This window comes from Sorex araneus, chromosome 1 (assembly GCF_027595985.1).
Source record: "Sorex araneus isolate mSorAra2 chromosome 1, mSorAra2.pri, whole genome shotgun sequence".
Lineage (NCBI taxonomy): Eukaryota > Metazoa > Chordata > Mammalia > Eulipotyphla > Soricidae > Sorex > Sorex araneus.
In genome coordinates, this window is record NC_073302.1 from 221,417,371 (window position 1) to 221,532,252 (window position 114,882).

General features: G+C 45.4%; 2 protein-coding genes across 3 annotated transcripts; one reads left to right on the top strand and one right to left on the bottom strand.

Annotated features, from left to right (window-relative positions):
- The first annotated feature begins 22,773 nt into the window (after positions 1-22,773).
- On the top strand, positions 22,774-43,794 carry SLC25A15 (solute carrier family 25 member 15). 2 transcript variants are annotated; one of them, XM_055135762.1, is made up of 8 exons: positions 22,774-22,905; positions 23,919-24,007; positions 26,342-26,466; positions 30,211-30,469; positions 37,339-37,476; positions 38,642-38,811; positions 39,666-39,824; positions 42,429-43,794. In XM_055135762.1, the coding sequence occupies exons 3-8, from the start codon at positions 26,412-26,414 to the stop codon at positions 42,551-42,553; spliced, it is 906 nt and encodes a 301-aa protein (XP_054991737.1). In that variant the 5' UTR covers positions 22,774-22,905; positions 23,919-24,007; positions 26,342-26,411; the 3' UTR covers positions 42,554-43,794. The 2 variants fall into 2 exon arrangements, with proteins under 2 accessions (XP_054991737.1, XP_054991746.1); XM_055135771.1 differs by lacking the exon at positions 22,774-22,905 and adding an exon at positions 23,005-23,140.
- Positions 43,795-47,943: 4,149 nt separating this feature from the next.
- On the bottom strand, positions 47,944-97,182 carry LOC101556213 (phosphatidylinositol 3,4,5-trisphosphate 3-phosphatase TPTE2-like). The gene is made up of 18 exons (XM_055127154.1): positions 97,098-97,182; positions 96,587-96,701; positions 95,283-95,444; positions 93,447-93,566; positions 91,913-92,006; positions 91,714-91,777; positions 89,549-89,613; positions 76,962-77,022; positions 76,083-76,164; positions 75,750-75,838; positions 70,762-70,823; positions 68,228-68,308; positions 66,246-66,351; positions 56,837-56,928; positions 51,559-51,643; positions 51,498-51,505; positions 49,464-49,534; positions 47,944-48,089 (listed from the first exon to the last, which is right to left on the bottom strand). The coding sequence occupies exons 1-18, from the start codon at positions 97,180-97,182 to the stop codon at positions 47,975-47,977; spliced, it is 1,557 nt and encodes a 518-aa protein (XP_054983129.1). The 3' UTR covers positions 47,944-47,974.
- Between the last annotated feature and the right edge of the window lie 17,700 nt (positions 97,183-114,882).

A 114,882-nucleotide genomic window follows, 5' to 3' on the forward strand; every position in this document is an offset into this window, starting at 1 on the left:
GTAATCTTTTCATCAGAGAAACCTATCTCTGTGTAAGGGCAGACATCTAGTTAGAGCATCAGCTTTGGTCACTCTGAGTCAGCGTGTTTCTTGAAGCCTCAGAATAAAACACTTGTTTGGGCTCATCTATTCTGGAACTTACAGTCACATCGATTTTCCAATGCATGTATTGAAAATGGTCCTTTATCTCCAACTAATCATTCTGATGTTTATCTGGCTACTTGACCTTTTATGTTTATCAAGAAGCCAGAGGGAAAGGTCCCATCTGCCTGGCCATAAAGAGATGAAAGATTTCAGGATGAGGATGGTAAAGCCATCCCATCTCTTATCATCACTTCCTCTAAGGGCAGAGTCATGTCCATCTCATTTAAACAAATGTTCAGTCATTTTGTTACAAGGAGCCTAGATTTTATCTTGAAGTACCTTTCATGTCAAAGCCCTGTTTCTTTCTTTTTTAAAAAGGAAAAATAGGCCCACACCCATGGTGCTGGGGTTGGGGAGGCGATGAAGCCATACCACAGGCTCCATGTTCAGAACCACAGAGCTGGTGAAGTCATGTAATACCAAGGATGTACCTCAAAGCCTCACACATGCTGCTATGTGCTTGACCACTGAGCAGTCTCTCTACTACGACTTGATCCACTTTCTATAGAGAATCAGTACAGAAAACTGTATCTGGCATACTTACGCACTTACGTCCTTGTCTGTCTGGCCCTGAGAGAATGTGTGCTCCATGAAACAAGGGCCTTTGCCTGGGGCTAGAGAGATACTACAGAGGTAAAGGCGCTTGCCTTGAATGTAGCCGGTCCCAGCTCAATCCCCCACCCTGCATGGTTCTCCGAGCACCTCCAGGAGTGATTCCTAATCACAAAGCCAGAAGTAAGCCCTGAGCACCACCAAGAGTGGCAAAATATTCAAAATGCAAAAACCAAAGAATGGATTTTGTCTATTCATTGTTCTGAGTACCTTGCCTAGTTTTGAGAACCCTTGAGAGCCACATAGAAAGTAGTAGATGACTAGAAATATTTGGCTAACAGAATTTCCCAACACAAAGGAAAAAATAAGTGCCAATACAAACGTGCCTAACTTTGTGCAGATAGAATGTGGTAGTGGTAGATGAAAAATCAACATATATAATTTATATATTTTATAATGTAGGAGTACTGCTATTTATTCAGCCACAAATTAAGTTCATTGAAGTAGGCATGAACTTCACATTACTTTAAAATTTTAAAAAATTTTTTAGTTTTTCATAAAGTTGTTTACAATCATTGTTTACATTCAATACTTCAACACCAATCCCACCACCATTGCACCTTCCAACCACCACTACTTTGAATATTTCCACCACCACCCCAAACTTCCCCTTAGGCATATGCTAAATAATTTATTTTGTGTTGCTTGCCATGAATAGTATGAGATGTCACATGGCCACAAAAGTGGCCGTATGCCCCTGGAATTCTAAAATTTTTAAATATTTGGGGTCCGGAAGCATCTCTCTGTTGTGCTGGACTCCTACGAGATTCATTTGTGAGTCTCTGAATCACGGCCATTCATGTGCTTAGATGGCACCCAGAGGCAGTTCTTGGGTGTGACTGCCAGGAAACTGGAAGGACGGGGAGATGGGGGGAGGTCACCCATCCCTGACTGTGGAATCTGGAGTTTTCAGTCACTGGTCCCTGGGCTTTTCAGTGGAATCACTCTCATGTGGGGGTGCTCAGGACCAGCCTGTGAAGGTCAGCCGTGAGTGTAGCGGTGATTGGGTTCAGGAGGTTTGCTCCTGTTGGGGTTCATTTGGGGCAGGCGGAGGGACACACCTGCCCCCTCTGAGGTGCCTCAGTGAGATCAGTCTGGCGTGAGAGGGGGAGACATCTCTGTGGTGTGCTGTTCTCCTCCGCGATTCACTCTGTCTGAGTCAGGGCCATAATGAGCTTAAATGACCTGCTTTTGATCTCTTTCGAGATTGATTTGTAGGTCTCTGAAGCAAGGCTGACAATTGTGCCTGTGGAGCTGAGCGGAGGTGGTTTGTGGGCATACTTACCTAACTTTTGCCCATTTAATTTCTTGGGAAACTTGGTCCCAAGTTGTTGGGGTCCAGCGAGAGGTGCAGCGGCAATTTTAGAACACCACCAGGCTGCTGATGCCCTCACTCTGCAGATACAGGTTGACCTGCAGGGTGGCACCATACCCCCTAATTTATATTCTTGTTCATTCTGAAATAACTGAGCATTTTCTGTTTTGTTTGGGGGCCACACGTGCTCAGAGCTTCCTGACTCTGTACTCAGGCATTACTCGTGGCAGCCTGGAGGACCACGTGTGGTGCCAGGATCCCTGAGTCAGCTGCACAAAAGCACCCCCCCTCGTGCTCAGCGAGGGGCCCTCACTTTTCTTCTGAAGAAGGAGCTGTTGTCATTTTTTTGTACTTACTATCAGATGCCAGCAAACTTTTAAATTCCTTGAATTTGCGGGGTTGTTTTTGTTTTGTTTTGTTTTGAAGGGCCACAGTCAGCACTGTTCAGGGGTGATAACTGGCTCTGCACTCAGGGATCACTCCTGGTGGGCCTTGGGGGACCCTCTGTAGTGGTGGGGATTGATCTCAGGCTGGCTGCGTGCAAGGCAAGTACCCTACACTCTGTAGTGTTGCTCTGCCCCCCCCCATGTTTATTCACTCTATCAATCTACTTTGATAATTCTTTATTCCTACCTCCCCAACCCCAACCCCTAACAATCTTGATGGGTTTTTTTGGTTGTTGCAGCCCCTCGATTTTGTTTTGGGGTCACACTGGGCAGTGCTCAGATCTTGCTCCTGGCTCTGTACTCAGGGATCAGGAGATCATACGTAGTCCTAGGGATCAAATCTTGGTCAGCTGAGGGCAAGGCAAGCACCTTACCCTCTGTACTAACCCCCTTTGGTGGTCTTTTAATAATTTTTTTTAATTTAGATAAAATTTGGCAATGAACTGTCATAGCCATTATTGAATTTTGTCATGATGATAACAGTTGAGGTAGGCAGAGCAAAGGATTTCATTTATTGGTTTGTTTGGGGGCCACAGCGAGCAGTGCTCAGAGCTTATTTCTGACCATGCTCAGAAATCACTCCTTCCTGGTAGTCTTAAGGGGATCATATGTGGTGTCAGGGATGGCACAGGGGTAGCTGTGTGCAAGGCAAAAAGCCTTAACCCCTGTACGAGCTCTCAGATCCACGAGCCAGGAAATGTATCTCCTGTTTACTGAAGAAAAAGAACCCCAGAGAGTTAAGTCGTCTCCTGCAGCCACATGAGCAGCGAGTGCCAGTCTTCAGGCTTCCCCACTCCAGCCCAACCTCCCTCTCCAGTTCTCACGCCCTCATAATGGCGGGTTTGTGTCCTGCTGGCACCCTTCCAGCCTGAGATGGCAGGGTGCAATTCAGCTGGCAACACTCGAGTGCTGATGTCAGCAAATACAAGTTTCTTCCATCAGTGTGGCAAGAAAGATTAAGACTGAGCAAAGGAAACTCGAGGAACCTATCAATTAGAGAGGTTTTAATTAGAATGCTTTCCAAATTAAGATTATAGGTGCTGATTTTACTATTTACAAGTAAGGAACTCTAAGGTACTGGTAGCTCCTTTGCCACCAGTGCAACGCTCCATAACAGTAAGATAGGAAGTTTGCAGAAATCATTCACATGCTTAGTAAATTGTTTATTTTTCATTTGTGGGAGATGCAAAGCAAATGCCTTGACCCATGTATTGTCTCTCTGGCCCCACACCAAGTAACTTTTAAATCAGATGGTTGTGTCACCTGTCCTCCCATCTGTTATTTTTTTAGGATGATAAAAGTGTGAAAAATGGATTAGTCTGGATTTCACTACCTCTCCTTGTCCTTGTTTTTCCTCTCTTTATTAAAATGAATTCATAATAGATGCTGAAATTGCTTAAAGTTGAGCTGGGAGAGTTGTCAAGGATATAGTGGAAAGGAGGTGATTTCTACTTTGGTAATAGTGTCCAGGAAAGGCAAATCCAGTTTTAGGAAAATAACTTTTGAGCCATTGTGTTGTATCATCCAGCTGAACCATGATTAGTTAGATTCTTTGATGAAATGCAGGGCTGTGGTAAGGAACAAAATATATGTTTCAAAGGTCACTTAAATCCCTTCATCTGTTAAACATAATTTTCATATTGTGAAATAGGATATAACCCTTTTGGGAAAAGTACTGATAAATGTGGCCATACCCTAATGTTAGAGCTGATCTAAAATGTTGCAGAAATGCACCGTGAAGGCTCAGAGGATCTTGAGGAAAATATTCTATGTTTACGGGTTTCAAAAATTTATGGGTGACATTATTTAGTGCTGCTGCTTCACAATACAAAATAAATAAGTATTGAAACCCATCCCAAGAGAAAGATCCTGTTATGTGTCAGCAAGTTAATTTCATGGTTTCCTGAGTTCCTTAATACACGGAGACGGGCCAACACAGGACCTAACACTAAGGGCAGACGAAGCTGTTTGAAAGTTATGTCTGGTAGAGAAGGCCCACAAAGTTCTTGTAATTGAAGAGCAATAAACTTTGACACATGTTTGTTTGTTTTGAGGCTACACCCAGTAGTACTCAGGCTCTGCTTATTCCTGGTTCTGTGCTCGGGGATGACTCCTGGTGGGGCTGGGGGACCATACGCAACGCTGGGGTTCAAACTTGGGTTGACTGTGTGCAAAGCAAGTGTCCCACCTACTGTGCTACCTCCAGTCCCTGACATGCTTGAAATTCTTTTCCAAGAAACCAAATGCATGAAAGATAAAGAATAACACAGTCCCTCAACATCCATTAACTTGAGGGTTGGGAGGAGCAGACAGAGATGACCCACGCAGACGGTCAGGGCCAGGCACCTCCTCTTTGTGTGTGATGGCGGGTGAATCCTGAGCTTCTCTGCGGAAAGGCGCTGACTCAGCAACCTACTGGGCAGGGCAGTCACCCAGACGGGCAAGTCCCCCAGGTGTCTGTGACTGTGACAGGGCCCAGAGAAAATGAGCTTCAGGTGTTTGCTGCCATTAAAGTAAAGCTGAAAGGGAGTCTGGTCACCACCGTCGATGGTTAAAACATGGGCAAAAAGAAATCTCTGTGGCCAGAGAGACAGTACAGCAGGGTAGGTGCTTGCTTGGCACGAGACCGACCTGGGTTCAATCCCTGGCGCTGCATACGGCCCTTAGAGTCCTGCCAGGAGTGATTCCTGAGCACAGGGCCAGGAATAAGCCCTGAGCACAGCCAGGCGAGAACCAAAAAAATAAAAAAGTAAAAGAAATTTTGTTGCCAAAATGTTTATTTTGACATAAACCCAGGCATACAGAAAAGTTACAAAAGCATAACATACATTTATCTCATATCCTTCCTCTTTTCTGTTTTGTTTTAGGGCCACATCCTGTGATCCTCAGAGTTTGCTCCTGACTTTGCACTCAGGAATTACTCCTGGGGGTGCTGGGGGCGGGTACCATATAGGGTGCTGTGGATTCAACCTGGCTAGGCTACATGCAAGGCGAGCACCTTTCTGTACTACCTCTCTGGCTCCAAAATCACACAAATCTTAAGCTCCTTTTTTGGCCATTCTCATTCTGTGCCCTATTAGTTTTTCACAAAACAATACCTTTCCCCCTAAATAATGTTGGTTGTATTACCTAAAAACGAGGGCATTTGAAATTAGGGAAACTAATATTGAGACATATTCAGTCCAATCTACAGGCCATTTCAAATTTCACCAAACAGTGGTGTCCTTTTAGTGGAAGAGAAACTCTGTGTCCAGGAACCAGAGATCACACATTGCTATGAATTTCTTGCCACTTTCTCCTACTTGAATCCACTTCAGTTCCCTTGTTGGTCTCTGTCCTTCCTTACCCTGACATTTTGGAAGCTTCAGCCTAGTTGTTTTACTGTATATCCTTCTTCTCTGTTTCCCAGTGTTAAACTGAAATTATTTTGGACAGAACTGATACTATGCTTCAAGTCATCAGAAGTTGTTGTTTGACCCGTTACTGATGACACTAGAATTGAACAGCCAGGGCCAGAGCAGTCATATAGCAGATAGGGTGTTTGCCTTGCACGTGTCTGACCCTGGTTCTATCTCCAATATCTCACATAGTTCCTGGAGCACCACCAGACTAATGCCTGAGTGCAGAGCCAGGACTAAACCCTGAGCATCACAGGGTGTGACTGCCACCCTCCCAAATATAAATAATTTATAAAAAAAAAAGAACACCCACAGTGCCAGGGAAAAACTGTACAGCAGAAAAGTTCAACCTAAGTTCAGCTCTGGCACCCTCTATAGTCCCCTTACCCTAGCCACGAGTGATCCTTAGTGCAGAGTCTGGAGCAAGCCCTGAGCACTGCAGGATGTTGCCCCCAAACAGAAACAAAACAGAAGAACTGAATGAAGACATATGTAAGGAGGAGTGGGAGGGCCTTAAGCACAAAACTTGTGTGTGTGGGGGTGGGTGGGTGTTCTCCCAGCCAATGGATTGTTGTTGCTTTTTTGAGAGGAGGGGCACCCCAGCAGAGCTCAGGAGCACAAGGGGATTCTCCCAGTGATTCTTTTTTTGCTTTTTTTGGGGGGGGCGGGGGAACACCTGGAAATCCTCAGGGGTTACTCCTGGCTCTGCACTCAGGAATTACTCCTGGTGGTGCTTGGAGGGACCATACAGGATGTCAGGGATTGAACCCAGCTTGGCTGAGTGCAAGGCAAACACTCTACCTGCTATGCTATCACTCAGGTCCCTCTCGCCCAGTGATTCTGGACCAACTAGGCCCCCTGGAGTTTCTTGTGGGGACCCAAGGCTCTAGGGCCACACTGGAGATGCTCCAGGGACCATGTGGCGCAGGGAATTTATCCAGAGTCATCAGTTTGCAAGATGTGTGTCTTAGCACCTGGACTAGCTCTCAGTTCCAGATTGTTGTCACTTTTAAGGATTCAAATATTTAAAAAATAAATTAAGGATTCAGATATAGTTCTGTGTGCAGATGCTGAGGAAAATAAAACATAACATTTTAAGAAACAAGGAGTCTGGGGGGTCAGAGAGAGGACAGCAGGTAAGGTACTTGCCTTGCATACCGCTGACTGGGCTCCATCCCTGGCACCCCCTGTGGTCCTCCTGAGCACAGCCAGAGGTGATTCATGAGTACAGAGCCAGGGGTAACCCCTGAGTATTACTGGACGTCGCCCCAAAACAAAAAAAGAAATAAGGAGTATATTCTTTTGATCAATTCACGGTAGATATATTATTCAAAGGCAGAAACTTGCATGAAAACAGCCATTGTCATTGCATTCAATTGTAGTATAGTGAAGTGGATACTTTGTGTTGGATGTTGAGAAAAGTTCCCAAATCTAATGATTGATACAGTAATCTCATCCCTGGGTGAGACCAGTCCAGATGCCTAGGAGGAATCATGTCCTGAGACATGAGGAGCATACGGTTCTCTGTAGCAGACAAGGAGCGGTCCTCTCTTGGGTATGACCAGAGGGTATAACAAGCGCTATTGGGAAGGGCAGGAATATAGTCAATAGTAGAGTGCATGCCTCTCTTTGGAGACCCTAGGTTTGATTCTGGGCAGCATATGCACACACATACACATATGCACATGCATTTCCACACGTATGCACATATACCTATATACATATTCAATAAATAAATGTACATACACACATACACATAAGAAATTCAATACATTCATGTATACACATAAGAAATTCAATAAATGCATATATGTACATACAAATACATGGGAAAAGCTGGTCTAGCTGACAAAATAAAAAACTGTCTATGTTGACAGGTATCTTGAGTTCATATAATAGTTATATTTGTCACTATATAATACCACACACCCCTAAACTCTATTTTCTATCCATTTAACTGATTCCAATGTCCTCTATGAGTACACACACCTGAAATTTGTTAGCTGGCAAGTTAGAAAAGGGTTCAATAAATAGTTCGCTAGGCTGATGACGTGTGTTATCCACAGTATTAACTGTATAGAGGTACTAAGATAGGATTAATTATTCAAACCACAAAAAATAGCATCAAAGATATTAAAATAATGGGTGAATGTTATAAGTAGTTAATGTTATAATCAGTTTCACTTCATGTACTACTTTTCCATAATATTAAATCTACTTTACATTAATATCTCGTGATTTTATTCCTATGCTAATTCTAAGTAATATACCTTAGAAAGACTTAGCACTGTAGCACTGTTGTCCCTTTGTTCATCGATTTGCTTGAGTGGGCACCAGTAATGTCTCCATTGTGAGACTTGTTACCATTTTTAGCATATCAAATACCCACGGGTAGCTTGCCAGGCTCTGCCGTGCAGGTGAGATACTCTTGGTAGCTTGCCGGGCTCCCTGAGATGGATGGAGGAGTAGAACCCGGGTCAGCCACATGCAAGGCAAACGCTCTACCCGCTGTGCTATCGCTCCAGTCCTAGGAAGACTTAAATGAATAAATACACATCGATTCAGGAAAAGTTAGAAATATTCTGCCATTCTGCCATTTGCTGCCAAACTGCCTCTGCGGGGCGACACAACAGGACAAATAGAGAAGCCACTTCGTCTGCCTCAAGTGAAACATGGAATACAAAAGTCAGGGCAGGGTGAGTTTCACAGGTACACTGGCTACTGGCCTATGCCTCCTGCAAAATGTATGTCTGCTGTTTTACTCCACTTCCCGTCATAATTGCTGTACCATATGCCACCACACTTGCAATCACATTGAATTAATGTTGATTTTCTGTTACCATTACTTACAGATGTAGCTTCATTTCCCATTGAATGTTGCTTTGTTGCCTGCTGTATATAAGGATCCTTTGATACAAACAAACATTTTTGTTGTTGTTGTTGTTTTTAATTTTTTATTAGCGAAACACTGTGATGTACAGTTACAAACTTATGAACTTTTGTGTTTGCATTTTTACTCATACAGTGATCACTTACCCATCCCTCCACAAGTGCCCATTCACCTCCACCAGTGATCCCAGTATCCCTCTCACCACCCCCACCCCATCCCCCACCATCCCACTCTGCCTCTGTGGCAGGACATTCCCCTTTGTTCTCTCTCCTTTTGGGTGTTGTAGTTTGCAATAGAGGCATTGAGTGGCCATCATGTTTGGTTTATAGTCTATTTTCAGCTCACATCTTCCAACCCAAATGGGTCCTCCTGACATCCTCTACTTGGTGTTCCCTTCTCTATCTGAGCTCCCTTTTCCCCTAGCATGTGAGGCCAGTTTCCAAGCTGTGGGGCAGACCTCCTAATCCTTATCTCTACAGCTCTTGGGCGTTAGTCTCCCACTATGTTATTTTATATTCCACAGATGAGTGCAATCTTTCTATGTCTGTCCCTCTCTTTCTGACATTTCACTTAACATGATACTTTTTTTTTCTTTTTAAAAAATTTATTTATTTTTAATTAGTGAATCACCGTGAGGGTACAGTTACAGATTTATACACTTTTGTGCTCATGCTTCCCTCATACAAAGTTCGGGAACCCATCCCTTCCCCAGTGCCCATTCTCCACCACCAGTAAACCCAGCATCCCTCCCACCCTCCCCAATCCCATTTTCCCCCACCCCACCCTGCCACTGTGGCAGGGCATTCCCTTCTGTTCTCTCTCTCTAATTAGCTTAACATGATACTTTTCATGTAGATCCATTTATATACAAATTTCATGACTTCATCTTTTCTAACAGCTGCATAGTATTCCATTGTGTAGATGCACCTAAGTTTCTTTAACCAGTCATCTGTTTTTGAGCACTCTGTTTTTTTCCAGATTTTGGCTATTGTGAGCTCCCCTTTGACCCAGCAATACAACTCCTGAGAATATATCCTGGAGAAGCAAAAAGATATAGTAGAAATGACATCTGCATTTTTATGTTCATTGCACCACTGTTTACAAACATATTTTTCATGGAAACCATTGTATTTACTTTGAGCTACAATTTTATATAATTTTATATTCTCTCTCTAGGATTGCTTTGGTAAACATTAATGAGTATCCAGAATTTATGAATTTTTATCCATTTCATAAAATCACACAACACTCTTGTCCTCTGAAATCAACTCTAAATTAAAACTTTCAATGCTCCCATGTACATAGCACATAAAAAATTCCACCAATTAAAAGGAAAGATTCCATATATTCCCCAGTAATTTGTGCTAACAACCATCCTAACTACCATCATTGAGGACTGGACAGCATATATCTTCTATTTCATTTAATTCACATTTGACATTATGATCCATTTTAGGGTGATTTTTGTCACAGCAGATGGGTAGTATCACGTAACAAAGAGTCCAGGAACAGTCAATATTTGTGAATCTAGCTAGCCAGGCCAGAACAGTCATTGGTACACTAAGATTTGTCCTTTGAGAAATAAGTCTAAAATAAGCCTATTTAACCAGTAGTCTCAGTCAATCACCCTCATTTACTTGTGACCTCATTAGCAAAGGTCTTAAATAATTGTGAATTTCTTTCCAAAGGCAAGGCACTGTAAAGGGTCTATCAAACAGGAAGTGGGAGAGGTTGGGTCTGCCCTGGGGCACAGCTTGTCACAAGGGTTCCTGTTTTGGGTGGGGAATGGATGTGTTCATGGTAGCCTGCCAGATCGAATTCTGACATCTTTGAAAAAAGATAAGGCTAGCTGATTGGGCAGGAACAGTGGGTAGGGTGTTTGCCTTGCATATAGCTGACACAAATCTGATCCCATATGATCCCCAGAGCTGACCAGAAGTGATCCCTGAGCACCACTGGGTGTGGCCCAACATGGCCTTGGTTCAGACCCTTCCAATTAGACTGGCCAGATGCTTGCCCCCCACCTATGCAAAAGGTCACATTCTCCCATATGGACAGTAAAATTGTTTTGTATTTTGTTTCTAAAGACCAAGATCATGGCTCCTGAAAGGCTCTTGTATAGAATAAGAGGCTGAGTTATGCCCAGACAGCCCTTTAGTGAGCTATTTGAGATGGTAGATGGGCTAGTGGGCAGAACTGCCCTCAGTCAGATGCTTAAGCAATGATAGTTGGAGGGATCTCTCAGGATGCTGAAAGTAGATAAAGGACCAAACACGATGGCCTCTCAGTACCTGTAGTGCCAACCATAATAGACATAAGAAGAGAGGGAAATTGCCTGCCATATAGGTAGGGGAAGGGGTAGGACGGGGTGGGGGAGGATATTGGAGACTTTGGTGGTAGAAAATGTGCATTGGTGGAGGGATGGGTGTTCAGTCATTGTATGGCTGAAACTCAAACATGAAAGTTTTGTAACTGTAGCTCACAGTGATTCAATAATAATAATCACTTGTATCACTTGTCATCCCATTGCTCATCGATTTGCTTGAATGGGCGCCAGTAACATCTCCATGCGTCCCTGTCACGTGCTAGTGCAGCCCAATGTTGTCTGCTCGCTCCAGGAACACGAAGAGCCTCAAACCGTTCATTCAGGGTCTTGATGAAGAAATCTGACCATCTCGTAGGTGGGTGGCCAGGCGTTCTTTTGTCGTCTTGTGGAATTCAGTTGGTAACAGCTCTAGTCAGCGGTTGGTCATCTCTAAATCACATTATGTGTCTGGCCCTTTTGATTTTCAACACCTTGGCAAACGAGACAGCATCCCTGATTCTCGATCGTCGATGGAGGTCGGAACTTCGGATTCCTTCTCTCACTTGTAATACAATAATAATAATAATAATAATAATAATAATAATAATAATAATAAATGCTGAAGCATCTGAGCATTCCCTGGTGCCTCCACCTACCTCATCCTCCACCCCCACACACGTTCTCTCTCCATCCCCCTGGTCATCTCTGTGCTGTTCACACTTCTCAGGGCTGTGTCAGACTTCCAGACACTCCCCTCAGTTGTCCTCCATTCCCCAGCCCTGCCTGTTAAACTCCTCTCATCTCCTCACCAGGAGGCTGCTAACATTATGAAGCTAACTTACATGAAATGCCAAATTACAATTTGAATGAAGCTAACTTACAATAAATGCCAAATTTATTGTACAATAAATTGTACAAGTCATTTTGAGCCAACCTGTTTTCCTTCCTCCCTTCCCTTCCTCCCTTCCCTTCCTCCCTTCCCTTCCTTCTTTCCCTCTCTTCCTTTCCTTCCTTCCTTCCTTCCTTCCTTCCTTCCTTCCTTCCTTCCTTCCTTCCTTCCTTCCTTCCTTCCTTCCTTCCTTTCCTTCTCTTCCTCTCTGTTCTTCTTTTCCATCCCTCCCTTCCTTTCCTTCCCTTCCTTCCTCCCTCTTTTAAATTCTAAGTCAAGACAGTGACTTCATCTGAAATTGTTTTAATTTCTTGGTCTTAACTGATGCCCTTGGGAAACTGCTGTTTCAGACCTCTGTCATTTGTAATGTCCAAGTGCCCTCTGCAGGCAAGAATATTCATGTGTTATACAAAGCACTTAGGAGTGTGTGTGTGTGTGTATGTGTGTGTGTGTGTGTGTGTGTGTGTGTGTTTCCAATAAGCATGCTTTGCCTTGTAACTGGACCTGAGCTGAGCTGCTGGGGTTGTGTCCATTCCCCTGACTTCTGCTTTGTCCCCCCCGTCCAAGCCCTCCTTGATTAGTGCCTTGACTGGTCAATAACTTCCCCTTCTGCCCACTTTCACTTTCCTACAATTTTTTCTCTTCCTAGACACAAAACTAGCACTAACCAGCACATAGACTCTCAGACGAAGACTCTAGTGACATCACTGTGGGGTAGAACAATGGTCACAAACTGACTCTTATTGATGTAAGATGTGATAATTCTCCTTGCCTTTGTGTTGTAACAAACAATATGAAGTAAATTTAATTGTGACTGCAAGGGGACAGGTTGCAGTGTGGGTGGGAGATTGGGGACATTGGTGGAGGGAAGGTCACACCGTGGTGGGATTGGGTGTGGGAATATTGGTGTTTCATTGACTGAAACAGCAGTATTATGAACAACTTGATAAAACATAAGGCTGTAATAAAATATATAAACACAAAAACACACAATCATCTCCTGTAGCTTAATTCAGATCATCTTTTCGATTTAAAGCCCTGCTTGCAGTCCCCAACGGGCTCTGCAGTGCCCTTGGAATCACTGCAACCCTGTACCTGTGGCCGACTGCTCCGGGCACTCCCTGGCTCTGCCTCGCCTCGCTCATTGCATGCAGCTCCTTGTCTTCTTCAGGCTCTTCGCACGGATTTGCTGGCGCATGTTTACTGTCAGCTGGGACTGTGCTGACTTCTGTTTGTTTGTGGAGGCTACATTTGATGGTGTGCATGGTCTCACTCCCAGTGGTTCCCAGAGGGTCACGTGGTGTAGGGACACACAGTGAGGCTTTCAGACAATGTGCTCCAGCCTCGAGAGGTAAGTCCCCGGCACTGCATGGAATAGGCTTTTGCTTGGATTTCTCTTCTCAAAGACTGGCCCCTGGCGGCTCTGACATGTCGCTGGAGATGGCTGTCTTCTCCGCTGTGTGATGCACGAGCCGTGGTCCCTTCTGTCCTCTCCAGTTGCCCTGTTCCATTGCCACTCTCTGAAATAATCTCCTTTCACGCCACCAACACACTCACTGCGCGCCAGCAGCAGGCACTGTCTCACGTCAAATGAACTTGGGTAAATCCAGACAAGTTTCCTCCACCTGGAACTTAGACATCTTGACATTCATTTTAGTCTGTGTGTGAGGGGGCTACGGGGGAGGGAGGGTGGGCCAAACCCTGCAGTGCTCAGGGCTTACTCCTGGTTCTGTGCTTAAGGATTGCTCCTGGTGGTGCTTGGGGGACCACATGCGTAAGTGGCGTCAGGGAATTGGAGTGAGCTGCGCATAAGGCAAACACCTTAACCTCTGTACTATTGCCCAGCCTATACTGTTCTTTACCCTGTCATCTGTTTTCTTTTAGGGGGAGGTGAAGGTAGAGGGGGGAGTGAGGCACATCTAGCTCTGTGCCCAGGGATCAGTCCTGATGGGGCTTGAGGGACCATGTGCCATGGATTGAACCCAGGTGGGGCGTGTGAAAGACAAGTATCTTACCCACTAGATAAGTGGGTAAGATACTTTCCTTCCCTTTCTCCCTTCTTGTCCTTCTTTCCCTCCCTCCCTTCCTCCCCTTCCTTCCTCCCTCTTTTAAATTCTAAGTCAAGACTGTAACTTCATCTGAAATTGTTTTACTTGTTTTAAAACAATTTCTATCTCTCCAGCTCCATTAGCTGGGACATTTTTGAGGACGTTACTGAACCCTGTTCTCAACCCGTTATGGTAACTCCATTCTCTTCCCAGTGTTTATGTTTGGATGGGAGCAAAAGATCTAGTTCAGTGCCAGGGAAAGAGTGGAAGTGAGAGAGGTTTGGGGAAGGATTTTCTCTGCTCTGATAGAAAGGAGAGTGCTCTGCTCCTGCCTTTGGGTGTCTCAGGCAAGGCCATGACAGGCTGGTCTGACATCACAAGCAAAAAGCCAAGAGAAACACAGAGACACTGATTCAGGTAACTGATGTTGTGCTGTGTGACAATCCCTTCCACTTCTTCTTTTTAGATTCAAAATTAATATCCAAAGAGCTGGGTTTTCTCTTGTTTGTAGTTAAATATCATAAAGCAGATAATTTAAGAAACCAGTCTAAAATTTTTAATTACAGTATAGTATTTCCTATTGCATCTTATACATTTAGACACTTCCCCTAATTCTTTGTTAATATAAATTATGACTGCTATTAAGAATATACTTTACAGGGGCTGGAGCAATAGCACAGTGGGTAGGGCATTTGCCTTGCATTTGGCCAACCCGAGTTCGATTCCCAGCATCCCATATGGTCTCTCGAGCACTGCCAGGAGTGATTCTTGAGTGCATGAGCCAGGAGTAATCCCTGTGCATCACTGGGTGTGACCCAGAAACCAAAAAGAAAAATATACTTTACGGATACAACCTAAGACTCATGAAACAGGCACCTAAGTTAATTTCTTACAATCTTTACTGTTGTTAGACCATTAAAATGGCTGGAATTGGGGCCGGGGCAATAGTACTGTGGATAGGGCATTTACATTGCAAGCAGCTGACCAAGGTTGGATCCCGGCATCCCAAAGGGTCCCCTGCCACGAGTAACTCCTGAGCATTCCTCCGTATGACCCCAAAAACAAACAAACAACAACAACAACAACAAAAGCTTGGAATTGGAACATTGTACTCCTGAAACTCTATTATTAATACCCTTGTAAACCGTGGTACTTACTCAGCGCTTACTCCTGGCTCTGCACTCAGAAATCATTTGTGGTGGTGCTCGGGGGATCATATTGGATGCTGGGGATCAAACCCAGGTCAGTTATATGCAAGGCTGTGACAATCGCTCAGGTCCCAAGATAAAAAAAAAAAAAGCCACCAAAGAAAAAAAAAGTTTGTCTCCCCTCCTTTAACATATTTTATAACAACCTTCTCAAACAACACCAATTACTCCCTTACTCCACATATTGGACTGGAGCGATAGCACAGTGGGTGGGGCATTTGCCTTGCATGTGGCTGACCTGGGTTTGATTCCTCCGTCCCTCTCGGAGAGCCTGGCAAGCTACAGAGAGTATCCCGCCCGCCCGCACGGCAGAGCCTGGCAAGCTACCCATATTTGTTATGCCAAAAACAGTAACAAGTCTCACAATGGAGACATTACTGGTGCCCGCTCGAGCAAATCAATGAACAACGGGATGACAGTGCTACTCCACATATATCTAGGCAGAAATCCAAATCCACACTTGTTTATTTAAAATACTTGATTCCAAAAGAGATTTATGGGAATTTCCAGTAAAACTTATGTCAGTAGCCAAGGATTTGAAACTGTATAATTAAAGCATTATTTTGTTTTTTCACTCATTAATTAGATGCACCCTTGAATAAGGAATGATTGATGTTTTTGAATTATTTGCAATTCTAATTAACACGTTGTTAAAATGCACCCAGATGGTGGCAGGACCAAAAGTCTTCAAGTGGTGTAACTGTTTTGGTATCATTAACCAAAGCATTGTGAAATTCTGTTGAAACAGCAAAGGACAAATGAGGTAGCCACCCAGTCTGTCCCCTTCCCTCTGACCTGCGTCACACCTGTCCCCTCATCCCAGATGTCCTTGACTTGTGCACGTCCAAGCGCAGCAAACAGCTCCTCACAACAGGACTTGTGTTTGGTCTACTTGCTGCTTTGATCCCATGCTCAGAATACTACTAGATGCGCCTGTCCATCTTGGGGGCAGTAACGCAGAGGACTCAAGCTGGCTTCTCAGGAGGCCACAGGGATACTGGGGAATTAGTCTTGGAACAAGGTTTACAGGATTTAATATAACCAGGTGGTTTTCAATCTGTTATCAAGGCTCTGTGAGGGGTCAAGCTCTTAGGGGAGGAGAGAGAGTTCAGGCGTCAGGCATTTGTGTTCCATGAAGCTGACCCCAGTTCGATCCCTATCCCATCCCTTTGCCCCCATCCAAGAATGTTAAGCATTTTGGGGGGTGGAGGGTAGAGAGTGACACTGGTGTGCTCAGGGCTCATACCTGGTTCTGTGTTCAGGAATCATTCCTGGCAATGCTTGGGGGAGCATGTATGATGCTGAGGATTGATGCTTGCAAAGTAAGTGCCCTCCCCATTGTACTATGTCTCTCTGGCCCAGATGCTAAGCTTTTAAACATCTGTATATTTGTTTCTCCCTAAAACAAAGATAAAACCAGTCATGAGTGAGGCTATTATGGGGCTAAGGTAATTCCATGACATTATTATGAAAGGGGCTGTTCTAGAAGGACCTCTGGCCTTTAATCGCTTTTGAGAAGCCATACCTGGGTGTTAGTGTAGTAACAAGGACAGTAGGAACAAGGGCCAGGAGGGTTGGTCCACAGTTGGAGGTTTGATTCAAGTGCTTGGGGGAAAGGTAGTTGGGGCAGGGAAGGCATCATTATGACAAAGATAGAACTGATCACTCTGGATAAGAACTACGTCTGACAGTAAGTAAAGGAACAAACATGATAGCCTCTCAGTATCTGTGTGGCCACAATGCCCAAAGGGGGTGGGGGAAGAAGGAGAGAAAGAGAGAGAGAAAGAGAGAGAAAAGTGCCTGTCATAGAAACAGGGTGACGGTGGGAGTGGGGTGGGAGGAAAACTGGGGTCACTGGTGGGGGGAAATGGACACTGGTGGAGGGACGAGTTTTGGAACATTGTACGGTTGAAAGCCGATCATGAGCAGCTTTGTAACTGTTCATCTCACGGTGACTCAATTAAAAAAAATAAATAAAATGAGAACTTTAGGGACCATAGGGCTAGTACAGGAGGCGAGTCACTTGCTTCACGTGTGGCTGTGTCTGCTGGGAGTGGGGTTAGAATCCGATACCCCTCAGGGTCCCCTGAGCACCACCAGAGGTCGCTCTTGGCACAGAGCCAGGAAGAGGCCCTTAAAACCACCGGTGTGGGCCCCCAACCCAACCCAAGCCTAAACAAGAGAATGTAAATTTAGGAATCTTGCAATTGAGCTCTCCTTTAGTCCAGGTATAACATGGGAAGTGTGTGTGGGGGTGGGGGGGGGGCTGTGGCTCAGCAGCCAAGTGCAGGGCTGACGTGAGTGCTGGCCTCGATCCCTGGTGCTGCAGGAACTTCCAAAGCAAAGAAAGAAAAGGAAAAGCTGTTTCTGTCCTCCTTGGTAAAGTTGCCGGTGACGGCCTCTCTAAGCCTTTTGTTCTTCACCCAGCGCCGCTGGTGCCACTCAAGATGCTGCAGCAAAGCAAGGCAAGAGAGGGAGCTAAAGCAGATGAGACATATTGCCAGAGAAGAAGAAGGCATATTTGTTGATTAGGAACTAGGGATGTAGCAAGATAGCAGAGCACTTACCTCGATGCTGAGGCCCAGAGTTCCAGAGTTCGATCCCTGGCATCCCCAAAACAAACAAAACGAACCATTGTAGATCTGGGGTTAAAGTTTCGCCTGTTAAGCTCCCTTATGGCTCTTTAGTTTACAGGATAAATGGAAACTGGAGAGTAAGAGCAGCAAGGCGGAGAAGTATGCATGGAGAGGGGAGAGCAACAGTCTGGAACTGTCCTTGGGAAGGTCAGAGAGGAAGTGGTTAAAGGATGGCTTGGCTTCAAAAGCCCTTTGGGATTAGGGGCTGACTCTGGAGTCAGGTAGATAAGGAGGGGGTGGATTGTTCTGGCCAACTCAGGGAGCAGGGTTCAAAGGAGGCCAGGGGGCAGTCACCTGACGGCTGGGGTTTAAAAAGCTGAAACCACCCTTTAGAAGTCAGGCAGAGATTTCTACATCATTTTAGTGCTCTTTCAAATCAGTTCACGAGGCCAGCAGGTATGACCTGTGTGATGTTTTCTTTGAGTCTTTTTTTTTTTTTTTAAGTCATAAACCCCCCTGGAGCAGACCCTATTCAAAGTCTCCTGTTCTGGGGGTAGGGGTGAAGGTGCATTTAACTGCAGCTTCTGCTTCCGGATATCTTTCTCATGGTCAAGTTACATGTACATTTGGGGATCAGTCACTTAAAGTCCTTTCTGACCTCTGCTGTTAAATTGTGTGGCAGAGGGCCTGGAGAGGTAATAGAGGGGTCGGGGGCTTTGCATGCAGCTGATCCCAGTTCGACCCCAGCACTCCATTGGGGTCCTGGGGTCCCTCCGGGAGTGATCTCTGAATGCAGTGCCAGGAGTGAGTCCTGGGCACCACTGGGTGTAGCCACAAAGCAAAACAACAATTAAAGATGTTACAAGGATTAAGTACTAAAGCGGGCGCCCTCTCCCCCTCTGCCGGCGCTGCTCCCGTGCTGGTTGAGTGAGCCTGGACCATCTCTCTTATTCCGTGTGAGCTGGGACCCTCTCTCTAGAGGCAGCTGCCAGGGATGAGGACATGGGTCACATGAACGTGAGGACGGTCCTGTGGCGCCCGCTAAGGAGGAGAGGCGCCCTCGGGATGCCATGAAACCCAATGGAGTCTCTTGGGAAGGGCGGCGTGTGCCAAGATTCTCCTGGGGGAGGGGAGCTGTGGCAAACCCAAAAACAGCCAGGCCTGCCAGGAGGACGAGGGGACAGCCCAGACAGAGGAGCAACAGCAGGGCCGGCTGCCCACACAGAGACCTACCCTACCCCTTCGCTCCAGAAGCTGGTTCCTCCAGACCGAGGAGGCATTTGCAAGGAGAAAACCGCCTCCTGGCCGCTAGGGACCATTTTCTCTGCTCTTTTGTTTGCCCCTGCTTCGTTCCATTAGGGCACATAAAGTAGCTGATGTGTGTGTACAAGCATATTGTGCTAACACACACACACACAAAACTAAATGGCTAATGGTATATTTTCACTGACATCAAATGGAACTGAGATAAGACTAGTTCAGTGCAAAAGCCCCCTTCTCCTTAGTGGCATGCTCATTCAGCTTAAACAGTCTGAGTCCAGTAAATTATTCTGCTTTTTAAAGTTTAACAATGACAAAAAATCAACAAACATATTCTTGCACACATACCTTGTTTGGAAATTCAAATGGTTTTTATCATTATAAAAACCAAAGACAATTTTATGTTATTTCTTTGTGCATGTATAGGGCTCTCGGTCTTTAAGAATGGATATATTATGCTGAAAGAATCTTAGGGCTGAGGAGATAGGGGTTGAAGGCACCTGCCTTGCGTGCAGCTGACCTGGGTCCAGCCCAGGTTGGACACCACACCTGGTTTCCCTGACAGTGCCTGCAGTGAGCTCTGAGCTCTCACCAAGAATACGTCAGCTGTGACCCAGAAACAAAAGAAACATGAATCTTGGTTTTCCTTTGGGTAAATTTGGGTAAATTGGGTAAATTTGGGTCTCATTTGGGTAAATTCCTTGTTAAAAGCTACTAATAAAGCACTCAGGGTTGGAGAGATTGTAAGAGGGCACTGCTTGCCTTGCACCTGGCCTACTCACTTCAATGCCCGTCTCCCATATGGCCCTCGGGCACTGCTAGGAGTGATTCCTAAATGCAGAACCAGGAGTAACCCCTGAGCATCATCGGCTGTGGGAGGGGGGATAGCTAATAATAAATACTGATACTGTGAACAGCCTTGTTCCACCTCCACACTTCATTAATTAGGAGCCAAGTGGTACCTACTGTGGTGGCCAGAAGTTCTGTTCACGGTCACTCAGTGTGAGTCCCTGCATGGGACACTTACCATATCGGTCCCTGGTCTGCACCCCAGGTTACTTAACTGATATGGGCAGGTAGATTCCATGTTTGGAATCCCGGGGTATATAATCTCTTTCTTTTAGTTCACAGGGGCTTCTTCAATTTTCTCTCTCCTACTTCCAAAATTAAGTGCTTAACTTTCACTGCACAAAAATTACATGGTTCAGAGGTATGTCCCCATGGTGAGGTACAACAATTTTCACAAATTTTCTACAGAATTTTTTTTAATCATCTCATTAGCCACTTAGTAGTAACAAGTAATATAAAATAAATTATTGTGGGCCTCCTATGGGGAGATTCTGCAGAATCTTGCATGGTAGAGCCTGGCAAGCTACCATGGCTTATTTGATATGCCAAAAACAGTAACAATAATGGGTCTCATTCCCCTGACCCTGAACGCGACAGGGACGAATGGAGACATTACTGGCACCCGCTCGAGCAAATAGATTTGCAACCAGACGACGGTGATACAGTGGTACTGCTTGTGGGGTGGTTGGGAAAAGGGAGACAGTAGTGAAAGGAAGGTGACAGTGATGGTAGTGATGGTAGGATTGGTGTTGTAATACTGAGTGCCTGTAACAAATAATCACAAACAGCTTTGTAAACCTTATTTGCTTAAATAAAGTGTGCGTGGGGCGGGGGGCAGGCGGAGAAAATCAAATAGGTGAAAGTACAGCCAAAGAGACCAGAAAGTGGCCAAATGAGACTGTTTTAAGAATATTTGTTTCGGGATGTGAAAAAATAAATAAGGGTGGGTAGGCAGATGAAGCTGGCAAGGCGCCAACTGTAACTCAGAAAGAGCATCTCCATTGGCAGCATCCGGCCCAGAAGTGGCACCCCCGTCTCTTAGGGTGCTGGAGAAAAGTCCTTGACTACCATTTTCTCGAAGGAGTCCCCCTGCAACTATGAATAAATAAATAAAATGTCCAGGACACGTTAGAAACAGTCTCTCCTTCCATAGGCACTAAAAGGTCAGAACAAGATCCTTGGTTTCCGGTGCGTGCACTCTTCCCGAACGTCATCTCAGAGGATGGATTTCCTGGGAGGAGGTGCACTGAGGATTGTGTTGAGGGCACCACATGGGTTATTTTCCCCTTTCGACCAGCCTGCACTTTGGTACTCACTATTTATATATTCTATGTATATTTTAATTTATATATAAAATACATATTTAGATATACTTTAAAGTATATGTACTTTATATGTTTTACACTTACATATATAAATATTTTTTGCTTTTTGGGTCACACCCGGCAATGCACAGGGGTTACTCCTGGTGGTGCTCAGGGGACCATATGGGATGCTGGGAATCAAACCATGGTCGGCCGAGTGCAAGGCAAATGCCTTACCCGCTGTGCTATCGCTCCAGCCCACACTTACATACTTCGTATTATATATTTAGCACTGTAGCACTGTCGTCCTGTTGTTCATCGATGTGCTCGAGTGGGCACCAGTAATGTCTTCATTATGAGACTTGTTATTACTGTTTCTGGCATATTGAATACGCCATGAGTAGCTTGCCAGGCTCTACCATGCAGGCGGGATACCCTCCGTAGCTTGCTGGGTTCTCTGAGAGGGACGGAGGAATCGAACCCTGGTTGGCCGCGTGCAAGGCAAAAGCCCTACCTGCTGGGCTACCGCTCTGCCCCTACATTATATATTTACCATATATTAACATATCATATATTTACACTATATATATTTTACACTTATATATTGCACTTGCTTTAATTTTTATGAAAGAGCTATCTGGGCCGAGTCAGTGCCGTCAGACATAGAGCCGAGGCGGCAGTGCGTGCAGTGGCTCATCCACTGTGCGGTGCTGTCATCCAACCAAGGGGTGACCTGGGACTCAGCGCAGGTGTTCGACCTGTCACAGACCCTCCTTGATAGGGGCCTGCTCTGCCAGCTGCTCAACAGCCTCCAGGAGCACTCCATCAACCTCAAGGAGATCAATCTGAAGCCGCAGGTGTTCCCAGGTGCTGCCCAGAGACGCAGGCAGGTGCGTGTGTGTCAGTGTGCAGATCCTGACAACATGCCAGTCGATCAAAAGCTTACATTCGGTAGACTGGGAACACCTGTAAAGTGATTAGAGCCCGCCCCAAAAGCCTCCGTCCCTCTCGGAGAGCCCTGCAAGCTACCGAGAGTATCCCGCCCGCACAGCAGAGCCTTGCAAGCTACCCCTGGTGTACTCAATGTGCCAAAACCAGTAACAACGACGGTTCTTATTCCCCTCTCCCTGAAAGAGCCTCCAATACGCCATCAGGCTACACTAGCATGCGACAGGGTCGAGCGTTACTGGAGCCCTATCAGCAAATCAATGAACAGCAGGATGACAGTGATACAGTGATTAAAGAGCCACGATTTACAAAGTTACTCCGAGTTGAGCTTTTATGCAATACTTAGTTATGTTTTACAAGATTTAGTTTTACCCCCTCACCCAACACCCACGTCTACACCAGGGCTCCAGATTCCCTGTCCCCACGCGGCCTGCTTAGGATTTCAGATGAAGGCCGGGCTCAGGTCGCAGCCAGGAGGAGTCTGGGGGCGACCACCCGGCCCTGGACCCCCGGTCCCCCTGCAGCGCCCAGCGCGCTCCCGCCTGGCGCCCGCGTCTGCGCCAGGCGCGGCCCCGCTCCCCGCCGACTTCCGCTCGCGGGCGGGGCGGGGCGGACGCGCACCGGGAGCGCTTGGAGCGGCCGCCGCGTCCCCGCGTCCCCGAGCTGGAGCGGGCGCCGGGCTGGCAGGACGGGCTGGCAGGACGGGCCGCGGGGTGAGCGCGGGCGGCGGGCGCGCAGGGCGGGCTGGCCAGGCGTCCGGGCGCCGCGACCTTCCGGGGCGGGGACGCGGGCGCCGCTGCCCACGTGCCCGGCCCCGCGGTGCCCCCCGCGCGCGCTGCCCGGTTCCGCGGACGGGCTCGGCGGCCTCTCGGCCCGCACAGTCCGCGCCGGGGCCCCTCGCGCTGTCCTGCGACCTCCGGGTCGCGCTCGGGCGCGGGGGAGCGCGAGGTGCGTTCGCCCGGGTGACTCGCAGGTGGCGGGGTCGGGGTCGAGGCGATCGGACCCGGCCACGGAAAGTTGCAAGTGGGCTCCTAACTGCGCCCGGGTCCGACGAGCATCTTGAGCCCCCGGAGGAGGTGCTCCTTGCGGGCTGCTGGTGGCAGGACTGCTCTGCATCCCAGAGTCGGGGCCGGGCGACCCCGCGCAGAGGGAACCCCCCTGGGAGAGAAATGAACTTCCCCGGGGGACCGGCGGGGATGACGCCGGCTGGCGCTGTCGTCTCGCTGCACGAGCGTCTGCCTGCCCTGCTTTGAAAGAGGGCAGAGGGGTCGCTCACAGGATCTGGCTCTTTGCACAGGAAGGCTCTCAGATCACGGCCAGCCTTTCTGCAAAACTCCGCTTTGCCCAGTCCTGACTTGAATCTGTTGCCACCGCTGTTTTCTATCCCAGTGATGCTACAAGTAACTCATAAGATTTGTGTTAGTTCGTCTCCTTTAGGGGCGGAGATCATGTTGGCAACTTGGTTGCCACCTGCACCATCTCTTTCCTTGCAAGAAGAGGAGATACCCTTCTAGGCACTGTGGCATAGAGAATGGGGGGAAAAAATAAAGGAAAAAGGGACTGCCATAGAGGCAAGCTGGGGGTGAGAGGGAAACTGGGGACATTGGCGAAGGGGAGTGGACACTAGTGAAGGGATTGGGTGTTGGAACATTGTATGACTGAAACCCAATAATGAATAACTAACTTTGCAATTCACAGTGATTAAATTTTAAACATTTTTTAAAAGGACCACAAGGAACCACGTCGAGAGACCACACTGGCCGTGCCTGTCTCTGAGGCTCCTACCTGCCCCTGATTTTCTTCTAAAATGAGTAGGTGGGTGTCTTGGTTTTGTTTTTCAGATAGATTGGAATTCTCTGTAGTGAAGTGTTGGTTGGTCGGCACAGTTTCAAAAGCCAGCCTGAGTCCAGCCCTCTCCCTCCTGCCGGCTTGCTGACCTTGGACAAGTCCTTGTCTCCTGGCCTCAGTTTCCAGCTGGACAAGAAGGAGATTGGATTAGAGCCCGGAGACCATTCTCTAGGGGGCACATGGCCCCCCTTTTCCTGCAGCCCGGAGCTGCAGAGCCAGTGTCTCAAAGCTGGGACTGCTGAGTTTCGTTTTCTTTGTCTCCTTTCCTTTTCTCCCTTTTCTTTTTTCTCTCCTTTCCTTTCTTTTCAACTCCCCTTCTTTTCTTTTCCTACTCAGGGATTATTCGTGGCTCTGTTTCAGGGATACTCCTGGTGGTCCTCTGGTGACCGTGAGGTACCAGGAACTGAACCACTAGTCTGTGTGAAGGCCTTACCCCTGCATTATCTCTCTGGACCCTGATTTCTTTCTCTAAGACTTGTGCTTCTGTTGTTGTTGGTTTTTTTTTTTTTTTTTGGCTTTTTTTGGGTCACACCCAGCGATGCTCAGGGATTACTCCTGGCTTTGCACTCAGGAATTACTCCTGGCGGTGCTTGGGGGACCATATGGGATGCCGGGGATCGAACCCGGGTCGGCCGCGTGCAAGGCAAACGCTCTACCGCTGTGCTATCGCTCCGGCCCCCAGTTGTTGTTGGTTTTAAAGATTTTTTTTGGGGGGGGGTAGAGAAATAAGGAATCTTGGTATCTGGTCACTGGTGAAATGCTTTGAGTGCTTATAAAACTTCTTGGTGCCCCAAATAATTTGGTGCTCCAGATTACTTTCAGCTGATGTCTAGGCTGCCAATTGACATTTTTTGTGTATTTAGTTGGGTTCCCCCCTATCCTGAGAGTGGGGGAGACAGGGATGACTTTAGTGTGACAAGGGATGTTCCTTGTTGTACCTTATGACACATAGAAATTTACTCCCCTAGCTTGAAAGCCATGAAGAGATAGTTGCCAAATTATTCTAATCTCCCATGTTAAAGTCACTTTTTCTTTTTCTGTCACTCTTTACATGTTCATGCCTTTTCCATTATTGCCTTTTGTGTAATGGTAGAGAAGTAGACTTTTTGCTTTCTCACAGTTACTCAGGCTCCTGCCCAAATGCACTCAATTAAGATTTCCAGGAATGATACCTGGTCATTTGAACATGTGGCAAGTGCCTTGAGTCTTGTCAAGCAAAGTTGGGGTGCGTAAACTCAGCTTCTTCTTCAAGAGTGGTTGGTCACTAGGCATCAGCTCATCTGGGTGCTGACTAAGTAGCAGCAGCATATGGTTAGTCCCACCTGAGCCAGCTATGGAGTCTGCACTAAAAAAAGTGTTTGGGCGCCACATCTGGAGTTACTCCTGGCTTTGTGCTCAGGGTTGGCTCTCAGCAGTGCTCAGAGGATCACGTGGCACCAGGAATCAAGTTGGGGTTGGCTACAAGCAAGTCAAGTGCCTTAATCCCTGTCTCTCTGGTCCAGGGATTTCATTTTAGCAAGGTTTAAAGGCAGGGCTTCCCTTGCTCAAGGCTTGGGGGACCTTGTGGTGTTGGGGATCAAATCTGGGGCTTCGGCATGCAAAGCATGTGCTCGAGTCCCTTGGGCAGTCTTGCCCTAATCCTGTGCTGTGCTCGCTCTGTATCCTAAGAGCACGTCCATAGTCACACATGTGGTTATTTATATTTGCCTTTGTAGTATTAACACTTTTTTTGGAGAATGCATCAAATGTTTACTGTACAAATATGATTTTTAAAAAATTAGATGCTGTGATTTGCGGTACTATTAATGATAGGGTTTCATGTATACAGTGTTCCAGAAGCAGCCCCACTTTTAGGGCTTCTGGGCGTCTTCTGGGGCATCAGAGCAGCACTGACGCTCACTGGGGCTTCTGGCCTGTGAGCATCCGGTAACCCTCTTGGGGCCTCCACCCTGGCTGTGTCTGCATTGAGAGCAGACTGCTCACTGGTAGTTCAGTACCGGTCTCTGAAAAAACGAGTTTGATGACACGGGGGATGTGTGCTGTGGGCACGCTCTTTGGAATCCATTTCAAAGGTTTCCAGAAAGGCTGACGTGCCCCCACTGATTTGGGGAGAAGGGTTTTGAGGTTGGGGAGGGGTGGGTGGGGCGAGGAACCCTGATACTGCTAAGCTGTGCAGATTCCACAAAGAGGCCCCGTTGTGGAGCCGATTTCTGGCTTCCCGGAAGGTCAGGGCCGCTACCCCGGCAGCTGGCCTCCAGGCAAGAAGGTGTGGAGACCAACTGAGCGCCTGCTTCCTCCCAGGGACCGGCGGTGCCTGTCGTAAGCTGCAGAGAGTCACTTTCGCCAGAGCCCGGCTGCCAAGCGTGAGAAGATGAAGAGCAATCCAGCCATCCAAGCGGCCATCGACCTTACTGCGGGCGCCGCAGGTAACTCCAGTGCACGTGCGGTGCTCTATAGAGTAATCCCGGAGCCATAAGTTTGCCTTCCCCTGGGAATAAATTCCCTTTAACAAAAGGGCCCGGGGTGTCTTGTCTGCACTTGGCATGGCAGAAGGTTGCATAGAAAGCCTCCCCCTTTCTTTTCTTTTTGCTTTTTGGGTACACCTGTTGATGCTCAGGAGTTACTCCAGGCTGATGGGTTTATTCCTGGCATCCCTCTGGTTCCCCGAGCACCACCAGCACTAGCAGCACAGGGCTAGCATTGCTGGTCTCTGGATTCCGGAATTCCACCAGTGCTGGGCGGGAGCTGGAACGTGCTGTTTGCTTTGCCTCCTGCACAGATTCAGTTTTGTTTCTGGTGAGAGAGGCACAGCTGTGCTCTGGGCTTGCTCTTGGCTCTGTCCTTCAGAGATCACTCCTGGAGGGCTCGGGGCCTAAGTGGGGAGTCGGCATGAAACTCAGATTGGGGCATGCGAGGCAGGAGCCTGCCTGCTGTATTATCTCTGGCCCTGCTGTGCTGGTTTTCAGTGTCATGTTGCAACAGCTGTGTGTTCGGTTTGGGGCCCCGCTAACCCAGCTTGGAGCATCTCTCCCGGTGGTGCTCAGGGGACCCTGCGACTTTGGGGATCAGACCTGGCCTTCTGCACGCAAAGCAGGTGCCCTGGCCTCTGAGCTGTCTCTTCAGCCCCTCACTGATTCTTAGACTGGGTTGCAACTCTCCAGAGCAAGGAGGCCAGAGGTTGGGTTGTTCACTGTCCTCTTGGTCAGTGGGACATCCTGGTCAGCAGATCAAGTGTGGTCACAGGGCCACCTCCTATTTTTCTGCCATTCTCTTGGGTCAGAGAAGAACAAAGTGTGTTCCCCTGAGCCAAAGGTCGAGGCAGGTTCCACAGACGGCTCGAGCCAGCACATTACAGGTGCTGATAAGAGCAGGGCCAGGGCGCTGGCTGCTGGCTTAGGCCACGGAGAGTGCCCTGCCCTGAGCAGGGTCTCCGAGGGCTCCCCGGTTCTGTCCCAGCATCTCCTGCCTAGAGGGCTGGATTCCACGCTGCTGGAGTCAGGCTGCAGCACTGACCGGGGAACCCATGAGCCAGTCGCCTGCCTCTGGCTGTGCCGGCGTCGCTCTGGGCTCAGATCTGCCATTGAGGGTCTCAGCTCAGCAGGCTGGGCTTTAAGCAAGCGCAGAAATATTGGACCCTGATACATTCTCCCCGGGGCAGGTACTTGGGAATCTGCTGGTATCAGGCCCACTGGCTGGTGCTGACATCAGCATGGTCATACCCACCGGGGGGTGGGGGGGGGCTCGAGGAGGGACTGCATGCGGTAGGCGAGAGGGTGGGACCTCTGTGTGGAGGAGGACACAGGCAGTGGGCTGGTTTCCAGGAAAGGGGTGAAAACTTACTAACCACCTACCTTGGAAATGCCTTTCCCGCCCATGATACGCCACCAGTATTTCAGCCTCCGATGGCTTACCTGTTCAGGGTCAGGGATAAACTATGACAGACTTCCAGTGAACTGCTGTTATTATAATTATCATCATCATTTGGCTTTAGGGTGATCCCCTGGCTCTGTGCTCAGGGATTACTCCTGGCAGTGCACTGGGTGCCAGGTTTTGAACCCAGGTTGGCTGCATGCAAGGCAGTGCCTTAACTATTGTATTATATCCCTGACCCCCAGCTAAATTAGTAGTGCTCTTAAGTAAATACCTTATTCAGCTTCTCTGCACCAGGCTTATCCAGATTATGGCCATTAAAAAACACCTGACGTTCATCTCCTTTGATAAGATGAAGATCTTACTTTATTCCAGCCCAGCAGTAGCTGAGGTTAGAATACCGCTCTAATTCTAGTGCCCACTTACTAAGTTACAGCACAGTCAGAATGGGGTTAGCTATAGGACAGATCAGAAGTTGGTTCTCTCTCGAGGGCAAAACTGGTGTGTCTGGAATCCAGAGTGCACACGCCTGTGATTGCAGAGAGACCGGTTTTTAGGCCCTTTGGAAATGTCTGTCTGCCTGCCAGGGATTACTTTAAAGTCATCCTTCCTGAGGTGGTGCTCAGGAGGCTTTTGGGGCCACACAGGTGTTTCTTAGCCAACTGAGGCCAGTGTTTTAACACAAGGACCCGAAGCTGTGATGCTGCTAAGCCTTTTGGTATCGAGGGTTTCCATGTCACCCCAAAGGTGGGGGCCCAAGGCCACACCTAGCGTGGTGCTTGTAAGTCTCTGGTGCTGCACCCAGTCATGCTCAGGGCACTGTGTGGTGCCACGGTACGTGCATGCCAGGTGTGTGTCCCGACTGCTGTACTGCTTCCCACCTCAGGAACTGATGTGGGAGGTCATTCTTGGCTGTGCTCTCCTGACAGTGCTTAGGGAACCATGTGGTGTCTGGGGACCAAACCCAGGCCTCCTGCATGCAAAGCCCGTGCTCTGCCCATTGACTTTTCTCTCAAGCCCTCATTTTTACGAGACTTGAATAACCCCTCTCGGAGGTTCTGTTTCCTGATACAAGAAACAGGATGTGTCAGGCCCAGTGCAGGGGTGACAAACCAACAGCAGTCCCCAAAATGCTGGCCTGGGGCTGGGATGGGACAGGACATGCTTCAGTCTTTCCCTCACCTCAGACACCCTGTTGACTCACCTAGTGAGATTTAGATAGGGCAGCCTTTAATAGTCTGTAGTCTGAAAGGATATCCATGGAGGGCTTGGACCAAGTACAGTCAAGTTTCAGTCCGTGCCCTGTCTGTGCCCTGTCTGGGCGCACACCTCTGATTGGTAGGGTTCAGATGAGATGTTCTTCCACTGGGTCAAACATTGAAGTCCTGAGGGATTAATTAGCTCTGCCTGTTGCCTCCCCGTCGGTTATTCATTCTGGTGCTGGCTGATCCCAGGGCTTGGGGAAGGGAGGGGTGGGCAGCCCTTCCCGGCTCTCTCCTCTCCCCGCTTTGCTGTGGTTCTGAGCACGCACAGAGCACTGCGTCAAGTCACCGCTTGCATTCGGCCTTTCCCTTGCCCTCTGTGCCCAGTCCCCATGCTGCCCCATGCACTGGGCGCAGAGCAGAGTCGAGGCCCAGGTGCTCCAGGTAGAGTGGGCCCAGGGCGGAAGATCCTCGGTGCACATCCATCTTGCCTTTTGTGTTTGTGACTTATGTTGTTGGGCACAGTTTCTGTCTCCCCGGGTGTATATGTGTGTGTGTGTGAGAGAGAGAACATCAGTATCTGACTCTCCCACTGTGTATATTTGTGTGTGTGTGTGTGTGTGTGTGTGTGTGTGTGAGAGAGAGAGAGAGAGAGAGAGAGAGAGAGAAAGAGAGAGAGAGAGAGCGAACATCAATATTCAACTCTTACTGTGTGTGTGTCTGTGTGTTGTGTGTCCTTGGTGTGTGTGTGCATGTGTGTGTGTACCAGGTACACTAGAGACCCCTGGATCCCACGGAAAGGCTGGAGGTATAGGGGGAGAAGAGGTCCAGCCGAGGGGCTGGAGTGATAGCACAGCGGGTAGGGCATTTGCCTTGCATGCGGCCAACCCGGGTTTGATTCCCAGCATCCCATGTGGTCCCCTGAGCGCTGAAAGGAGTAATTCCTGACTGCAGAGCCAGGCAGGAGTAACCCCTGAGCATCTCGGGGTGTGACCCAAAAAAGAAAAAAGAGAAAGAGGTCCAGCCGAGCAGAAGCAGAGCAGACCTGGGTTGCCTTGCGGGCGGCTGAGGCTGAGCGCGTGGCCCCTCTGGTTGCAGGGGGCGCGGCCTGCGTCCTGACCGGGCAGCCCTTCGATACGATGAAGGTGAAGATGCAGACGTTCCCCGACCTGTACCGCGGCCTCACCGACTGCTGCCTGAAGACCTACTCCCAGACGGGCGTCCGCGGCTTCTACAAGGGGACCAGCCCGGCGCTCATCGCCAACATCGCCGAGAACTCCGTCCTCTTCATGTGCTACGGCTTCTGCCAGCAGGTGGTGCGCAAAGTCATCGGGCTGGACCCGCAGGCCAAGCTGAGGTGGGTGGGGCCGCCGTGCCGGTGGGCTCCCAAGGACAGGCTCAGAGGGCAGGAGCGCAGGCTTCACCTCCGTCCCCCACCGCAGCGTGTAGCACCACACCCCCAGCACTGCCAGGCGGGGGCCCCCCAAAACAAACACTTTTGTGCGGTCTGGATTCTCTGGGTGCTCTAGAGCTGGTATTTTGGTCAGACTTTCTATTCACTTTATTAAAATTTTTGTTTAATTTTGTCTTTTGGGTGCGAACAGCACCGTTCATGACCTATCTTGCCTCTGCTCTCAGACTCCTGGGGGGCGCAGGGGGGCCCTGGGCGGGGCTGGAGGTCGGACACAGGTCAGCTGCGTGCAACCCTACCTGCTACTCTGTCTCTCCGGCCCCATTTTCTGATACTTTTTACCAATTTTTTTTTTTTAAAGAAGAACAGCTCTTTCTTTTCTGGTTAAGAGGCCAGCCGGGGAATGTGCAGTGCAGTGCCCACCCCGGGGAGGGAGGCTCTCTCCAGCACCCTCAGCAGGGGCAGACCTGCAGGGGCCCCTGGGTGCGGGACTCACACCACAGCGGAGGGCTGGGGCCTCGCTTTGGGCCTGTTTCATCAGCCAGGTGTAGAATACTGAGAGAGGTTGCCTGGGCAAATAGGGCTGAAAAGAAACGTGAAATCTGGGGATCTGAGAAGCAGCAGGAGAAGCTAACGGGGTTTTCTTGTTTGTTTTGGCTGAGTGTCCGTGAACTTCTGACCCTGGTTTGAGCTTGGTCATTCCCGGGCCTCTGTCAGAGCTGAAGAGAGTTCAGGGGTCTGTGGGACATTTAGCCAACCCTTCTTTGAATGTTGATTTGATTTTGTATTTTGAGTTTTGGGGGCACGCCCAGCTGTGCTCAGGGATCACAGAGCCGGGCAGGGCTGGGGGTCATTAGGGGTACTGGGGCTGAAGTCCAGGTCTGCCACGCTCAAGGCTAGTGCCCTGCCCACTGTGCTATCTCTCCTGCCCCAATTATTGATATTTTTAAAAATAATTTGATTTTTGTTTTTGTTTTTGGGCCACACCTGGCATGTTCTGGCACTATTTCAGCTTTGCATTGGTGATATAGGGGCCGGGGGAGGGGTGGGTAGGGGTACTTGGAAGATGATTTGGTGCAAGGGATCGAACCTGAGACTTCATGGGCTAAGCATATACTCCAATCCTTTGACCATCTCCCCCACCCCAAGAGATTATTTGAAATTAACGTACATCTTCATGATATCTGAGGTCAGTGCTTTTTTTTTTTTTTGGGTCATTCACGGCTCACACCGAAAGTGAGTTTTATTTGCTCTTTCCTGGACTTCAGGGAGGAGGTGAGGGCACAGGGGGGCAGTGACCTTCTGGCCAGGCCCACAGCCGGGGCTGAGAGGTGAGCACTAAGCGGGAGGGGGGCAAAGCCCCTTCAGTCTGGCCCCGAGGCCGGCTAAGGGGGTCCCCAGAGGGGAGACAGCACGTGTCTGTGGGGGCAGCTGCGGGCAGAGATGATGCGACCAGGGGGACGGCGTCTGAGCCTCAGCCACGTCGGGGGTTGGGGGGCCATGGACAGAGCCTCGGGGTCCAGGCTGGGCGCAGGCCAGGTCTCCCCAAGAGTGAGGAGCAGGCTCAGGGGCGGCGCGAGGTGGGTGCCGCTGGGGGGCAGGGCTGGCATCCGAGGTGGCGACGCAGCTGTGTGGCTCCACCTGGACCCCACACCACTTCGTCCAACCTCTCTATCCGCCTCTCCTCCTGAGTCCACCTGGTGGCCGCCGTGTCCTCCTGCGCCTCCTGCGGGTCCTGCTCAGGAGGCGCCTGGGACTTGCTGAGGAACAGGCTCAGCTTGGACGTCACGGCCCCCCGGAGCTTCAGGTTGTCCCTCGGTCTGGAGACACGGTCTGCTCGGCTCCCGCTCGGCAGCTCCTTCTCAAAGAGGTGGCGCTTGTTGGCCACGTTGGCGGCACTCGTGGGAGTGACAGGGGTCTCGGTGCGAGAGGCGCCAGGGGATCTCATGGAGTTTGATCGCTGGACGGCCAAGTGGTACTTCTTCATCTTCTCCTGCACCTTCTCGTCACTGCCTGTGCTGCCACAGATCTTCACGCTGGCACTGCGGAACAATCTTGTTTCTGCGTTCTCTTTCCGGGGGCTCTCCCAGACGATGAAGTGGGTGGAGCCGGAGGAGCATCTGAGCGGGGTGTCGGGGGTGCCCTGGGTGGGGGAGGGCATGTCCGCCTTGTCCTCTCTGCTAGGGATTTCACCTGGAAGGAAACGGGCGGGAAGTGGGTGGCCGGGGCCTGCTGGCTGGCTGCGTCCTGCTCTCCGGGCGTGGCTGAGCAGGGGGGTCTCTTGTCGGGAAGGGTCCTGGCCCTCTGCCCTCCGGGGGGTGATGGGTTTCCCCCAGGGGCTGGCTGCTCCCGGGCCTGGAGTCGCTCAAAGCCTGTCCTCCTGGGAGCCAGACCGGGCTCCTGGGACACCTTCTCAGAGCCCTGCGGCTTCTCGAACATCTGTGCCTTCTCAGACACCAGCCTCCTGTCCGTGCCTGCTGGCCTCCCTGCGGCCAGAGGCTGCTCGAAGGGGCCAGATTTCTCTAGAACTGAGGACTTCTCCCCAGGGACTAGTGGTTTCTCGAAGACACTGGATCTTTCTAGGATGGAGGACTTCTCCCTTGAGGCCGAAGGCTTCTCAAAGGCACTGGATCTTTCTAGAACCGAGGACTTCTCCCTTGAGGCCAAAGGCTTCTCAAAGGTCAGGGTAGAGTTGTACAAGGACTCAGCATCGCGGCTGACCCCATTTGGACCAGGGAAATCCCTGGGTACCCCTGGGTGCAGCCCTGGAGACTCCCAAGCTCTGTCATTGTGGCCCTGGCCCCAGGCAGCAGCATGCTCAGGCCTCGCGTGAGCCAGTAGGTTCGGAATCACCCGGAGGAGCTCCCGGCCCCCTGAGTCCTACCCGGGTGCCCTTCCACAAAGGACCATGCTTCATCATTACGTTCTCATGCATGGAGGTAGGTTTTTGAGATCATCTTGGTTTATATAAGACAATGCATGTTTCAGGGGTAGGATTGTGGTTCCCAAAAGTAGGTTCCCTCACCAGGTCCTTAACCAAGTCCCTCCATCCCTTCCCCACAGTCTATCAGACCCTCACCCTGGGGAGACCGCATTCTGTAGTGAGAACCTGAGTGTCTTGTGGCCAGAGAAAGAGGACAGGGGTTAAGGCATTAGTCTCATACACGGCCAGCCCTGGTTCGATCCTGGCATCCTATATGGCCTCCCGAGCCTTGCCAGGACTGATCCCTGAGCACTGTCACAGGATGGCCGGGCCTGGCCCCTAGGAAAAGAAACAGGGTCAAAGACAGTTTATGAAAATGCTGGAGGAAAGAGAACCAGGCCGGAGGCGCCACTGGGGGGCACTGCGGGAAGTTTCTGAGATGATTTGTGTGCTCTGGGTTTGGATACTGCCCCTCGGGGTTCCCCGATGACTTTGCACGAACAGACAGACAGAGGGATGTGGTCTCCCTCAGCAGCACTGTTTGGGACGCTGTGCTGGGTGTTGAAGCAGCGACAGAGGAGCCTTGCAGAACCCGACCTCCCTGCACCAGTCCAGTCCCCAGTGTCCACCCAGCAGGCGTGGCTGGGCCAGGCCACCTGGCTCAGCGTGGGTTGGTGACAGGGTCCCCTGCACAATGATGGGCCTCATCCTTGCACTGCCACTGCGTGCTGCTGGGGCCTCACCCCTGCCCGCGGATGCCACAGTTGTGGCCTCAGTGCCACCATTGCTCTGTAGCCTGGCGAGGTCAGTTCTCAGCCCTGACGACCATTAGCAGGTGGACAGGCCAGAGGGAGGCCCCGCCGGGGTCTGCAGGCTGGCTCAGCGGCAGAACGAGCAGAAACCCTTTCAGCTTTGGTCTTGACCAGCGAACTAAGTGAGGGGGCAGTGAGTGGACAGTGGCCATGCGCTGTGGACCCCCCTCTGGCTGCCGGGTGCTGGACGCAAGGACAGCTGCTTGTGTCCCCGGACTGCAGGGACGCGCTGGCATGTGGTTCTCTGAAATGAAACAGGTCTTTCATCAGCAGCATCTCCCTCCGGGGTGGGGGGTTTGGAGGGGCCAGTTTGGGGCTCTAAGCTACTGGGAAGGACCCCCTCTCCTGGGGACAGGAGCATGTTTTTGTTTTTGTTTTTTTTTTTTAGTTGAAAAATGTTTTTTCTTTCTGGGTCACACCCAGCGATGCTCAGGGGTTACTCCTGGCTCTGCACTCAGAAGTTACTCCTGGTGGTGTGTGGGGGACCATGTGGGATGCCGGGGACTGAACCCGGGTCAGTCTTGTGCAAGGCAAATGCCCACCCACTGTGCTGTCACTCTGGCCCCAGGACCCCAGGAGCGGTTTCATACTTCGGTTTGACACCAGTTCAGGGAAGTCCTGGGGGATGTGCTGAGGACTTCGGGGAGCCCATGAGAGGTCCTGGCAGTTATCATTAGGAGTCGGTTGCCCAGCTGTGAGCACGGTCCTCCCTGCCCCGCTGCAGACAGCCTGGCACCCCGTGGCACAGAGCTGCCTGGGAAGTGCTGGCCCAGGTTGTGCTCCAGATCTCTCTGGAGCTTCAAGTCAAGCACAGGAGTGTGGCGGGGCCGTGCACAGGCCCGCGCGGAGCTGTCTACTTGCCGGTGTGGGCTGTAGCCTGCTCGTGGCTGTGTGACTGGGCACATTATCACCTCCAGGTTCTGCTCTCCCTCATGGAAGTCGGGGTGCTGCTGCCCATTTTATTCACTGTCACTGTCACTGTCATCCTGTTGCTCATCGATTTTCTCAAGCGGGCACCAGTAACGTCTCTCATTGTGAGACTTATTGTTACTGTTTTTGGCATATCCAATACGCTGCGGGTAGCTTGCCAGGCTCTGCCGTGCGGGCGCGATACTCTTGGTAGCTTGCTGGGCTCTCCGAGAGGGGTGGAGGAATCGAACACGGATCAGCCACGTGAACGACGAACGCCCTACCACTGTGCTATCGCTCCAGCCCCCCATTTTATTATTATTATTTATTTGTTTTTAAAGATAGGAATACTGCTATTTATTCAGTCATTGATTAAGCTGTTTGAATTGGGCATGAACTCCACATTACCTTTTTGTTGTTGTTGAATCACCATGAGATGCAGTTATAAAGCTTTCATGTTTGAGATTCAGCCGTACAATGATCGGACACCCATTCCTCCACCAGTGCACACTTTCCACCACCAGTGTCCCCAGTATATCCCCCTCCCCATCTCAGTCCTCACCCTGCCTCCATGTCAGGTAATTTCCCCAATACTCTCTCTCTACTTTGGGGAATTATGTTTTGCTTGAATTTTCCCACCACCATTCAAGCCTGCCTACCAGGGGCAGATGCTAGATCATTTATTGTCCATTGGTCATTTTGAATATCTTGGGTGCCATGGCTGTGCACTTCTGGAATCCTAGTTGTAAGTGGTTGGGTTCCAGAGACATTTCTGTAGGGCACTAATCCATTTTGGGATTCAGTTGGGTGTCTCTGGACCAGGGTGGTTGGTGCGCTAAGATGGTGCCCGGAGGCACATTGTGAGTGTGACAGCTAGGCTGATGAGTAGGCGGGGAGCCGGGGAGGGACAGCCCAGTGCCTCTGCCACCATGCAGCATGGGGATTTAATCCTAGAATCCAATCCAGTGAAATTGGCTTGGTATGGGGCCCAGAGAGATCTCTGGCTCTGTGGTGTCTTCTGGGATTCACTGCTGTGTTTCTGGCTTTTAATCTCTTTAGAGATTTATTTAGGGGTCTCTGAAGCAAGGCCAGTAGTAGAGTTTACAGATGGCACTGGATTTGGTTCATGGGGGTGACTGTGTATTGGGAAGTGGGGGGAGGTAGCCCACCCCAACTCCATGAAAGCCTGGAGATTTCAGTCACAGAACCCCATACCCAAATTTTCAGCAGATTGTAACTTGGTGAGGTTCATCCTAAGATGTGGGAGTCCAGCTCGGGGTATGGCAGTGATTTTGGATTGTGGAAGCAAGCGGCTGCTGGGGGCTCTGCTTAGGTGGGCACACGCCAGCCCACCCCCTCTGATTTACCCTGGTTTGCTCAGCCATGCACGGGTCCGAGATTAACTGTGGCTTTTTTTCTCTTCCGAGATTTATCTATGGGTCTCTGAAATAAGGCCAACAACTGAGCTTTTATAGCTGAGCCAGAGGTGGTTTGTGAGTGTGGCTCCCACATACCTAACTTTTGGCCATTAATTTCTTGGTAAACTTGGTTCCAAGTTGTTGGGGTCTGGCCAAAGGCACAGTGACAATTTTGGGGTGTCAGGAAACCTGAAGCACCATCAGGCTGCTGATGCACTCACCCCACAGGTACAGGTTGGCCTGCTGGCAGCACCATATCCCCTACTGCTGTTCATTTTAAAGCTCTGTGGAATTCTTTAAGATCTTCTGCAGTGCCTGAGATGGAACCCAGGGCCTCACACAGCTCTGCTGTTGAGATACATGATTCTTTTTCCTTTGCTTTTCAATTTTTTTTCTTTTTGTTGGGGGATAAGGGGCTTGGGGCCACACCAGAGGTGCTCAGGGGCTATGTGGCTGGCTATGTTCAGGGGTTACTCCTGGCGATGCTTCAGAGGTCATTTGTGGTACTGGGGATGCAAGCAGGCTCAGCCGTGTGCAGGGCAGAGCCTTTACCCACTGTCCCATCGCTCCCACCTACTACACGAGTCTAAGGGAATAGCACACGGCGTCGGGAGGGCGTTTTCCCACTCCGTTCTGGCTTCCCTGTATCAGTAGTGCTGGAGGGCCGTGAGCGCTGATGGGCACTTGTCTGAGCTCGTCCTGCTGGGGGACGGTGGGCCCTGGCAGTCATTTGTCCTGTGCTCTACCTTGCAGTGATCTGCAGAACGCAGCTGCTGGCTCCTTCGCCTCAGCGTTTGCTTCTCTGGTGCTCTGCCCCACCGAGCTGGTGAAGTGCCGGCTGCAGACCATGTTTGAGATGGAGTCGTCCGGGAAGGTGACCGCGGGCCAGAAGTAAGTCCCGCTCCATACGTGCCCTCTGTCCCCTGGGGTCTGGGTGGAAAGAGTATTTTATTTGCTTTGGGGCCATCCTTGGCGGGACTCAGGGCATAATCCTGACTTTGATCTCTGTGCCCTGGATCTGTGCTTTGCGCTCTGGAGGGCTCCGATGGGGTGCCAGGGATTGAACTCGGGTCGGCTGTGTTCAAGATGAGTGCCCTAACGGCTGTACTGTCAGTTCCCTGGCTGGAGTATTTTGAAGCTTCCGACAATATTAAAATCAAAATTTGTCCACTCTGGAATATTTGTTTCCAGAACACTTGCCCCTCCCCATCGGGGATATTGCCGGAAGGCTGGCCCTCCCACATTGTCCCCCAGAGTGTCACAGCCAGCCAGCTCACGTTCCAATGTTTTGGGGAAGGCAAGAGGCAGGGGTGCCCTTTTTACCTGTGAGCCTGGGATCTGGGCTTCTGAGGGCCCATGGAATTCTGACCTGTGTGATGCATGTTTAAATGAATTATTTGGGGGGTGGGGAGCATCCCTGGCTAGACTTCCTCCTGACGCTTCCTCCTGACGCTGTGTTCAGTGCTTACTCCTAGTGGTGCTCCAGGGACCGTATACGGTGCTAGGGATCTGGCTGTGTGCAAAGCAAGCCATTTGTCTGTTGGACTGTTTTTCCAGCCACTAAATGCATTTTAAAGAAATAACAGTGCTATTGAACACTAAGGTGACAAACCATGTTCAAATTCTATCAGTGCCAGAGATCCTGCCACAGAATGCTTTTCTTCTGGTTTCTCTGTCTATAAAGTCAACTGCTCTCTCCTCTATCTCTCTCTCCCTCCTCTCTCCCTCCTCTCTCCCTCCTCTCTCCCTCCTCTCTGTTCCTCCCGTCCTCCTCTCTATCTCTCTCTCTCCTGCCCCCATTTTTGGGTCACACCCCAGTAGTGCACAGGGCTTACTCCTGGCTCTGCACTAGGGATCATCCTGGTGGGCTTCGGGGACCATAGGGGGTGCTGGGGACTGAACCTGGTTCCCCAAGAGCAGGAGAAATACCCGCCCTGCTGGACTCTTTCCGACTTCAGATGTGCTGGTCTGTGCTGGGTTCCATCGGGTCTGCCCTGGTGTGAGCGTCCTGTCGCCATGCGCCCTGTCCTGACGGCCTCTCTGTGTCTCTCCCCAGCACCGTCTGGTCTGTGGTGAAGGGCATCCTGGGGAAGGACGGCCCCCTAGGCTTCTACCACGGGCTCTCCAGCACGCTTCTCCGAGAGGTCCCAGGCTACTTCTTCTTCTTCGGTGGCTATGAGCTGAGCCGTTCTTTCTTTGCAGGCGGAAGACCGAAGGATGAGCTGGGTAAGCAGCAGCCTTGCCAGCACTTGGCTGCACGGCGTCTGCCCCCATGGCTGGCTCCACCACTGCAGGCCCTGCCGGGACCCCCTCACTGGGCTGGGTCTCTGGAGGCTGAGGGGACGTGGTGCGGTGGTTGGACTCGGTAGTGCCCAAGGCTGGTATTGAATCAGTCTATCCCAGACGTCCCCCCGGAGGACGTGTTCCGGTGTCTCTAGATCCGTCTCGGAAAGCAGCAGTGTGGCCATCACTGCCCCATGGGAAACCATCGATAAATCAGAATCCCCTGTAAGCCACCCTGCGATAAGCTTAGAACTTGGTTCTAAGGCTTAATCATGTTTGAGAGCAAAGCAAAGTGTGGCTCTTTCTAGCATGTCCTGCTAGCTGCTTGATATATCTGTGGTATTTAAAAAAATAACTCCCTTCAGTTGATGGGAGTGTACTAGATTGAAATATATTAGGTTTATTTGGGGGTTTGGGGGGGGTTAGTCAAGTTCTCAGGCCTATTCTATCTAGTTAGATGGCTTTGGTCATTTCATGGGAAAGGGAAGAAGTCAGGACCACTGGGCACTCGGCCGTTACTGTGGGTCGCAGTTTGGAGATGGGGCCTGCTGTCTCGCGGCTTCTCCTCTTCCACAAGGCGGGACCCTGCCTGCCACTGGGGCTGGGGCTGCTGTGTGTCTGCCTTGAGCCGCCACCACACCAGCCCAGCTCTCTGGGGAAGGGCAGACAGATCAGAGCGGCCTGTGTCTGCCGGGCTCCGGCAGTGTTCCCCAGGACTGTGCCCTGGCCGTGTGCCTCGCTTACAGTGCTCCTAGGCCCTTGCAGGTCACACCCACTGTCGTTCCTTCCCCTGCCAGGGCCTGTTCCCTTGATGCTGAGTGGCGGGTTCGGTGGGATCTGCCTCTGGCTTGCCGTGTACCCTGTGGATTGTATCAAGTCCAGAATCCAAGTTCTCTCCATGTCCGGGAAGCAGGCGGGCTTCGTCGGGACCTTCATAAGTGTGATGAGGAATGAAGGTGAGTAGGGGTCCTTGTGGATGGGGGGTTCTCCCCCACCGCTGGCTTTGGCGGCACCCCGGGCCCTCCTCCCGGCCTTATGGACTTTCTCAGGCACCACGTCAGCCCCGGCTGTGGGCTTGTTTCTCTTTAGTTCACTCTGTCATCCTCAAGAATGTTCTTATCAAGGGCAGAGGGAGAACACAGCAGGGGGCGTGTTGGCTTGTATGCAGCTGACCCGGGTTCCATCCCTGGCCTCTCACAGGGTCCCCTGAGCACAGCAAGGAGAGATTCCTGCGTGCAGAGCCAGGAGTAAGCCCGGCCTGAGCACCACCAGGGGTGGCCCAAAACCAAAGGAAAAGGAAATTCTTGTTAAAAGTTCTCATTCTTGAGTCAGAAAGAGAGGGACAGACATGGAAGAGCTGCACTCATTTGTGGAGTATAGAATAACATCACATGAGGCTGACACCCAAGGACAGTAGATACAAGGGCCAGGGGGATTGCCCCATAGTTGGAAGACTGCTTCATGAGCGGAGAGGAGAAGGCAGATGGAAAAGAGAAGGGATCACTAAGAAAATGATGGCTGGAGGAACCATTTGGGATGGGAGATGTGTGCCGAAAGTAGATAATGGAACAAACATGATGACCTCTCAGTGTCTGTGTTGCAAGCCATAGTGCCCAAAAGTAGAGAGAGAGTATGGGGAATATTGTCTGCCATGGAGGCAGGGGGAGGGTGGGAAAAGGGGGTATCCCGGGGATATTGGTGGTGGGGAATGTGCACTGGTGGAGGGATAGGTGTTTGATCATTATGTGATTGTAACCCAAAGATGAAAGCTTGTAACTATCTCACAGTGATTCAGTAAAAATAAAAAATAAATAAATTTAAAAAATTTTTTTAAAAAGAATATTTGCCTCCAGATTTTAAAAAAAAGTTCTCATTCTTAACCTCGGGATGAGAAATGTTCTTCTAAAGAGTCTAGAAGGAATGTCCCTTCTCCCGTAGTTGATGTGGTTGCACTGACGGGCCCACACACTCGGCTGTGGTGTGTGTACTCTGCAGGGGTCACATACCTGGTCACGGTGCACAAGAGATTGTGCACTTTGAGGCCCAAACGTCACTGCCACCAGGTCATACCTGGCACGTGGGCTAGTGCTGGGGATCAGACTCAGGGCAGCGTGTTGGCGGGGCAGACACTGCACCACCGGGCTCGCCCCAGGCCCCGGGAGGACTAGTTACTTTGTGGACAAGGTGTGGAAAGTAACAGCGTGTCTCAGAGAGCACTGTCAGCAGATGGCTGTTGGAGAGGGCCCACAGGTTTGAAAGAACGTACAACCTCCTGAAGACTGCAGGGGTTTGAAATGCCCTTGCCCTTCTGAGGGTGGTTTGCTATCAAGAATCATGCAGGAATGCATAATTCTGAAGGAATGTTTATCTAAAGCCAGTGTTGGCCAACTGTTGAGTAACTCACGTGTCCTCACGCCCAGTCTGCCTCTTAGTGCTTAAGGTAGCCTTTTGCAACTAGTGGCAGGTGGAAACTTACTTGTATCTCAAATAGAGCATACGCACTTTATCCAGTCCTGACTCTAGCCCCCCTTTAAGTTTGTGTAATTTTAAACATAGTTGATATGGATGTACTTTAATTATATATCAAGTCCTGATCCTGTCATTAGCTAGTTTGTTCTTTCTGACCCTGGGTAGTACTTGCAGGGAAAGTTCTCAAGCAGCCTCAGTGGTAGGTCCTTGGAAACTGCGTCACAGTAAGAGACATGGAGAAGTCACCTTTCCCGCAGGCTCATTGTAAACTAGAATTCAGTTTCTCCGGCACATTCCCGGTCACGGGAAGAACCACTTCACTGTGCAGTGAAGACTGGCTCAAGTCCTCCTTCATTTTCCAGCCTGCTTGTTCTCATTCAGCCTCAGAAGCGCTTGGCTGCTGTGACAGCAGCCTCGGGGGCCCGAGACGGGAGCCAGGCCTGGACTGGATGCCCTCCTGCCTCACTAGCACGGGGACAGCGGGCACACCAGGGGCGTGTGTAACCCTCGGGGTGTGGCGGGACTCACTGCATAGTCGGGGTTGGGGTGGGGCGCGTGTGTGGCCTCCAGACGGCTGCCCTGCCTGTGAGGCTCTCTCTGTTCTGTTCCACGGAAGGAGACGTGCTGCGGTGGGAACAGGCCCCTGCTTCTGTGTGGATGCACGCAGGAGGCAGGCGAGCGGCAGTGCCCTGCCCTTGCTGTTTCTGCCCCATCCACTTACCAGCCGGCAGCAGCGTGCTGTCACCGGAACATAGTTAGCATGTGCTTATTTCCGTTAGGGTGATGCCCCTCGCCAGGAGGCCTAGAAGAGCTTTGTATGTCTCAGTTGGTTTTTTTTTTTTTTTTTGGCTCATGCACTCAGGAATTACTCCTGGCAGTGCTCGGGGGACCATACAGGATGCCAGGGATTGAACCCAGGTCAGCTGTGTGCAAGGCAAATGCCCTACCTGCTGTGCTATCGCTCCAGACCCTCATTGGTTTTTCATGGCACACCTCCCGGCTGCGTGAAGCGTGCAAGTATCAGCGTGCGAGGCCCCAGGCTGGGTTCCAGGGAGGGCAGCTCCATCTCTGAGCACTGTTTTGTCTTCTAGGAATAACCGCCTTATATTCTGGACTGAAGCCCACCATGATCCGCGCATTCCCTGCCAACGGCGCCCTGTTTTTGGCCTATGAATACAGCCGGAAGCTGATGATGAACCAGTTTGAAGCATCCTGAAGCGTTCCAGGCGGTCCGTGATCCAAGCACAGACATTTGATCTCAGGGTTTCATGAAGTGCAAGACCAATGTGGAGTGACTTTGATTTTAGAGGGAATTATTTTTTTTTGTCTTTCTTCCCCTTAATCGTAGACTTTATAAAAGGACTGCTAATACAAATATATAAAATTTGTGCCCACAATTGTGCTGCAGTAGAAAAGTTGGCTGCTTGTGGCCTTGCTGGGATATACAGGCTAACCACTGGCCCTCGGAACCTAATCTGAGTTATAGCTGTGTCAGGTGTTGGCCTAAACTTGTGCCTGTACATGCAGTTTGAATGGCTCTGGGTTGTGGGGGAAGCCCCGTTGGTTCCACACTTAATCCCACACCTCATGAGGTAACATCCCAGAGATTACCATGTCTCATGAAGACGGTTGCAAAGGATTGCCTAACCCATTCCGGGTCTCGTGTTTCTTTTTAAAATCTGAACATGCGTGTGATACTAAATGGTGTTTTTTTTAGAGTTTCCTTGTGGTACTTTAAGTCTGAAACATCTGCCTGGATTTAAAGAGGAGGAGTCAGCTGTGTACTGATGTGTGTCCCGTGTTCTCCATCTCAGTCTTGGAGCAGGGGTCCTGGAACTCTCCACGACGCTCTGCTGTTCAAACAGCACCCTGCTTTTTCTGGCGGGATTGGATTCCACCAGATCAGAGCATCACACTTTTTGGACAAGAGTGTGGCCTTCACTGCCAGCTCCCCCTTCCCTCTCCCCAGCACTTCCCCAGTTCTGGGGTTCAGGTTGACGGAGTGGGAGGAGGGAGGTGGCAGGGGAGGGGGCTGAAGACCCTCACAGCTGATAGCCCTTACCTTGTTTCTGGGGCTCGGGACCCCGTGGGGCTCCTCTGGGCTGGGCTCATTGCCGCCACCAACTTGTGACCCTTCTGGGGCGTGGCATGCCAAAGCCAGGAGGAGCCCCTGCTTCCTGTCTGGGGGACCGAGGGGCAGTGCTCAGGGCCAAGGTCTGTCCCCTGAGAACTAAACACACACTCGTGTCCGTCCCCCACCGAGCGAGGTCGGCGCTGACCCACTCTGAAATGTACCTCGTGGGGAGGGGGCTCTCCGCAGCTCTCTGCGTCTTCCGTTTGGTCCTGGTACCGAGGAAATTTTAATGATGACTCTTTGTAGCGTGTGAATTTATAAAGCAATGAAATCAAAGTGATTTTATGAAGCGTTTAATAAAATAATTTTTATCAAACCTCTGCCTGACAGTAGCAACAAAGAAATCTCTGGTCCGTGTGCTTCTCACGTGTGGGGGTGGTGGCTGCTCTTCTGGCCCACAGGGTGGAATGTGAGCGGGTTCTCTTGTCCCCCTCTTCTGCGAGTACCCTCGGTCCAGGCCACTCCCGGATGGGCAATGGCTGCCCCCGGAGTGGTGCTCCCAGACCGAGCGCCGTGCTCTCCCCCCAGCTCTGCCCTGCACAGCGGCCCTGTGGCAACCAGCCCATTGTAGGAGCAACACAGACAGGGTGGGTGGGGCAGAGGCTGGCACTGAGGGCTGCAGAGCTGTGGCTCCTGCCCGCTTGCCCTTCCTGGGAAGAAACGTCATTCCTCTGCCCTTTCTCTCCAGCACTTCCAGCCTGGAGCTCTGAGTGGGGCTTAGTGGCGGCCAGCAGGGAGTCGAGGTGAAACGGTGAACAGAAGGGAGGGTGCCGGGGAGGAACCGAGACCTGGCCCAGGGGAGTTCTCTCTTCCTTCTGTTGGCTTGAGTCATGGTTCAGAGTTTGGGTACAGTGGATATAGCTTTTCTGACATTCCTCCAGGCACAGTCCAGCAACTGGAAATGCTATGTTTAAAGAAACCCCACTGTGCTTGCAACACTAAGTCAATATCTCTAGCGCGAGAAGATGAGTTATTTGAAGTCCTTGCTAAGAACCAGTTGTGAGATACGTTGAAGAATTCAGGAGGGTCTGCTGTGGGGAGTTTTGCTTTTTCTGGTCAGTGAGACTCCTGGATATACAAAATCATTTTATTGTAGGTAAGTTGACACAAATGCACATTCTCTACATAACTACACTTATGAAAATTGAGCCACAATAATTCTTTCTCTACTAGGTTCTGGATGTGATGTGACTGACTGGGCAAAATACCATTGTTTAAAATAAAAAAAATTTTTTTTTTGTTTTTAAATATTGACTATTTTTATTCCAGGTCACTGTCACTGTCATCCCATTGCTCATCAATTTGCTCAAGTGGGCACCAGTAACATCTCCATTTTGAGACTTGTTACTGTTTTTGGCATATTGAATATGCCATGGGTAGCTTGCAAGGCTCTGCTGTGCAGGTGAGATACTCTAGATAGCTTGCTGGGCTCTCTAAGAGGGACAGAGGAATCCAACTCAGGTTGGCTGCATGCAAGGCAAATGCCCTATGGCTGTGCTATCACTCCATCCCTGATTCCAGGTAGTATATTCTATTTAGGAAAACCGGGATTGTGAAATTATGATACAAATTGCTAGAGTAGTCTTAGAAAAGTGATTCATGTTGAGTTCTAGGCCCTAAAAAATAAAAGTTCTTTTTTGTTAATTTTTAAAAATTTTAAAATGGCAGAGAGTGTCTTGCCCGCATGCCTGGCTGTCTTCCCCGGGGCCCCTCGGAGGGGATGGGCTCCAGTTTCCCTCCCCACCCCGAGCAGAGCTCCCGGCGGCTGAAGACCACTGGAACTTAGCTACAGCCATGCTCGAGGCCCCTCTCCACACATTCGGACAGGCCTCACACATGAAGGTACAGGCAGAGGAACCCAGGTGTGTGTAATTCCATCAACGGTCAGCACCCAGAGACTTTTGAGAGAAACTGGGAAGCTTCTGAGAGTTTCCTGCCCACATGGGACAGCCTTGCAAGCTTTCCATGGTGTATTCATATGCTAAATCCAGTAACAAACTGGATCTCATTCCCCTGACCCTGAAAGAGTCTCCAGTGCGACATCGTTGGGAGGGCCGGGCCAAGAGAGACTTCTACGATCTCAGGGAAAGGACGAATGGAGAGGTTACTGAGTCCACTCGAGAAATGGACGATTAATGGGGATTTCATGATTCGTGATTTTAAAAATTTTAGTGTAGGAGTTACCAACTATTCAGCTATTGATTAGGCTGATTGAATCCAGCATGGATAATAAAAGTTCTTTTTTTGTGAGCAAACCCAGAGGGAGGCAGTAGCTCGTGAATGCCTGAGGTTTCAGTGCACTCTGGGGAATCAGAGGGGACCTCTGACTGCAGTCTCGGTGCTGGGGTGAGAGCTCCGAAGGCTGCAGTGCCCCCTGGCATGCAGGGGGCCCGAATTCATCCCTGGCACTGGCTGTGGCACTGCTGGCCCCCAGCCCTGAAACACTGACCTGACCCCCAAGCTGGACCAAGTCTCGCTTGGAGTGGCAACCCAGCCCCCTGGGAGGACCCCGCCCCCCAGCCCCAAGACAGGATGCCCAAGAATGGGCCTTTCTCTGTGGGCCAGTGCTGAGGGGCGGGGCTCTTCACAGGGGCCTCACTGGAGGCTCACCTGAATCCCCGCAGTCTGGTTACTGCTGCTGGGCCTTCAGGGATAAACCGTCCAGCCTCTTCTGCCACAGCACGTGGCCCGTGACCCGCAGGAACCGGACTAGAGCTCTGATGTGGGAGGAACTCAGAAGCAGGCTCTGCCAGGACCTTCCAAGGCAGGCTAAGTTGGGGAAGTAGATAGAGGCGCTTGTCAGGGAAACAAAACCACTTCAGTGGCGCTGCTGTCCTGGCAGCTGATGCCTCTTGTGGGGTCTTTTGGAGGGCAAATAAAGGTCACCTGCACCCAGGCAGCCCCCCATGGCTGCAAGCATCCTCAGCCTTCGTGACCTCAGCTTGGAACTCCATTCCCCCCTGTGCCACCTTGGTGCCCACCAGCTCTTCTCTAATCGAAGTTTTGCCCCAGGTGCCCTTAAAAATATGTGCTGAGGCCACTGCGCCATTCTGAGCTGCCAGGCTGGGTGGGTCACGCAGAGCTGTTGGATCGGAGAGGCCTAGCCCAGACTCTGCCTCCACTGAGAGAGTGAGCTCTCTGTCCTGCACTGGGGCTCAAGAGTTGAGAGTCTGGACAGAAAGAGGAAAAATCATTTAAACGAGGACAATTTCTGTTAGGCTCAGAGAGACCTGCTTTCAAGGGCAAGTGCGGCCTTTAGATACACTGGCAGTAAAGTGACTTAACACAACAGCAGGTCTGCTCCCTGCCAGGACCACCAGCACTTAAAGTCAAAAGGGACTTGACTTCGCAGTGTTGGTTGTGAGCAGGTGAGTTTTAAGACAGTGTCTTGCAGGAGCAGAGTGATAGTACAGTGGGTAGGGTATTTACCTGGCATGTGGCCACCTGGGGTCAACACCCAACATAGTCCCCAGAGCACTGCCAGGAGCAATTCCTGAGGGCAGAGCCAGGAGTAACCCTGGGGCAGCACCAGGTCTGGCCCCCAAACAAACAAACAAACAAACAAAAAAACCAAAGCAAAGCAAAACAAAACAAAAGCAAAATAGTACCTTGGGTGGGCTGGAGAGACAGTACAAGGGGTAGGTGCCTGTGTTGCTCATGGGTGACCGTGGCTCAATCCCCAGCACCCCATGTGGTTCCCTGAGCACCACCAGGAGTAATTCCTGAGTTCAGAGCCAGAAGTAATCCCCTAGCATTGCCAGGTGTGACCCAAAAGGAACAAAAAATAGTATCTTGGTCGTATAGCCATAACGTGCTTGCTTTGCAAAACCCTTCTTAAGATCGTAGATTTGAGGGGCCTGAGAGACAGCACAGAGCTAAGGTGCTTGCCGTGCATGCTGCTGACCCTGGTGTGATACATGGTGCCTTGAGCACCCACAGGAGCCATCCCTGAGCACAGAGTTAGCCCTGAGCACAGAGGAATGTGGCCCAATGCTCTCTTCCCCTGAAATGAAACAGTCACCCTACAACTCTCGGAAAATATTTCTGTGGTCTTCACAATGTTATACAACGGAAGAAATCAATGAGGATGTTTATCCTTCATGTTTACCGGAGAAGAAAAGAGAAAAGGAATCTGAAATCGCAGATGTGAAAATGCAGGGATACTTGGTTTTCCAAAAATACACAAGTAGTGTAGTGGGGGAAAGACCAATGGTCAGATATCTCAATTCTTTTCATATGAAAGTTTTATTTCAAAGTTCATTAATATCCCTGTGTTTTGTGATCCAAATCTCAGACAAAAACTTTTCATGTACGTTCCTTAAAAAAAAAAAAAAAAAAACCACTGACATCTCCCTGGTATATATTTAACAGATTTCTCAAGAACATATGTACAGATGTGAGTATGTCATGAAGGGTGCCAGTTCAGGAGGGAGGAGTAAGAAGCTGGGGCGGGGTGGGGGGAAGAACATGATTCTACCCTACAGGGGAACTACACTAACTCAGCTATGCCTTAATGGACTGATTGTCAAAGTAGACCTCAACAGCAAACTCTGGTCGGTAAACTTTCCATGTCTTTGGTTTATGGGGATTGTCCAAATCATTTCTTGAAAGATAAAGCCTAGAACAGAACAAAGGGAAATCATTAGCTTTTATCTTGGAATGAAGAGGAAGGGGGGGGGCAGGCAGGCAGCTTTGGTGGGGTTCTAAAGCATCACTTATGGCCCTAGTTATCAAAGACCCTGGCAGCGTCTCAGCCCGAAGAGCCAACTAACTCTCTCAGTTCCCGAGTGAGACACAAAGACTCTTCATCTCCAGTAACAAACATCAGTGGCAACATGGTGCTGGCTCTTGTGAGACTTTCTGCGAAGAATTGGTGATATCTGGGTTGACAAGCATTTTTGTATGTCACAGAACATAGAGATGCTAGATACAGAATAGGAAATGGAGGGCTGGGGACACAGTAAAGGGGCCAAGTCACATTGTCAACCTGTTTGGAACCCCAGCACTGCACACGTTACCCTGCCCAACACCAGGGCTCACTTCTGAGCACAGAGCCAGGATAGTGTACTGTCGTTCCAGCCCCAATACTCCTTCAAAATAGCAAACCCTGGGACTCAGGAATGAGTTTCCAGATATAACCTAGCAGGTCTTTTGGAATCATGAGCATCAAATATTTCAAAATGTATCCTAATTTAGTGATCAGGAAATCCTTTTCAAATGTTAGTTTATATATGATTTTTTAGCTGTTAAAAAACGACTTGTTAATTAGTGTGTCTGATAATTGCTTCCCTATAGAGATGAGAGTGTCAACTGCATTTGCTTAATTTTGGTGCTAGGGATCAATCCTGAGCCTCATACATGCAAAACAAGCCCCCCACCACTGAGCTACTAGGGTTTTTAATTAGCTGTACTTCCTATATGCTGTCTTACTTTGGCATAGCATTTGGTCATCAATAAATTAACACATAATAAAGACTTGTCATACTCAAAGTGTGTAACAGATTCTTATTAAACATCAATGAGATAAATTTATTGCAACACTCAAAATCTGATAATTAAATACATTTTAGCTTTGATGTGTTTCTATGCCATGAACCTTAAGGATAATACAACAGTGGGTCTTACTTAAGAATGGCCATATTTTTCTGAGAACCGAGGGGGTGAGAGGTGCTTGGAGGGGACCTTGAGACCGTGGTGGAGGCCAGCTGACACACAGGTTGGTGCTGGACCTTTGTGTTCATGAAACTCTTATGTTAATAGTATTGTAAATCATGCTGCTTCAATAAAACAAAAAACAAATCTGGAAATTTTATGTTTGAAGAAATAACAGCCATATTTAAAATAACCAGATTAAGATGAGTAAAGGAGTGAAAGTATATTTTTTGTTTGTTTCTATAAATTGATTTTATGGCAATAAGAAAAATACCTGTATTCTATATTAGATAAATGTTGAAGATTAAGTTGTTCCTACTGGATTACATCATAGACATACCTGTTATTTTGTATAAAAGATGTATGGAACCAAAAGAAAAATGCGCAGTTATCATAGTATGTAGGAATATTCTAAAAAAAAAACACATGTTTTTAAAGAAAAAGATTATTTTCCATAGTAAAACTGACACCAAAACCATTACAAAATCATTACAAAGAACTTTAAATTCCTTTCCTTATTCAGACAATTATATAATTAAATGTATGGCACGTACAGGTCTATAACACTCCAGTTTAGACAGAAAGAAAATGCTGTTCCTTCCTCTTGCAATTTCTATCAGAATTTTCAAGGAGATTTTTTTGGTATTCATGACAGACTTAGACACTGGTCTTTTAGCCTGTTTTAGGTAGTGCTGAACAGAATCTACTAAGCATTGGCACCTTCTTATAACCAAGTGTATCATCCATTCAACAACGTATTCATTCTACACTGGAAAGATAGCTATCACTATTGATGATGGAAATACCTAAAAGCCTTAAGTGCATTCATCTCATGATCCTTGACAATGCATAGGGCAAATTTTAACAGTGTCCACTGGGCAAGTGCCCCTTATACTAGTGGTTCTGCTCACTGACTGAGAAAGAACTCCACTGGCTCTAGAGGACATACCATCAATATGGGTTGGATCAAGGTCACTTGCTTCAACACCTTTTGATTTTTAATAGACTCTCCCCCAACAGGAAGCAAGCAAAGGATTAAGGAGAAAATAAATTTTGACTTGGTCAGCACAATTACTTGTTAGCAGTTCTGGTTAATGATTTAATAGGAAAGTTGAAAGAATTGAGGCTTAGAATTTTGATTGTTTTTGAGCCACACTTAGCAAGGCTTAAGGGTTACTACTGACTCTGCATGCAGGACTCACCCCTAGCACTACTCAGGAGAGCATCCAGGGTGCCAGGAATCAAACCTAGTTTGAGTGTGTGCAAGGCAAACACCCCACCCGATGTACTATCTCTCCAGCCCCAAGAAATTTTTAGTGTACAGAATAATACTAAGACATTTTAATGACTGGTCAACATACATTACAAATACATGATATTAAGAATAATGACAATTACTTCAATATTTATGAAGTAATGTCAGATTAAAGCTATAATGTATTACATATCAATTCAAAAGAAAGTAAGTCTGTTTAATTATAGAAAGGACTGATTTTAAAGATATGAAACAAAGATGTGACCATTATTGTTCCATAAACAGATCTTTTTTTTTTAATCTTAAAAAAAGTTTATGTGGGGCTGGAGCAATAGCACAGCGGGTAGAGCATTAGCCTTGTACTCGGCCGTCCCGGGTTCAATTCCCAGCATCCCACATGGTCCCCTGAGCACCGCCAGGAGTAATTCTTGAGTGCATGAGCCAGGAAGTAACTCCTGTGCACCACCAGGTGTAACCCAAAAAAGCAAAAAAAAAAAAAAAGTTTATGCAACTTTTATTGTGCAATTTTTTTCTCATTTAAAAATCAACACACAAAAAGTGCACAAGGGGCTGGAGTGATAGCACAGCGGGTAGGGCGTTTGCCTTGCGCGTGGCTGACCCAGGTTCGAATCCCAGCATCCCATATGGTCCCCTGAGCACCGCCAGGAGTAATTCCTGAGTGCAGAGCCAGGAGTAACCCCTGTGCATAGCCAGGTGTGACCCAAATAGCAAAAAAAAAAAAAAAAAAGTGCACAAGAAAAAATAACCCAAATGAGGGCTGGTGAGATAACTCAAACGGGCAGAGCACATGTGAGCACATGTTTGGTATGCACGAGGCACTGACTTTTATCCCTGGCACTGCATGGGTCCCCAGCCACCACACTAGGTGTAAATAGAACAACAACAACAACAAAAAAAAAAAACAAACATAAATGAAAACCCCCAAACTAAGCAAAAAAACCCCAAAGAAAACAAATCTGAAAAATGAGCAAAATTTCAAAAACTTCAATGTTCTCTAATTAAAAAATGATCTGACTTGTTTTTCTCTCCATCTCAGCTTGGGGATGACATCTTCTATCATGTATATTGTGGAGAACCTTAGGAAAGGACACAGCAAACTGGAGTTACTCAAAGATTAGACAGGCACACTGCCATTCTTGGTTACTCACGGAAGAAGAGCGGAATTTCACTTTCACATCATCGTACAGAGGTGGACAGCTCTGTAGCTTAATTATCACTCTGTCTGTCTCAGCATCATGATATATCTGTGTGTGGACACAAAGAGTTCAGACAGCTGGTCATGTGCCAAGTGTAACAGTGAAGTTCGTGTTTCCTTATCGTGGTTTTTGATATGCCCAAAGATTTCTTGTTTTCATAGCGCTACCTATACTACACATGTAAATAAATGTTGATAGTTATTTGATGAATTTCTCTGTGCAAGTTTTCTTGGAACAGGGACTGGGCCACACCCAGCAGTACTCAGGGGACCAAGTGGTGCTTAGGGTCAACCAGGGCTGGACATGTGCAAGACAAGCACCTTGAACCCTGTCTTCTTTCTGCGGCCCCGGTTATAATTTTTTTTTTTTTTTTGCTTTTCGGGTCACACCCAGTAATGCACAGGGCTTACTCCTGGCTCCTTTACTCAGGAATTACTCCTGGCGGTGCTGGGGGACCATATGGGATGCTGGGAATCGAACCCGGGTCAGCCACGTGCAAGGCAAACGCCCTACCCGCTGTGCTATCACTCCAGCCTTCCCCCCCCCCGCCCCGTTATACTTTTAAAGGGCTAATAATGTGTTTGAGAGGAGGACACTTGAAAATCAAAATATTGAATATTCTCTTAGAGCTTAAAAAAATTACTGTTGAATATGTATCACCTGGTTTTCATGTGATGGGAACACATCAAGAAGTTTAATTTTTAAGTTTGCGTTCACATTCAAACAGCACTGGATGATTGACCAACCATGTTGGCCTGGTTCATGGCCCTGTCTATGCTAATAGGGTGATCAAAGATAGACCAAGTATCTGGAGTGAATAACTTTGCAGCTAGACTAAGTATTTCTTTGTTCTTGATTCATCCTTGAACAATGGGGCATCCATGATGAGAAGGGTCTGTGTGAGGCCCTGTGGTAAATGCAGCAAAGGGAGGGTGTGATTCGGTTGATGTTTCAGAGTCATACACACAGGAACAGAGAGAGAATGACAAGTGTCCAGCAGTCTGAGGAAGAGTGAGTGGGCAGTTGCGTGCTGTGGAGGGGCTAGGGGAGTAAGAAAGCTTTACCTTTGCCGAGGAAGCAGTCACTTCAGTGGGCAGGGAAGGGTTTGTTATAATGAAGTGAAGGGTTTGTACAACTGAACTAAGAACCCAGATAAGGGCAGCATCAGGGAGGGAGGAGATGCCAGCAGAACCAAAAAGAATCCCTGAGTGTGCCATGTTCCAGTCTACTTGGAATGAGGTCTGTATGGTTTTTAAATTTTTTCTGGCTTTTTTGGGTCACACTCAGCGATGCTCAGGGGTTACTCCTGGCCATGCTTGGGGAACCATATGGGATGCCAGGGATGGAACCCAGGTCGGCGTACGCAAGGCCAACACCAACCCACTGTACTATAGCTCTGGCTCCCTGAAGGCCAAGTTACTGCTGGAAGTAACCCGAGGCATTACAGGGCAGTGTCTCGCGAGTTCAAGAAAGAAGAATGAAGCTGTTGAACAGAGTGCAGCAGGACCCTACATATTGCATTGAAAAAGAGGAGAGAAAAGGTCCGACCATCATAGAAATGGGTAGCATGAGCAGAGTAAGTCGGGAAGGAGGTAGTAGTGATGGGAACAGAAAAAATGACAAGAGATAATGAACAGACATGTAAAAAGTATAACGACCATGAACTGGATTTAGAGCGGGTGGGGCCACGGCAAAGAACAAATCAGAGTCATAAAATCGTAGGACTGGAATGAGAGGTGCCTGCAGGGGCCTCTGAAGCAGCAGAGGAAAAGCCATGTGAGAAACTGGGATCGACACGTGTGGCACAATGTTGAAGCAGAGACTGGCAGGGGTGTGATTCCTGCCTCTAACACACAGCAGATACTCAGGAATATGTTTGTAGAGGATGAATGGGAAACAACCACAGTATAAGGCAGGGGGATGAGTGAGTGAAACCAGGATTTGTGCGTGTAGGGTGCTAGGTACAGAAATTCCAGAATTCTGCCTGGGTGAGTACCTACAGTGGGGAAAGGAATAAATATTGTTGGAGAGGAGGTAGCAAAAGTAAAGACAAGATCCCGAGGGCTTTTTGTTTGTTTGTTGTTTGAATTCTCCTTCCCTTCCTCCTTGGACTACAGTCACAGCACACTTGATTGTGTTTCTCACAGCCTGGGCTGGGTCCCATCGGGACTTGCACTACTAAGATGCTGGGCTCACACAGCTGGTCAGAGGGTGGCGCTGCACCTGCTGAAGTGTGCTGCTACCGGGTTGCATCTTTAGTGGTGGCTGCGTGAGGATCTCAGGCAGCAGTTTCTAGGCAGGAATAGCAGGGCTGCGTGGTTCACGCTTGGCGCATGTGGGCAGCTCTGCAGATTCACCTTGAGGCTTTCTGCTCTCAAGACAGGCACTTCTGCCGCTGAACTCTCCTGGATTCCCCGAGACAGGATTTATGTTTCTTATACCTATGAAGGCACAGCGGGTAGGGCGTTTGCCTTGCACGCAGCCGACCCGGGTTCAATTCCTCCATCTCTCTCAGAGAGCCCAGCAAGCTACTGAGAGTATCCTGCCCACAGGGCAGAGCCTGGTAAGCTACCCGTGGCATATTCGATATGCCAAAAACAGTAACGATACTTCTCATTCCCCTGACCCTGAAGGTAACGATAGTTCTCATTCCCCTGACCCTGAAGGAGCCTCCAATCGTTGGGAAAGATGAGAAGGGGAGGCTGCTAAAATCTTAGGGCTGGGAGGAATGCAGACGTTACTGGTGCCCGCTTGAGTAAACTGACAAACAACAGGATGACAGTGATACAGTGACACCTATGAAGGCACAGCGGGTAGGACGTTTGCCTTGCACGCAACCAACCCAGGTTTGATTCCTCTGTCCCTGTCAGAGAGCTCGGCAAGCTACAGAGATTATCCCGCCCGCACAGCAGAGCCTGGCAAGCTACCCGTGGTATATTTGATATGCCCAAAACAGTAATAACAAGTCTCACAATGGAGATGTTACTGGTGCCTGCTCGAGCAAATTGATGAGCAACGAGATGACAGTGCTACAGTGCCACATGAAGAAAGTTTTCCTGTGGCTTCAGAAAAGGTTTGTAGTTTTGGGCATTTCTTTAACATTTAAGAAAACAATGCACAGTGCAATAGCAAAAGCAAACAAAACAATGACAACAAACACCCCAGAAAGTCCCATTAAAGATAGACAGAAGAGGCATTTTTCCCCCAAAGCAGACATATCAACAGGTGTGAGAAATGATGCTCAACATCACTCATCACTGAGAAAAATGCCAACCAAGCCCACCAAGAATGACTGCTTCGCTCCTGTCAGAATGGCAACTATAAAAAGGCAAGAGGCTCAGCTGCTAGCAGGGAGCCTTTGAGCACTGCTGGCGGGAATGAAAATTGGTGCACAAGAACAGAGTACTAAGGTCACTAAAAAAGTTAAAAATAGGACCATGGATAGAGTGTCCTGAGTTCTCTCTGGTACCTCATGCCCAAAACATTGCTAGATACAGAAATAGCCAAATTGTCCCTGGATAGATGAATGAATAAAATAATATTGTATAGACAAAAAATAGGTAATTACCCAGTCACAAAAATGAATGAGGGCCAGAGCAATGGCACAGCGGGTAGGGCACTTGCATGTCATTTGCTTGTGGCCTACCTGGGTTCGATCCCCTGCATCCCATGTGGTCCCCCTGAGCACTGCCAGGAGTGATTTCTGAGTACAAAGACAGGAGTAAACCCTGAGCCTCGCCAGGTGTGACCCAAACACCAATAAATAAATAAAAAAATAAATAAGAAGAAAGAAGAAGAAGAAAAAGAAGAAGAAGAAGAAAGAAGTCATTTGTGACAACACAGATGGACCTTGAAGGCATCTGGAATAAGCCAGAAGAAAAAGGAAAATGCAGTACATCTCACTTAATATATAGAATTTTTGTTGGTGGTTGGGTTTTTTGGGGGAGAGGGTCACACCTGGCAATACTCAGTTGTTACTCCTGGCTCTGCACTCAGGAAGTACTCCTGGCACTGTGCGGGGAACCATATGGGATGTTGGGGATTGAACCTGGGTCAGCCGCATACAGGGCAAACGCCCACCCCACTGTACTATTGCTCTGGCCCCTGTTGTTGTTAAATCAAGCACAGATACAGAAAACAGGTGGTATTTGTCAGCAACGTGTGTGTGTGTGTGTGTGTGTGTGTGTGTGTGTGTGTAGGGGAGAATGAAATGGGTGGAAAAGGTAAAAAAGATACAAACCATAAACTTGAATTTTAAAATAACTAAATCATGGGAGTTAATGTAAGCTGACTATATTTAATAATATTGCATTACATATTTGAAAGTTGCAAAAAATTTCTCAGCACAAGGCAAAAACTTAGAAACTGTATGCTAATATCTGTATGTATGTATCTGTATGCTAACAGATGCTAACGAGTCTCTTGTGATCATTTTGAACTGTGTTAGTGTATACAATAACATGCTCCAAAATGATCGAGTCTCTATGCTCGCACCCAAAACTGCTGTAAGTCAGGTTCATCGTAGCTCACTTAGAAAACCAGCATGACACATGACAGCCTGCCCCCACTGCTTGGGGCCTTCCCCAGCGCGCTGTTCCTCATGCACAGTCCCCCTGCTCCTCGGAGCTGGAGTTTCGCAGGACACTGCTGGGTCTCTCCAGGGGGTGACACCATGGGGGGGGGGGTGACACCATTCAGCGGTGATGAAACACTGGGGCTAATAGCAGTCTCAGTCCAACAGGGGCCCTTCCCATGTGATATCTTAAAGAAAGGAATTTCTAGGGGGAGGGGCCCTGAATGGTTTTCTTTTTTTCTGAAAAGGGAGCTGAAAACTTTTCTGAAAAGTTTGGAACTCTGGGAGATTCCTGGATTCCAGTCCTGATTTTGAGAAATATGCACTTTACAGTTTCCTAGGCTTTACAGTTTCAGGCTCATTGAAGTTTAGAAAGCTGTGTTAGATGACAAAGAAGAAATATTGAGAAAAAAGACCAACTATGAGTTTAAAACTCTGGTGGATTTGTGGGAGTTGTGCAAGAGTGAAAAGGCAAAACAAACATTCCAACCTCGAACTGTATTCTGGAAAATGCCCTGGAAGCAACTCTTCCTAACAAGGAGGTTACTTTAGGCTCTGCCTTATAGCGGAAACGGGTGAGCAATGGTGTGGGGAGGTCCACATGCTGATTTGACACTGAGATTAAAAAAAAAAACACCTGGATTTTCAGCTCCAGGTGAAAATCTTACCTTACAGTTTTTGGAAGAAGAACAGGAAAAGACAACCTTTTTCTCCATTATTATCTGTAGTTTTAGATCACTTCCATTGCCTTTTCCAACACCTAAATAAAATAAGAAAGTTAGACTGGTTAGGAAAAAGACCGAAATGTCTCACCCATTAGAAAAGAAAAAAAAATCATTCCAACTGTTTGTCAACTCAGACTCAGTAGGGGTTTTGTGAGGCCTTTGTCGTGAAAAGAAAGGCTTTCAACATACCTTTGTCTCTGAAAGCAGAATTCCTAAGTGTGGAGATTTTTTTTTTTTAATGTCATAAAGTTCATATTCTAAGACTTGAAATCTCATTACTTCACCTTTTTAGAAAAAAAATCAGAGAAGTGACAAGCAAATTTTCTTGCTAAGGAGTTGCTCTGATAGTTTAATAATAGTCTAAATTCACCTTGTCCTAATTTAATCCTGGCTCCCAGTACCAGCACGGGATAAAATGCTGGATAACTCCTTCCAAGCTTCTCTGTGGTATTTATTACATATTTAAAGACAAAGGTTTCCACATGCAAAAGAATGGGCTTAGACCTCGACCTGACACCATGCACAAAAGTCAGATCAAAATGGATTAAAGACCTCAATATCAGACCACAAACCATAAGGTACATTGAAAACAAGGTCAGCAAAACCCTCCATGATATTGAAGATAAAGGTATCTTCAAAGATGACACGCAACTGGCCAACCAAGTGGAAACAGAGATAAACAAATGGGACTACATTAAACTAAAAAGCTTCTGCATCGCAAAAGATACAGTGACCAGAATACAAAGACAATCTACAGAATGGGAAAGGATATTTACACAATAGCCATCAGATAAGGGGTTGATATCAAGGGTATATAAAGCACTGGTTGAACTCTACAAGAAGAAAACATCCAACCCCATCAGAAAATGGGGCAAAGAAATGAACAGAAACTTTCCCAAGGAAGAGATACGAATGGCCAAATGGCACATGAAAAAGTGTTCTACATCACTAATCATCAGGGATATGCAGATCAAAACAACCATGAGATACCACCTCACACCACAGAGACTAGCACACATCCAAAAGAACAAAAGCAACCACTGTTGAAGAGGATGTGGGGAGAAAGTGACCCTTCTACACTGCTGGTGGGAATGCCGACTGGTTCAGCCCTTTTGAAAAACAATATGGACGATTCTCAAAAAATTAGAAATTGAGTTCCCATTTGACCCAGCAATACCACTGCTGGGAATATATCCTGAAGATGCAAAAAAGTATAGTCGAAATTACATCTGCACTTATATGTTCATCGCAGCACTGTTTACAATAGCCAGAATCTGGAAAAAATCCGAGTGCCCTAGAACAGATGACTGGTTGAAGAAACTTTGGTACATCTATACAACGGAATACTATGCAGATGTTAGAAAAATGAGGTCATGACGTTTGCATATAAGTGGATCAGCATGGAAAGTATCATGCTAAGTGAAATGAGTCAGAAAGAGAGAGACAGACATAGAAAGATTGCACTCATCTGTGGAATATAGAATAACAGAGTAGGAGACTAATACCCGAGAATGGTAGAAATAAGTACCAGGAGGTTGACTCCATGGCTTGGAGGCTGGCCTCACATTCTAGGGAGAGGGCAACTCAGATAGAGAAGGGAACATCAAGTAATATGTGGTTGGAAGCCATGCGGGGGAAGGGTGATGCGAGCTGAATGTAGACTAGAGACTGAACACAATGGCCACTCAACATCTTTATTGCAAACCACAACACCTAATTGGAGAAAGAGAACAAAAGGGAATACCCTGCCACAGTGACAGGGTGGGGTGGGGGGGAGATAGGGTTGGGGAGGGTGGGAGGGATGCTGGGCTTATTTGTGGTGGAGAATGGGCACAGGTGAAGGGATGGGTTCTCGAACTTTGTATGAGGGAAACATGAGCACAAAAATGTATAAATCTGTAACTGTACCCTCACGGTGATTCACTTATTAAAAATAAATTTTAAAAAATAATTAAAAAAATAAAGACAAAGGTTTCTTGTCTTCTTTTTTTTTCAGTTCAAATAATCCTTTAGCATCTCCTTAAAGGACTCATCTCCCAAACCTCTGGTTAAGATTTACTACTCTTTCAACCCTGCACATTTCACTTATTTATGCACCGAACTAGACATACAGAGTTTATCTATCACACATATCCCAACAGGGTCCCATATTAATCATTTCTGATTGTTTATCTATTTCAAATTTTGTTGGCTTTGCTTTCACTGGCCCTACAGTAACCCTCTGTCATTAGGAATCAGGGTTTCTTTGCCTCCCTTTCCTCTGACCCATTCCAGTTGCATAACTACTATTAATATTACCAGAAATCAGAAAAAACAGAACTAAATAAAATATTTCATTTTACTATATTTTGAGGGGGATGTTCCCTGCCAATGCTTAGGGGACACACCTGGCAGTGTCGGGGTCCATAGGAAGTGCTCGGATTTTTTTTTTTGCTTTTTGGGTCACACCTGGCAATGCACAGGGGTCACTCCTGGCTCATACACTCAGGAATTACTCCTGGAGGTGCTCAGGGAACCATATGGGATGCTGGGTATCGAACCTGGATCGACCGTGTGCAAGGCAAATGTCCTACCCGCTGTGCTATCACTCCAGCCCCAGAAGTGCTGGGATTTGAACCTGGGTCGTAGTCACAACCCATGCTAAGAAAATGCCTTAACCTTCCTATTCTCTCTGGGTGTTAATATATTATCTTAATCAAACTAGTACTTATTCCACCACAAGGTTAAGTTATGTTTTTTCAGTTTAACATAATTTGAATAGGTATGCTTGTGTTTGCCAGTATATGGTAAGATACTTGACAAAATATTACCCAGGTGACAGTGACCACATATTTTTCATTTTCTTTATAGTTTTTTAAGTTTGGGACTGCTCATTTACAATGAGCATGTGTTGTTATTTTTTAATATTTATTTTCATTAGATTTTAAAAATTGAATCACAGTGAGATACACTGTTACAAAGTTGTTCATGATTGGGTTTCAGTTTCAGTTTCAGTGTTCCAACACCCATCTCTTCACCAGTGTACCTTTCCCACCACCAATGTTCCCAGTTTCCCTCCCACCAACCTCTATGGGAGACACTTTTCTTCTTCTTTTCTTCTACTTTTATTCTTCTCTCCCCCGCCACCCCCCAATTTTGGGCTTTATGGTTTGTAATACAGACACTAAAAGGTTAGCAGGTATATCTCTTTACCTACTTTCAATACTCAGTTCCTGTCAGAAATGATCATTTCCAATTATTAGTGTCATACTGGTCATTTCTCTATCCTAACTGCCCTTCATCTCCTGCCAGACAGTCTTGTGACAAGCTTCTAATTGTAGGATAGCATTGGGTTTGTCCTTTCAGCCCTGCCGCAGGGAACTTAGTTTACCTTAAAGCAATGTCCTTTCTGTATGGACACAGGAAGACAGTTAATATTATGCTCTTGTAACTTAGAGTTGATTGACTCCAATAATATTTTCTCCTGGGCATCTGCTTTCTCAGCTCAGTTGCCCTTAGTTCCTAACACTCCAAAAGCAGGGTCCCGACGAGGGGAGGAATGAACCCAGGGCAAGCTGTGAGCTACCCTGGCATCAAAATGGGCCAGGCCGAAGCACCACAATACTCAACTATAAGTTGAGAGCATGGTCATCGAAAAGTGTTGTCATTATCCAAAAGTAACAACAAGATTAGGACCCTGCTGGGGTTAGGAAGACTAACCTGGCCTGAGGACTGTGGTCTGGAATATATAGTGAATGTCCTCAGGAAGAACCAAACTTTAAGTCTGATGTATCTCTTATTGTGCTCATACAGAATGACATTGCTAGAAATATTAGAAGTAAATTTACTGTAACTATTTAAGTGGATTAATAGCTGAGGAAAGAAGAAAGTGGCACACCCTGGATGGGATCCCACTGTTAAGCGGATCTCCTAGTAATCTGGAGTGATCTCCTTAGATGAGATTTTGTTAATCTCCTGGAGGAGTGGTCTTACCCCTCTGTGTTGATTTGTTAATGTTAAACCCACCTTTGTGTCACCACCCTATGTGATTTCTATATAAACTAAGACTGTAAGAGTGGAGGGGGTCAGAGTCAGAAGTGAGAGCGAGTGGGGCTCCAGAGAGATCAGAGAGATCGGTAGGTAGAGAGATCAGAAGAGATCAGAAGAGAGATGACAGAGACAGAGAATTCAGAAGAGATCAGAGAGACACGACAGAGACAGATAGAGGTCAGAAGAGACAAGAGGAGAGACTACAGAGACAGAGATAGAGAGACAGACAGAAGATAACACAGTGGCACACACAGAAGCAGAGCACAAAGGAGTCCCATCCCGAACCGGTCCATATACAGCGGCTCAAGAACACCAAACGTGGGTTGGGGGAGAGAGACAGAGACATAGAGAGAGAGAGAGAGAAAGAGAGAGATATGCCCCGAGAGCCCACGAACACACGTCATCACACATCACCCTTCTGCTCGCGCACGTTTATATTTTTTACATCCAACCACTGACCTGTCCTCCTGACCCCTATTTGAAATAATAAAATTTGCTTATAAATGGATGGACATAGAGAATATCATGCTGAGTGAAATGAATCAGAAGGAGAGGGACAGATAATAGTATAAGACTAATATCCAAGATAAGGGAAAACAGACACACAAGGTTAAAGTAATACCCACACAGTAAAAATTTTAAAATAGGTTCAATCCCTGGCATCCATATGGTTCCCCAAGCACCACCAAGAGGACTTACCTGTCCTACAGCTCTATTTTCAGGAAAAAATTACTCACCCCAGGAAACCTATCTTTTATAAGCAAACAGAAAGCCACCCGACTGCACTTAGAGTACCACTGCACCCCAAAATGTTTCGGCACCCCACTCTGGGAAGCACTGCAATGCTGTAATTGCTACTGTTTCCAAGGAGGGCGCAGAGCAGAGCACTCTCAGATCCAGTGCAAGATGGTTTTAGAGTTGGGTTCCAATTCTTCATGGCGACTTCTTGGACCTATCTATTCCCCACCAACCCTCCGAAAAAAATAACATTAATTCAAAAAGATATCTGCATACCTGTGTTATCATAGCACTTCGAGTAGCCAAGATATGGAAACCAACAGATGAATGGATCTAGAAGTCGTGGTGTATATACACTATGGAACACTATGCAACTCTCAGAAAGGACAAAGCATGCAATTTGCAGCAGCATGGATGAAAAACTGGGGATATTATCCTGAAGAAGTCAGTCAGAAGGACCTGGTTAGGCACAGAATCATCTCTCTCCTATACGGGACTTAAAAACACACACTCATCAGATACGTACACGTTTCAGAGTGTGGTTTCTCCACAGCTTAGAAGTCAGCCTCGCATGCTGGGGGAAAAGGCAGCTCAGATAGAGAAGGGACCACCAAGTAAAGAGTGCTAGAACGGCCCGCTTGGGATGGGAAATACGGGCTGAAAGTAGACTATAGACTGAACATGATGGCCACTCAATACCTCTACTGCAAACTACAACATCCTAAAGGAGAGGGAGAGCAAAAGGGGTGGGGTGGGGGGAGGGATGCTGGGACCATTGGTGGTGGAGAATGGGCACTGGTGGAGGGATGGGCACTCGACCACTGTATAACTGAAATGCAAGCACGAAAGTTTGTAAGTCTGTAACTGTACTTCATGGTGATTTGCTAACAAAAAATTAAAAATAAAAAAAATACACATTGCAAGGTGGAAACAAAGGGCTGAAGGTAACATCATGGGAGAGTTGATCCACGCAGTTGCACAGGTGCCACGTGCCTTTGGAAAGAAGGGGCCCTTGGGGAAGGGGGGTGGGTGCACTGGTGATGGAAGGATCGGCACGAGAAACTATCATTTATAATATTGTAAATCACAGGATCTTAACGAGCAACAACAAAAACAAAGTTAATAGCCAGAGAAAGAAAAACAAAAATTCTCCATGGAGTAACTTCCCCCCATCAGTAACAGCCTCGCCTCTCACAGGGCAGCAAAGGCCGCTGGCGGGGTCAACGCAGGCATCGCAGAGCCAGGGATGGAGCCCCCACACCCCCGTGCCACACGCTCCCGGCACGCTGCCAGGGGGCCTCTGCACTGGGGAACCCCGGCCACCAGCCCCAGCACCGCCGCCCGGTGAGCCCGACCCTCCCCAGCGCGCCCGGCACCACATCCCCCGCGCGCTTGGCGGGGCGCACAGGGCAGTTCCGGAGAGCGGAGAGCGGGCGCTCCGGCCCTGCCCCACAAGGCGTGCTTGGAAACCCGGACCCACACTCCCCGCAGGGCCGGTGCTCCTGGGTCCAAGTTTGTTTCTGGGACCCGAGACCTAGGGGATGTTTGTGGCTGTCCATTCCGGGCCAGCAGCAAGAGCAGGCGGACTGTGCGTGCGGGGGGAGGGGGGCCGGCGAGTAACTAGGAAACGGATTTCCTATTTTTACTAACAAGATTAGCCTATTTCTGACCATATATGCTTCCCACGGGGCACAATGATGCCTCCCTGGGGCAGGGCGCTGGAATGCTGTAGGGGTGTAAGAATCGCCCGAGATGCAGCTGGTTCCTTCTATGTTCACTTAGAGAAGGCAGATTCTCAGCAGGGCGCGGGGTCATTTTTTTTCTGAAAATGGGCAGTAGAACCAAGTAGCTTCTGTGAAAGAAAAACCAATCATTTTTCAAAATGAAAAATGGAATGAAATGTGTGGGAAACAATGTTTAGATTGTGAAGCTTGAGTGATAATCTAGCAGGTAAGGTGCTTGCCTTGCATGTGCCCCCCCCCTTCACTCCCTGGCATCCCATATGGTCTCCCACGCCCACCGGGATTGATTCCTGAGTGCAGAGCCAGGGGTAACCCTTGAGCATTGCTGGGTGTGGTCCAGCAGCTATTTTAAAAAATTCAGGTGCTATTTTGTGCCACTCCTGCTAGGCTGTCTGGACAGATGCCAGGCCCTGGCACAGGGCCCCCTGGGGAAGGTGGGTTACGCCCATCCACACTCACCTCTGCCCACCCCTCAGATGGTCCTGCTGCCCACTTCCCCAAGGGTGAGCTGTACATGGACAGACGCAGGATCGAGGCCCATCTCTCTCTCCTCTCCTTTCCCCTTTCTTTTTGGTTTTTAGGCCACACCTTGTGGTGCTCGGGTGCGGTGTGGGAGTGGACTGTGTGGGGTGTCAGGGATCCAGCCCGAGGTGGCCGTGTTCCAGGCAAGCGCCTTCACCATACACCTCTCCGGCCTTTCTTTTCCCGTATGTCCTAGAGCTGGACAATGTGCCTTTGGTGTCCCTGAGCTGTCTTCCCTGAGCAATGCTCCCCTAGAGCAGGCAAGCAGGCCACCACTGGATATAGCTTTCTTTTTTTTTTAACTTATGATTTTTTAATTATTTATTTTATTGAATCACCATGTGGAAAGTTACAGTTCTCAGGCTTATGTCTCAGTTATACAATGCTCAAACACCCGTCCCTTCACCAGTGCCCATATTCCACCACCAAAAACCCCAGTATACCGCCCACCCCCCACCCTCCCGCCCCCACCTGCGTAACTGATAAACTTCACCTCATTTTTTCTTTACCTTGATTACATTCCATATTTCAACACAAAACTCACTATTGTTGTTGGAGTTCCCCCCCCCCAAAAAAAAACAGCCCTACTGACAAGGAAGCATTTGATAATTAGTTTTCCATTGCTGAGAATGAAGAGATATGAAGTCATTTAGGTTTAGGATTTCTGTATTTTAATATTTTAGTAATTAAGTCCACGGAGATTTATGTTAAAAATTGCATCATTTCCCTTCCTGGAGCAGTATAGGACAATGGCTTAGTTCACAGTCTAGAGACATGACTGCAAGCAGTTTCTGGGACCAAAAGTAGTCTAGCTGGCCTCCAGATCGTGGTCAATTAGCAGCAAAGCGGCCGCACCAAAGTGTGGCCGCCTGGGTCGAGTCTCGGTGGAGCACGCGCCAGTATCAGCCCCGGCCCGAGACTTGGCTATAGCTTTCTTTACCTTTTCATCACACAGAGGATTGGAGACCCCACAGACCTCTGCTCTCTCACATCTCTTTCTGGGTTTTTTTGTTTGTTTGTTTTACTTTTTGGGGTTTGGGGTCGCATCAAGTAGTGCTCAGGTTTTATTCCTGGCTCTGAGCTTCCCGGCGGTGCTCGGGGGGGGGGGGCAGATGTGATGCTGGTGATTGACCTAGGGTCAACCGCATGCCAGTGTCTCACCCCTGTACCGTCTCTCAGGCCCTTTTGTATTCTCATCAGTCCTGAGCACTGTCCCTCCCGGAAGCTCTCCTCGAGTCCAGGGCAGTCGGGCCAGGTTCAGCTCCCACACTGTGGCCCCTTCCTTCGTCCACTTACTCATTCCCTTTCTCTGCTCACAGTCCGAGGGCTCTTTTTTTAAATGAAAAGTTGTATTTATTCTTTTTTTTAAATTTTATTGAATCACCATGAGATAGTTACAAGCTTTCATGTTTGGATTTTTTTTTCTTTTTGGGTCACACCCGGTGATGCTCAGGGGTTACTTCTGGCTCTGCACTCAGGAATTACTCCTGGTGGTGCTCAGGGGACCATATGGAATGCTGGGAATCGAACCCAGGTTTGCTGTGTGAAAGGCAAATGCCCTACCCACTGTGCTATCACTCCAGCCTCTCTGAGGACTCTTTAGGGACACAAAAACACCAGTGTGGGGCCAGGCCCAATACTGATCTGCTAGTTTCTACAAGTAGAATCAGGGGCAACAAAATGAAGGTGCTCTCCTGGTATTTACTGTAGCTCATTCAAGGCCATGAAGGCCGGGGAGGGTTGGGGGGGTGAAGAAAGAGTCTTGGGAAGATGAGGGGTCAAGGGTCTCTGAATGTGCAGGTGAGAGAAGACCCAGGGATGGCCCTGACGAGGCTGAACTAAGCGTGCGTCTCAGAGGGGTGGGCTTCGAGGGGCAGCGCCTCTCCCCCGGCTCCACCACTGGCTCTACCTGGAAACATTAATCTGGGTGGCAGGAGAGACAGCACAGTGGGCAGGGAGCTTGCTTGGCACGTGGCCTCCCAGCTTCAGTCCCCGCATCCCCAGGAGTGAGCCCTGAGCACAGAGCCAGGAGTCATCCTCAGCACAGCCTGGTATGGCCCCCCCAAAAAAAACAAACAAGAGAGTCCACCCAGAGCTGAGACCAGAGCAGAAGCAGGACAGGAGATGAGGGAAGGAGAGGAAAGGCCCCACGTGTGTGTGTGGGGGGGTACGGCCGAGGGCTGCTGGCGTGGCCCCAGCCCGGCTGCCTCGGGGGCCCATGGGAAAGAGTCAGGATCGTCTGTATGTGTCAGCCCCCCACCCGGGCCCTGAGAGGAATGGTCCTCAGGTCCTCAGCTGCCCAATTCTCCATGAGCACTTACCATGGATCGAGTAGATAATGAATTGCTTTATCATGAGGGTGACTATTGGAGGGAGAGTCAAGTTGTAGTCATTTATCATGGACTCAAAATAGACGACGTATCTACTCTGCAAAACGACAGAAGCCACAACTTATGTGGAGGCGGAGTCGGCCTGACAAACACAGCACCTATTAAGCAACGTGACGAAGGAGCGAATAGTGGAACTATCAGGAGACGTGTGTGTACATGTACAGCATTTCTATGTACGTCACTTCACGTCTACCTTAGGGAAAATCAACACTGAAGTCTCCACTCTTAACCTGAACCAAGTATTGGCGGGAAATGCCAGACACCAGCTCACTAGTTCGGTTGCATTGTGGTGGTCCATTGATAGTGGGGGCTCGCGCTGGTCAGCGCACCCTGAGACAGTGCTCCCCCAGCCCCCGTCCTGAGCCACAGCACTGCCCTCTCCACAAGGGTGTCAGTGTATTTCACAGCATTTCTCTGAATAGACCTGACAGCCATTTGTCATCTCTGAGTGTTATATCTTAATAATATCTAGTGTCTGGTCTAGTCCATGGTTAAGTTTTTATAATCTATTTAGTTTTGTTTGGGGGCCACACCTGTCTGTGTTCAGGGCTTACTCCCGACTCTATACTCAGGGATCACTCTGAGTGCCAGAAGGGCTCCAGGCAGGCATCGATCCTGAGTCAGCTGCATGCAAGGCACATGCCTGACCCCCTGTATTATCGCTCTTTCCCCAAATTTTCAGTCTTTTATGTATAAAAATTTAATTTATTTCAATCAGGACACCAACAAAGTCCACACATTAGGCTGCCATGTCTCTCTACAGTCTCTTTTAGTTTCAAGATTTCTTTTCTCTCATTTTTCTTTCTTTCAATTTATTACAGAAGCAAGGGAATTTTTCCTATAGAGTTTACAATATTTATTTATTTTGGGACCACACCTGGCAGTGCTCAGGGGTTACTCCTGGCTCTGTGCTCAGGGATCACTCTTGGTTGGGTTCCGGTAAGCCAACCATAAGGGATGCTGGGGAAGGAACCATGCCGGCTACAGCAAGGCAAACGCCCCACACCTTGCTGTGCTGCCACTCTGGCCCCTAAAATTGACAACATTCTAGACTTCCTTGCGCCATACAAAACCTCAGTGTTCACTACCTTGCTCATCAGTGCTCCATGAGGAGGGACCAATTATAGTTTTGGAAGTGGAGATCCAGGGACATGAGCTTTTCGGATCAAGAACTGTTTAGACTGTGAAGCCCAATTGTCCTGGTCTCGGCACAGTGTATCTGCCATGTTGCCTCCAGGCTGACAAGAGAACTGGCTGGGAACTTTCGGTGGATGGGCTGTGACCATGAACCTGAGTTTCCCCGAGGGGAGCTGTGTGTGGCCATGCCAGGAGACACAGTGGCTGCAGGGTCTAGACACGCAGACCCAGCCTTATTCACTGACACGTTCTCAACACACTCCAGCCCCAAAACAAACAACGCAAAAACTTAATTTTAGGGCACAGGGTAAAAGTAACACATGCATTGACAATGCCCAGCCCTATCTTGCCATTTCCATGTCAAAAATCCCTAATTACTTCCCTCTATCAGTGGCAACAAAAATAAATGTTTTAACCTGTCATTCGTCATTACATGCAATTTGGAGTTTTCTGCCATGGATGGAAAGCCATGACGGACATTTACGGTTCACCCTGGAGCACACCGGGGCTCTGAGCTGTTTCCTGGTCTTAGGAAACAAGTCTTTGAGGAGGAAATTAACGTCTGTTGACGCCAACAGTATAAAATGGAAAGTGGGGTGAGCTGGGACAACCCGGTGAGCAATGCACAGGCGGTGTCTAAGCTGTGGCTCTGTTCCTAGGGCCCGAGCACTGGCTGCTGATCACCAACAGGAAATCTCCAGTGAAACCCACCTGAGCCCCGTAGGAACTGTCTTCACCCAGCCCCCCAGAACTTCCTTTAATAAGGGGAAACTTACCTGAGAAGGCGTTTCTACTCCCTGAAATTTAGCGCTGGTGGTTTTATCAGTTCGCCGTTCTCCGAAATAAAAAAGACTTTCCTGAAGAAAAGGGCACAGAAAGTCCAGTCAGGATCCATCTACACCGCCTTCCATCTCTCTAGAAGGCATTCTGAAAGCTTTTTTTTTTTTTTTTTTTTTTTTGCTTTTTGGGTCACACCCAGCGATGCTCAGGGGTTATTCCTGGCTTTGAACTCAGGAATTACTCCTGGCAGTGCTTGAGGGACCATATGGGATGCCGGGGATCGAACCCGGGTCGGCCGCGTGCAAGGCAAACGCCCTCCCCGCTGTGCTATCACTCTGGCCCTCTGAAAGCTTTTTTTCCCCCCGTTTTTCCCCGTTTGGTTTTGGGGCACACATCACACCCAGCAGTCTCACGGTTTGCTTCTGGCGGTGATTAGGGGACCCTGGGAGGTGCCAGGGACCAAACCTAAATTGAGCATGTGCAAAGCAGGCACCCTCCCCACTGTCCTGTCGCTCCAGTTCCTTCTTAAGGTTTCTCAGGGCACCTCATTTCTTTATGCCGATGGTCTGGAGGTAGAGGCTACTTGAAATAACATCAACAAAGCCACTTCAAAACCTGCTCTCACTCAGATTCCAGAGACACAACACGTACACAACTTTAGAACTGGTAGGCCCTGGAGACCTCCTGGTCCTCCCCCCATCTCTCCATTTTTTAAAAGGATCAGATTAAGTCTGAAAGAAAACCAGGTGGCCTGGCCGGAGCTGCTGGAAGCAGGCTGAGAGAACATGGATCAAGGAGCTGGTCTTGGGTGCTCAGTCTCAGGCTCTGCATCCAAAAGCCTTCCAAACTTGCTGCTCTTTTTGGGTGGGTGGGGGCAAGGGATTACCTGGCGGTGCTCAGGGCTTACTCCTTGCTCTGTGCTCAGCGATTACTTCTGACAGGCATGGGGGACCATAAGGAATGCTGTGGATCAAACTTGGGTTGGCCAAAGCAAGCAACCTACCCCCCATAGTAATTTCACATTGGACCCTCAAATTTGTGGCTTTTAAAGCACAATCCACATCAATAAACCTAGGCCACACACACACACACACACACAAACACACCCCTCTACATACACAACACTGAGAAGTTCTACAAAACAACCAAATCGGAAAGATAGTACAGTGGGGAGGGTACCTGCCTTGCATGCAGCTGACCTGGGTTCGATTCCCAGCAACCCATATGGTCCCCAGAACCCCTAGGAGTAATCCTGGAGCTCAGAGCCAGAAATAATCCCTGAGCACTGCCAGATGTACCCTCCCCCCCCCAAAAAAAAGAGACTTGCAAAATAAAACTTGCCTTTAGATTTTTTTTCTATTACAATCTATTTCATTTTATTTCAAAACAAGCTAGTCACAAATTCACAAGTTATTTTTTTACAACTTAAAGACTGGGAGCCAAACTACTGGAAACCACCAATAGTTCTAAAACACACACACACACACACACACACACACGCACACTTTTAAATGTGTGTCTCAAATTAGAAAAACAAGTAGCAGGTGTTGTCAGGCCCGGTGCTCTCGCCCCTGGACCGTTGGGAATGCCTTCTAGTGGCCAGAGGAGCCGTCCCTGCTGACTCAGCGGGCTACACAGCCTGACCACTCAAAGACTGCCTCGTTCAGGAGGCCGTTCTGAGCTGAAAGCGGTGTCTCTGGTCCACTTTGCACGTCCAAAGACATGACTATTTGAAGAACTTATTCGGTCACGATAGCCTCCTTGTGAGGAAGGAGCAAGTCCTGTGACTGGAGGACGAGCCAGCAGGGCACGGACTAGGCCGGGGAGTGGGGCCTGGGTTTTGCACCTGGCACAGCTGCACCTCACTCACCCACCTACCTTCATTCTGCCCCTGCTGGTCTGGCTGATCTTTATTTAACACGCTGGTAAGTCCATATATAGCATATACTAGCTCATTAATTCTGACATAAAATACTGTGTTAGAATATTATTTCTCTCAATTATTGAGATTTTTGTCACTCTCTCTTAAGTTGTGGGGCTGGAGCGATAGCACAGCGGTAGGGCGTTTGCCTTTCATGTGGCCGACCCATGTTCAATTCCTCCGTCCCTCTCAGAGAGCCCGGCAAGCTATCGAGAGTATCTCACCCGCACGGCAGAGCCTGGCAAGCTCCCCGTGGTGTATTCAATATACCAAAAACAGTAATGATAAATCTCACAATGAGAGACATTACTGGTGCCCGCTTGAACAAATCGATGAGCAATGGGATGACAGTGACTGACAGTGACTTAAATTGTGCTGAAGTATGTTTCTCACTACCCTCACCCGAAAACTGACCTCGGAGAGATAACTTGGCCAGTCACTAGCTATTGTGAGTTAAACAAGGAGACATCAAACCCAGGGCACCTAATACCCACCTCCCCAAACAACTTTATTTATACCACGACTCAAGGAATCACTTGAGTGTGCTACCAGTGAGACTTCTAAACTAGCAAATCAGTGTAAGACAGTTTGTAGTACCATTTTTCATACCTCTGCAGTTAAGAACATTTTGCTGGCAAGAAGGTAGGCACAAATCATAGTTCCAGTTCTTCCTAGAAAAGAAGTTTGTTCGTGAACTGTCCAGGGCAGTATTTGGTACCAAAAAAACTCTCAGAAATATTCAGAGTTAATTTGGACTGTTTTCCTTCACTCTCGCAGTGTTTGGTGAAAACACTTTAACTCAGAAATAGCCAAAGTCCTTTCACTGCTGTGAGCTTCGATCCAGAATTCTGTGGCCTAACATGAAGGCACCCAGGAATGTTTGCCTGGATCCCGAGGATGGGGGGTCAAGGGGAGGCAACCAGCGCTGTTCTAGGACTCTATAGCTACTTTACAATGAGAAATAATTACACTAATTACACCCTGCTTCTCTAGCATAAAAAAAGTACCTATGACAAGAAAATATGGTGAGAAACCCAAATTCCACCTACATTAATAATGCCCATTATGCATTCCATTTTTTGTTTTTGTTTTTGTTTTGGGGCTACACATAGATATGCTCAGGGATGACTCCTGGCTTTACACTCAGGATTTAGTCCTGGTGGTGCTTGGGGGACCACTTAGGATACCAGGGATCAAACCTGGGTTGGCCCCAGGCAAGGCAAGTGCCTTACCTGCTGTAATATTGCTCCGGCCCTATGCATTCCATTTTAAAGAGTGTTACAAAACATATATGTAAGAGAATAGCATAATTGACTCCTCTAAACCTGTTCCTCAGATTCTATTATTATTTTTATTTTTCTGTGTTTAATTTTTACTTCTTTCCCATTCTACCTGGCCTCCATTTCTCCTTTTTCTCTCTTTGGTACATTAAAAAAACAAAACAAAACAAATAAAACACCCTTGGTCTTATACCATTTCTTTTCCAAAGCATTTCATGCTTTATTTCCTAGCTCCCCAGGACAATACTGTTGTATTTCAACTTATATTTTTATACTGCCACAGAGAGCATGGGTTAAAAAATGTTCCTTATTTTATTTCCATCATGACCTACAGCTTTTGTCTTAGCTATTATATGCTGACCTTACTTTATGTAACTTCAAATTTGTCTTTTTATTTGTAGTGTTACTTTGTATTCTATTCTTCTTTTTGAAAAATAAACTAGTAAACTTATTTTTCAATTCATAGTTTGAAAGCACTATCCAAGTCACATACACCAAGAGGTCTTTGTACCACCTACCGGGGATAAATAAAATATTTATCTAGGATAATAAAAGGATACTTTTTTTTAAAGCTAGAATATGTAAAGGGCTGGAGAGATAGCACAGCGGTAGGGCATTTGCCTTACACGCGGCTGACCAGGGTTCCATTCCTCTACCCCTGTCAGAGAGCCCGGCAAGCTACCAAGTACCTCACCCACACAGCAGAGCCTGGCAAACTACCCATGGCATATTCGATATGCCAAAAACAGTAACAAGTCTCACAATGGAGACATTACTGATGAGCAATGGGATGACAATGATACAGTGATAGGGGATATGTAAAAGCTTCTGGCTAATGGAGATGTTTGATCATCAATGACCTTATACGTTCCTTGTATAGACCATTAACATTTCAACTTTGAAATACTTTATGGTCTCCATAACGAGTATTTCCTCAGCTGAAAGAAAATTTTACAGATCTTGATGCTGTGGCTGTGGTAGAACACTGCAAAGGGGGTGCTTTCTTACCCGGGCAGGCCAGGCAGAGCAGAGAATCATTAAAAAAATAAAGATTCACTTTCAAGATATTATTTTTTACTTAAAACGTAAATGTTGTATTCACTAAATGTCCTAATCACTAATTTGACTGTTTTTTAAAAGTTATAACAAAAAACTCCCAGTTGAAATTCTTTTGAGAAAGGCCGGGCCCATGGTGTAAACATTGCATCACCTATTACCTCCAGTCTCAGAATCATTAGAACAATCTAGACGCAGACTCTTCCTAGGCTTTACTGTTGCCAGTTTTGTCCCAATGTCTTACATTGCTCTTCCTAGCTTTTAATTAAACTACATTTTGGATTGGGCATTCAATTTTACTGTTTTCATTGAATCATCTTGAAATATTCAACACAGGTTTCATAACATTGTAAGCTTCTGTTCACCCAGGCATTTAACTCTTATCCACTGCTGGTGTGAATGTTGTCTGGTCCGACCCCTTTGGAAAACAGAATGGGGATCTCCAGAGAAGTTAAAATAGAGTTACCAGACAACTCAGCAGTTCCAGTTGTTGGTATCTATCCCCAAGATACAACATTGTGTGCCCATTTTTCAAAAGGGCATATGCTCACCACTATTTTTTGCAGCACTCAGCACTATAGGATATGAAATCAACCTAGGAGCCCAGTAATAGATGAGTGGAAAATGAAGGTGTGGTATACATACACAGTGGAATACTATGCAGCTGCTACGAATGATAAAATCATGCATTTTGCTGCAACGTGGATGGAACTGGAGGGTATAATGTGGAGTCAAGAGTAGGACAAATACTGAATGGTCTCACTTATCTGGGCACATAGAAGGAAAACTGGAAATGGGAGCACATGGTCTCAAAGGGAGGATGCCTAGACATCCCTTAACCCTTGATCATAGAAATGAGCACAGGGAAGGAAATAAAACAAGGTAGGGAAGGGGGAAGAAGAGAGCTATGGGATATGGGAGTCAGGTATCGGGGAAAGACTCAGGGGCCTTGAGCACATTGGTAGCGTAGAGATGAGCTGTATGTATATACCTAAACGACAGAGCCAATGTACTCAAGGTGAAGTCCAAATCCAACAATCAAATGTAAAAATGGGACTGCCAAGAAGGCAGACTGTGGGGTAGGGGACAACCTGGGGACACTGGTACAGGGAAGTCAGCTCTGGTGTGGGATTAGTGTTGGAACATCACACGCTCAAAACCCAGCTAAGAATCACGATATACCTCCCCCTCCACCTCCCCACCCCGCATGTGTAACTGGTAAATTTCACTTTACTTTCACTTTACTTTGATTACATTCAATATTTAAACAAAAAAATTCACTATTATTGATTTGGAGGTGGAATATGTGCACTGGTGAAGGGATGGGTGTTTGAGCATTGTATAACTGAGACTTAAACCTTCTGAAAGCTTTGTAACTTTCCACGTGGTGAATCAATAAAAGAATTTAAAAAAATCCAGCTAAGAGTAATGAGGAGATCATGGTGTCCTAATATCTAATGAAAATTAAAATGAAAAGAATACTAAAAATGTTATTGTTGATTAATACTTGAAAAAAATTAAACATAAGAAACCAGTAAATTCTGCTCTTATGAAGACATGTTATAATGCTATAAAATTGTGTGGTGTGGTACTAAGACCTCAGAAACAGTACTAAACCATTATGAAGACTTTGCATGGGACTAAGAACAAATCGATGAGAATTGCTTACAAAGCATCACTGCCACCAAGTGTAGCATAACTGGGAGGCTCCAAAGCAAACAAATAAGACAAATAAGAAAGATTATTTGACCACCATGATAGAACTCGTGACATGTAGGAGTCAACCAATAATTAGAAGAAAAGGCTAATATGAATAAAAACTTGAGAAAAGGGGCTGCTCTGATGCATGCCAGCTAAATACTGGTCCTCCAAACAATCAATCCTAAAGGAAAAGCTATGAAAGTTCTGAGTGTAGAATAATAATAAAAATTGCTTCCAGAAAAAAGATTTTTAAAAGCAAATTTGAAATTAGTGTTTTAATTTGAAATTTGGGGGTGGGAATTAAAGCTGAAATTAAAGCTAAAGTTCAATATGAAATTACAGCTATAGGGAATTAGTTTTAATTAGAAGTTTTAATTAAAAGCTTGGATTATTCTGTGTTGAATCTTATGAAATCGCTGTTTCTGTAAGTAAAAGATGGTCCAAAATTGCAAGCACCATGATGAGGGAGTGAGATCCCTGCTAGACAGGACAGTGATATCCAGGGAACACAACCTCAGAGTGTGTGTGTGACCCTGGCAGGCATGAGTACAGGCAGCACTTCCAGAAGGTCTGCATCCTGCACACGTGTGTGAGCACCACCACCTGAGGTGCAAATCCCAGCAAGCACCACCACCAAATGTGCAGGTGCCACAGAGGATAGTGTGTGTGTGTGTGTGTGTGTGTGTGCCTCCAGTCACCTAACAAAAGCAAGAATGAAGGGAGAGGAGAAAACAACAGGTGGTTCTACATGGTTTATTCTGCGTGTTTTTCATTTACCACCATAGTACTACAAATGGCAAATCTATACATTTTCAACATGTGGAACTAAAATTAGAACTTGCTTATTAAGTAATGGTTTGAAACTAGTTTTAAAGTATGACTAGAACTTCTGTTCTGTTACATAAGGCAGCTTTTAAAAAAGGTTGTTTTCTTGGCATTCAATATAAAATAAATTGCTTTATATTCAACCAAAAATGGTAGTCTTTGCCAAAAATTATGAAATACAGTTAGGTGATACTGGAAGCCTAAAGGAATAAAAAAATTTAATTCAAGTTGAAGAACAATACTAAAGAACTTATCTGACAGTTGCTAAAGTTAAATATCACTTGTATTTTGGTTAATTTTTGTGTTAGTTTGTTTAGGGGCCACACTAAGTGGTGCTCAGGACTTACTCCTGGCTTTGTGCTCAGAGATCACTCTTGGTGGTGCTCAGGGGACCACACGGGATGCCAGGGATCGAACCCCAGTTGATTGCATACAAGGTAAATACCCTACCCTCTATCTCTCCAGCCCTAGAATTTTGACAAATATTTTGTTTGAAAAATATAAAAAGAAAAAATTACTTGTCAAAAATCCTGCTTAACCTCCTCTGGTTCTTTCTTGTCCAAATTTCTCTGTTCTTTCCTTGTTTCCCTATTTCTTTCCCTTCCTCCAGTCCTGAAGAGAATATTTACAAAACTAACAGTGGCTAATATTAATAAATGGCATTGGATATTTAGTTCTTATATCTTAATGTATTTTTAATATTTTTTGAAAGAGAGAAATGAGAGAAATGTTTACCTTTGCCACCCTTACAGTGAACTACCACAATGTTTTCATCATCTTCAGCCAGCCACTTCTTTACTTCAATGCAGAATTCCAACATTTCCCTTAGTTCAAGTATAAGAGTTTTAGTTGAATTAACAAATTTAAAATCAAGTCTGGGGTCCAGAGTAATAGTATAGTAGACAAAGCATCTGTCATGCATGCAGTCAATTCCCCGGCTTCCCATATTATCATCCCCCGAGCCCTGCCTGAGAACAGAGGCAGGAGTAACCTCTGAGCATCCCTGCTCCCAAAATTAAGTCTATTATATTTAACCTGCTTCTGAGACCCATTTGCTATTAAACTTACCTCAGAGAGGGGACATTATGGTCATCAATCATGATTCGACGGACTCTATAATTGAAGTTCTTAGGGTGATAAGCTCTTTCACCTAAAGTAAATGATATGCAGGTCATATTTCTATCCCTACAACTAGAGCAGATGGACAAACCACAAGTAAGTTACACTTTTGTATTAGAAATTTCTTTGCACCTTCGTATAAAAGTAATTCTCTGGGGCAGGGGGGAATGTAGGAGGTTCAAAAAACCTTCCAAAAAATGACAGGGAGTTAAGAAAAAGATAATGGTGATTTCTCAATCCCGAGTAATCTGATTCTTAACTTATTTTGGTATGTTGAACAGATGGACTCTTAATTTTCTAGTAGATTACTTATTAAAGAGTCATCAGTGATTAAAACACCACAGAACAGAACTAATTGTGGCCAACCCAAATGCTTGCCTTCTGAACATGTGTACACAAAGCACAGGAGAAAGATTAAGGGCAGGTTTATTTGTTTTTTACAGTTGTGTTGTGTTGTTTTTGCCTAGTTCCCCTCCTACCACACTCCCAGTGGGTGAGAGAATGCATTTGTTGAATTGTCTGTCTTCAAAGCACAAGTTGACAGAAGAGAAACCAGAAGGATTTCCCTAAGCTTCACATCGCAACAGCAGACTTCCTAAGACAGTTCCATCTCCTCTCCAGTCCCCCATCCTTTCTGCTCCGGAGCAATCTTTCTCTACCCAACAGGGCCAGTGCAAGACGGAGGTCTTGAAAAAAAAAAAACAAAAAAACACTAACCTCTCACCACCAAGTGAGTCAATTCTAATTAGGTGAGAAGCAAACCCGAACCATCTCCTTACAGGTAGTGATGTATCTCTAGAAAGGCAGAACATGAAGTCAGGTACGTACTGCATAGGTTGTAGACCTGGTAGTGGTATCTGTGCTTAGTTTCCAGGAACCGCACGACTTCCTACAAAAGAGGCACAGACATCTTACAGCCACTCCCCTGACACCAACTCTAGCAATTTCCTAGGACTGACTAAAATTTTACACATTTGTCCCTTATTTAGCACCTTGCAGAGCAGATACAGGGAATTTAAGTGTTTTAAGTCATCAGTCTGCAAACACAAAGTAGTGCCTGGTGACCTAAACTGTCTACATAGTTCTATATTGGCATTTTGGGTCACACCCAGCGATATTCAGGGTTTACTGCTGACTGCACTTAGAAATTACTCCTAGTGGTGCTCAGGGAACCATATGGGATGTCAGGGATCAAACCCAGGTCAGCCGCGTGCAAGGCAAATGCCCTATCTGCTGTACTATTGCTCTGGCCTTCTACTCTACATATAAATATGCTAACTAGCTAGTGTAACTCTTTTTTCCAAGAAATTAATCACAATACTATATGGGTTCTTATCTGGAACTAATTCTAAAGAGATATGCCTTTTCTGTAATAACTTGGATATTACGATTGACCAAAGCACTATTTAAATAAGTAAATCATACTATATACAATAGAGTTGTGTTGGGGATGCATGATAGGAAAAAATAAACTATTAAGGGTTGGTAATGTAGCTTAGTGATTTTGCATATATGAGGTAATGGGTTCAATAAGCAGCATACTCTAGAACAAAAAATGTGCCTTTAAAAGTTATTTTATTATTTTATTATATACTATATACAATATATATTATTATCACTGTCACTGTATCACTGTCATCCCACTGCTCATCGATTTGCTCGAGTGGGCACCAGTAATATATTATTATAAATTTTATTATTTATTTTTTAAAGTTGTCGACGATGATCTATTACACTCACTATTCCAACACCTATTCCACTACCATTACACTTCCCCACCACAATTATTTCCAATTTTCCCAACCACCACCCAAGCCTGCCCAAGAGCAGGCTCTAAATAATTTATTTTGCATTGCTTATTATGAATTATTTACTAAAAAATGATCAAAAAATATTTCCTTAGATCCCGTCTGCCCCTGCACCATCCTCCAGTCCCGCTCCGGTTTGCTCCCTCTCCCAGGTCAGTGAATCGGACCCAGGCCACCTTTTCCCCAACGCCTGTGCCCCAAGCCTCCCTTGGGACCCTGAGCCGCCCAACCTCCCAGAGATCCTTCGGCCCCTGCGCTATCTTCCAGTATAAAAGAACACACCCTCTGAAGCTTCACTAGAGACCTCACCTAAGCCGCTGAGAAGCACCTGAGAGGAAGGTGAGACTCTAGAAGGGGGAAAAGGGGACCACCATCAACTGAGCTCATCCAGAACCATTTTTTGCAACTAGAGGGGAAGACTGATAGTGAAATGGAAGGTTCCACTACCATACTACATGGTGAAGTATGAAAAAACATGAAGAAACAGCAAAAATCCCCACCACAAGGAGATGATGAAAAGGGTCCAGACGCCTCAACAAGCATTGCCCACAAATACAATCTCTTCGATAAAAAATTCAGAGATGAAATGTTGAAGATGTTCAATGAACTCAAATAAATGGTTCAACAAACATTCAGTAAGTTAAAGGAGGACTTGAAAGAAACAATGGCACGGACAGCCGAAAAAGTACAGGAGAAATGGGAGCAGAAATTAAAAAGCTACAAAAAGAAGTGTCACTAATGAGGACTCTATAGATGAAATTGAAAACTCAGTGGGTGCCCTCACTAGTAGAATGGCTACAGCCAAAGGCAGAATTAGTGAGCTTGAAGATGAGCTGCAGGAAGCTTACAGGCAACAATAAGCAGTGGGAAAAGACCTCAAAATAGCTCTTAGGCAAATCAGAGTCCTATGGGATGATTCCAACAGGAACAACATTAGAATCATAGGAATATCAGAAGGACAGGGAGACAAACGCAATGAAAAAGCCACAGTTAAAAATATCATTGCTGAAAACTTCCCAGAGCTGGAGAATGCAGGCATCCAGACCCAAGGAGCCCAAAGAGTGCCAGCTAAAAGAGACCCTAATAAAAAAGACTCCAAGACATATCATAGTCAGAATGATGGATGCCACAGATTGAGGTGCAATACTATGGGCACCAAGTTCAAAGAAGGAAATCACATACAAAGGAGCACCCCTTGGATTTACAGCAGACCTATCAGAAGAAACTGTCCAAGCCCGAAGACAATGGTGGGATATAGTGAAAAAACTCAACGGAATGAATGCCTCACCAAGAATACTTTATCCGGCTAAACTCTTACTCAAATATGAAGGAACGATACACTATTTCATGGATAAACAACAGCTCAGGAACTTCATAGACTCAAAACCAAACTTAAAAGAAGGACTAATGGGGCTACTGTAAGACAAGAAAAACCCCTACAAGCACAACAAACCCCTACAGAAAGATGGCACAAAACCCCATAACAATAATTTCTTTCAATATCAATGGTCTAAATGCACCAATTAAGAGACACAGAGTGGATGTGTCTCAATAGCAAAATGGATTCAGAAACTAAACCCAACATTCTGCTGCCTACAAGAAACATATCTGAACAGTCAGAGCAAACACAGACTCAAAGTCAAAGGATGCAAAACAATCCTGCAAGCAAATAATTCCTTCAAAAAAGCCAGTGTGGCCATACTCGTATCTGACAACATAGATTTCAGGTTGAGAAAGATTAAAAGGGAAATCAAAGGCCATTTTTTCCTAATCAAGGAATATCTACAGCAGGAAGAAATCACACTCCTAAATGTGTACGCACCAAATGAGGGATCAGCTAAATACTTAAAACAACTGCTAACAGATTTTAACAAGGACATTGGTAGCAACACAATAGTAGTTGGAGACTTCAACACTGCCCTATAACCTCTAGATATATCAAAGAGATTAAAACTCAGCAAGAAAACACTGGCTTTGAAAGAAGAGATAGAAGAGAGAGGGCTAATAGATCTATACAGGGCTTTGCATCCCAAAAAGAAAGAATACACATTTTTTTTCCAGTGCGCATGGAGCATTTTCCAAAATAGACCACGTGCTGGGTCACAAAACATACCTCAGAAGAATCAGAAAGATAGAAATTGTATCAACTATCTTTTCAGACCATGATGCACTGAAGATAGAAGTTAATCACACACAGACGTAGAGAACCAAATCAAACACCTGGAAATTAAACAACTCAATGTTGAACAATGAGTGGGTCAGGAAGGAAATCAAGGAAGAAACCAAAAGATACCTGGAAACAAATGAGAATGATGACATGAGTTACTAGAATCCATGGGATGCAGCTAAAGCTATCTTAAGGGGAATATTTATAGCTCTGCAAGCATTCCTCAGAAAGGAAGAAAGGGCCTACATAGATAGCTTGACTTCACAGCTCAAGATATTAGTAAAGGACAAACAAAAGGAGCCCAAACCAGGCAGAAGGAAAGAAATAACAAAATTTAGAGCCTTTGTAACAAATGGTGCTGGCAAAACTGGACAGCTACATGCAAAAAATGGACTCAGACCTCTACCTAACACCATGTACAAAAGTCAGATCGAAATGGATTAAAGACCTCAACATCAGACTAGAATCCATAAGGTACATTGAAGACAAGGTCGGCAAAACCCTCCACGACATTGGAGGTAAAGGTAACTTCAAAGATGACAAGCCACTGACCCAGCAAGTGGAAACAGAGATAAACAAATGGGACTACCTTAAACAGGGAAGCTTCTGCACTTCAAAAGATACAGTGACCAGAATACAAAGACAGTCTACAGAATGGGAAAGGATATTCACCCAATACCCATCTGATAAGAGGTAGATATCAAGGATTTACAAGGCACTGGTTGAACTCTGCAAGAAGAAAACATCCAACCCCATCAGAAAATGGGGCAATGAAATGAACAAAAACCTTCTCAAGGAAGAAATCCGAATGGCTAAAAGACACACGAAAAATGCTCCTCATCATTAAGGGAGATGCAAATCTAAACAACAATGAGATACCATATCACACCACAGAGACTGGTTCACATCCAAAAGAACAAAAGTAACCGGTGTTGGAGTGGATGTGGGAAGAAAGGGACTCTCCTTCACTGCTGGTGTTAATGCCAACTGGTTCAGCCCCTTTGAAAAACAGTATGGACACTTCTCAAAAAATTAGAAATTGAGCTCTCATTTGACCCAGCAATACCACTTCTGGGAATATACCCTGAAGATGCAAAAAATATAATCGAAATGACATCTACTGTTATATGTTGTTATATGTTCATTGCAGCACTGTTTACAATAGCCAGAATCTGGAAAAAAAACCGAGTGCCCGAGAACAGATAACTAGTTAAAGAAACTTTGGTACATCTACACAATGGAATACTATGCAGCTGTTAGAAAAGATGAAGTAATGAAGTTTGCATATAAGTGGATCAATATGGAGAGTATCATGTTAAGTGAAATGAGTCAGAAACAGAGGGACAGACATAGAAAGATTGTACTCATTTATGGAATATAAAGTAACAGAATGGGAGACTAACACCCAAGAATAGTAGAGATAAGTACCAGGAGGTTTGTTCCACAGCTTAGAAGCTTGTCTTACATGCTGAGGGAAAAGGCAGCTCAGATAGAGAAGGTAAATGATAGAAGTAAATGGTGCTAGGAGGGCCCGCTCGGGATTGGCGATGTGGCCTGAAAGTAGACTATAGACCGAACATGATGGCCACTTAATACCTCTACTGCAAACCACAACACCTAAAAGGAGAGAGAGAGCAAAAGGGAATGCCCTGCCACAGAGGCAGGGTGGGGTGAAGGGACAGGATGGGAGGGTGGCTGGGACCATTGGTGGTGGAAAATGGGCACTGATGGAGGGATGGGCACTCAACCATTGTATGACTGAAACACAATCACGAAAGTTTGTAAGTCTGTAACTGTCCCTCACAGTGATTCACTAATAAAAAATTTTAAAAAAATTTCCTTAGAAGAAAGTGTGTGAAGCTGGGGGAAAGTCATCCCAGATAGAGAAGGGAACACCAAGTAATATGTGACTGGAGATCCTGCGTGGGAAGGGAGATGCGTGCTGAAAGTAGACTAGAGACTGAACATGATGACCACTCAATTCCCCTATTGCAAACCACAACACCCAAAAGGAGAGAGAGATATCAAATTGGAATGCCCCGCCACAGAAGCGGGGTAGGGAGGGGGGGATGGGACTGGGGGGGTGGGAGGGATACTTGGTTCATTGGTGGTGGAGAATGGACACAGGTGGAGAGATGGGCTCTCAAACATTGCATGAGGGAAAAACAAGTACGAAAATGTGTGAATCTGTAACTGTACCCTCACTGTGACTCACTAATAAAAAAATAAAAATAAATAAATAAAAAAGAAACCATTCATATTGAAAAAAAAGAAGAAAGTGTGTGAACATTGTTGTATCTCTCACCCTGGAGCCTTTAGGCCCTTGTATTAGAGATTATTAACATGTTGTTAAAGGCTGAGCCTCGGGTACTAGTATTTTCTTAATTGAAATTGGCTGCTTTTTACTTTACATTCCGTCAACACGGAAGCTACTCCTGTGTATCAGTGTTGCAGAGTTTTAGATGTCGCTCCAGGAATTCTAAAATTTTGAACGGGGTGACATAGGTGGAGTTAAATTTTTAGCTGATGGTGACTTTGGAGTCCGGAAGCATCTCTGCAGCTTGTTGATCTCTCTCAAGATTTATTTATGAGACTCTGCATGGTCAGTTAATGACTCTATATGACGCCAGACAAAATTCATGCGTGTGACTGCCAAGCCCCCAGAAGAACAGGGGAGCGAAGGGAGGTCGCCCATCCCAACTCCATGAGAGCCTGGATATTTTGGCCACAAAACCGGCATACATGAGGTTTTCAGCAGATTCATTCCTGGATGAGGCTAATCCCAAATCTGTGAAGTCCAGTCATGGGCCTCGCAGCAACAGGATCATGGAGGGATTTGGTTGCTGGGGCTCTGATTAGGTGGGCGGTGGGCTCACCAACTCCCTCCGGGATGTCCCACATGTGAGACGCAGCCTTGAACAGTTTGGAGGCATCTCTGCAGCTTGTTGATTTCTTCCAAGATTTATTTATGTGTCTCTGGATCATGGCCAGTTACTGAGCTTCTACGGCGCCAGAGGCTGTTCGTGGGTGTGACTGCAAAGCTCCAGGAAAAACAGGGGGTTGGGAGGAGGTCACCCATCCTGCCTCCATGAGAGTCTGGAGATTTTCATAAGACTTGCATACCTGAATTTCTCGACAGATTCATTCATGGATGAGGCTTGTCTGGGGCCTGTTGAGCTCTGCTGTGGGCATGGCAGTGATTGGATGATGGAGGCTTTCAGCTGCTGGGGCTGTTTGGGTGGGTGGAGGGCTCACCCGACTCCCTCTGGGGTGTCCTGGATATGAGACTCAGCCTGGCACGGGGTCCAGAGGCACCTCTCAAAATTCTACCAAATTTTATTTTATTTATTTATTTTCTACCAAATTTTCAATGTAGCAGTAGAGAGACATTTATGTATTCTAATGAAACTGAGAGTTGGTACTTTAAGAAAACAAAACAAAGCTAACAAACCTTAAAGTCAAAAAACTAAAATAAATAAATTATATATAAGAAATTACTATAGATATTAGAGAAAGGTTCATAAGCCACCACTATGATATTTATTAATAAATTGAAAATCTAAATTCTGAAAAATTACATGATCTTCCAAGACAGTCATAAAATATATAAAATCTAAATAGATTTATAACTAGTCATAAAATTGAAACAGTAATCAATGACTTCCTCTAAAAACTTCTAGATCAGATGACTAAACTAATGAATTCTATCAGATTTGAATGTAAGACTGGAAACTATGAAGTATACAGAATAAAATATGTAGTGAGTTTTGGGACATCAGCCTTAGGACTGTCTTTGTGAAATTGTCTCCAATGGCAAGAGAAAATGAAAACAAATCTAAATCAATGGGGTTAAACCAAACTAAAAGGCAAAAGAAACCCTTGCCCAAAATAATTGAAAAAGGAGTACTTAAGGTTGTTGAGTTTTCTCACACCTCAACTCAACACGCGATACAAGAAACTAAACCATACGTAAGAGTTAAGAAATGGTGGGCTGTGGTGAAGGTAGCCCGCGTGAGGCCAGGCACAGGCAGGGTGCGGAGGCGGTGTTTGGTGGACTGGGAGCAGCTTCCCGGGACTGGACATGGGCATGGGCAGAGGAAGGGCTTCGGGTGGGCTCCCTGGCATCCCGGGATCTCTCCCTTTAAGGCGCACTCGTCTTCTTGTTGTCTTCCCTTCATTGCTGTGCTCTCTGTCTTCTTCCTCTGTGCTCTGCTTCTGTGTGTGCTGTTGTGCTCTTTTCCATCTGTCTCTCTAGTCTCTGACTGTCTCTGTCATCTCTCCTCTGGTCTGTGTTTCTGGCCTCAGTCTCTCCTCTCCAGTCTCCCCGTAGTAGTCTGTCCTTTTCTAACTTCCGTTTTCTACTTCTAACCTTGGCGTTGTGCTCTTCTCTTAAGTCATCAGTTTTCTGTCAGTGCAGTTGTGCTCTGCCTCACTCTGTCTCCTGCTCTCTAGTCTGCTGCCGTTGTCTGCTTCAGTCTCTGGTCTCTTCTTCTTCTGGCCTCTTCAACCCTGTGACTGTGGCGACCTTAATGACCTCGTAATCTTGTAATCTCCTGACTTTTCCCAACCTTCTAACCATGGCGACCTTGCTGACCTTCTAACCATCTGATCTCGTAATCATCTGACCTTGTAACTATCTCACCTCCCCAGCCCCTTACAGCATAGTTTATACAGAAATCATGTAGGGTGGGGGTACAAAGGTGGGGTTGAGGGGCTGAGGTGATAGCAAAGTGGGTAGGGCCGACCCGGGGTTTGAATCCCAGCATCCCACCACGTCCCCCCCCTGTGTACCGCCAGGAGTAATTCCTGAGTGCAGAGCCAGGAGTAACCCCTGTGCATTGCCGGGTGTGACCCAAAAAGGAAAAAAAAAAACAAAGATGAGGTTGAACATTAACAAATCAGCAAAGAGAGGTAAAAAAGGCCACTCCTCCGGGAGATTAACTCAAGGACAAAATCTCATCTAAAGAGATTATTCCAGATTACTTAGGAGATTCGCTCAAGGGCAGGGTTCCATCCAGGGTGTGTTGCTTTCTTTTTTCCTCAGCTAGTAATCCACTTAAATAGTCATAGTAAATTTACTTCTAATATTTCTAGCAATGTCATTCTGTATGAGAGCAGTAAGAGATATATCAAGCTTAAAATTTGGTTCTTCCTGAGGATATCTCACTATATATTCCAGACCACAGTCCTCAGGCCAGGTTAGTCTTCCTAACCCCAGCAGGGTCCTTATTCAGTTACCTCTTTTAGGTCATGACAGAGTTTGTCCATGACCATGCTCTTAACTTATAGTTAGGTACTATGACGCCTGGCTTGGCCCATTTCGATACCAGAGTAGCTCACAGCTTGCTCTGGGTCCATTAGTCCCTGCTTGGGACCCTGTTCTTGGAGTTCTAGGAAACTAAGGGCAACTGAGGCTCAAGTCGAGTAAATACAGATACCCAGGAGTAAATATTATTTTGGAGTCAATTAACTCCCATGTTAATGATTCCTCCACTCCTCTCGGAGAGCCCGGCAAGCTACCGAGAGTAACCCCCACCCCCGCAGCAGAGCCTGGCAAGTTACCAGTGGAATATTCGATATGACAAAAACAATAACAACAAGTCTCACTATGGAGACATTACTGATGCCCGCTCGAGCAAATCAATGAGCAACGGGACGACAGTGCTATGATAGTGCTCCAGTGCTAACTCCCATGTTACATAGCATAGCATCAACTGTCTTCCTGTGTCTTTACAAAAAGGACATTGCTAAATAAACCATATAAATGATATAAAGGAAAGAGAAAAACAATATAGGATTATTAGTTGTGCCTCAGTTGCTCTGTTGTAGTTGTGGCTCGATAGACTTTAAGCTCCTTGCGGGAGCAACAAAAACAACCAAGGTTATCCAACAAGGGACACTTCTCAAAATTCCAAAAACAGAACTCCTATATGACTCAGCGATTCTATACATTCACATCTCAAGAATACAAAATCACTAACTAAGGGGAAAAAAGCATATGGAAACAACCCAAGCATCCAATGACAAGCGGGTGGTAAAAGAAGTTGTGGTATATACACAGCTGTAAGAAAAGATGAAATCTTGCCTTTAGCTACAACTTTTATTGTAGAGGTGGTGACTCCTACATACATACAGATAAGTAAAGCAGAATTGAAATTTCACAAAATTGTAGAAAAATAAGTTGATAAAGAAGGATATTTTTGAAAACTGTGTGTTCCTCTCTTTTTAAAATTTTTGCTTTTGGGTCACATCCAGAGATGAACTGGCTTACTCCTGCCTCTGCACTCAGGAATTACTCTTGGCAGTGCTGGGGGACCATATGGGATGCTGGGAATCGAACCTGGGTTGGCCACATGCAAGGCAAAAGGCCTACTTGCTGTTCTATTGCTCTAGTCCCTGAACTGTGTATTTCTTGATAGGTATATCACTGTCATTGTCATTTAAAAAATTAATAGTATTGATAATTCTATGCCAATACAGTTTTTAAAGTTTTACTTAATTAAAGAATTATGATTTACAAGGTTACTGATAGTTGAGTTTTAGGCATATAATCTTTGAACACCAATCCCAGCACAGGGCCAACTTCCCTCCCCCGGGTTCATGTAGTCCATTCCCCTTGCCTTCATCTTGACTGGCGCATTACAAAGTTTGTTGGTTGCAGCTTAGTTCTCATGTTTCCCATGTTGTCGACTCTACAGCTCTCCCACAGCACCAATATAACCGAGGGCCCAGCCCCTTTTCCCCATTACTTCCCTTTCTCATCTTTTTCCTCCTCCTCTTGGTTTTTTTCCTTATCTGTCCTTCTCCTCCCTTAGCCATGCAAATGCATTTAAAATTAACATGAAATAGATAAATCCCACAAGAACACAATTTAGGAAGAGTGAGGGAGGGGAGAATGAAGAAAAATTTAAAGGAAAATCTTAATAGGCCTTTAAAGGTATAAAAGTATCTATCCTAAAAAGGTAATATTGACTTTTTAAAAAAATTATTCTTTTATTGAATCACCATGTGGAAAGTTACAAAGCTTTCAGGTTTAAGTCTCAGTTATACAATGCTTGAACACCCATCCCTTCACCAGTGCACATATTCCACCACCAAGAATCACAGTATACCTCCCCCACCACCCCCCACCTCCTCAGCCCCCCACCCCGCCTGTGTAACTGATAAATTTCACTTTACTTTCACTTTACTTTGATTACATTCAATATTTCAACAACAAAAAAAAAATCTCACTATTATTATTTGGAGTTTCTCCCTGCTAAAGTCAGACCCACTGAAAGGGAAGCATTTGATAATTTGTTTTCCATTGCTGAGAATGAAGAGATATGAGGTCAAGCGGCCGCACTAGCAGCCGCATGGTTTTGGATTTCTGTATTTTAGTATTTTAGTAAATAAGTCCAGAGAAATATCTGCCAGAAATTGCATCATTGCAAGCTTGTACCTCTCAGCTACTTTATATTCCACATATGAGTGCAATCTTTCTATGTCTGTCTCTTTCAAAAAAGGTAATATTGGCTTTATGTTAGATAAATACAGATAGTATTTAAATATCTGTATTAATAAGTAATAGGGTACAATAAAAATCTCTGCAGATGTAACAAAATCACCTAAATATACATAGCACATTCAGTGAATAAAACATTAATTCATTGTTGGAAAAGTATAAAATCATTTACCAGGCTAGGACTAAACTAGATCATTCTATTTTTATTTATATACTGAAATTATTTATTAAATTTTGAACATATTTGAGCTAGCAGTATATGTACTTTATTAACAAAATTAAAAAATAGTATCAGTGAATCTGATGTTTTATTAAAAAAATTATATTGTGGGGGCGGAAGAGATAGTACAGTGGATATGGCGCTTGCCTTGCACATGGCTGACCTGGGTTTGATCCCTGGAGCTTGCCAAGAGAAATTTCTGAGTACTGAGCCAGCATCGCCAAGGTATGGCCCCCAAACAAAAACAAAACAAAATTTTTATTGATTGCAATTCTGTGGCTTACAATATTGTTAATAATGGTTTCTCATGCAAATAATTCTAACACCATGCCCATCACCAGTGTATCTACCTCACTTTGCCAAGGATCCCAATAGCCCTCCCTTTTAACTCAACTGTGTAGATCAGTTCTTCCTTTACGTTGCTTTTGGTCCTTTGGTGCTACTTTGCTGTGTAGCAAACAAAGTCCCACATATGAGAGAGGTCATTTGGTATCCCTCCCTTCCTACCTCCTTCCCACTCTCCATCCTTCCTTTCTCTAGTCAAGAGCATCATGTCATAAGCATCATGAGTAATTTAAGACGTTAATCCAAGAACACACATTTGATTGATTAATTGCAAAGACACAAATTGATTCCAGGTCTCACACATACAAATCAGGTGTGCTCTACTACTGCGATATCTCCAGTCACAGTCTCAAAAGAATTCCCATCATCTCCTATGATAGACTAAAATAAAGAGAGATATAATCTAGGGTTAGAGAGATAGTTCAATGGGTTAAGTGCATACCCTGTGCATACATCTCAAGCATGTCACAGTTCTTTGAATACCATAGGGAGTGACAGGGCTGGGAGTAGTACCCAATCACCCACCAGGTATGTTTCAAAAACCAAAGTAAGATAAAGCGATGAAAGGTCAGGGATAGCTCAAAAGGCTGAGTGCACACTTTGCATGCAGGAGGCCCAGGTTCAATTTCTAGAATTACATGCATGGTACCTGGAGTATTGCCAAGCAGTGACCCTTAACACAGAAGCGTAACCCCTCAGCACTCTCAGGCATGCCCCCACTCCCATAACACTCCCCCACCACCAGAGACACAATCTTCTCTATACTCCTTTCAATCAAACTGGTCTGTAATGCGTTTTATATTATGCCATATGATAAAATTGCACAACACTAATTTGAGCCTGGGCTTCTAGATGCTTCTAGATGCTTCCAGTCCTTTTTGGTCTTTGCTGGTGGGACCCTTGCCACTGCTGTCTGAGCAGCCTGGGCAGCCTGACATGGCCTGCTGGAGAATGGAGCAGTCCAGTCACTCAGGACTGGACGCAGGAGTCATCCCACCTGAAATCAGCTAAGCTTTTACCCAATCAGCAGGAACACTCAGGTAAACCCAACTCAAACTTCATTATAAAGACATTATTATGAGTTAAATGGCTGCTTTTATGAGTTACTAAGTGTACAGAAAAATGATAACGATCTATTACAGCTTTTACCTAAAAGTAAAAAGTTTTAGAATATTGCTATTTCTCATCCATTACTAAAATTATTTATCCATAAGTGTACTGAGAAATAGAACATTTTTTGTCCAGGTACAGTCATTGTGTTTATCTCTCTGAAATTTGTATTAGAGTCTCCATATTAGCTTACATTACTTCAGAAAAAGGGCAGTGTTTAAAAAAAAAAAAGAAATAGAACATTTGTCATGCAACCCTTACCTTCATAGGGTTCCTGTAGAAAGACTGCTTTCCAGAAGACGGGAATGACATAGCAATAACACGGTCTGGAAGTGAAACAGGCACGATTACTAATGTCATTACAGATGTGGAATGATCTCTGACAGCTTAACTTACATACAGACTCCTTTCTCATAGAAAATAACTTTTGGTATTTAAAATGACAAAACCAGACCTAGATAACTCTCAAACTAATCAAGATAATATTGAATTAGGTCACTTATGACCATTAAACTTGCATGATTTGAACCCTCAGTTGGCTCTCATTTGTGTTGACCTCAGTCTGGATGGGAAGTTGCCTCTGGGTGGGAAGTTTTTAAATGCAAAGAAAAATTAAAGAAATGGGCTCCAACTAGCACACATCCAAAAGAACAAAAGCAACCGCTGTTGGAGAGGATGTGGGGAGAAAGGGACCCTTCTTCACTGCTGGTGGGAATGCCGACTGGTTCAGCCCTTCTGGAAAACAATTTGGACGACTCTCAAAAAATTAGATATTGAATTCCCATTTGACCCAGCAATACCACTGCTGGGAATATATCCCAGAGATGCAAAAAAGTACAATCGAAACAACATCTGCACATGTATGTTCATCGCAGCACTGTTTACAATAGCCAGAATCTGGAAAAAACCCGAATGCCCCAGAACGGATGACTGGTTGAGGAAACTTTGGTACATCTATACAATGGAATACTATGCAGCTGTTAGAAAAAAGGAGGTCAAGAATTTTGTAGTTAAGTGGATGGGCATGAAAAGTTTCATGCTGAGTGAAATGAGTCAGAAAGAGAGAGACAGACATAGAAAGATTGCACTCATCTATGGTATATAGAATAACAGAGTGGGAGACTAACACCCAAGAACTGTAGAAATAAGTACCAGGAGGTTGACTCCATGGCTTCGAGGCTGGCCTCACGTTCCGGGGAAAGGTCAACTCAGAGAAGCGATCACCAACTACACTGTAGTCGAAGGCCATGTTGGGGAAGGGAGTTGCGGGCTGAATGAGGGCTAGAGACTGAGCACAGCGGCCACTCAACACCTTTATTGCAAACCACAACAGCTAATTAGAGAGAGAGAACAGAAGGGAATGCCTTGCCACAGTGGCAGGGTGGGGTGGGGGGGATATGGGATTGGGGAGGGTGGGAGGGACACTGGGTTTATGGGTGGTGGAGAATGGGCACTGGTGAAGGGATGGGTTCCCGAACTTTGTATGAGGGAAGTATAAGCACAAAAGTGTATAAATCTGTAACTGTACCCTCACGGTGATTCTCTAATTAAAAATAAATAAACTAAAAAAAAATAAATAAAAAATAAAATTAAAAAAAAAAAAAAGAAATGGGCTCCAGCGAGAGTGGGAATTGTCAGGCTGCTGTCAAGATGCCTTCTAGTGCTCTTCACCCAGAAATCCAAGACTTTCAATCAATAGTCATGTTCGTTGATCTTCTAGAAAAGAACAGATCTCTCTGGATCCTTGGAACTCAGGATAACTACTAGCCAGCACTCAAAGAATATTAAGCCAAGGCCATAGAGTCCACTGAAATTTCATTCAGCGTCCTATACTGTATCCAAGTAGCTGATGACAATGGAGTTTCCACTATGAAGATCAAACTATAAATGTCACTCTACCACAGTGGCATATGCTTTTGTTTTGGGGAGGGGGAGTTTGGGCCACTCCCCATAATTACTCTTGGATCTGTGCTCAGAGTTCACTTCAGGTGGGCTTCAAAAATCATATAGGGTGTCAAGGATCCAACTTGGGTGAGCCACATGCAAGGCAAATGCCATACCCACTGTACTATGACTTGGATCCTGTGCAAATGTATTTTTTGGGTTTTTTTTTTGCTTTTTTTTTGGGGGGGTCACACCCAGCGATGCTCAGGGGTTACTACTGGCTCTGCACTGAGGAATCACCCCTGACAGTGCTCGGGGGACCATATGGGATGCTGGGAATCGAACCCGGGTTGGCCGCATGCAAGGCAAACACCCTACCCGCTGTACTATCACTCCAGCCCCCTCCCGTGCATATGTTTTTATGTACAAAAAAAAAGCTTTGAAAAAGTATGATTTAGACAAAGCAATAATAAAATAAACTTATTACACATAAGAAAAATGTGACATTAGTTTAAATTAACGAGTAGTTAAACTTCACAAACCAGTAACATAAGTGAGGTCTAGATCAAATCCATCCTTAGTGTATCTCCGTTTGTTTCCAGAAACCTGAGAATTTAAAACATTAAATATAAATCAACATAAAACTAAAAAAGCCACCCCTTATAATTAGCTAGAATTCTTGCCACTACTTCTTGAAACGCAAATATTTTTCTGAGTCTTAAACATGTTTCGACCACTTACCATCCTTCTGGTCAATGTTTCAAGCTGTCTCTTTTGGTAAGCTAGATGGAAAAGTCTTACCAAAATGATAAATCGTAGAGGATATAAAAAAAATCTGAAACAGTAAGTTAAAAACAAAGATCAATTTTTTCTTAAGAAAAAAGGCTTTGTTATCATGGACTAAGTCTAGAACAGTGATTATTAACAAAAGGCACTTTCACACCCCACTCCTTGGCTAATCCCACACCTGCCGTCCACCCACATAAAGGGTATTTGACAAAGACTTGAAGAAGATGCTGAGGTTGCTGGTTGAAGAACCATACTATACTGGCTCTTTTCTTTTCTTTTCTTTTCTTTTCTTTTCTTTTCTTTTCTTTTCTTTTCTTTTCTTTTCTTTTCTTTTCTTTTCTTTTCTTTTCTTTTCTTTTCTTTTCTTTTCTTTTCTTTTCTTTTCTTTTCTTTTTCTTTTCTTTTCTCTTCTTTTCATTTCCTTTCTTGTCTTTTCTTTTCTCTTCTTTTCTCTTCTTTCCTATTTTTGAGCCACACCTAAAAGTGCTCAGGATTTATTCCTGGTTCTGCACTCAGGAATTACTCCTGGAGGGCTCAGGAAACTACATTGTTTGAACCCTGTTTGGCTGCATGCTGTTCCCTCGTTATTTTATTTTCAAACAACTCCTAAAGCCAAGTTTTGTTAGACGCTGAACTGAAGTTCTGGTAAGTTTGGATGCAGAAAAATGCAATCTATTTGATGAGTGGATAGTCCCAGGGAGCCACTTAACATCAATACCCTGGTATGGAGTCTTCTTGTTCTCATGATGAAAGAGTCAGAAAAAAGATCTGACACATTTTAAGCTTCCTGATCTCTAACAATGAAGACTTTGCCCCAACTTTTTTCATTCTAACGCTGTCACACAAATTTGACAGCTGTGTTTCCACACTAGCAGGCTCTTCTATTCTACTGGCTTTCTTCACAAGAATCAATGGATACATGCAAATTGTGCCCGTGTTCAAATCAATGTTCTCTTCATTAAAGACGGGAATCAGGAACTTGATACTGAAGTATTTTTAGTTGAAGTCAAATGGGAAGTGAGTGAATGTGTGTTTGTGTGTGTGTGTGTGTGTGTGTGTGTGTGTGTGTGTGTGTGTGTGTGTGTTAGCAGCGGTTCTCCCTACAGTGTTAAAGGGACCATGTGGTGTCAGGGATTGAAACACAGTGTGTTAAGCCCTTAGTGTTATTTCTCCAGAATTCAAATGAGAATTTTCAACTGTAAAAAGTTGAGCAATTGTAAAACGATGAGTACAAGTGGTTAATCTACTCTTTGGTTTCTATTCAAGGATTCTAATTTCTTTATTCAATCAAAGGGATTTCTGTTTATACCTTTCATGAGTTTCTAAACACCACCATACTTTTGTTTCTAATTATGCAGCTCTTTGTCTAATCATTTCATTTTTAACATGTTAATCTGTCAAGGAATCAATACACAGTTTAAGCATAATGCAAACTGAAAGTCAGAGACTAAAAAGAAAAAAAATAAACTTTGTATCTGCTTCTTACCTGGGGATATCCTCAATATCATCAAAGTCAAAAAGCATGGAAATAATATCAATCGGCAGAATCATCACAACAATGGTAGCATTTAAGGAGTTTAACCAATTGGAAAAATAATGCTGTCTCCTGTAATATAAAACATAAAATACAAAATTTATGCCCCTCTACAAAGAAAGCATTGGAATATTTTATTTCACTGGGGGTCGGGGAAGATTTGTGCCATACCCAGCGGTGCTCAGGGGCTCTTCCTGGTAGTGCTCGGGGGACCATATGTGGTGCTGAGGGTTTGAGCCAGGGGCACAGCTGTGTGCAAATTGACTCCTGTACTTTCTCTCCAGCCCCGGGAATATTTTAACAACACAAATTATTTGACTCATCCTTATTAAGAATTCTACTTTAACAAATTTGCTAGGTTACACTAAGGGGAAATATTCATATTTATTATTTTACACATATATATGACAAAAGCAACAATATGGCAACTAAATACAGTAAGAAATCTAACCAAATGACTGAACATGAGGCAAGAAGCTTCAGAACAGGTAGGAAAGAAAGGCAGGGTGAGGGACCGGAGCCATAGTACAGCACGTAGGGCATTTGCCTTGCACGCGGCTGACCCGAGTTCGATCCCTGGCATCCCATATTGTCCCCTGAGCACTGTCAGGAGTAATTCCTGAGTGCAGAGCCGGGAGTAACCCTGAGCATTGCTGGGTGTGACCCAAAAAAAAAAAAGAAAAGAAATAAAAAAGAAAGGTAGGGCATTGGAAGTTCAAGTGGGTAACTGAAGCTGAACACATCGTATCATTAAGATATTTGGGCCTGTGGGGAATAGTCGAGAGAAACCTATGAAAGAGACAGAGGTCCACTACACTGGCCTGAAAACTCATCCTCTAGCTTTGCGAAACACTGAAATACCACTGGACGGTTGGCCTCCACCCTCGGCCAAGCTGAATTTGCATTTGCTACTGCTTCTTCCCTAATACTCTCACCCTTCATTCAGGGCATCACGATTCAGGGGAAACTTCTTCCAATCCTTTCAAGTTCCAAATAACCCAGATACGGGCAACCTTTTCGAAGCATAACCGAAAGTCAGCAGGAGATGAGAGCAGCTGCCTTCCCAAACACTCAAGAGGAAGCGAGTTCAGTCTCTTCCTCCCGCCGCTGCTCTGCTCAGGCCGTGGCTCATTTCATCCATCTCTTCAGAAAGTCAGCGGCACAGAGCACCAGCTGCTGCTTGCCTGGCCAGCCTTCCTTTCAGGGGGAGTCCCCTCATGTCCCCTGTGACTTTATCAAAATATTTTAACTGAGGGAGGAACTCGTTCATGATTTATTACCTAGCATTTACTAATTTGCTTTCAGGTTGTTGCTATTTTGTTTTTTCTTCTCTTTTCTTTTCTTTTGTGGCACTGGGATCAAACCCAGGTATCATGCTGGCAAGGCAAAGTGCTCTGTCGCTGCGCCACATGCCAGCATCAATACTATCAGTTTCTATTTAGAGTAAACTCTATAAACAAAAACACTGATAGCTACACTCCAAATGTTTCTCAGCAATGCGCATATAGACAGGGCTACCCAACCCCCCAACTGGCAAACTCATGAAGGTTTACTGAAGGCTCCATCAAGAGAACATTGGTGGAGATTAGCATATCATTGCAACAATAATATTAAAGTCAAATCGATAAAAAGTTTGAATTTGGAATATTGTTTTTCTTATTGACCAGGCTATTAAAGAGAACGCTTTTTGATAAGGAGATGCACATCTGGTAGGTGTAGCCAATTACTATGGGATGCTATAGCAGCACAAACTAGTTTTATGATTTTAAAAAGATTAATCAAACTTACCCTTCTACATATACTCTAAAAAGAACATCAAATAAGAAAAAAAAAGCAATAGCTAAAGAAATGGAATGATATCCCAAGAGAGTATAGAATGAGGCTTCAGGTGTAAGTTCTTCTGCAACGAGCAGGGACACATCCACAAAGACCAGGAAAATTCCAAATATTCTACAAAAAATAAACAGAATAAAGATGAAGTAGTGTCTACCTCTATAGTTAAAACTACAGTTAGGCCTATGCACTGACACCAAAATGTCTTTGTTTAGGATTAAGTTGTCCAGTGGTATAGAGAATTGCAATACCTTGGAATCTAAAAACGAAAAAAGAAATAAATCTACTCAGTCCTCACCCATAAGAATTTTGTCAGGGAAATAAAATTCCTGACTAATCTCTTAATACTATCATGCCTTTTTAATTTATTTTTTATTTTATTTATTTATTTGCTTTTGGGGTCACACCCAGTGACACACAGGGGTCACTCCTGGCTCTGCACTCAGGAATTATCCCTGGCAGTGCTCAGGGGACCATATGGGATGCTGGGAATCGAACCCGGGTCAGTCGAGTGCAAGGCAAATGCCCTACCCGCTGTGTTATCGCTCCAGCTCCTATGATGCCTTTTTTAGAAAAGACACATCAGACAAATCCTCAAGATCGACTATGTAAAGTAAGTTAAAATCACAAGTCTCTGCTCGCAAACTCCTCTCAAGAGTTGAAAATTTCATGAGAGCTTCTACCATTATCTCCTAATAGCTAACACCTCATTAACCTGGGTAATTTTTAAGAACTTAGTAATAAAAAGTGAAAGCAAGACTAACATAAACCATTAAGAGATCACTTTGTAAGATTTTTAAAAATCAGTGTTATTTTCAACAAGTATATGGTCACATATTAATGGATGCTTCAGGCACTGTGCCGAGAACATGGGAAGACTATGAATTCCAGAAACATCTTCATGGTTGAACTCCAAAGTAACCTACATTTTTCTTTTATATATCATAAATGCATTCTCCATAAATCAATTATAATATTTGTATAATCTAAGAAGACTAGTTCATTCAACTTCAGTTCCTTTTTGAAAGTGCATTACATATTAGTAGGCCTGTGAGACAGTACAACTGGTAGGGTGCTGGCCTGACACGTGGCCAACTGGGGTTCAGTCCCCAATATCCCTAGTCCCACACACCTATCAGGAATGATTCCTGAATGTAGAGCCAGGAGTAATCCTTAGGCATCACCAGCTGTGACCCCCCCAGATAAAAAATGAAGTAAACATCCATATTTAATTACCTCTTTTCTAGGCTCTCACATACCTGAATGTGAAAGATGATGCAATGTAGTACACAGCTCTCTTAATTATGGTGCTGCTCCAAAAAAAGTAAAAATAAAACTGTAGAGTTTTCACATTTATCACATACTTATTAAAACCTATAATATAACTTAATCAATCAACAAATATGGTAACAGGAAAGTATTTCCAAGTCACATCAAAAGATACTTTTCACTGTAAATATTTTCCTTCTGACTTTATGATTTTTTTCTACTTTCCATTGTGGAATATATGTGAATAAAACATTAAGCTTTGGATGTTTATTAACACTGTACTTGCCTGTAAAACTCCCAACCCTAATTTTCTGTGGTAATGTTCAACTTGGATTCTCCACTGAAGCACCACAGCAGGAAGTGGTACAAAAGATCTGGACTCGAAGACTCATACATAAATCTTGAGAGAGATCAACAAGCTGCAGAGATGCCTCTGGACCCCCCACCAGACTGCGACTCATCTGGGGCACCCGGGGTGGGGGGTGGTGACCCAACACCCACCTAGAATCCTAGCAGCCGAAAATCCCCACACTCCAATTGCAGCCACGCTCAGGGCCCGACTCCACAGGCTCGGGGCGAGCCTCATCTGGAAATGAATCTGTTGGAAATGTCAGGTATGCGGGTTTTGTGACTGAAATCTCCAGGCTCTCGCAGAACTGGGGATGGGTGACCCCCCATCTTGTTTTTCTTCAGAAACCTGGCAGTAATGCCCATGAACTGCCTCTGGCGCCATTTAAGCTCATTAATGGCCATGATTCAGAGATTAACACATAAATCTCAAATCACTTGTATCACCTCACTTGTCATCCCATTGATTTTCAATTTGCTCAAGCAGGTGCCAGTAACTCGAATAAGACCAACAACCTGAAGGGACGCTTATGGATCCCAGAGTCACCACCCAGCTAAAACTTTAACTCCAGATGTGTCACCCCATTCAAAATTTTAGTATTTCTGGAACACATGAATGTGCAACATCTCAAACCCCACACCATAGATATATAAGAATTAGCACACCGCATTGGAGGGAATGTAAAGAAGAAGGCAACCGATCTCAGTTAAGAAAATACTAACACACAAGGCTTAACCCTAACAACATGCTAGTAAACTCTTATACAAGGGCTTAGTGGCTCCTGAGTGAGACCCAACAATCATTAGATACTTTCTTCTAAGGAAACATTTTTTGATCATTTTTAACAAATTATTTATAACAAGCAATATAAATTAAATTATTTAGGCCCTGCTATTGGGGCAGGCTTGAGGGTGGTTGGGAAAATTGGAAATAATGGTGGTGGGGGGCTGGAGTGATAGCACAGCGGGGAGGGCGTTTGCCTTGCATGTGGCTGACCCGGGTTTGATTCCCAGCATCCCATATGGTCCCCTGAGCACTGCCAGGGGTAATTCCTGAGTACAGAGCCAAGAGTAATCCCTGAGCATTGCCGAGTGTGACCCCCGAAAAAGGGGGGAAGCAAATAATGGTGGTGGGATTGATGTTGTAATATTGAATGAATAAATCATCGTGAACAACTTTATACAAATATGTTTTTAAAACAATAATTACAAATGAAAATAGATCTGTTATCCTGGTCTCTCTGTGATGAAAAGTGGCATCCTGAGCAAGTTATCAGATCTGGCCAGACCTGCTTCCATAACAAAAAAATAATGGGCTTCAGATTGGGAGGGAATAATGCCTTTCTTGTCCTGTTATAACTTATCTACTGAAATAAGTTTCCCTCTGTATATTGTAGTTGAACATGAAAGAACTGGGACACACAAGAGAATCTCGGAACTGAGCAGCTTGCCGCAGAGGTGCTTCCGGACTTTGCACTGGCCTCTTTCATGGGGCTACTCCAGACGGAGCAGGTGCTGTCCCTCTGCCTGCCCCCTAGGAGCCCCGGGGACTGCCATCTTCCAGAGCCCAGTGAGAAGCCCAGGTGTGTGGAAGCAGTAACGGCAAATGCCAGGCCTCACGGGATAGGGGATGGGCCAGCCCCATGGGGCCCATGGGACCTTGAGATGACGCCCACAAACTGCTCTGGCTGCTACTTAAGCTCCTTAACTCCGTGATCCAGAGATACCCAAAAGAATCTCGGAACCAAGCAGCTTGCTGCAAAGATCTCTCCAGGCCCTGATTATCTAAAATTTTAGAATTCCAGGAGCACATGGCTGCTCTCATGGCCACACATCTTATGCTACTCATAACAAGCAATACAAAATAAATTGTCTAGCATTGCCTTTTCGGCAGGTGTGAGTGGTGGTGGGAAAATTCCAAATAATAATGGTGGGACTGGTGTCGAAATATTGATTGCAATCAAAGTAGAGAGAGAGTATTATGGAAATTGTCTGCCACACAGGCAGGGCTGGGATGGGGGGTGGGTGAATACTGGGAATTTTGGTGGCGGAAAGTGTGCACCGGTGAAGGGATGGATGTTTGATCATTGCATGACCGAAACTCGAACATGAAAGCTTTGTAACTGTATCCCATGGTGATTCAATAAAAAAAGAAAAAAAGAAAGAGTCCTAAGGCATTTGAAAGTGCACTTTGGAGGTTTTAGTAAGGTACATGTTATAGGTGAAATACCATAGAGATCCATGGATATTCCCATTAACAGGAGGAGAGGAAGGAAGCCCATTTTGTTAGAGACACCATAGATGCCTATTTGACCCTACAGCTGGAGAAAATTGCCAGTGGGGAGCAATTTGTCACCCTGTTGAAGCCTCCATTTCAGAACACACCTTCCACCCAAAGTAGGCTCTATCCTCAAACAGTGCTCATAGCCAGTGCTCAGGACTGGAGAACAGAGAAGACAGGACATTGGAGTGAGGTTTAATAGAGATTGGTTTAGTAGAGCCAGAACTGAGGCTGCTGACACCGTGGCATTTGTTCCTTATTTCCTTATGGATGCTAGACCAAGCTGAGTTGTACGAGCTCCTGTCTCCTTCTAGCATCTCCCTCTCTGCCTATACACACCAGATCACCCAGGACTGGAGAGCTGAGGCTTAAGTGGCTGTGACTGATTGATCAAAAGAGGCAAAATTTTCTTAGGTTGTCATTCTTTTAATAGAGTTATTCCATTCACACAGAGACAACTATATCTCTGAAGAGCAAAGAAATGTACTAAATCTGCACTTACCAAACAAACTGAACATTCAAAAATCATGTGTGACATAATCATGGAGGCGCAAGGGCATGACTTGAAGCTGTGTTAGCAGCTGTTCATATCTCTCTCAATGACTACCCAAGTAAATATATAAATCTGTATATTTTATTTTATTTTATTTTGCTTTTTAGGTCACACCCGGTGATGCTCAGGGGTTACTCCTGGCTTTGCACTCAGGAATTACTCCTGGCAGTGCTTGGGGGACCATATGGGATGCTTGGAATCGAAACTGGGTTGGCTGCATGCAAGGCAAATGCCCTACCCACTGTGCTGTTGCTCCAGGCTCTGAGATTATTTTTTCAAACCATGAGCAAATAAAATCAGTGTGGGGCTCTGTCTCCTATTTCAAGTAGCATCAGTGAGCTCAGCCGTAGAGTAATTTCATTTGGAAGGGTAGATCAGCAGAGGTCTCCAGGCAAAGAATTCTTTTTTTTTTTTTTTTTTTTTTTTTTTTTTTTCTTTTTGGGTCACACCTGGCAATGCACAGGGGTTGCTCCTGGCTCTGCACTCAGGAATTACCCCTGGCTGTGCTCAGGGGACCATATGGGATGCTGGGATGTGAACCCAGGTCGGCCGCGTGCAAGGCAAACGCCCTACCCGCTGTGCTATCTCTCCAGCCCCGAGGCAAAGAATTCTTATGAGAAGTCAAAGCAGGCAAATAGACACTGACCACCACACAAAAGGCCAAAATCAAAGTGAAAGCATAGAAAATAAGGGAAGACCAGAGAAATAAAGACAAACTGCAAAACATCCAAAAAGCTCACAGAAAAATGGTAATAATTTTCATTATGTCAATGTTTCTCTATATGGTATTAGATTAAATGTATGCTTCAAAATGGTCAGGATGTAAAATGGACTGGATGTAAAGTCATTACTTGGGTATAAGACCTAAGTTTTGTTGCTTCTAAGAGATATATTTGAGCTTTCCTGATAAATACAAGCTCAAAGTAAAAGACTAGAAAACAATCATAGTGGCAAATAGTAGCCTCATGAAAGCAGGATGGTTATACTTGTATCCAATAAAATAGAGCTAAAACTAAAAATGACAGTATGAAATAAACATGGACAGAATATACTAAGAGCTCAGTGCACCGAGAGAACTTAACTCTTATGAACACATATACCAAATTAAAGACAATTGCTAAGACACAAGCACCTCAGGAAGCATGGACACGGTGCGAAGAGTAGTACGATACTTCAACATCCCACTCCACCATTAGGCACAGCAATTCCAAAAGACATATGCACATAACAACCAGACAGAAAAATAAGTAAGGAGAAGAACGCAAGTTAATATGTGTGTATAGGACTCTAAACCCATAAAACATACAAACATGAAACATTCTTTAAGATAAACTCACAAAACTCAACAGTGGAAAAAATAAAATGCCATCCTAAAATGAGCTGAGAAAAAAGAAAAAAAAAGTTCCTTGAAGAAGACATATGGACAACTGATTAACAGGTATATAAAAAGTTTTCAACATCACTTATCAGGAGAATGCAAATCAGGACAACAAGTAAGTACCACCTAAAGAGTGGCTTATATTAAAAAATTCCAAAAACAGGCAGTGTTGGTGGGGTTGCAGAAAAAAACTTCATTCACATTGGTAGGAATGTTGTCTAGTTCAATTTCTATGGAAAACTGTATGTAGACTTCTCAAAAAGTTAAAAATAAAACTCCCTTGTAACCCAGCAATTCCATTCCTTGGTATCTATCCCAAGAACACAAAACCAGGGGCTGGAGCAATAGCACAATGGGTAGGGCGTTTGCCTTGCACGCGGCCAACCTGGGTTCAATTCCCAGAATTCCATATGGTCCCCTGAGCACCGCCAGGGGTGATTCCTGAGCGCAGAGCCAGGGGTAACCTCTGTGCATTGCCGGGTGTGACCCAAAAAGAAAAAAACCCACAAAACCATTAATTACAGGCCGAAGAAATAGAACAGGGGTGAAGGCACTTGTCTTGCAAGTGACTGAACCTAATTTGAACCCCAGCACTGCATATGGTACCCTTAGGCACCACCACCAAAAACAACCCCAAAAAACAGAGAAATTCTGAAAGACATATATTCACTTCAGTACTATCTATAATAGCCTGCATAAAAAAATAATTCAAGTGTCTTTAATGACAGACATGTCAGTAAAGAGGTTATAGTATATATGCATAACGGAATATTGCTCAGCTATAAGAAAAGATGAAATCTGGCTTTTTTGCTACAACTTGAATGGAATTAGATGGGGTCATGTTAAGTGGGGCTGGAGTGATAGCACAGTGGGTAGGGCGTTTGCCTTGCACTCAGCCAAGCAGTGTTTGATTCCTCCATCTCTCTCAGAGAGCCCGGCAAGCTACCAGGAGTATCCCGCCCAGACGGCAGAGCCTGGCATGATACCTGTGGTGTATTCGATATGCCAAAAAATAGTAACAAGTCTCACAATGGAGCCGTTACTGGTGCCCACTTGAGCAAATCCATGAACAGCGGGAGGACAGTTCTAAAGTGCTACAGTGCATGTGAAGCGAAATAAGGAACAAATGCCAGATGATCTCAGTCAATATATGGCATATAAAGAAACGAAGAAAGAAAATGGGGGTTGGAATGAAAACGCAGCAGGGAGGTCCCTTGTCTTGCACATGGCTGACCGGGTTCAATCCCTCACACCCCATATGGTCCCCTGAACCTTTCCAGGAGAGATTCCTTGAGTGCAGAGCCAGGAGTAAGCACTGCGTACAGCCTGATGTGCCACCCCCTCCATAGACAACAGCAAGGAAATGATGCTTTCAAGTGATTACAAGCCCTTGGACTTTGAATACACCACTAAAGTTACCAAGGTGCTGGCAGGAGAGGAGGAAAAGATGGACTGGAATTAATACTGACAGTGGTTGAGGTCTTGGCACTTTGTTTGTGGAGAAGGGGCAGGATCATGTTCTCTCAAAGCATAAATATAAATTCCACTGTAACCATGTTACTTCAACTTCAATTAAACATTTTTTAAAAAGGCGACCAGAGATGTAATTCAGTGCTAGATACCTCTCCTTGCATGTGTGAGGCCCTGTGTTAGGTCCCTGGCATTGCAAAAAGTAAAAAGTAAAAACAGATTCTGAAACTAAAAAAAAAACAAAAACAAAAACCCTGAGCTTTTAGTTTAAAACTTCGCATTAATAAAAATTCCAAGCTCAGGTTATTTCACTGATGAATTACACTAAATTATTCTTCTTTTTAATTTTGGTTGTTTTTGTTTGGTTCTGGTCTTGGGGCCACCCCCTGTGATGCTCAGGGGTCACATCAGTAATCACTATCACTATCACTCCTTGCAGCTCCTTGCAGTGCTCAAGGGACCATGTGGGATGCCGAGGATGGAACTCGCTGTTCTCGTGCAAGGTCAGCGCCTTATTCGCTGCTCTTTTTCTCCAGTCCCTACACCAAGATCTTTGTATCACTTCTATCACTTTTCTTCCCGTTGATCTTCGATTTGCTCGAGTGGGTCACTCTGTGGATATGGTCGATCGTGCTGAATCCTTTTTGGAACCCAGCTTGCTCGCATGGTTGTCCTTCATCTAGTGTTCTGCCTATTCTATTCAGGATGAAACGAGTGAACAACTTGTAGACGACAGACAACAGGCAGATTAAATGATAGTTGCCGATGTCGTGGATGTCTCCCTTCTTGTACAACAGAACGGTCCTGCTGTATTCGCAATGCTTGCCTGTCCTTCGCCAACTACAAGACCAAGACTGCCCTCTGACGTCCTGATGGATCTATCACATCTTCCAGAAAGGCAATGGAGAGGATTGTTCACGACTTCGACTCGGATCTCTTTGACAGCCACGTCCACCTGCCCACATACCAAATTCCGCAGGATGGATCTGTCTTTCCCAATGTCCTCCCTTCCAAAATCCGACACGCCATTTTGTCGGTAAAGACATGCACAGCACCGGGTCCAGACAAGGTCAGACCCAAACACCTGAAGAATCTGCAGCCAGTACTCATCAATACACTGGCTTGGCTTTTCACATGCTACCTATCTGAATGCAAGATTCCATCCCAGTGGAAAACCAAGTTCTTTAAGGATAAAATAATAATTACAAACAAACTATTTCAGAAAATAGAAGAGGAACTTATTTGCAGACTCATTTTAAGAGTCTGGCTTGATACCCAAACCAGCAAAAATATATTACATAACAAGAATTCTCAGGGTATGGGGAGACATAGGTTTAAGGGCATGATACCTGGGCTTGATCCCTGCTACAATATGAACCCCCCAAGTATCACTGGGTATAATTCTGGATCACCAAAGTGGCCCTGGCAGACTGCGGCATCAGAGGGCCTGAGCCAGGTCAGTATCACAATGGCCACCAGAGAATCCTGAGCACTGCTTGGGAGCCCCTTAAAATAATTTTTAAAGTATATAGGGGGCTAGAAAAATGGTATAGCAGGTAGGGCATTTGCCTTCATCAGCTGACCGGGTTCAATTCCTGGTATTCCATATAGTCCCCTGGAAGCAACCTCTGAGCACATAGCCGGGAGTAGCCCTGAGCACAGCCATGTGTGGCCCTCTCAGTCAGCATGATACTCTCCAGACCCAGATCCACCCACATAGCAGCACATTATATAATTTAATTTTCTCTTAGAACTGAGTATTTCATTGTTGTACCATAGTTTCTTTATCTGGTCATCTGTTCTTGGACACTGGGTTGTTTCCAGAGTAGAGTTTTGGGTAGATGCCAAGAAATAGAATTGTGGGGACATACGAAAGCTCGATTCTTTTTTCTTTATTTTTTTTCTTTTTGGGTCACACTTGGTGATGCACAGGGGTCACTCCTGGCTCTGCACTCAGAAATTACCCCTGGAGGTGCTCAGGGGACCATAAGGGAATTGAACCCAGGCTGGCTGCGTGCAACTTAAATGCCTTACCCATTGTGCTATCGCTCCAACCCCTCAATTCTTAGCTTTCTGAGGAGGGTCCATATTATTTTCCAAAGAAGTTGGACCAGGGGCCGGAGCGATAGCACAGTGGGCAGGGCGTTTGCCTTGCACGCGGCCGACCCGGGTTCGATCCCCGGCATCCCATATGGTCCCCCGAGCACCGCCAGGAGTAATTCCTGAGTGCAAAGCCAGGAGTAACCCCTGAGCATCGCTGGGTGTGACCCAAAAAGCAAAAAAAAAAAAGAAGTTGGAAGTTGGACCAGTGATATTCTGACCAGCAGTGCATGACCATCCCTTTTTCCCCCCACATCCACCCCGTTAGTTGTTTTTATTCTTTTTGATGTGTCCTTGGGTAGATGAAGTGTCCTCATCCAAGAGAAGCAATATTGTAGGTAGGGCGGGTTTGTTAGGAAGTGTAGTATATTCTGGTTTAGGCTGGTTAAGTTTGTTATGTTCATTTAGGCTATATTGGTGGGCATTTTGAAATTTACAAGTGAAGTAGAGCTGGAGATAAAAATTAATGTAAATGGTATCTTGCTGGATGAATATTCAAATTCTTTTTGTTTGCTTTTTGCATCACACCGGGTGATGCTCCAGGATTACTCCTGGCTCTGCAATCAGCATATGACCATATGGGATGCTGGGGATTGAACCTGGCACAGCTGTGTGCAAGGCAAGTGCCCTCCCTACTGGACTATCACTCCAACCTCAATGTACAGATTCTTTTTTAAATTTAATTTTATTTTTATAGAGTAGTTCACAATTTTTGACTATATTTAATATTTGAACACCAATCCCACCACCATTATACCTTCTTACCACCATATTTCATGTTTCCATCCCGAACCCCAACCCCTGTCCCCAAAGCAGAACCAAAATAATTACTTTGTATTGTTTGTTATGAATAATCCACTAAAAATGATCAAAATAAGGTTTCTTGGAGGAAAGTGTGTGAAGATTGTTGTATTTCACCCAGGATCCATTGAGACCTTCTATAAGAGATTACTAATATGTTCTTGAACCTTGTGTGCATATATATACATATATATGTACTGTAAAAATATATTTCTCCCTGAGATTGGTTGCCTTCTATCTAAACCCCATCAGATGTGGTACACTACTCTTGGAATATTAGTGGTGTAAAGTATAAGATGTCCAAGAATAGATTCACTCATGGGTGAGGCTTGACCCGGGCATGTGGAGAGTGGCTGTGAGCATGGTGGTGGCTGGAGATTTTCTGAGTTCTGGAGGTCTTCGGTTGCTGGGGCTGGCTCCCTTGGGGTGGGGCAGGGCCTCACCTGCTCTCCTCCAGGTTGCCCTGAATGAAATAGCCTGGCACAGGGTCTGGAGATATGGCTATGGCATTTCATTCTGTGCTCTCTTCCGAAAAATGAGTATACAGATTCTTACATAAGATATTTGCCTGAGTGAAATTACAAGCAGCTATTGTATATGCTTATTAAAAAAACAGTAAGTCATCCATAGCATATAATCTCCGAGCCCAGAGCCAGGAGGAAGCCCTTAGTACCACTAGATGTGCCCCCAAACAAAAGCAAAAAGAACCACTGGGAAGATAGCTCAGGTAATGGAACTCAAGACCTAGTTGCATCCTTGGTACTGCATGACTGTTGGGAGTGGTCCCTATGAGAAAAGCAAAACCAAGAACCACTGAAGTAGAATACAAATACCAAAGAGGTAACAGGTAAATGGATACTTTTAAGAGATGGACAAGAGCAGAGAAATCCGAGGACTGGTGTGATATGTATGAAAAGAAAAGAATAAAAGCTCTGAGAGAAGAGAAATTGAAACTCATCATCACCTTGTCTAGTTAGATAAAAAGTAATTATTTTGGATTAGTGGGGTTTGAAACACTTTCTGAATGTGATTCAGAGTTTGAGAATACTGGAGTGATAGTGGCCGACCCGGGTTTGATTCTCCGCCCCTCTCCGAGAGCCCAGCAAGCTACCGAGAGTATCCCACCCGCACGGCTGAGCCTGGCAAGCTACCCGTGCAATATTTGATACGCCAAAAACAGTAACAAGTCTCATAATGGAGACATTACTATGCCCGCTTGGCAAATCAATGAGCAATGAGAGTGACAGTGACAGTGAATATATAATTTTAAAACTTTTCATGCACTAAGAAGGGACTTTTTTTTACCTGACAAGGAATATTTATATAAGATAATGGCTACTATTAAGAGTAATGATAAATGACTGGATTTTTCCTACATTCAGTATTAGAAATCCAGCACTTCAGTTCATATTACTATAAATATTGTGAACATCCTAGACAATAAGATGTGCAAGGAAATAAAAGTAATATAGCTTGGAAAGAAAAAAGTAGTACTGTCAATAGAGATGCCTGTCTGGAATATCCCTAGGAATTTACAAAATATAAACAGATAAGTAATGAGTTTGATAAAGATATTTGTAGCAGGTCAACATACAATTTTTTTTATGTTTCTAAATACTGACAATTAAAAAGCAAAAATGTGGGGGGATTGGAGTAGGGTACAACAGGTAGGGCACTTGCCTTATACGAGGCTGACACAGGTTCAATCCCTGTCACCCCATGTGGTCCCCCGAACCCCACCAGGAGTGATCCCTGATTGAAGATCCATAAGTAGGCCATGAGCACTGCTGGGTGTGGCCCATAAAGAAAAAAAAACAACAACCAAAAAAAACCCTTTAAAAAAATGAAAAGGTTTCACATCCCACAAATGAGTGCAATCATTCTGTCTGTCCCTCTTCTGACTCAATTCACTCAGTATGATACTTTCTATGTCCATCCATTTATAAGCGAATTTCATGACTTCATATGAGATTTGGGCTGGAGCGATAGCACAAAGTGTAGGGTGTTTGCCTTGCATACAGTCGGCCTCGGTTCAATTCCTCCATCCCTCTCAGAGAGCCCGGTAAGCTACCGAGAGTATCCCGCCTCCATGGCAAAGCCTGGCAAGCTACCTGTGGCATATTTGATATGCCAAAAACAGTAACAAGAAGTCTCACAATAGAGATGTTACTGGTGCCCACTTGAGTAAAATTTATGAACAACGGGATGATAGTGCTACAGTGCTACAGTGCATATGGGTTTAATACCCAAGGACAGTAGAAATGAGGGCCAGGAGAACTGATCCATACTTGGAAGCTCACCACAGTGGGGGTGGGGGTGGGAGTTAGGACAGAAAAGGACCACTATGACAATGATAGTTAGAAATGGTCACTCTGGACAGGAACTGAGTGCTGAAAGGAGGTAAAGTGATATACATGATACCCTCTCAGTACCTTTATTGTCAAACCATAAAGCTCAAAAGGAGAAAATGAGAGGGTGAGAGAGAGAGAGAGAAAGTGTGTGTGTGAGAGAGAGGGAAAGAGAAAAAGAGGGCGAGAGAGAGAGATAGAGAAAGTGCCTGCCATAGAGACAGATTGTGTGTGTGTGTGTGTGTGTGTGTGTGTGTGTGTGTGTGGCAGAAGGGAAACTGAGGACAATGTTGGCATAAAATGCACATTGGTGAAGGGTGGGTGCTGGAACATTATATGACTGAAATCCAGTCATAAACAACTTCATAACTTCACAGGGGTTCAATTTAAAAATAATTATAGAACTAAATTTAAAAATAAATAAATGAAATAAATGTATGTAGTTTCCAGGCAAAAGAAGAGAGTTAAAGTAGTTTGGAGAGATAGTACAGGGTTTTAGGTGCATATCTTGCATGTAGCCAGCCCAGTGCCACATGGCACACCCGGGAGCACTCCTCATACACGGAGCTGGTCCCTGGGAGCACCCCTCGTACACGGAGCAGGTAACAGGCCTTGAGCTCTGTCACACATGGCTCAAATGCCTTCCCCATCACAAAAGAGTTTCAGCCCCCAAACTCTACAGGGCCAGAGAGAGAGTACAGCGTGCTTGACTGAACTTGATCTCCCCAGTTTGGCCATAGCACTGCATAGACTCCTGCATATGGTCCCGATCCGTCCAAAGCAAATCTATAGATAAAAGGTCACTAGTCCTTTGGAAAATATAATTTCAAGTCCCAATGAAATATCTGTTTACCTGTTATTTTAAGAAGAAAAAAATGCACTGCTAGTGCCAATTATAGGCAATGACGTAGTATAAGCCAAAAACCCTCATCTTTTTTATATATATAAAATGTAGGAGTACTGCTATTTATTCAGCCATTGATTAAGGTGATTGAATTGAAAATGAACTCCACATTACTTTTTTTCAGAATGTTAATTTTATTTTATTATTTTATTATTATTAGTTTACCCTTTTTGTTGACTCACTGTGAGATACAGTTACAAAGCTTTCATGTTTGAGCTTTGGTCATACAATCATCAAACATCCATCCCTTCACCAGTACACATTTACCATCACCAAAATACCCAGTATTCTGCTCCCCTCCCCCTTCTCGCCCTTCCCCTACCTGTGTGGCAGACAATTTCCCCTCCATACTCTCTCTCTACTTTGGTTACATTTGGTATTTTGACATCAGTCTCACCACTACTCAAACCTGCCGAAAAAGCAACGCTGGACGATTTGTTTTGTATTGCTTGTTATGGTTAGAATATAATGTCCAGGAAATTCTGTGTCATTCTCTTCCGGGAGCTTTAGTTTATAGTCTCTGGGTCTTGGCCGTTGATGAGATTACATGGTGCCAGGGGCAGTTTGTGGGGTGTGACTGCCAAGCTTCTGAAAAACTGGGTGTCTGTGGGGAGGATGCCAAGTCCAGATTCAAGCAGTCTTGGGTATCTCAGTCACGGGTTCCCACCTACCTCTGTGCTACTGGTCCTAACTACGTCTTTTGATCTCTTTTGAGATTTATGGGTCTCTGAAAAGACCAATAAATGAGTCTGTATAGCTGAGTCGGAGGTGGTTTGTGGGTGTGGCTCCCACATACCTAATTTTTGGCTGTTTAATTTCTTGGTAAACTTGGCCCCAAGTTTTTGGGGTCTGGCCAGAGGCACAGCAGCAATTTTGGGGTACCTGGAAGTCTGAAGGCACCATCAGGCTGCTGATGCACTCACCCCATATGTACAGGTTGTCCTGTTGGTGGCACCATACCCCCAAACCCTCATCCATTTGAAATTGTTCACCTTTTGGAAAATACGACTTATTCGGTTAAATATACAGGTAATACACATTATCAAGTTAGCAATTCCATTTCTTGGCACTAATAAAAAAGAAAAGAAACTTTTATGGAGACAGAGAGAGAGAGAGAAAGAAAGAGAGAGTCTGTCATCGAGGTAGGCTTCGGGGGGCAGCAGGAGAGAAACTGGGGACATGGGTCAGTGGTGGGAATGTGCACTGGTGAAGGGACAAGTGTTGGAACATTGTATGACTGAAACTCAATTATGAGCAACTTTGTGACTGAATATCTCATGGTGATTCAATTAAAAAATTTTTAAACAAGAAATAACTGCAAAAAAATAATAAAAACTAAATCTTTGTCCTCCAAAAAAGAGAGAAACTTTTTTGTTGTTGTTTTTGTTTTTGGTTCACACCCGGCAATGCACAGGGGTTAGTCCTGGCTCTGCACTCAGGAATTACCCCTGGCGGTGCTCAGGGGACCATATGGGCACATGGGATGCTGGAAACCGGGTCAACTGCATGCAAGGCAAACGCCCTACCCGCTGTGCTATTGCTCCAGCTGCAAACAGAGAAACTTTTATGCACATGTTCAACATTACATTATTCAAAACATGTCTAAGCTGAAAATGATACAAATGCCCATTAATAGGTGAATGGACAAGGAAATATAATACATTCATATAATGGAAAACTAAACAATAATATGGAACAAGCTACTGATACATGTATTAATGTGAATTAATTTCAAGCGCATTATGTTTTCTAAAAGAAGCCAATTTCTGTTGACTAAATACTCATCTATGCCATTAAATAATACTAGAAATTGTGCAACAAAAGACAGAAAATAAATCAGTGATTCGTAAGAGCTGGGGGTAGAGGAGTTGTTGAAAACAAAGGTGCATGAGAAATTCTGGTAGATCTGTCTGATGTCACTGTTAGGGTAGTGGTTACATAGTACAAGTATTTATCAAAACTCACAGAAATGCTGGGCACACATAAATTTCATTATGTATGAGTATAGATATATAAACTTTAAAAAAACTTCATAAATTATGCCTCAATGTGAAGTGTTCTGTAATCAAAATATCAGTAAAATGATAGATATTTAAAGTAGATTCTGGAAAAGATGTAGAGATCATAATTTATAATATAATAATTAAAATATTTTTTTCAGAAATTAGCTAATTCTGTCAGTCACACTTACAGAAGGCCTAGAATGGGTTGATCTTAGGTACTAGCAACTCAACAATTAAGAAATAAGCATAACTCTTCCTTTGTGATGTTTGAATATTGTTATGAAGACCATAAATAATAATAACAGCAATTTAAATGGTTAAAAGTTCAATAGAAATAATTAACACAGGGCATAAAAATTATTTCAGAACATGGAGGAAAATTTGGTGAATGTATTTACATTTGGGATAGAGATTTCTTAAATAAGACACTGAAGATATCAATCATAAAGAAAAATACAGATATACTTAATTGCATGACTATTATAAACTTTTACAAATTAAAAGACTGTATACCTTGAAAAATGGACTTTCACAATACATATTTAAAGGACTGATGTAGTCAACTTTTCAATCTAATAATAAGAGATAAACACCTCAATTTTAAATGAACAAATTTAGTTGCAAACAACAAAATGCAAACACTATGAGAAAAGTGCAAACCAAAATGTCAAAGTAATATAAATCAGAGAAACATATTTAGAATATTGAAAGGATCATAATGGCTAGTGTGGGGGAGGAAGAAATTTACACTTTGTGTCTTTTTGGGAGGACCACACCCAGCAGTGCTCAGGAGGTCACTTCTGCCTTGCACTCAGGAATCACTCCTGGTGGGCTCTGGGAACCATGAGAGACACCAGAGGTCAAACCCAGGTGGGCCGCATGCGAGGTGGGGTACTATCTCTCTGGCCCCTCCACTATGCATATTGATGTGCATGATATCAATATCAATAGCTCCATAAGCATTCTTTTTTATAGAATTTTCACTTTCAGAATGTATCATAAGGAAAGAATAATACACAGATCTAACCTCAAAGATACTAAATTATCCATTATTTGTACTTTGGGTAACAACAAAGTTATAACCAACCTGGACTTCCAGTAATATCTGAATATTTAAACAAATTTTGCACAACCATGATGCCATGAAGTATTATTATAGTCATTAAAATTAATGTTATAACCTAAAAACTAAGTAAAGTTTTCTGTTGGCAGAACGTCAAGAAAGAAATAATACTCCAAATATATAGTGCACTTGTGCATTTTAACAAAAAATATATTCATGTAACTAAAAAGGTTATTCTAAAAGGAATGCAAGTTGATACCAGATCTAAATACCAAAAAAATGTACAATGCTCAAAGAACCTACAATAAGAATCCTGTTTACGTACCCTTTGCCACGACTTGAGTGGAACTAGAAGGTATCATGTGAAGCAGAGTGAGTAAGGAATGAATCCTGTGTGACCTTGCTCAGATGTGGTATATCAAGAAACTAAGAAAAGGAATGAACAAGAGTCCAAGGAATGAAAACATACCCTTGGACTCTGCTATTAGAACGGGGGTTACCAATGGGTGGAGGACAGAGGTGACAGATATGACAAAGGACAGTGGTGGTAAAGGTACAAAAATATAAGCACTAACACTATTGTACACCTGTTACCTCAATATCGATAATGAAATTTTAAAAAACCGAAAGGAACTGTCCACCAAGAAGAATGATTATTTGTGGATGGATTTACTGTTCCTGGATGATTATACCGGCTCCTTGTCCTGAAACACCCGTGTTTCTCACAGAACTAACTCACATTTGTTATTGAAACAACTGCCCTTCCTCACTCTATTTCATCTGAAGGGAATTAGAAGAAATAAAGACTGCCTGACTCGATGGACTCAGATTTTGCTCCAACCCCAGGCGGTCCACCAGAGGGCAGGCATAGCTAATATGAAGCTACATAATTTACTTGGCAGACAAAAATCTTCATTAATGATTTATGATGACAAAGAAAATGGACATTTGTGTGTAGTGAAGTAATTATTTATACTCCTATAATAATTATTATTTAAGTAATTATTTGTATTTCCTCTTCGGCACTATTCAATATCCAACATTAATGCAAGCTGGTGGGTGGTTAAATAGCTGAATTGGACCAGGGAGATGGTCCAAAAGACCAGCAGTGTGCATGCTTTGCATGCTGGAGGCCCACTTCAACCCCCCGCACTGCACAGCCCCTCAGCCCCAGTGGGAACACCCCTGAGCATTCACACACATGCCCCCAGATAAAACAAAACACGAGAGATGATTAAAATTGAAAAATAAAACACCTCAAAAAACATTTATGCAGTTCAGACATCTGATTTTAAGAATATATTGTTTTCTTGTTCAAGTACATAATAAAAATGCTTTCAGATCATAATAGAACCTGTAACAGAAGGTACTCTCAGTGAAATGAGTGAGAAATTAACTAGAGTTAATAAAATTTCAGTGAACATGAAGAGGACCTGAATCAGAGAAACATGTTGGATTTTGGTGTATGTGTCATTTGCTCATAGACAATATAAAACTGGAAATCAGAAAAAAATCAGAAAAAAAGAAGTATCAGTGAAGAGTAAATAGTGTCTTGCAGTTCTTCTTTAAGAGGTTACAATGAAAATTACTCCCTGCCAGTGACACTTTCACATTTTCAAACTAGAACATTTATTTCTAAATGTGCTGAAACATTTTTGCAAACATGATACTTATCTGAAAATTCAATCAGAGTAATTGACATGTACCTTCTTCCCTTCTAAATATTATACCTTTTCAATTTTTCTTTTTCCTTTGTTGACTTAGTACAAGCCTTCTCTTAAAGAAAAGAGATCCAACCTTCCTTTTTAGTATCAGACTTACTCAGATGAATGGACATAGTAAATGTCTTCATCCTGTTCTTCAGCCTTTAACAGTTGTTCCATCATACTTCAAATAATAAAAACCATAAAAATATATCATTATGATGCTCTACATGAAAAATTCATTTAAGCAAACAAAATTCTTTGAAAATCAAGGACTTAGTAAATGTGACTTATGCATTGGAAGATTAAACACATTAAATAAAACTTTATAATCCTTGTCCAAAATATTGACTCTTCATGGAGATTTCCAATAATAAATATGCATATCTCCCTCCATCCCGAGACCTCTGTTTCTCGCTCTCTCTATTTTCTGGATCTCTGAAACAAGGACTCCACAACTGATTAGATTTTATAAATCTCAATACCCCTTCCTCTTTCTTTGAACAAACATATACGTATGTATATTCACCTTTCTGTTTGGGATGCGGCATAGTTTTCATTTTCTTTCAACTTCTTTGAGTAACAACTAAAGAATTAAAAATAAAGACTGTAATACTCAATTTATTTTGTACACTTATTTTTAATGCAAATGATGATTTACCTTTAAAATCAAATTTAAATTTGCATTGTACATTAAACCATTGTACAATGATTCTACAACTTCTACTCTGCTTGACTTTAAAATAACATTTTAAGAAGTTATTTGAACCTAAGAGTTTCAGTTAACTGCAGATGACAAATTGGTGAGAAAAAGAGAGACATATCTCTTATGACCTTTCTACCAAGTAGGTCTGAAAAAGGTAAAAGTTATATATGCTACAGTAGGTTTTTTTTTTTTTTGCCTTTTGGGTCACACCTCGTGATGCTCAGGGTTTACTCCTGGCTCTGCACTCAGGAGTATTTGTGACAGTGTTCGGGGGACCACATGGGATGCTGGGGATTGAACCCAGGTTGGTCATGTGCAAGGCAATGTGACAGTACCCGCTGTACTATCACTCTGGCCCAAGGTTTTTGAAAGGTCAAAGATACTTTAATTAAATTCTTCTAAAAATGAACCCTCCCAAACTCCAATATACCTCCTCAACTTTCTTCTTATAATCTGTCATTATGATGTATATCTATTTTGCATTATATCTTTATTATATCTCCTACTTTATTGGCCGACCTGTGTTCGATTCCTCCGCCCCTCTCAGAGAGCCCGGCAAGCTACCGAGAGTATCTCGCCCGCACAGCAGAGCCTGGCAAGCTACCCGTGGCGTATTGGATATGCCAAA

Coding starts and splice junctions, on each gene's coding strand:
- SLC25A15 (XM_055135762.1), top strand. CDS start 26,412: ATGAAGAGCAATCCAGCCATCCAAGCGGCCATCGACCTTACTGCGGGC. Junction 26,467..30,210: donor CCTTACTGCGGGCGCCGCAG/GTAACTCCAGTG, acceptor CTCTGGTTGCAG/GGGGCGCGGCCTGCGTCCTG. Junction 37,477..38,641: donor AAGGTGACCGCGGGCCAGAA/GTAAGTCCCGCT, acceptor GTCTCTCCCCAG/CACCGTCTGGTCTGTGGTGA.
- LOC101556213 (XM_055127154.1), bottom strand. CDS start 97,182: ATGAGGCTCGCCCCGAGCCTGTGGAGTCGGGCCCTGAGCGTGGCTGCA. Junction 96,702..97,097: donor TTCGGCTGCTAGGATTCTAG/GTGGGTGTTGGG, acceptor GTTATATTATAG/GTTTTAATAAGTATGTGATA. Junction 68,309..70,761: donor AAATGTTCTTAACTGCAGAG/GTATGAAAAATG, acceptor CCTTTTCTTCAG/GAAAGTCTTTTTTATTTCGG.